The 144179-nt window shown below is 40.4% G+C and overlaps 1 protein-coding gene and 1 long non-coding RNA gene across 3 annotated transcripts; one reads left to right on the top strand and one right to left on the bottom strand.

Moving 5' to 3' along the window:
* Positions 1 to 34723: 34723 nt before the first annotated feature.
* On the bottom strand, positions 34724 to 112039 carry RAB28 (RAB28, member RAS oncogene family). 2 transcript variants are annotated; one of them, XM_008150874.3, is made up of 8 exons: positions 111778 to 112039; positions 107156 to 107252; positions 102010 to 102098; positions 85503 to 85632; positions 45082 to 45185; positions 43190 to 43267; positions 36875 to 36969; positions 35533 to 35617 (listed from the first exon to the last, which is right to left on the bottom strand). In XM_008150874.3, exons 1-7 carry the CDS (start codon positions 111850 to 111852, stop codon positions 36880 to 36882), a joined length of 663 nt encoding a protein of 220 aa, XP_008149096.1. In that variant the 5' UTR covers positions 111853 to 112039; the 3' UTR covers positions 35533 to 35617; positions 36875 to 36879. The 2 variants fall into 2 exon arrangements, with proteins under 2 accessions (XP_008149095.1, XP_008149096.1); XM_008150873.3 differs by lacking the exon at positions 36875 to 36969 and having other exon boundaries at positions 34724 to 35617.
* LOC129147157 (uncharacterized) lies at positions 111708 to 115711 on the top strand. The gene is made up of 3 exons (XR_008554502.1): positions 111708 to 111787; positions 112319 to 112502; positions 115549 to 115711. It is a non-coding gene; the product is annotated as an uncharacterized LOC129147157 (long non-coding RNA).
* The last annotated feature ends 28468 nt before the right edge of the window (positions 115712 to 144179 follow it).

Genomic DNA, 144179 nt, shown 5'->3' with positions numbered 1-144179 from the left:
TTATGCCACTGTGATCTGAGAAGATACTTGATATGATTTCTATCTTCTTGAATTTGGAGAGACTTTGCCTATGTCCTAACATATGGTCTATCTTTGAAAATGACCCATGTGCACTTGAGAAGAATGTATATTCTGTGGCTTTGGGGTGAAATGTTCTGAAGATGTCGATTAATTCCATCTGTTCTAGTGAGTCATTTAGGATTGATGTTTCTTTGCTGATTTTTTGTTTAGAGGATTTGTCCAATGGTGATAGTGGGGTATTGAAGTCTCCTACTATGATTGTATTACTGTCAATCTCTCCTTTGATATCTTCCAGGAGTTTTTTAATGTATCTTGGTGCTCCTGTATTGGGTGCATATATGTTTACCAGAGTTATTTCTTCTTGTTGGATTTCTCCCTTAAGTATTATGAAGTGGCCTTCATTATCTCTTGTTATGTCTTTCACTTTGAGATCTAATTTGTCAGATATAAGTATTGCAACCCCAGCTTTTTTTTCATTTCCATTTGCCTGGAAAACCTTTTTCCATCCCTTTACTCTCAGTCTGTATGCATCCTTTTTTTTGAGGTGGGTTTCCTGTAGACAGCAGATATCTGGGTTTTGTTTTCTTATCCAGTCTGTTACCCTGTGTCTTTTGATTGGGGCATTCAATCCATTTACATTTAAAGTTATTATTGATAGGTACTTATTTGACGCCATTTTTATTCTATACCCCTGTGTACCTTCTTTGCTTCCTATTTCTTTCTTTCTTTTTTTTTTTTTTACAGCAGACCCTTTAGCATTTCTTTCATTGCTGGTTTGGTGGTGATAAACTCCCTTAGTCCTTTTTTGTCTCTGAAGCTCCTGATTTCACCTTCAATTTTGATTGATAGCCTTGCTGGGTACAGTATTCTTGGATTTAGACCCTTCCTTTGCATGACTTGGTATATTTCATTCCATTCCCTTCTGGCCTGATGAGTTTCTGTTGAGAAATCAGTTGCTAGTCTGATGGGGGTTCCTTTGTATGTAACTGTCTGTCTCTCTCTGGCCGCTTGTAAGATTCTTACTTTGTCGTTGGTGTTTGCCAACTTAACTATAATGTGCCTTGGCGTCGGTCTTTTGGGGTTCATTTTGCTTGGAACTCTGTGAGCTTCTTGGATTTGTGTGGGTTTTTTCTTCCCTATATCAGGGAAGTTTTCTGTTATTATTTCTTCAAACAGGTTTTCTATTCCTTGCTCAGTTTCCTTTCCTTCTGGCACCCCTATTATCCTGATGTTGTTTTGTTTTGTATTGTCCCGAAGTTCCCTTACGCTCTCCTCAATCTTTCTAATTTTTGTTTCTAGAAGCTGTTGTAATTGGGTATTTTTTTCCATCTTGTCTTCTAGCTCACTTATGCGGTCCTCTGCTTCATCTAGTCTACTCTTGATGCTTTCTATTGAGTTCTTTACAGCAGCGATGTCATTTTTCATTTCTTCTTGGTTCTTCTTCATTTCTTCTTGGTTCTTACTCATATTGTCGAATTTGTCTTCCATCCTTTTCAGCCACTTTATGACCATTTCTCTGAATTCTTTCTCTGATAGGTTGTTTGCCTCTAAATCGTTTACTTCCTTTTCTGGTGATGCCTGCTTCTCTTTCCTGTTTGGGCTGTTTCTTTGTCTCCCCATGGTCTCTCTTCTCCGGATGTCTGGTTATATAGATTTCTCTCTCTGGCGTTGATTTAAAGGTATAAAATACAACACAACCAGGCACAACAGACAAGGCACTGAACAGAATTGTATTCACGATATTAATAACCTCCAATAAAGGTAACCACCAGAGAAAGACAAATTAGGGAATAGGAGTGGAAGAGGGAGAGTAAAAAGAAAGAACAACTACGAAGAAAAAAAAAACAACAACAAAGAGTGTGAATCTGAACTTGGGAAAAGAGCAGAAAGAAAGAAAAGAAAAAACAGAAAAGAAAAAGAAAAGAAAAAAAAAGTAAGAGAGACAAGAATGATACTAAGAGAGAAAAGGGGAACAAACTATATATATGGGGAGTAAACTCCACTAGAACAACCACTATTCCCAGCAAATTCCAGCAACACGAGCCTGGAGATTAATACAAACTGCAACAGCAGCTAATATCAAGTGAGGCAAGGGAAAACAAAAGTAAAAAACAAACAAAAACAAAGCAAACAAAAGAACCAACCAAACCAACAAAAAGAATAATCAAAACAATCTCATAAAAAAGCATAAAAATTCAATCTAATCAACATTCAAGCAAACAACAACAAAAGGCCCGAGAGAAAAATAATTTTTTAAAGGTAGCGTAGAGAGAGGTTTGTATGGATTTGGAGCAGGGGGTTGGGAATTAGATATATAAGTAGGGTGAAGTTTTAGCAGGGAGTAAACTGAAAAAGTAGGGAAAATCTAAAGCCAGAAAGGGTTAAGATAACCTGGGGACCAAAAGGGGAAAGGTTAGGAGGAGAGTGATGGCATAATTTTAGCTTTGAGATAGGGTAAAGCGATTGTAAGGGAAAGATGCAAATCGACTGTAGGACACTAATCCAAAAATAAAAAAAAGGGAAAATCTAATGACAGTAAAAAGAAAAAAAAGTAAAATAATAGTAATAATAGTGCTGATTGAAAATAAAAATGTAATAATTAAAAAGGTGAAAATCAAGTGAGGAAAAAGAAAAAAATATTAGTTTCTTAAGTAAAAGATGCAAAAAATGAAAATAAAAAAATATGAGAATAAAAAAATTAAAAAATTGAAAAAAGAATTGAAAATTAAAAAATAGGAAGACTAAAATGTGCAGTAGCGGCTGTCATTCACTTCCTCTATTATTCTGTTTGGTACGCCTTTTTCCCAGTCTGGGCGGTATTTCAGTTCAGCTTCATTCCAGGGCTCCTCAGTGTTGGAAGCCAGTCCTGCTTTTTAAGCCAGCCCTGTCTTAATTTCTCGTATTTATTTTTGATTACACCAGAGACAATTAGCGTTTCAGCCCCTGGGTGGCAGTGTTTCTGAATTGACTTCCGGGCCTCTCTAGCTCTTTTTTTTTTTTTTTTTTTTTCCCCCTTCTATGGCACTCACTACCAGTTTGTGGAGGTGTGCGCCTCAGAGCTGCCTCTCTGATGGTCACACGCAGCTCTGGCCCCAGGTTCCGAAAAAACACCTTCCCCCTGCAGTCTTTCAGGGTTTCCACCTGGGTTTACCTCTGTATTGGGCTTAGCAATCAGAGTCGGAAAGAGCCCAGGTGTGCGGACCGTGGGTCTGTGCCCCAGACTAAGGAGACTGCACTCCTTTGAAACTTCTTAGTCTGACCCTCCTCGTCAGATTAAAATGAGTTGCTTTCAAGAGGTCACTTCTGTTAGCAGCTCAGAAGACCCCCCTCCTCATTCACGGATCACGGCAGTTCCAACTGCCGCTGATTTTTCTAGGCACAGACCTCCCGGCTCCTGCCGGTCCTGCGGCTGCCGCGCTTCCCTCACCCAGCGCTTCCCTCACCCACCGCGGGGATTAGAAACCGCAGCTTATTTCAGACAAAATCTGACCTTTCCGTGGTGCAGTGAAGAGTTTCTTTGAATCCGAGTGTTTGCGCTGATAGGGGACCGGTGGTCTGGTGCTCCCAGCAGTTCAGTGTTTGCAGTTGTCGCAGAAAGTCAGGTTTCCACTAAAATCCTCCTTTCCTTGCAAGATGGCGAGGCGCCCGGCGAGCCCGCAGCTCCAGGAGGGGACCCAGCCCCTGTGGGTGCTGCGCGGTCAGAGGAACACTGCCCAGCACTCCCCTGCCTTCTCCTGGAGTTTAGCTGTCCCTTGGCTTGCCCACATACGCTCCCTCTGCGAGCCTCTGCTGCTCCGACTCTCCGCCCCAGGAACAGACTCCAAACCCGACTCTATTCCGTCGCCATTTTTTCTCCTGATCGGCTGTCTGCCTCTTTAACAAGCACTGACTCTACAGCAAAGCAGATGCACCCAAAAGGATCTGTTCTGAGTCCTTGACCATGGCCGCTCAGGGGTCAGAGACATGGGTCAGACCCCCCTGTATCTTCGCTGGCATCTGAGAGGGGCCCCATGCTGTGCCTGACAACTCTATGCCGATGTGTTGAATGTGATCTGAGGAACGTCATTTGCACTAACATCTGGTTTCTTACCCTAAATGGAATCCTATTCTGGTTGGAAGAATGTTGAGCCACGGAGCAGTGGGCATGGCCCTGTGGTTATGTGAGAAGCTGCCCTGAGGGGAGCCCACTGGGAGCCCAGATACACAATGAGTCGTGTGGCCCCAAGGAAACAGGCTTTGGAGCTGGACAGGGTGTGAACCCTGGCTCTACCCACTTGCCCTTTGGTCGCATTTACCGTCAACTCCTAAGCCTCAGTTTTCTTGTCTGTAACATGGACACAATCATCCCCATAGGTTCCTTGGGAGTATTAAGAGGTCAATTTTTGTAAACAGTTCGCTTCAGAGAGGCACTCAACCAATGGTACTTCTACTAACGTCTGATTTTAAACGTGGATTTAGAAGTATAATCCAAGTAGAGGAAAGAGACTAACACACCAGAAACATGTGAGTCAGACCTTCAGACTAAGCAGCGTGGTCCTCCCCGGAAGAGCGGCTGAGGTTTCCAGCAGAGTCATGGCTGGCGGAGCTCCTGGGAGACGGGGCTCTACCCGGGGCCTCGAGGGTAAGCATGTGGAGCCAGAGAACAGGAGGGGCACTGGCCTGGGCCCAGCAGGACCACGGGGTAGGCAGGACCATTGGAGGAAGCCAGTGTTCTTTCAGTTATGCCCGCTTTGCTACTGAAAAAGTCAAGACCTGGAAGGCAGTATTTTTTCAAAGGAAAGTCAAGACCAAGCATGGGATGTAAAATCAGAATAGTCAGGTCACGAAGGCGACATCCATTTATCTGAGGGCCCTGGATTTACCCTGAGTGTCCTGGCAACCAGAGGGGAAGGGAAACCTGAGGCGGTCCTTTTCTTCCTTCTGTCCAAGATAAAGAAAAACCCCACAATGTACCTCAAAAGATAGTGTCCCCTCCCCCCATGTTGGACTACAAAGGAATTTCTCATTGGAGCTATTTCAAATAGAGCTTTCTATCGTGAACAGGATTCATTACCTATAATGAGGTCTACAAGGTGCTTACTTGGAGGCCCTCTACACAGGATAAAAGCATTACTCAAAACCCGGCAGCACAGAGAGGAGGACAGAGCCTGGGTGCACTTCCTGATGCGTGGCCTTGGGTTGGCAAGGGGGCTGCCCGACCACCTCCTCACTGTGAGCGCCAACGCTGGCCCCGCTGCTGGGCTTTCAGTGGCTTCCCACTGCTCTTCCGAGAAAGTCCAACCTCCTTACTTGGCCCCAGAGGCCAGCAGATCGGGCTCCTGCCCACTCCCCAGGCTTCTTCACACCCACTCAGCACCACCACACTCCACCACACTGGCCCTTGGGAAAGGCGCCAACCTCTCTCCCACCTCCAACCCCTTCCGCTTGCTCACTGTCCAGAAGGCTCCACCCCCAGCTTTTCACATGGTGGCTGCCTCCTTCATCTTCTGGTCTCAACTTACACTCACTTCCTCCCACAGGTCTACCCTGCCCACCCCTCCCTCTACATTGGCCTCTCCTGTCACTCTCCAGCTCCCCGCCATTGTCTGCTCCATGGTGCTGATCACAACCTGTACAGACTTCACCCCCATCTGTGCTCAGTATTGCTGTCTTCCACAGAATGCAGGAAGGCAGGGATCTTGCCTAGTTTTCCTCCATCATACCCCTAGGGCCCAAGACAGCATCTGACACATAGTAGGTGCCCAACACGTATCTGTAGAACAAATGGAAAAAAAGGAGGGCTCTCTAATAAGAGCCCAGAGGTCAGGCTTTCTTACATTGAATCCTGCCTTGGAAGGTCCTCCATTCACAAAGATAAGGAATCCAAAACATTCACTCCAAGGAGAGCCAGCCAGCGTCAGCGCACAGAGAGCTCGCAAGTTGCCATGCAAAAGGTCAGAGTTCTCTCAGATTCGGGGTAGAGTCCAGCTTGTTCTTTGCTGTGCTGCTTGGCAGGGTGGATAGGAAGAAACACATGCAAGGACAGTGGGATTCTCTTCTCCCATCCCTTCCAATCCAGTTCCCAAAGGAAAGTTCTCCCAGTGGGATGAAAACATACCTCTAGCCCCAAAGCACCCTGAGTACTCCATGGCATAACCAAATAAAAAAGAGACACTGTCTGCAGATGAATTTGAAAAATGCCCTGACTTGGCCCTTTTCTGGTCCCAGGGTCCACTGGCATCAACACACAGCTAAAGGCAGCAGCCTCTCTTGAAGTGAGGCTGCCTCCCTGGCCCCCTCACCCCCCGCAAAGAGGAGCAGTAACCAGGGCGAGGCCACCCACCAGCGGCGGCAGCCCGGACTGAACTGAAGGCTTATTATCAGCCTCTAGTCCTCTCTGTTCCCTTTGGTTTCCTCCTTCTTCCCACACTCTTCTACAGCTCCAAAAGGACCACCTGGTCCCAGGCCCAAATTCCTGTGCTTCTGTACAGACACCTGGAGCTAGGAACACAACCTAGAAATTTCCCCAACTGGAGACCGAGGTGGTCGGAGTCTTCATTCCTGGCCTGGCCACGCACAAGCTGTGGGACCTTGAGCGAAACTCCTCCTCACCTTGGTTTAGTCGTCTGTGAAATAAGCAAACTGTTCCCATTCATGTACCACTTTCATGGTTTTGCCACTTCTTCATATTACCTATCCTGTCCTTTCAAATATGAGTATCCAACATTTGCCTTTATCCTTACTCTCTAGTTAAACAACAGTGGCACGGGTGTGCTGTGTATATTTTTTCTAATGGACATTCAAAATATATAGCTATTGAAAAATTCACCCATCTATTACGAAAAGACATCTTGTGTTCCATCGGTCAAACATATGCACCCTTGGGGAGATGCTGGATTCATAAATGGATCCTGAGATAAGTTCCTACAGTGTATGATTCTAAGTGGAACTCCAGGACACAGAGGAGCTGCTTTGGATTCTTGAGGGCACGGCATTGCGGCTGGGATTTCATCCATCCATGGTGATGAGTCCACTCTTTGGTATCCACGGAATCCCAAAAGCTCTGCTGATGGTAATAGGCCCCAAGAGTGAAAGACCTATTCTTAGTATGGCTTGATTTTTCAAGTGTTTGAGCCCCTGTTATGTGTCACGTCTGATGCTAGGTCCTTGTGCAACATAAACAGGAGAAGGCATAGATCTGTCCTCAGGAGGTCTAGCAGGAGACAATCGAGTAGGAGACCGTCTAGCAGGAGACAGAATGTGAACTAAAAGTTCCAGTACAGGCTGAAAACTTTTGAGAGAGGAAACTGACTATTATTCACCTGTCATAGCACCTGGCACACTGCCCCACACACATTAAAGACTTTATTGGCTTATCTGCTGAAGTTCTGTAATGGGATATTTACAAAGTACAGGGATATCATCAAGACAGAGATTCATCCTGCAATGGGGCATCACGGAGGTCTCTGCTAAGCAGGCTTTTGCAAGATGAGGTGTTCTCTAGTGAGGAAGTCCCTCCGGGCAGACAAAATGGCCTGAGCAAAGACCTGGGGGAAGGAGGTGCAGGAGAAGGGCAGAGACCTGTGAGTCATTTAAAAGAGCAGGATAGTGCAACCGATGAGGGCTGGAGAGACACAGGTAAGCTGGCCACATGGGAGGCATGTAATGTAATGAAGAGTGATAAGCGGTGGGCCCTCATAGAGAGAGCTTCCTGGCAACTGTACTTCAGATGGGCAGTGATTACTGAGACCTGGAACCCCTCGAGCACTATCCAAACTGCTCAGAGTCAATGTAACCCAATTCTCAAAAACCAACATCTCATCACCCTTATTATTTGAATTTCAATCTACATAGTCAATACGTTGAATAATGCAGTTAACTGATATGGCCTAATTTGTGTTTTCTACATCCAGTAACTTCAGAATATACTTCCTTTTCAGGTACAAAGGGAACATTAACTAAAATAGATCACTTGCTGGGCCATAAAACAAGTCTCAAAAATTCCAAAGAAATAAAAGCATGAAATCAGAGTATGTACTCTGACTAGATTGGAAATAAATATAAATAAATAACAAAGGAAATCTAGAAAATCCACCACCCACCAAATTTTTGTCAATTATCTCTAGATAATGCACTGGTTTAACAAGAAAACAAAGTGAGAGGGGGAAATAGTTCCATCCGAGTGATAATGAAAAACACAACACATCAACATTTTTAGGATTCAGCTAAAGCAATCATCACAGGGAAATGTATGACATGAAATGTATATGTTAAATGCATTCTCTTTATCAAGATGTAGCTTATGTACTTTTTCCCATTCCCCCTCTCAGTACAGCTATAAACCCTGGACACTGGACATAATACATAACACAACTTAAGAAGACCTGAGAGATGGAAAGGAGAAGGTGGATTGGCGAGACCTCAGGCCCCGGAGAACAAAAGGGCAGTGAGGTTGTTTCTCTTTGCCTGGGTTTCTCTTTGCCTCAGAAACTCCAGACGGGCTGCTGGAGAAGCCACCAGCCCCAAACTCCAAGAGGTGGAGACACAAAGTAGCCAAGGACCTGATCTTTCATTTGCCCTACTTTTTCCTTTTCCCACAGCATCACCTGTCATGCCAGACAACTGACGTATTTATAATGCTAGTAGCCCTGCACATGAATCTGAGCTTTCTGCGGGGCCTGGCCACTCCACGCCCGCTGCCCAGAGGCTCTGCACGGCCCAGAGGCCCATCTGCGGCTGGGTGCAGAATGCTTGCCTCGTCACCACGGTGATGAAGTAAGCATTCTGCCAGGCCGCTCATGCTGCCCACTCTCAACGGCTGCCCCCCAGGGACTGGGGGACTCCAGCGGGGCTGAGAGGACTGGACGCTGCCATCTTGTGGCTATGGGCACCGCCATCTTTGTGATGGAGTGACAGTTAATTTGCATATTGCCCTTTTATTAGATAAGATTGTCTGTTTCCTCCCACTGGGCCAATACAGACTGCCATGGAAACAGAAAGGCGGTAAGTAAGAATCTTAATGTGTTACTCACAGATATGTCACAATGGCTTAGATGTGCACATAACACACAGAAGATGCTCAAGAAATACTTGTCGAATACCAAGTAAATCAGAAATAGATAAAGATTGTAAATACAATAACCATTATGTAAATATGGCAGAGAGAGCCATGCTGGTCCTTTGGCCTTGGCATTCACTCCTCGATTCTTTTCCCTTCCTATTTTGACCTCACACTTACAGAGCCTACATCTTCAAAATCTACATTCTCTGGTTTAAAAAAAAAAAATCACTAACTCTATGGGTGGTAAATGTAGCCCCTCTACCACCTGGTACCCACAAGGATTCAGGGCCCCTCTTAAATGACAGAGCAACTGTTCCCCCCTCCCCAAAAGAACATGAGGTTGAGGGTTGAAGTATGATTCTATGTTGACACTGGCATGGCCTTCACTCTTGCCAAACAGTGATTTGAAAAGCTCTTGTTGCATTTACTACTATTACTATATCATTGATTTTCAGCACCTTTTAAAAAAAGTGGTCAAGAATATGAGGAGTGATTATCAACATGTGGAATTCATTTTTACACTTCTTCCATTGTGTTGCAAAGAAGAATCAATCATCTCAGGTCCCAGTGCATTCTACCGCTAAGGGCCCCGGATGTTTCCTCAGCCTTACAGAATGAAGAGAGCAGCCTTTGTCCTCCAGGAAAAAGTACTGGGGGGCGGGGGGGGGTGAGTACTCCTGATTCTCAGTGCAGAGCACATGCTACAGAAGGTGTGCCTAAAAGAAGCTGCTGAGCTACACAGGGAAGAACAATTAGAAAAGTTGACCGGGCAGGGTTCTGTTTACATTCTGTCATTTCTAATCACCGTTTGAACTCCTGCCTGTGTTTGCTATAGCATTAATGCCTGTCATTGCTGCATTTCCCACTTGGGACCTAGGCTCCGTCTGCATTTCACATGGCAGCAGCAAGAGTTCCCTGTGACTGCCACCCTTTATGGCCTGCCCAGGTCACAGAGACCTTCCATCTCTGGGAATTTCCCTCACCACCCACTGCCCCTGACCACATGTTTACCCATTTGACCCTACATCTCCGGCTGTGGCCACTTGAATCGAAGAAGACACCTGATCCAAGCTCCCTGTTTATGAGCTGGATTCCTGGGACGGTCGATGAGTCTTTACATGTGGTGGCAACTGAGGAGATACATGCTCAAGCCCTTAAAGGGAGTTATCCAATGCCCAATGTAGGAGCAGGCCGTCAGCAAAGAGAGAAACGTGTACAAAGAAACAGAGATGAGGAGGGAGAGGAATGCCCTTTTTCCAGTTCTTGGTTCCATCTCCTCTACCCCCAAAGGCCTCTTGCTCTTGGACAACATGAGCCACCTAACTTTCTTATAATGACTCATTTCTGCTCAAACTGGTTACTTGCAACACATAGAATTAAAGGTTCAAATTACAGCTGAGCAAATGAGGCGACACTGTCCCATATGATCAAAAAGAGGACCCTAGTTAATTTATTGATGAGTTATTTTTTTCCTGGTTTGTATAATAGTCCTAAAAATAGTCCTAAAATTCTTCTTAAGGAATTCTGATTGCAATAGCTTAGTGTAACTGGCCTTGCAGGCTCCCAACTGCCCCTTCTCCAGCTCATCCTGTCCTCTGTGTCTCTCCATTTTTCTAGTTATTTCTTAGATCCAGAATTTGTCCAGTTCTTCAATGACTGGGAAAAAAAAGATCATTTCCTCTGTGAAATCCATCATCTGACAACCATCCACCCTCCTGTCTTATGCCTTTTACCCCCTTTTGTTTGGTCCACTTTCCCCTGGAAAATGAAGGCCTCCCAACCCATGATGCTCTTAACTGTAACCACAATGCAGGAGCTCCCTGGAGCTACACTGACCGATATGGTTGCACTCATCTCAGGTGGCCACTTAAATTGCAGATCATTCAAATTAAACCATTTAGGGAACCAAGATGGTGGCGTAGGTAAATACCTGTACTCAGTGCCTCCCACAACCACCATCAAAATTACAGCTGAAATACAGAAAACCATCATCCAAAACTGCTGGAAAGCTGGCTGAATGGAAGTCCTACAACTAGAAAAGTAAAGAAGAATGCACACTGAGACTGGTAGGAGGTGCAGAGGCACAGAACGGGCTGGTCCAACACCCACGTATGCTGCTTTTTTTAAAAATAGATTTTTATTGATTTCAGAGAGAAAGAGAGGGGAGAGGGAAGGAGAGAGAAAGGGAGAGGGAGAGGGAGAGGGAGAGAGAGAGGGAGAGGGAGAGGGAGAGGGAGAGGGAGAGGGAGAGGGAGAGGGAGAGGGAGAGGGAGAGGGAGAGGGAGAGGGAGGGAGAGAGAGAGAAAGAAAGAAAGAAAGAAAGAAAGAAAGAAAGAAAGAAAGAAAGAAAGAAAGAAAGAAAGAAAGAAAGAAAGAAAAAGGAAGGAAGGAAGGAAGGAAGGAAGGAAGGAAGGAAGAAAGAAAGAAAGAAAGAAAGAAAGAAAGAAAGAAAGAAAGAAAGAAAGAAAGAAAGAAAGGAAAGAAGGAAAGGAAGAAGGAAAGGAAGAAAGATCAAAGATGAGAGAGAATCATTGATCAGCTGCCTACTGTATACCCCCTACTGGGGATTGAGCCCACAACCCAGGCATGTGCCCTTGACTGGAATCGAACCCAGGACCCCTCAATCTGCAGGCCCATGCTCTGTCCATTGAGCCAAACCAGCCAGGGCTGTACCACTTTTTTAATTAGGAGGGAGATCGTCTCTGCAGAGGCTGCCCACGAGGAGCAATGGGTCCCAGCTCCATACCAGAAGCCCAGCCCAGGGTCTCAGAGCTGGGAAAAGAAGTCTCTACAGGCAGTAAGAACTAGGTGCTGTAACAGCCAGTGCATATTGGGGCTCAGTGACACAGAGGCTGCTGGAAACGCAGCTGTTCCTCTTAAAAGGCTGGCCCACAAGCTGAACTTACAAGGTCCTGCTTCCTCTGAGCTCCAGGAGGAAGTGGATTGTCTGGTTTTGGGGCAGCTTTCTCCCAGACTGAGGTGCTCACAGGGATCACTGTTCCTATGCTGGGTCCTCACTGGTCACAGGGCTAACTGGCAGCCATATCTATTTATTCTGCCCTGATGATTCCCTAAGACCCCGCCTCATCCAATTTACATCCCCACTCAAGCTGAAAGCAGCAGCTTTTACATATGAATGGTCTGTCCTTGTTCAGGCTAAAATATCTCAAACAGGCTGCAGCTTGGTCAGGGAGCCCCAAACCTATCAATAAAAGGCCCAAGACCTGGCACCAGCACTAGCCTACCTTGCTTCACAGCTGGGCCTTGTCTGGGCACTTCTAAACCCAATACAAAGAGGAGGAATCTACAGATCCCTCTCTTGCTCCTGCTGGGTGGCCCCAGGAAGTGGCTGACTTTGCACCTCCCTAGAGACCCAAGAGCCAGTGTACCCAGTGGTCAGTGTCAGACCATACCAGATTACAACTCTACACATTCATAAGCAACACACTCAAAGGGCAGACTCAGGGAGCACCAAAAGCCCCACTGAAGCAAGTCCTGCTCCATAAGGGTGTCTCCTGCACAGCAGCTCTCCCATTGTAGTTGCAGCTGGTCCTCACAGCCTATTTGCCTGGAGGTCAATTCTTCCCAGTGACATCAACAGCAATCAAGTCTCAACTACAGCAAGACTGTGCTCAGAGCCCACAAAGGGGTGCACCTAAAGTTCCCAACTCAGCTGACTGATAAGGCCACTCTACCAATTCCAGGGGACATAGCAGCTCTACCCAATACATAGAAACAAACATAGGGAAGCAGCCAAAATGCAGAGACAAAGAAAACATGTCACAAATGAAAGAAAGCAAACTAGTGGATATAGAGTTCAAACCCATGGATATAAGGTTACTCAAGAATCTTCTAGAAACCTCCAAGGGACTTAGTGAGAATTTCAAGGATTTTATTGAGAATGCCAAAAAAAAAAAAAAAATATGGAAAAGGACCAGTCAGAAATTAAGCATACAATGACTGAAATAAAGAATAATATACAGTGATTCAACAGTAGACTAGAAGATCCCAAGAATCAAATCAACTATTTGAAATATGAGGAAGCAGAAAAACACCCAACCAGAAGAGCAAAAAGAATCAAGAATCCAAAAATATGAAGATAGTGTAAGGAGCCTCTGGGACAACTTCAAGCATACCAACATTCACATTATGGGGGTGCCAGAAGAAGAGAGAGAGCAAGGTATTGAAAACCTATTTGAAGAAATAATGACAGAAAACTTCCCCTACTTGGTGAAAGAAATAGACTTACAAACCCAGGAAGCACAGAGAGTCCCAAACAAGAGGAACCCAAAGAGGACCACAACAAGACACATCATAATTAAAATGCCAAGGGCTAAAGACAAAGAGAGAATCTTACAAGCAGCCAGAGAAAAGCAGTTAGTTACCTACAAGGGAATGCCCTTACAACTGTCAGCTAATTTCTCAACAGAAACTATGCAGGCCAGAAGGGAGTGGCAAGAAATATTCAAGGTGATGAATAGCAGGGACCTATAACCAAGATTACTCTATCCAGCAACGCTATCATTTAGAATTGAAGGTCAGATAAAGAACTTCACAGATAAGAAAAAGCTAAAGAAGTTCATCACCTCCAAACCAGTATTATATGAAATGTTGAAGGTTATTCTTTAAGAAGAGGAAGAAGAAGAAAAAGATCGAAAATATGAACAACAAAATGGCAACAAATACATACCTATCAACAATTGAACATAAAAATCAAAATAAACAAATAAGAAATCTAATGAACAGAATAAACTGGTGAATAAAATAGAATCAGAGGTGTAGAAATGGAACAGACTGACAGTTCTCAGAGGGAGGAGGGTGAGGGTGAGGGAAGAGATTAAACAAAAATCTTATATGCATATATGCATTACCACAGACAATAGGGTAGTGAAGGGCTGGGGCAGGGCAGGAACTGGGTGGAAGGGGACAATGGGGTGGGAGAGGAGGGACATATATAATAATCTCAACAATAAAGATTTAAAAAAACAATAAAAAAATTAAACCAAATTAGAAGTACATTCTCTCAGTCACACTGGCCCAAGTTCAAGTGTTCCATGGGAATATGTGGCTAGTTATCCATGTTGGATGGCACAGATACACAACATTTCCAGCAGGAGTTTTTACTGGGCCTAAAGAATCCTTTCTCCCATTTCTACTTCTCCAAGCCTGCTCATTCTTTCAGGTCACAATCAGAAATGCCACAGGCTTTCCTATGAAAGTCAGATAGCCACCTGGTGAAATTCCAGTCTCTCTCATTTCTTCTTCTCTTGGTAATGGCTACAGACCTAAATGTTTGTGTGTGTCCCCAAAAAATGATTCATATGTTGAAATTCTAACCCCAAACTGGAGTTGGAGCTTTTATGAGGTGATTTAGTCATGAGAATGGGGCCTTCATGAATGGGGTTAGTGCCCTTATAAAGAGGCCCAAAAAAAGCTCCCTGCCCCTCCAATCATGTGAGGACACAACAAGACAGCCACCTACAAGAATTGAACACTCACCAGACACTTTGATCTCGGACCTTCCAGCTTCCAGAACTGTGAGAAATAAATTTTTGCCATTTAAGCCACCCAGTCTATGGTATTCTGTTACAGCATCCCAAACTAATTGAGATAAGTAGTAAACATTCAGGCTCTGGATCCCGGCTAGAAATCTCTCTACTGCTGACTAGCTATGTGACTGTGAGCAATTCACTTAACCTGTCTGTGATCAGTTTCTTCCTCTATAAAATAAAGATAAGAACACGATTCCCCTGGTTGCATTATTGTATGCATTAAACTCATTATTCATATATGTATTAATGTATAACACCAATGCAATGCAAAGCTCTCTGCCAACGCCTGGCACAAAGTAAGCTCTCAGGGCGAGCAGCAGTGGCAACCATGCCTATCTGGTGATGTTTTTTAGACTCAAGTCTCACCTGGTCTCCCCTCTAGACTCTCATTCCTTGAATGAAGAATACAAGTCTATTTCATCACTGCACCTCCAACAGTGCCCAGCATAACTCCTGCCACTGAAGTAGATATGCACACCTATTTTCAGTGCATAACTTAGAAAATAATTTAACAAACTAATGCAAAGATGAATATTTATAAGGGAATAAAAGGCTGACTCTAGAGAAAGACTGTACAGAAATAATCAAGATAAATGGCAAGAATCTAAGGATCATCAAAGTTAAGATCTGCCTTCACTGGTTTGGCTCAATGGATAAAGTGTCGGCCTGTGGACTGAAGGGTTCAAGGTTCGATTCCGGTCAGGGCATATGCCCGGGTTGCAGGCTCAGTCCCCAGTAGGAGGTGTGCAGGAGGCCGCCGATCAATGATTCTCTCTCATCATTGATGTTTCTCCTTCTCTCCCTCTCTGAAATCAATAAAAGTATATGAAAAAAAAAAGAAAAAAAGAGCGCAGCCCTGTCACGGGACATGGCCAACATCAACCCAACGAACACAGTTTACACTGCAGTCACAGCTAAGCGGGTCCATGGGATTCTGTGTCCCCAAGCTACCCCCGTGCGGCAGGGAATAGGAAGGGACAGAGAAGCACAGACCGTCAGTGTCCTCATGGCAGGGCCCTGTGTCCCCACGGGGAATGAGCCTTCGGGGGCCGCACGGACTCCCAGCCCCTTAGGAAGCCGGCCTCCCTTATGCACAAGGCGGTCACGGAGAGGCGTGGCAGCAGCAGAAACCGCACCACTCAGCCAGCCGGCCGTCTGTGAGCCTTGTTTAGAGAGGCTCAGAAAGGAAGTCCTCGGCCTAGAATATCCCTGCCCTGGAATCCCTCTGGGCCTCCTCAGGCCTCAGGCCTCAGGCCTCAGCACTGTATAGAGATGGCAAGTGTTTACCCAGAGCCTCCTGCCCCTGGGGCTGGGCCTCCTCCTGCAAGTGGCTTCTCTGCCCGGACCTCAGGCTCCCAGAGCTCATGTCCCAGCTGTCCCCTTGTTTTGCCCAGTCTTTCCTTTTACACATGTATTGCTGCTTCACCTAATTTGCCCACAAGATGGGTGAGGCACATGTCTCCAGAAAGGTTAGCAAAATGGAAACAGCCGGCACTGAGGAAGGAGGGGAAGGAAGGACTTACTCGGTGACCGCCCATGCAGCTTCTGTGGCCGGGCTCAGAGGGAGCCCCCTGTCCCTCGAAGCCCTGGCACCAGGAGACGTCCAGCTGCGGCCCGTGGGAAGCAAGACACAGCCCCTGAGGAAGGTGACTGTGTAGGCAGAGTCACAGTCCCCAAAGCTGTGCATGTTCTCATCGCTGGAATTGTGAAGATCTTTCCTTCTCTGGCAAAAGGGCCTTTGCAGATGGGATCAAGGTAAGGACCCAAAACCGGGGGAGATTGTTCTGGATTATCCAGGTCGGCCACAGGGCTCCTCATAAGTGGATGCGTCAGAGAACGCTGTGTCGGAGTCACGTGAGGAGACTCAAATCTCCACCTCCGTCCTGGCTCGGAAGGGAGAAGGCTGCACAGCAGAATGTGGGCGCCTAGAAGCAGGAAGAGGCGAGGAAAAGGATGCTCCCCCAGAGCCTGTGCAAGGCAGCATAGCCTTGCCAACACCTCGACCTTCGCCCGGTGAGAATAATTCAGATTCCCAGCCTCCAGAACCATAGGGTAATAAACCTGTGTGGTTTTTAGCCACAGGTGTTTCTGTGTTACATTTGTGGTAATTTGTTACAGCAGCCATTGGGAACTAATACAGCCTCTCTCCCCAAATAAGCACACGTCATCCTTTCTCTCCTTCCTCCTCCCCACTCTTGGGATTCAGATACAGAGTCTGGAGGGACTCAGCTGTCTTGTAATCATACAATATCCCTGGGGATGAAGGACTCCCACGCGGGACAGCGCGAGGCCCCTAAGGGCTCTATCCAGGCATCAGCTCTGGCCTTCTTGTCACAGGAGATGAATGAAACACAATGTGTGGGAGCCCCTGTAGTAGAACTTTGGGCCGTGCTGTGCTGGCGCTGACCCAACTAGCTCCTCTGAGGAAATGGTTCAATTTTTAGGAACTCTGAGGTCTAGCTCTTAAGCACAAGCATTATTTAAAAAATTAAGTTCTAGCCCTAGCTCAGTGGTCGGCAAACTGCAGCTCGCGAGCCACATGCGGCTCTTTGGCCCCTTGAGTGTGGCTCTTCCACAAAATACCACGGCCTGGGCGAGTCTATTTTGAAGAAGTGGCATTAGAAGAAGTTTAAGTTTAAAAAATTTGGCTCTCAAAAGAAATTTCAATCATTGTACTGTTGATATTTGGCTCTGTTGACTAATGAGTTTGCCAACCACTGCCCTAGCTGGTTTGGCTCAGTGGATAGAGCATTAGCCTGCAGACTAAAGGATCCCAGGTTCGATTCCAGTCAAGGGCACATGCCTAGGTTGTGGGCGTGATCCCCAGTGAGGGGCATACAGGAGGTAGCCAATCAGTGATTCTCTCTCATTATTGATGTTTCGCTCTCTCCCTCTCCCTTCCTCTCTGAAATCAATAAAAATATATTTTAAAAATTTAAGTTCTATAATCTCACAAAAAATAAATTGTGTTAAAAATAAGGTAATAAATACTCAGAACTCATCAATTCCTAAATATTTTATAAATCTGACCATGCTCCCAGGCTGTACGCATCACCTGTATCTGAAGGTGGCAATACCATGCATCTCTCAACGTGGTGCTGTACACACAGGCTACGCCATGGGAGATGTTGCACATCTTCCCAACCTACATCCAGTCCCATCGCACAGAAGCCTGAGATCAGCCATGGAGGGAGTATTTACACCATGGGAATTGGCAAACACTAAAAATCAGATCCCCAAGGAGTCAACTGTTCATCATGTACTGACCTGCCACTTGCTTTGTGTTTTTGCAGCCAAATACATTCCTAACTAATGTGTTCCTAGTGCTTTTTAATGTGGCTCGCAGTAAGATAAGAGCCACAATTGTCAACTCAAATTATATTTTTCAGGAACTGAATTCGTTTTTGTTTTGTTTTTTAGTAAAGATTTAGGGACCAGGCACTGTGCTAGGCAGTCTTTTTCTTATTCTGCCTCACATAATCCATCCTGCATCCCTGAAAGGTAAATATGATCACCCCATTTCACACATGAGAAAACCAAAGCTCAGGGGAAGTACAGTTTGCCTGTGAGCTGAGACCAGTTAGGGGCCAACCCAGGCATGAGACACCCTTCCATCTGACCCAGAAGTCTGTGCTCATTCTCTAGCAACACAATGTGTTTTGCACAGAGTGGGCACTACATAAATATTTCTTGAATTATTGCAACAAATCTGAACTCTTCCTTCAAGACAGTTGGGGACCCAAGATGCTGGGTTCCTGTGCGAGGCGGCTTTCACACCAGATGTGCAGAAGACGTTGGCACCAGGCGCTCTCTCCTGAACATCAAAGAGAGCCCTGAAACACTTATGGTCAGGAGATTGAGTTTCATGAAAGTATTAAATTTATGTTTTTTCGAACAGCATCACTGGGGGAAGGACCGTGGTTACCACTCTCTCATCTTGAAATAGACACAGAGTAATTTCCTCCTTTGCTGGTTGTCAGCCTGGCTCCCAATCACTTCCCCCAGAGCTGGCAGAATTTCAATGACTCTAAAATTAATCTGTGGGCCAGAGAGTTTGTCCGGTGCCTTGAAATTCTGGGAGCTTTGCTGTGGTCTCAAAGTCAGTGCCTGGGATGGGCAGGTCAGGAGGTCAGAGGTGAAATCCTAATTCTTGGCCCAGTTGGGAAACTTTGGACAATCCTGTGGGCACATTTCTCCTGGGTTTATGAGGAGAAACCCCACAAAATATTCTGAATTAGAGCAATCAGTAACTAACAGAATGGCTAGGCACATACACGGAATTTTTAACATTTATTTGTTCAGCGCTAATTTGAATTCCTAAGGAAGATGGTTATGTAAACAGATAAACAATGTGATGTTTCACTACACGGTGAAAAAGACAAGTACAGGCTGCTAGAGTTGCGCAGAGCCTAAGAGGACTAAGCCCGGGGAGGTGGGGAGGGAGAGATCTTTCCTGAGATAATGATGCTTAGGTTTAAAGAAAACAAAACTTGAAGTGAATAAGGGAGAAATTAGAGTAGGGAATGACAGGCAAGGGAACAATGCACCTATTAAGCCTTTAAGATGGTTGACCTACAAGCAGTTCAGTGCTACAAAGCATTGGGCATGAGGCACAGAATGGTAAGGAAGAGCCAGGCCACAGAGGGAGTTGAGTACCTAGAGGTTGTCCCATAGGTAGTGGAAGGCCACCAGAAGTTTTAACTACAGGGTGACATTGCCACGTTTATGTTTAGGAACCAACCGAAAGTCCCTGAGATCCATGAAAAGGTTATCACAAAAGAATAGTTAGGAGATGAGGGCCAAGGATGGAGCTGTGGTGGGAAGGGAGAGGGTTAGCACTCAGATTCAAAATATTCCTTAAGGGAGTCATAGGACATGGGGGTGAGGTTGGAGCTGGTCTGGGATAACACCCAAGTGTCTGGCTTGGGCGACTGGCTGGATGGTGATCACCAGGCACAGGCACAGGAGCTGGGCTGGAAGGGAGAGGAGCCTCAGGATGGGTTAAGTGTAAGTTGTGTGTCATCCAAGTGGAGATCACCAAGAGAAAATGGACATAGGACTTCAGAGACCATGCTTTATTTATCCTTAAATCTAATCTAGAGCACATCCCGGTGCACAAAAAGCTCTTGACAAGTATCTGTGAGTTGGAAGCCTGAATAAACTTAGAAGAGTTTGAGGTAGAAATAGGGGTTTGGATGGTATTTAGGAACCATCCAAAAGTCGCTAAGGTCCTTGTCATGGGATGTCACCCTGTAGTTAAAACTTCTGGTGGCCCCAATTACCTATGGGACAACCTCCAGATACTCAACTCCCTATGTGGCCTGGCCCTTGCTTACCCTCCAACTATTTTTCTGCCATTTTGTGCCTTACACTTGATGCTTTGTAACACTGAACTGCTTGTAGGTCAACCATCTTAAATGCTTTTAACAACTTCCTGAAAGTTGTTAAAATTGAGAATGAATGAAACTCCAGAGAAAGAGAGTTTCTACAATGACAAGAGGGTCAAGAATGAGATCCTCAGGAGCACCCACAATGAAAGGAATGGAAGAGAGGGAGCAGTGCAGGGAGATAGATGCAGAGGGCACAGAGAGGCTTTAAAGACTGAGACAGGGATAGCACAAAAGCCAAGGGAGTCCAGTGGAGAAGCAAGGCCCTAAAGATACACCCTGGGAAAGGCATGCGGGAGCCACCGGGGGTCTTTGCAAGAGCAAGTCTAGTGGAATGGAAGAGGCAGACAGCAGAATACCCTGAGCTATAACATGGGGTGAAGAGAGGGACACTGGATAGGATAACTGGGGACTCAAGGCAAAGGGGTAATGTTTTAGAACAGGAAGACCTTACCCATGGGTGTTAAAGAGTTGAAAATATAAGAAAGAGATGTGATCATCTACTCTATAGGATCCCACAGGAGGTGCTCAGGCAGGGGACTGGTAACGGAAGTGGAGAGAGTGAGTGATGGGGCTTCACTCTGAGATGGTGAGGAGTGGGAAGAATGGGTGAGGGGCTTCACTCTGAGGGTGAGGAGTGGGGAGAATGGGTGAGGGGCTTCACTCTGAGGGTGAGGAGTGGGGAGAATGGGTGAGGGGCTTCACTCTGAGGGTGAGGAGTGGGGAGAATGGGTGAGGGGCTTCACTCTGAGGGTGAGGAGTGGGGAGAAGGGGTGAGAGGCTTCACTCTGAGATGTGAGGAGATGCAGGCTGGGCACAGAGATCCCCTTGTCAGTGCAGAGATGGGACAGTGCATCATTTACTACAGAAAAAGGCTGGCAAACCCTCTGTGTCCACAAACAGGTAAATGGTTATATAATTACATTATATCTACCCAAGGAAATATTTTTCTCTCATCTATAATAATAAAAGCATAATATGCTAATTAGACCAGACAGCCGGAGGCTGCGAGGGCCAAGCTCCTTGCAGGAATTTCATGCATCGGGCCTCTAGTAAAAGATAATGTTATAAAACTATGTGGCCATATTAAAAAAAATGAGTTAAAATGATGCTAAATTAAAAATATGGTTGATTCCCAATTCAAGAGTGACAATTCTTTTTAAGAAAAACTTCAGAAAAATGTCTAGGACCTTAACACTAACTATGCTTGTGTTAAGGTATGAAGATTTTGTGGGTGCTGCCTAGTACTTTGTCTTTAAAGTGGAACTTATTTAATGATAGCCAAGTTTTTCCATAGACAATAACTCTCATTCTTCTATGTTAAGTTATCCAAGAATTACAGCTCTAGACAGCATTTCCCATCCTATGAGTTACACGTGGTGGGACCATTCCTGCCTCATAATTTACTCCTCACCTTTTCCCTCACAGCCCTTTCCCTGAGGAATCTGCCGGCCGCCACTGGCATGCATACAGGCTTTCAGCTGGCATGTCCAAAGAACTGCTTCCAACCCACAGGGCAGCTTCTGTCCTCACCACAGGGCAGGTGGCCGAGGTGCAAGCCAGCCCTGCAGTCAGCGTAGGTTCCATTGGATACTTTGCCTAAGGTCTCGCCTGATTCTTAAAATGTAATTGAGACAGGGGTTTTAGGGGGAGAACCCAGGTGTTGGGATGAGATGGAACTGAGTCCAAATTGCCAAGTCTTCTTTTTTTAAAAAATATATTTTTATTGATTTCAGAAAGGAAGGGAGAGAGAGATAGAAACATCAATGACGAGAGAGAATCATTGATCGGCCGCCTCCTGCACACCCCACACTGGTATCAAGCCTGCAACCTGGGCATGTGCCCTGACCAGGAATCAAACTGTGACCTCCTGGTTTATAGGTTGACACTCAGCCACTGAGCCATGCCAGCCAGGCGAAGGAGCCTATCTTGAACCTTTGAGTGACATGGGGCATTTTCTGATCTGGTGGCAAAGGGCTGAAACCTACTTTGAATGAGCTTAGGTAAGCATGTGAGTTTCTAATCAGGATGTTAGGTCTCGCTTGAGGACAGGCAGGTATTTGGCCTCCAGGACATACTAGAACCAGGGGTCTGAATGCCATCAAAACACCTCTGTCTCCATCTTGTATTTCTCAGCCACCTTCCATTCCTGCATTCAGCAATCCTAGAGCGGAGACTCAGGGTCAGTTTGGGGCAGGATCTCACTGCGGAGCTGACTGCCTTGGCTAGAGGGCTGAGTCACAGTGGAGGATCCCTGCCTCTGCTTCCATTTGAGGAGGAGGAGAGAGTAGGTTGGCGCCGAGTGTTAATTAGTATTTATTAAGTGTAGGTCTCTGTACCAGGTTCTAGGAGAGAAGAGCAGTTGGGGGAAAGCCAGATTCCTCCCACTCTGGAGGAGACAAGGACATACTCCGGCCCAGGTGGGGCCATGCCATGTTGGGTAGGTGGATAGAATGGAATCACACCTTACACAGGGCTTGGCTTCCAAAGACAGCAGGCAAGGCAAAATGGTCTACAGTCAAATATGATTGCCTAACCTTGAATCCAGCCCAGCACAGCCACATGCTCAGGGCAGAGAGGCATGTGGGGCCCAAACTGACAGTGCAGAGTCCCATTGCCCCTCTCACTAGAGGGGGGATGGGGTGCTCATTAACAGCCTGGCAGGCAGAATCACCTGGGCTACTGATAGCCTTTCCTTCTCATGCACTTTTACCAAGTCTGTGGAGTGAAATCCAGAGAGAGCCAGGATTTGAGTCCAACACCAGGCAGTCTTCCAGAGTGACCTGGTTCACCATTCCCTGAGTCTTTTAAAGATAGAGGTCTGCCCAGCTGGTGTGGCTCAGTGGTTGAATATCAACCTATGAACCAGGAGGTCACGGTTCTATTGCTCCTCAGGGCACATGCCCAGGTAGCTGGCTCGATCCCCAGTAGGGGGTGTGCAGGAGGCAGCCAATCGATATTTTTCTCTCATCAGTGATGTTTCTATCTCTCTCCCACTCTTTTCCCCTCTGAAATCAATAAAAATACATTTAAAAAATACTTTATAAAAAGACAGAGGGTCCCCACCTGCTCCTCCTTGGAAGTCCTGGGTCCCAGTCCAAGAGCAGTGGGTTGGACTGGGTCAGTGGTCGGCAAACTCATTAGTCAACAGAGCCAAATATCAACCGTACAACGATTGAAATTTCTTTTGAGAGCCAAATTTTTTAAACTTAAACTTCTTCTAATGCCACTTCTTCAAAATAGACTCGCCCAGGCCGTGGTATTTTCTGGAAGAGCCACACTCAAGGGGCCAAAGAGCCGCATGTGGCTCGCAAGCCACAGTTTGCCGACCACGGGACTGCGTGAACTGAACCGAGCTGAACCGGGAGGTCATCTGGCTGAGCACAGGGGCCAGTGAGTCCAGGCAGCTGGTAGGATGCCATTCATTTTCCTGGGTTGTATATGCTATAAAGAGCTTATCAAGGAGGTGTTTACAAGTGGGAGCCGTGCCATTTTTAACAGATTAACTGTAACATGTTGGTTCAGTGACCTGACAACCCATTTTCCTGAACTGTTAGTTTACACTTAACTCTTTTCCTGGACAGTAGGCAGATAAAGAGGCCATGGGGTTGACAGGGAGGAGGCTGGCCATGCCCAGGGCTTCCATTAAGCAGTTAAGCATGGGCTCTGCAGGCTCTGATAGACCCTAGAATCCAGCCAGAATCACGCCTCACTCTTTCCTACGCGGTCATCAAAAACCTTCCACCAACCCTGCCTGGGGCTTCCTTCTGGGCAAGTCTGTGTGAGGCTCCAGTCCAAGCAACACAAGGAACTCTGCCACCACTGCTCTGATCGATGATTCTGGTCACTGCCACCTCAGAAAGGCCAAAAGGACCCCAGGCAGCTCCGATTATATTTTCTGATGTGGAATAGGAATATCTGACCTCCAGGGACATTGACTAGCGTGTACTGAGCCCTAGACTGTGTCACCTGTTTCCACTTGTTCTCATTTAACCTTAAAACTACCCCAAGAGGTAGGTAGTACTTTCTTTATTGCTTGGATAAGGAAACTGAGGCTCAGAGAGACTGACTTAACAAAAATGTATGCAATTTACAGGTGATAGACCTGGAGTTCTCACTCGGTTCAGTCACATTTTAACATAGGTCCTTTTGGGATGTCTACCCTATAGCCACACTCCCCTGTCCAGAACTTCATTGGCTCAGATATCCTATGGGCACGTGCTTCAGTGAACACTAGGTTGCTCCCCATCCCAGGGGGTGAAACTTGGAGAGTCTAAACCAATGATTCTCAGCCTTAGATGCTTATCAGAGCTTCTTGGAGTGTGTACACGCACACGCACACACACACACACACATGCAAAAGGCCCCAACTGATCCCAACGATATCAATCTCTAAGGGTAAAACCTAGACATCTGTATTTTAAAGTCTCCCTAATTAATTCTCAGCCAGAGCTGAGAATCACTGGCCTTACCTAACCACTTCCCTTACCACTGGCCTGGGATCAGCATTTCATAAAGTTCTGGCCAACAAAAGGGCTGAAAAGTCGTCGTGGGAGAGGAACTTTGGGAAAGTTCTTCTTTCTTTAAAGGAGACATGAGGATGGGTGGGCCCTCTTTCCTCTTTTTGACCTTTGCATTCTGTGGTATACAGATGTGATGCCTGGAGGTATTGCAGCCATCTTGGTACTATGAGGGAGACAACCTAACAGCCAACGGGCTGAAGGTGACAGAAGAAAGAATCTGGAAACTTGATGGCATCCTTGAGCAATTGAAACTAACCTGGAATCATCTTGCCATGAGAATACTTGTCGTAGGTGACCAGTATTCTTAATTGTTTAGGATACTTTAAGTGAGATATTCTGTGCAGCCAACAGGCACACCCACGAGTGAACTTCACCTGTGTCCTGCCGGGCCTATTTCTACCATGGGCAGAGGCACATCAGCAGGTGAGGCCCACCTGACAGTAAGGCCTACTCTCTGTCTTGCTGCTCAAGGGGCTCCTAACTAAAGTGAGCCCCAGGCATGTCATAAAATGACTAGTTACCATGAGAACTCTTCCAATAATAACTGTGATATTTATTATGCACTTAGTTCATGGCAGGAGCAGTGCAAAGTACTACAAGTACATCACCTCATTCCATCCTGAAAATGACGCAGAGAGATAAGGATTATCATCCGTGTTTTACACACTGGGAAGGTGAGGCTCAGAGAAGTGAAGGGATTTGAGCAAGTTTGCAGAGCTAGTGTGGCTGAGACAGGATGCTAACCTGTCAGAGACTCGAGATTTTTCTTCTTTCCAGGAGACCTCGTGGTTTCATTTCCCCATGACTTATGATGCTCCGCGTGTTCACATACTCGCTGAAGTGCTTAACGATGCGAGTAAAAGGCATTCATCATTGTAATCCCTAATGGAGATAACAGAAATATTAGCAAAGTCTGAAGTGAAAACAGTTCAAGTGAGGCCTAATTTTTTACAAGGCCAAGGAATGATTTACTTTATCACAGCAAAGAATTTTATTTGACAAATGCATACTTTATCATCTCTGGTCTGCTGAAAATGTAAGTTTACATTTTTCCTAGCCATAAAATTTAAATAATTTTGGCTCCAAAAACTTAAAAGAAACCTCCTCCTAGGTTCAGACGTCTCGCTGGAAATTTAAATGCTCACCACGGGGCGAGAATAAACACCATTTCCATTGGGAAGGACAAACTCTAGAGTCACAAAGAGCAGGGTTCAAATCCCGGTCCTGTGTCTTGCTGACTGGGACACTGGACAAGTCATTGTACTTCCCCAGGGCCCAGCTTCCTGATGTGGAAGCTGAGAGCCACCATTCCCACTAAGGCCGGGATGAGGATAACGTAGATGGCCTATGAAACCTGCACAGCAAGGGAGATGTGCTATGAAGCTGGACTGTCATGAGAAATAGGTACCAAGTGCCTACCTGGAGCAGAGTAGCTGCTCAATAAATGATTGACCCCTTCCCTCTGCCTCCCCTCCCCTGGTCCTCATCACCAGCCATCTTCAGCAGTGGGCCTCCAAAGAGAGCACCGAGAGCAAACCAGGCCTGTCCCCTCTGCACAGGGCTGTGGACGGAAGGATGAGACAGCACCCACATCTTGGTTCACTCAGCTTTCTGTCAGCTTTTTACAGCATCATCTCTCCACTCTGACCCTAACACAGGGCCGCTGGCCAATCTGTTAGTGGGCCACCTGCCAATGTAGAAGACAAATTTGAGAAAGTGTCAGAGGACTGGGAGAAGGGACAGAGCAGGGGGTGGAGGTGGGGTGAGAAGAAATGGTTTTAAGTTGACTCAAGAGCCAAGGGTGTTGGGGGAAGTTGGAAAGAGACAATGCCCCGCCCCCAAGTTAGACACAAGTGAGGGGTGTTCCAGGGGCTCTGGGCTGCTGGTGGGAAAAGCAAAAGGCAGGCCTGGGCAGGGCTTACCTACCCAAAACAGGACAGGGGGAGGGCACCATTATTGCTCTACTGGGGTTGGGTAGCCAAAATTGGGCTCCAAGTCACACTCAGAAAAGCAGATAAAAAGACCGATGGTTCACAGACTTGTTTGGAATTGTTCGAAGTGTCTGCGGTCCTTCTCCTCATGATTAGAGTCTCATCCTAGCCCCAGGAAGTTTTCAGGGCAGTCACCATGGTTATCACCCTCATTTACAGACTTGCAAACTGAGGCTTCATCACTGGCAATATGTGTTTGGTCACATAAGGCAGAGGTAGATACAGAGAGTTGAGTTTGTCCAGTTGATCAGCCAGGTGTGGGACACTGACACAGCACCTGGCGAACTCACTGCAGATAAGGAAGCAGAGCCGTGGTGGAGGTGGAGGAGTCTGCCCAAGGCCACATCACTGGTTAGCGGCTAAGACAAGGTCAGTGCCTTGCTTGACAGTCTCCAGGACGAGTGTGGCCCGGCTCACCCAGAGCCTGTTTACAGTTAGCCATGACGACCTACAACACAGATAGGCTCCATTCATTCAATAAACCTTTATTGGGTGCCTCTTCGGTGCCAGGCGCCAGGGAGACAGATAAAAACAACAGGGTTCTGGGCCTCAGAGAGTTCATGGTCTGAGGGGGTGAGGGCTGCAGGGTGGCACGGTGGGGCTCCTAAGGCTGAGTGCTTCCAGCCCTGAGTCTCCAGTGAGGTGTGGTAGGTGGAAAGCTGGGGGCACAAAAGGGCTTGATAAGCTCGGTATACCCGAAAGGGGGAGGGGGGTGCTGGCTGGTGGGGAGGAACTGGGGCTTCTGAGGAAGGGAGAGAAAAACAAGGAAAACAAAAGCTCCTTATATGGAAGGCAGGTTACTTTTGTTTTAATGAGCCACTTGCAGTGCTGTGACTGTATACAACTCAAGTTAGAATAAATGGTGTTGAATGAAAGGTTTCTAAGGTTATTTCCTGGGTGTATAAGAAACAATGTTAAGACCAAAATAGAGGCATCAAAGAAACATCCCTGTGAGCTCCAGTCTCTGTGACCGCAGTGGTCAGATCTGAGGAGAGTCCGTGCCCATCAATACCATGAGTGGGACTAGCAGGTCCATGACCCCACTGCTGTGCCAGACAGACCTACGTTTGTGTCCCTGTCCCATCATACCTGAAAGTAAAACCATGGGCAGGCCCTAGCCGGTTTGGCTCAGTGGATAGAGTGTCGGTCTGCAGACTAAAGGGTCCCAGGTTCAATTCTGGTCAAGGGCACGTGCCTGGGTTGTGGGCTCGATCCCCAGTGGGGGGCGTGCAGGAGGCGGCTGATCAATGATTCTCTCTCATCGTTGATGTTTCTATCTGTCCCTTTCCCATCCTCTCTGAAATAAAAATATTTTAAAAAATAAAATAAAGTTGGCTTTCTCCACTTGGGGGAGGAAGATAAAATTTCTGAGCCATCTTATTAAAAACAAAAAACATGGGCAGGTTATTTAACTGCCCTGAGCCTCTGTTTCCCCATCTGTCAGAGAGAATACAAACGCTGATTGTATTAATCACCAGGAAGCAAATGACCCTGAAACTGAGTGGCGTAAACAGCAGCAATGGTATATCTAACATGGTTTCTGTGGACGGGGAATCGGGGGCCCTTAGGCTCGGTGCTCCTAGCTCGAGGCCTCTGGTGAGGCTGCAGTCCAATAAAAAGCCAGGGGATTTGCGTCCATGCTCCCGCAGAGGAGGGCTAGCATGGGGTGCTGGCAGGATGTGTTCTTCAGGTGGCCCTCTCCATATGGCTACCGAAGTGTCCCCGTGGTGGAGGGCCTGCTCCCCCCAGGAGGAATTTGAGGGACTCACGTGGAGGCTGCAATGCCTCTGACGACCTCACCTGGAAACGCCTAGCCATCTTATCTGCAGAGTCTGTGGGTCACGTGGTTTGCCCTGATTCGATGTAAGAGGGGACAGCGCAAGGTGTAAACAGCAGGGGTGAGGATCCCAGGCTGCCTACCATGTGCATCGAATGTGAGCTGTTTAGAAGAGCTTGGTATCCCTGCCCTGCACCCATCAGCGTGGGGCTGATAAAGGAAAGATGTGACCACTCCCCACCACCAGGCCTCGGGACACAGCCCAGGGACAGTAAGCAGTGGGACTAGTCATCTAGCCAATGGGTTTCTGAGCCCAGAGGAAAGGCAGGTTTCCTAAATGTGCCTCCTCAGGCCCCTCTTTCCCTGGAGGAAGTCCCACAGAGACAAAGAGGTGAGGGACCACTTGCCACAACAAAGAAGTCACCAGCGCTGAAGACACACAGAGGTCTCAGAAGGGGGGATAGGGAAGCAGCAGGAGGATCCTAAACTTCAGGCTGAGGAAGTCATTTTCTTTCCTGGAAAAGGACATGAGGAGCCACTGGGGGTTTGGAACAAGCGTGACTTAATGCAAACCCGCAGATCCAGTTCATTCTGAGGGCTGTGTGTGCAGCCGAATGTGGAGGTGTCCAAGGAGGCAGGCAGTTGGAGCAATCTGCACAGCAGGAAGAGAGGGCAGCCGTGCAGAGAAGAGACCGAGACACCGTGGCCGGAGAGCCCACCCAGGAGCAGTCCGGGGATGCAGATGAGTGAAGGCTTGGGAGGCCTGGCCAGCAGGCTCAGGCCAGAGTGGCTGGCCGAGCTGGTATCTGTGCAGTGCAATGCATCTGCCTCCCTGGGCCTGACCTCCAGCCCTGAGCTGACTTCAGTCTGTGGTGTGGGAGGCCTGAGAACATGCGGCATGACTTGGAAGCAGAACTTTAAAACAAATAGTCTGCCTCTCCTCGTTCCCAGCTCTCGTGTGGAAAACTGAAGCCGAGAAGGGCCAGCCTGAGTGGAATGCATGCGGTTCTGAGCGCAGCCCGAGGCCCTGCTCTGCCGAAAGCCTCTCTTCCCAGGCCGGGCGTCAGGAGGGAGGCTGGTCTCACTCTAGGCTGTCAGTCCAGCCTCGCTGCCCAGTCCAATCTGTTCTGACCACTCCTCAGCCCTGTCTGGGCAGGACTGACCTGCCCTCAGCGTCCGCATGTTGTCTGCAGGATGGACTCTCTCTTGCAGCCTAGGATGCCATAATACCCCACTAACATGTGGGCAGACACTGTCCCTAGGAACTGCGTGTCTCCAGGGCCTCGCTTGAACACTAGGATCCTGCTGTCTATAAAAGTTGGTCAAATCATTTTCTCTTAATTTCAGTAAAAGCCCATGGGAACTTTTTATAAATACAGAATCTCAAATCCGACCTGGGATCTACTGAATCAAGATTGTCCTGGTGATTCACATGCACAAACCAGCTCAGGGAACAGGCTCTTTTTTGCATTATTTGGTTAAGATTACACGAGCTACAAAGCCACTGTTCTCAAAACAGCCTGGTACTGGCACAAGAATAGACATATAGATCAATGGAACAGAATAGAGAATCCAGATATTGACCCAAACCACTATGCTCAATTAATATTTGACAAAGGAGGCATGAACATACAATGGAGTCAAGACAGTCTCTTCAATAAATGATGTTGGGAAAATTGGACAGATACATGCAAAAAAATGAAGCTTGATCACCAACTAACGCCATACACAAAAATAAACTCAAAATGGATACAGGACTTAAACATAAGACGGGAAACCATAAAAATACTAGAGCAATCCACAGGCAGCAAAATCTCAGACATATGCCAAAAGAAATTCTTCACTGACACTGCCCCTAGGGCAATGGAAGCTAAAGAGAAAATTAACAAATGGGACTACATCAAAATAAAAAGCTTTTTCACAGCAAAAGAAACCATCAACAAAACAACAAGAAGGCCTACTGCATGGGAGAACATATTTGCAAATGGCATCACTGATAAAGGTTTAATCTCCAACATCTACAGGCAGCTTATACAACTTAATAAAAGGAAGATAAATGATCCAATAAAAAAATGGGCAACAGACCTAAATAGAATCTTTTCAAAAGAAGACAGAAGGAAGGCCAAGATTCACATGAAAACATGCTCAACATCACTAATTATCCGAGAGATGCAAATCAAAACAACAATGCGGTACCATCTCACACCTGTCAGAATGGCTATCATCAACAAATCAACAAACGACAAGTGTTGGCGAGGATGCGGAGAAAAAGGAACCCTCGTGCACTGCTGGTGGGAATGCAGACTGGTGCAGCCACTGTGGAGAACAGTATGGAGTTTCCTCAAAAAACTGAAAATGGAACTCCCATTTGACCCAGTAATCCCACTCCTGGGAATATATCCGAAGAAACTAGAAACACCAATCAGAAAGGATATATGCACCCCTATGTTCATAGCAGCACAGTTCACCATAGCTAAGATTTGGAAACAGCCTAGGTGCCCGTCAGCAGATGACTGGATCAGAAAACTGTGGTACATCTACACAATGGAATACTATGCTGCCATAAAAAAGAAGGAATTCTCATCATTTGCAGCTACCTGGATGGAATTGGAGAACATTATGTTAAGTGAAATAAGCCAGTCAATGAAAGAAAAATACCACATGATCTCACTCATTTATGGATAATAAAGAACATTATAAACTTGAACAAAAAGACAGATACAGAGACAGTAAAGCATCAAACAGACTTTCAAATTACAGGGGGAAAGTTAGGGAGAGGTGGGGGAGATAGGAGATCAATCAAAGGACTTGTATGCATGCATATAAGCATAACCAACGGATGCAAAACTCTGGGGGGGTGAGGGCATATATGGGAGTGGGGTGGGGGGTGGCAATGGTAAGATATGTACACATATAATACCTTAATAAAAAAAAATTGAAAAAAAAAAAAAGATTACACGAGCTTCTGAGGCGATTCTGTTAACTGATGACTCCAACTCCAGTTCTCTGAAACCCATGTTTTCACACTAACTGCTAAGCCACACCTTCCTACAGTATAGTTTCACTGAGGCAACAGTCTGATTACCTTTCGCTGGGTTATACATGTGCCTAGACTAAGATCTTGAGGACAAAACACAGATCATGATCACCTCTGTCTCTGGTGCCAAGCAAACCCTGATACATAATGGTCTTACGTAAGAAGTAACAAAAAAGAAATCAACCAACCCTGGCCGAAAGGATTAAAAAAAACAACCGAGTCACGCTGTTAAACAGGTCCAGCGGCATGGCGGGCTCTGTGACTGGGTCAGGGGCCGGATTCCCTCCACCTCTCCCTCTGCCTCCCTGGCTCAGCTCTGGGCTTGGGCCTGCCCTCCTCGTGTCCTCAAGGCGGCTGCCAATGTTGCCCAGGGCCAGTCTTTCTCATTCAAGCCCAATAGTCAGTCACCCGGACTGTAGGGGAGAGAAGCTATTGTTCTTCCTTTCTTCTCTTCCCTTTTTCAGCACTGTCAGCAAATGTCCCCTCTGGTTACACTAGCACTAACGGACTTATTCCCTCGTTTCTGAGCCCATCCCTGAGGCCAGGAGTGGCTGAGCAGGAGGGCTCCAGCAGGAAGACGGGGCACTGTTGTTGGGAGCAGTGGCGACCTGGGTGTTGGGGAGGAAGCGGACAGATGTCGACCACAATGCTCCACGGGTCTGCATTTCCATTTCCTTTGAATCTTGCAACTGTTTTTCAGGCTGTCCAACATCACAGCAATCACCAGCATGGGTATGGCCAGAAACGTTTTCTATTTTTACATGACACACAAATTATTATGCTCCGTTACATTGTTTCAGTGATCGACTTTAAAGGGCCCTGGCTTACCTCCTCCTGGAATAATAAAGCAGTCACAGGAGTTCTTTGGGCCACTCCAAAAACCACTCCGCAGTGGTTCGCCACACATAATAGAGGGTGCACTTGAAAGGCAACATCCAATGACCAGTTCTGGCTGAAAACTTTTGTGTTTTTCAAAAGTTCAATAAGCAGCAGAAGTGACCACAATGAGCTTGAAACTCTATAGCATGCTTCAGGAGACAAAGTACCTAAAACTAGCTAGAAAGACGTGTAATTTTTTAAATTAAAAACTGTAGACAGGAGAGGTAACAAAGTAAAATAAGCATGACTCCCACGTTTTTGTTTCAAAATAAAACCCGAGGTATGGGGAAAATTGTAATATGGAATTCAGAAGTCTGCTCTGGCCATATGCTATATTGCATGTTCTCTCTGCCTGCTGTCCTCGAGCCAGAAGGTTCTCAATGCCCAGACAAGTATAGCTGGGAGAGACATAAAATCAATGAGGCCAAAGGCGACGGGGTAAGGGGGCCGTTTCCATCCTCCCCTCAGTGAGCAGAGGGCAAACTTACCCCCACCAGACTCTGGACACCCACTGCTGATCTAGGTGGTCAGTGGTGGGAGACAGTGGGTGGATCAGCATGGCCATCAGCACTTCCCAAAAGAACACCACCACACCCAGGCCTGGTGGAGTCCCAGGAAGGAGGCTGGTTGTGTGATCTTCACTAAAGGAAGGCAACCTGGTCGGCACCCAGCCTCCTCCGTCCCATCTCAGAACTAGTTTGTGTGGATCCTGGCTCTACCTCTGACTCCAGGAGGCACCTGGTGGTACCACGGACTCTCAGATTCGGTGTCCTCGTGTGTAAAATGAGGACAATGCCACCCCTGTCATAGACTGGAAGAAGAAAACACATAGCTCATGTGACCAGTGCCTAGAAATGCCCAGGACAGAGCGATCCTACACAGGCCCCCGCCCCTGGCCAGTTCCATTCGGTGCCCTGACTGTATAAACACACCACAGAAACACCTGGTCCGATCGAAGGCCTTGTGCAAGTTCTCTCTGCCTCCCCAGCATCCCCGTAGCACTCACCTGCAGTCACAGGATGCGCATCAAGTCAAACCTGTGAATGCTGCAATGACTGGACTGAAGAAAGCAGAAAATCCTCGAGTCTTCACATGGATGCAAAACAACACAAAATGAGCAGAAGAGCACGGCTCACCTCTTCCTGAATGGAAAGCCGTGGGCAGTTTAGTTTAACAGTAGACTTAACTGATCACAGCCTTTGCAGCAACCACAGAAACAGACACCTCTCCTACTGGACTGTAAGATCCTTGAGGGCTGAGATCTCTTTCATCCAACTTTGTATTCTCCTCAAGGATAGAGAAAATATATGTTCTCCCTGGAAACTGACCAGCCAGTGTTGGGAAGATGTTGACGAGAAGGATAAACTGAACCACCTTGAAGGGATTATAGCCTTGAAAGGCATATGAAAGGGATGCCTAATTGCTATACAATGAAAAATATAAAAACCAAAGTAGAATAGGATTGGACCCACTGCCTAATGAGTAGAGCAGTCACAATTTCTAAACTTGCTTAAGTTCAAACCACTCCTGACAGGTGCCACCCTGGTCCAGAGACCGGAGATTTCCGTGGGGTCTGGCTCCGTGATTCCATGTCCTCCGGCGAGTTTTTTCTTTCTGAACTTGAGTTTCCTTAGTCACACAGGATATGAAATAACAAGTTTTCTAAAATTTCTTACAGCTGTAAAGTGAGGGTGTCCAAAATCTCTGCACACACTTGTAGTAAGCCTCCCTGTGAGAGGTTCCCTGCCTGGGCACTCCTGAGACCCTTGCCGCCCTGCGCAAGCTTCTGCCCTATGAGACAGTAAACCACAAGGACACGAATGACTGTGACTCAGGCAGGAAGGGGCAATGGCCATCGAGAGGTGCTCGTGGGGAAATTGTGGGCTGAGATCTCTTTCATCCAACTTTGTATTCTCCTCAAGGATAGAGAAAATATATGTTCTCCCTGGAAACTGACCAGCCAGCGTTGGGAAGATGTTGACGAGAAGGATAAACTGAACCACCTTGAAGGGATTATAGCCTTGAAAGGCATATGAAAGGGATGTGGAGATGAGGAGACTGGAGATGAGGAGACTGGAGATGAGGAGACTGTGGAGGGGTGGCATTCCCTTGTTTCAATGTGGCAAATACTAAGCACCCACCAGGCCAGGCACTGCGCCTTAGCTCGGAAAACATGAGACAAGCGTGCCTTGCACAGAGCCTCCCTCATGGTGACCGCAGGCTGGATGGCAGAAGCAGACACTTGGAGGAATGGAGAAGGTTCCAGATGACGGGGGGAGCCTGTGCAGAGAGACAGGAGGGCACAGCATCACACAGCTCACAGGAGGGAGGCTAGGGCTCTCTCTGCACAGAGGTAGAGAGAGGGAGAGAGGAGCACACTGCCGTGGACCCCTGGAAGCTCAGGCCGCAGCGTCTGGGCATGAATCGGTACATGATCACTGATGTTACAGCCAAATACACCTTGGTTCTATAACTAAAAGGAAGATAGCTAAAACAAAATTCGCCCAGAAATAAAGTAATTTAAATAAATTTATTTGCAGGAGAAAAACATCTGAACATCAGGTACAGGTCTGATCCACAATGATCCAACAACAGGCCTAACTTGTCCTGGGGTACCCGGATGCATCCATCCAAGTCCATGCAGCATTGGACCTGAGTATTCCACAATGCACATGACCATGACACAGTGATAAAGTAAAACAGCAATACTCACCACTCTGTGAGCTATAGCTACAATATAAACAGTTTAGGTCCTTTGTTAAAAAAATGGAAAAAATATTTCTATTACAGCTTTATTTCCAGCATTTTCCGTTAGATACAGCTTTATATATTTTCTCTCACGATAGACAGCAAAAGGTCGCCTTCTTAGCATCTGTAGATAAAATATATTACTTGTTAAACGTCTGTACTCTGAAGCATGTTTGCCATGTATGAGTTCAGATAAGAGAATGAAACTGTGCTGTAGCAAAATCCTGGCTGAGGATCAGGACTTGGATAGCTTCCATACTTGTTTTAAAAAATTGCCATCTGGGAAAAAAGAAGTGAAGACATTAAAGAGAACCTATATACTCTCTTTCAATGAGGCAGTCTAACTCCAGAGAATGTGCTTTCCATCTGAATTCCAAGTGTGTGGTCCCGAAGTGGAATTCTCTCCGGTCCAGGAGCTGCCTGCGGCTGGGAGCAGCACACGCAGGGAAAGCGAGCGGGGAGGGAAGGGTTAACTGAGCTACAGAGTTGGCCCCTGATAAACCAGCTCCTCCAGGTCCTTGGCCCACACAAAGGCAGGGCAGCCAGCACACCAACACGGGACCACGCACTCACTGAACTGCACACATAGAGCTTCGAGGAGGGTTCACAGTTCTTGACATGGGTTCCTGGTTGTAGTTTACAATATCTGCCTTCACCACCCTCTGTCATAAAAGAAAACAGAGTCATTATCAGGGCATCAGAACATTCAGAAAGGACTCCTTACAGTATATTTTCATTTTCTGAACTTTGGCGAACCCCTGATGATAGACACCATAAATGAAGCAGGAGCTGATATTAAAAGAACCAACCAGAACAAACTAGTGCAGAGCTGGGGTTGGCGGGCAAGGGAGCTTTCTTATTGTTGGGTTTTGTTTTAAGTATCTAATTGCAAGTCCTTAATTGAGTCTTCCCTGGTTTTATGACATAAGCTTGAGGTTATCACAAGTCTAATAAAAACCTGACAAATTAATATAAAATATTAAACCCTGGTTATAACTTAAAGCAAAGGATTAAAATTAATCATTTATATAGTTTAACTGATAGACAAGAGTTTATTTCAAAGTAAAAAAGTCATTATTTATTAATACTTCCACAAACCACTATCCCCAGCCATAGCTTTTTTTAGAATGTTTACAGCAATTAGTGAGTTAGTGAGAAGAGGTGTGAATGTTAAGTCACCTAGAAAGGAGAAATGTTTTGAGCAACTCAATATTTAAAATGGTGCCAATTTTTAAAACTTTCCTCCCAAATCCCTAACTTACTTCCAAATAGCTCACTAATGGGTTCTGAATAATGACTAACAAAATACAGAATGAGAATTTAGAAAATTACTGCATACTCATATTTTAAAAATAATTTAAACTGAAAGATAGTTTTAATTCTTCCTTCCTTCCCTCTTACCCACATTCAAGGATTATCTTAAATGATAAATTTAGCAATATGCCCTAATATTCATCTCTAGGTAATAATTTACATTAAAACAAATCCTTTACCGTTTTCAATTCTTTTACTAAGTCTGCACACACAAGCAGACAAAGAAGAGTAATTCAAGACAAATTTTAAAAGTACTCTTTCAATTACCAGGCTATTTCAGGAAAAATGGTAAGGAATGAATAATGAAATAACTGCCTCAATTCTCCACTTCACTGAACATGTAATAAACACAACCATAAAGACAAATACGTGTGAAAGTAACTGAAATGTTATTTTAATTTGTTCCCAATTCCTTATTTCATTCGTAAGTCTCTTGGCAAAGGATCAATTTTTCAAAGTTCTAAAACAGGATGTATGCAATATTAATTCCAATAATGTACAATAATCATTTGAACTTCTCTATTCATAAGGGGAAAAGAACAAGATAGCATTCACTAGTTCTCACCACCCTCCTCCCCCAAATTGCAGTAATTTATCGGTTATACCTGCACTACTGTACTGAACAGAGTCTAGTCTGAGCAGAGGTGGAATGTTGATTATCTTCTTCCGGGTACTTCACTATGTCTGCCCTGACAATACGCTGTCAATTCCGTACAACATAAACGAGATGAAGAAGAAAGAAAAAATGGAAAGCATGTTCAATGACTGAAAATAGAAGGGAACACCAAAGGAGAAAAAGGAATATACACATAAATTTAAACATGTCTCAAAAGAAAACAGCAGAATATAGACATATAAAAGGAAGGAAAGCAAGCAAAGATCCAAGAAACATTATTCTTTATAATTCCACTTAATTGTTAAAATAGACATGTCTGCTCCAGACAAGTTTGAGTTTTAGTTTTGATATCACAATTACACATCCTATCTAATAAAAGAGTAGCATGCAAATTGATCATCACTCCATGACACAAGATGGCCACCCCCATGTGGTCAAAGATGGCTGCCCCCATGTGGACACAAGATGGCTGCCACAAGATGGCCTGCAGGGGAAGGCAGTTAGGGGTGACCAGGCCAGCAGTGAGGGCAGTTGGGAGAGACCAGGCCATCAAGGGAGGGCAGTTGGGGGGAACCCAGGCCTGCAGGGGAGGGCAGATGGGGGGAACCAGGCCTGCAGGGAAGGGCAGTTGGGGGAGACCAGGTCAGCAGGGGAGGGCAGTTGGGGGGACCAGGACTGCAGGGGAGGGCAGTTGTGGGGGGGGGGCAAGCCTGCAGGGGAGAGCAGTTGGGGGGACCAGGCCTGCAGGGGAGGGCAGTTGGGGGGAGACCAGGCCTGCAGTGGAGGGCAGTTGGGGGGGGGGGACCAGGCCTGCAGGGGAGGGCAGTTGGGGGGGACCAGGTCTGCAGGGGAGGGCAGTTAGGGGTGACTGGGCCGGCAGAGGAGGGCTGTTGGGGGAGACCAGGTCTGCAGGGGAGGGCAGTTGTGGGCGATCAGGCCAGCAGGGAGGGCAGTTATGGGTGACCGGGCCAGCAGAGGAGGGCAGTTGGGGGCGACCAGGCCTGCAGGGGAGGACAGTTAGGGGCGACTAGGCTGGCAGGAGAGGGCAGTTAGGGGTGACCAGGATGGCAGGGTAGGGCAGTTAGGGGCAATCGGGCTGGCCAGGGAGCAGTTAGGTGTCAATCAGGCTGACAGGGGAGTGGTTAGGGGGTGATCAGGCTGGCAGGCAGAAGCGGTTAGGGGCAATCAGGCAGAGGCAGGCGAGCATTTGGGAGCCAGCAGTCCTGGATTGTGAGAGGGATGTCCGACCGCGCGTTAAGGCCCAATCCCGGTGGTCGGACATCCCTCAAGGGGTCCCAGATTGGAGAGGGTGCAGGCTGGGCTAAAGGACACTCCGCCCCCCCTGTGCACGAATTTCATGCACCGGGCCTCTAGTAATATATATAATTCCCTGTATTCAGAGAACAACCAAGAATTATGGTGCTTTTCTTTTCTAACATGCAGTAAAAGCATTAATTCCGTTTCCTTCCACAAACATTACTGAGGATCTACCCTGTGCCAGTCACTCTGTAATGGAAATGCACAGGTAAGTTACACAGCATCTGTTCACAAGTTGCTGGGGACCCCATGGGAAAAGAAATACATTCACAGATAATTGTCATACAAGGTAAGTGCTGTACTAGTAGACCTATATGCTGTGGTAATAGAGAGGAAGGAGTAATTTTCTTTGAAGGTAAGGAAGAGGATGCGCATATACATATATATATATGTATATATATATATATATATATATATATATATATATATATATATAAAATCAGAGGAAGCCATATGGGATTTATAAATTTTATATTTAATAACATTTACTATTTGTCAAAGATATTCTTTTGATGCTAATTGCCCCATTCCCCACAACCCTAAAGTCCATGGTCGTCCCATATTTCATATAAAAATAAAAACAAGTTCAAAATGCACTTTTCTGTCACTTAAAAAAACACCTGACATACAGTTTAAGCACAACAGCTATTTTACCAAATATCTAAGAGTTTTGCTAACTAAAGAATCAAAACTAATGTTAGGTTTTTGTTTGCAATAACCCTTAGGATAAAAAGACTACATGTGACAAGTATGACAGAGATAACATGCTCTCCAAATTGTTCAACTTTAAACTATCCTGGTTTTTTCTTTCTTTCACAATTTCAAATATCTTATTTCAAAAAACTCTTATTTCATAACAGCATCTAATAATTAACACATGGAGAAAACCATGTTAATAAGGCTGCTGGTTGCGATGGCACTTATAACGACTGAATGAACTAGGAGTAAATGAGTGGGGTGGGACGGTATACTGGCCTGAGCAGGCTCTGCCCCAGTTCCCAGCAGCAGCCTGAACTTCTGGACAAGACTGCGATTTACTGGGCAAAAGCATTACTAACCGCAATGTGAGGTACTGCGGGGAGGGGTATGTCAGTAAAACACTGAACACCATTATCTGCCCTCCCTGAACCTAATTGTTTCATGACAAACTGTGGGTTACAATAAAGAAAAGGGATTTTCATAATCAGTAAGCAACTCATCAATCCTCCAAAATGTTGGTTTAAACCCTATTCTATAAACACAACCAGGTTACTGACCTACGGTCAAAATATTTGGTCAATGTACTGACTAATATAAATGGCTTGGATATTCAGCATTAATTTTCATCCAATTAATGAAGAACTAAAAAGGCAGCATCTTTTTTTCTTGGGGGCCTTCGTTGTTTGACATAAAGCTTTGTACAAAGTTTCTGAACTGGCAGCCAGAACCAAGGCTTTGCTTTCTAGGAGTAGCAAAACAGAATATCCAGGCCATAAACTTCATGGGAGGCGATTTCACAGGAGTTGGCCTGTTTACAAGTCACTCATTGATGTTTTCAGAGAAAATGTTACATACAAAACATCAACTTTTATTTGAACACCAGCTTAGCCCTTATTAAGTAGAGAATAACTGCAGTGGGTCCTGGAAGTGGAAGTGGTAGCTATCTAGCAGAAAGCAAGAAAACAACCCTGGAGCCGGGGGAGTAAGGTATAAGGAGTAGAGATGGACTCTTGGGAAGACACAAAAGATAAATTTTGTCTACTCTGCAACTGTGTCTTAATACAGATAGTAGTTACATGTTTATCATTGAAAAGCCATAGTTTGTCATGCTAAGGATATAGAGTAAACATACCTTGAAGGCTAAAAACACTTGCCACTATCATTCATTCAAAGACAATCACTATTCTAGGTACTGAAGACATTCAGATAAATAATATAATAGATGATCTCTGTTTTTGAGACGTGTAAGAGTCCAGTATGGAAAACAGACATGTAAAGTATTAAAGAATATCATGACTGCTATACATCCATAATCCTATATAATAAAAGGGTAATATGCAAATTAACTCTAACGGCAGAACGACCACTGGACCAGTCATTATGAGGTGCACTGACCACCTCTTAGTCCCTTTCCCTGGCCAGGGATACGGGGTAGGGTGGCGGGGGATGCAGGCAGCATCAGGGCAAGGCCCCCGCCCCACCGGTCGCCCCACACACAGAGGGCGGGGGTGCAGCCAGCAATTGGGCGGGAACAGCTGAACTCTCGGTCCCTTTCCCCAGCCGTCAGGCATTAATCACCCGATGGTGAATGGGAAACTGGGGGTGGGTGGTGGCAGGGGGCAGGGCCAGCTGCGGGCAGCTGGGGAAGATAGCCCTGATCACTGGCCAGGCCTAGGGACCATACCGGTGCATTAATTTTGTGCACTGGGCCTCTAGTATAAAGTATAACAAGATTATAGATTGCCATTTAAAGCATGGATATAGCAATTTAAAACTATGGTACTCTGGACACTGTAGGAGCTTAAAGACAGCTACTCTTCCTGTTCTTCCACAAAATGTGCCAGTATGTGCTGCCAGTAACATTCATTGCTTTATGCAAGTTACCTTTTTGTTCTTCATGATGGCCTATGCTATAAAAAACAAGGTTTATCTACATGGTCTCTAAAGTCCCATCTAGTTTTGAAACTATATGAAAAAATAAATTTAAAAGGTGAATAGAAAAAGAGAAAGATATGATATGGAAATCCATTAAGCAATGTTCAATATCTGAGGTTTAGAATAGTATGAACAAAGAGGATAAATATGTTCTATAAGGAAGACAGGTGATGTTTAGGATAAAAAAACAAAACACTAGTGCAGTCTTTGTAAACATATTTGAAAAAATGATACAAAAATATGAACATCTAGGTAAGAAGAATCTAAGTTCCTTATGGCTCCTTAAGGAAGGTCAGTATTCAGATAAAGCAAAAAAGAGAAGTATCAGGGGTTAAAGGCATTTGTGCTTAATACGCTAAGTAAGACAGAATTAAAATCTTGAACATGCCTACTATATGCCCCATGCTAGAATCTTTTATATAGAGTATGAAAGTATTCAGAGGTCACATAAAGAATATATATTTTTAGCAAGTTTAGTGAGTATCTCAAACATGAAATTTTTGTTTAGAAAAAACTAATGCATACTTAGTTTAAACCAAACAGAAATTCATAGTTTATTAACTGGGAAGTGAAACTGTCAAGGTTTAAAAATGTATTAAGAATGTATTAAGAACTTTGAACACTGAGTATATATGGCAAAACATCCTTGCAATTCAGACAGAGAGAGATAAGATACAAGACAGTGCGTTTTTGTTTCAGACTACCTAATGCATTATTAAGGAGCTGAATACTAAACTTCCTAGAGAACAGCAGTAGTAAATTTATTTTTTCTCCTAAAGGTTTGACTACTTTGTAAACAAAAAATTCTGAACAATCTCAGAAACTAGGACATTTATTAACAACCCTTTCCAACTTTTACACTATCTTAGAGGAGAATGGTTGGGGCAGGGGAGAAAAGAGAATAAATAAACAATGAAAATAAAACTATCAACTAAATTGGGAATTGTGAGAAATGCAACTAGAGTATATTTAATTGTTTAAATACTTGTCTGTCCATTTGTGCTAGGAGTTCCTTGAGGACAAGGACTTATTCATCTCTGTGGTCCCTGGCCAAAGTAGACCCTCAAAAAATGTTTGCTGTATTCAGAAACTGCATTCCATTTCTTTTCTCTTTCTTACAAAACTTGCACAATGTATTGATAAGTCATTTTATGAATTAAGACTAAAGCCTTATTACAAATATTTTTCACAAACTAAATTACTGTAGCATCAATTTCCACGTGACTGGTGGTGAGTCTACCATCTCCTCTATAAAATGAATGAAAACACTTTCAAACATTACTTCAAATTCCCTCAGGTATCTTTTAAATGGCATAAAACCCACAGAAACCATTCACAAGCATCTCTCTCTCTCTCTCTCTCTCACTCTCCCTCCCTCTCTCTCCCTCCCTCTCTCCCTCCTTTCCTTCTTTCCTTCCTCTTTTTCCATATATATTTTTTGTTTTAATATACACCTTGTATATATAAACAAAAAATATAAAACCTGAACTTCTTTGTCTTTTCCCTGCCTAGTCCTTGACATCCAAATGGCCAACAAGTACATAAAAAAGATGCTCAACATCACTAATCATCAGGGAAATGTAAATTAACACAACAATGAGCTATCACCTCACACAACGGTTAGCTACCATCAGGAACACAAGAGATGTCCTGGCGAGGATGTGCAGAAAAGAGAACCCTTGTTTTGGTGAGAATGTAAAATGGTGCAGCCACTATAAAAAAAACACTATGGAGGCTGCTCTAAAAATTGAATTATCACATGATCCAACAGTTCCATTCCTGGATATTTGTCCAAAAAAAAAAAAGAAAGAAAACACTAATTCAAAAAGATATATGTACCACAATGTTCATTGCAGTGTTTTTTATAACAGCCAAGATATAGAAACAACCTAACCATCCCACAACAAATGAATGGATAAATAAAATGTGGCGCGCGTGCACACACACAACACACACACACACACACACACACACACACACACACACACAGGAATATTATTCAGCCATGAGAAAGGAGGACATTCTGCCACTTGAAACAACATGAATGAACTTAAGTATATTGTGCTAAGTGAAGTAAATCACACAGAGAAAGATAAATACTGCAGGATATCACTTATACGTAAAAAGCCAAACTTGTACAAACAGAGAATAAAATGGTGTTACTGGGGAATGAGGGGAGGGAGGACAGGGTAGACACTGTTAAGGGTACAAACTTACACTGAGTAGTAAAGCCAGAGATATAATGTGCAGTACAGTGAATAATCATTAAACCCGCTAAGAGACTAGAACTTAATTATTCCAACTACTAGACAGAAAGAAATTACTCTTTAAATATAAAGTTCAATATAATCACCTGTGACTGTTCTATTTCTGCTTTGTTTAATTTGATTCCAAGGATTTCAGCAGCAACTTTCTGAAAACACAGGAATACCTACATTCCAAAAATAGGTTTAAATGATTTAAAACAGACATGCTTAAGTTACCTTCAAATAAATTGAACTTTCTAAACAATGATAAACAGCAAGAATTACAAAAATATGATGTACCAAGTTATTCCAAAAATAGCTTTGTCAGAGACAACAAAATTTTAAATGTAATAAATTTTTAAGTGATTAAACCCATAAATTGAAAAAATTCATGAAATTCAATGAATTGGTCTAAACATAAACATTAATCCCTAAAATCTTACATTTTAAAGATTTAACATAAGACAATTACAGCGACCACATTCAAAAAATACTAGCAAAACAAACACCTATAGGTGCTGAAGAAATTGAGAATACATTAGTATACTACCTGGGTTTTTCAATGCCAACTTTAAATTGGTCTTTTGACCTGGGTTTAGTCTATACATTAAAAATCTTCGTTGCTCTCAAGTCAATAAACTCTCCACATCTTTTGAGCAGAACAACTTAGAAATCCTTACTGTATTTTACCAGTTCAGAGTGAAAGAGCAGTACACTCCATTATAAGCAAAAGTCTACAAACACTTTTCTATAAACAGACTTTTCATACACTGTTAGCTTACATTATGATTTTCAGTGCTCCAATCCAGAGTTCACCTGTAAGGTATACCTTGTCTTTGCTTCATAAGTGTACTATCATTTTCTTATCCCTACTTACCTCATGATTACTTACTGAATATTTATCACAATTTTATTAATTTAATTTTGATTTCTAATCAAAAGAGATACATACTCCGAAAGGCTTATGTCATTTGCACCTCAAAAAGTTCACTGATAGTCAATGTTTAAGAAAAAACAGGAAAGTTAGTGTGGTAGAATGGAGAGGAAGAGATTGATTGTACAAGAAAATAAGCAGAGATTACAAATCATATAAGATCTGGTAGGCTATCAGAAGGGCTGTGGCTTTTACTCTGGGTAAAATGGAAACCCTGGGACAGTGGCTTGTTGTAATTTCTATTTTAATAGGTTCAATCTGGCTGCTGTACTGAGTACTCACTAGAAAAGATCAAGGGTACAAAAAAAGAAACCAGCAAAGACACTAATGTCAGAGATGATGAAGGCTTGAAACAAAGTGGTAGCAATGCAGATGGTAAGAAATAACCACCGGGTTCTGGACATATTTTGAAAGTAGAGCCAAGAGGACTTGCTGATAGATAATAGATGTGGGGTGTAAAGAAAAGAGGGTTCAAGAATAACTTCAACATAATTTTGGATTTAGTAATTGATAGAACTGCCATTTACTGAAGTGGGAAGACTGTGAGAGATTTGAAGAGGGAATACCAGCAGCTCAGAATGGACCTGAATTAAACTTGGACTGCCTATCAGACATCTCAGCAGAGGTCTTAGGTGGGCAGTTGAACATTGAGTCTGATCAAAGCCATGGGACTAGATGAAGTCACTAAGGAAATAAGTTTTAGAAAAAGAAATACATAAGTGGGCACTGCTGGCAGGAGCACTAATATTTGTGAGAATCAGAAAAAGAAGACTAGAAGGAATCATCATATGAGATTAGCAGTCATCTCTGAATGCTGAGATAATGGGGATTTATATTCTTTTTAAAATCTTGTATTTTTAAATACCCTAAAATAACCATAAACTTACGTTAAATGAATTACAAAAGTAATATACAGAGAATAAACATGTTACATCTAATCTAGTCTATTTTATATCTTCAATAAGCATTAATTTGTTGCAAAAAATAATGGAAGTCAGTTCCTATGCATATTAATAAATAAACGTAAAACCTCACTTATAGATCCATTTTCATTATTTTACTTACAGAGTCTCCTGTCTTTGCTGAGACAAAGTGGCTACTAAAACCATTTTCCTGGCAAAACCTCAAGTGCTTTTCAGGTTTTACTGTTCGCATATGCTCCAAATCAACTAGAAAGGTGAACAGAAAGAGAGAAAAAATATTAGAGTCAATCAATATACTTTAACATGTTTAAGTTTGACTTATCTTCCACTATTATATCCCAGCTTAGGCACTATCTGTGTAATCTTAGGCAATTTCCTTAACTTTTTTATGCCTGAGTCTCTAAACCTAAAAACTAAGAATAATAAATATACCTATCTTATATAGAGTGTTTGAGAATTAATCCATGTATAGTGCAAATGTCCAGAACTGATAGGTGCTCAAAAAAATGAAAGCTATCATTCTTATTATCTATATAGCTTCAGGAACACTGATGATAAAAAAGATTTTCTTAGTATAATGTGTTTAAACAGAGATTAATTGAAAGATGCATATTTAATTGAAACAGTTTAATTACTTTAATAATTAGAATAGTTCTGCAAGTTTTATAAATATTAATATTCAATAAATATGTAATTAATTTTTGCTAAAAGATATCAATATTTCATAGTGTATTTAATTTATTTAAAGCCATGGTTTAATTTCACAAGGAGACAGCTCAGCTACTTTCCAAACCTAAAGTATGCATTTTGAAAGTAAGGGGTAAGCACTTATTTCCTTGAATACTTGTAGGTTCTTTAAAGCAAAGCACAGTATTCATATCCAATACTGGTTTCATCCGGCACAGTCTATTTTTTCAAATGTGACCCTTTATTGAACAGTTTCTCTTTTTACAACACTAGAAACCCTATAAGGGTGTTGACTCAATGCCGTCAAATTATAAGGCAAATATATTCACAGGATTTAAGGACAACTAGGTTCTTTGAGTCAATATAGGGGGGAAAAAGTTAAACTGATTTCCTGAGGAAGGGACCCAACTGACTTGTAAAAACTTGTAAATTTGCAAATCTAGTGAGCCTACATAATAGTGTCAATTGATTATCAACTAAAAAGTGCTCTCATTTTACATAAAAGGTTTTATTTAAAATTATATTGAAGGTCTTTAGTTTGTAGGCTCAAGAGATCTTTCTCTAGGAGATTTTTTATTTAGTCAGGGATTCTGAGTCCCATTTATATTACTTAGCTTGAATAATATGGAGTTTTTCTTTTCTGACCACAAGTTGCTGTTCCTTAAACTAAGACCTTATTTAAAAGAAAAGGCTTTTTTTTCCTCTCCCTCCACCCTTCCCTACAACTCCCCAACTATCACATAAGTTATCTACAGCATTGGGTAATTTACTATCCAAGCCAACGTTTTCCTAATGAAGATAGCAATAAAAGACCAGTATGTCACTGACCAATTGTGGGGGAGGAAAAAGCATTTATTCAACAATTTATTGACTACCTATTATATACCAAGTACCGTGCTAGGTAGTGAGAACCCACAGATGAAAAAGATATAATCGTTTCTCAAAAAGTCATCCCCAGTATATGAACATAAAAGACCATTAAGGATATAAAAGTTATTTTAAATGAATGAGATTCTGGCAAATGAGACAGTAGAAATTAAAAACAAAACAAACCAAAAAAAACTTCACTACAAAGTTTCCTTTTGTTGTCTTAGAATTTAACATTAAGAGGGCTCATTTACTAGAGTACTAGTAAAATCTTTCTTTTCTTCTATTTTTAAGAATATTCTTAAAATCATTATCCATTACCTACCTATCATACATGTGGTAACACTTACTGCTACAATGATTTAATTTCCTTTATGTCCTTTACAACATATTCTCAGGTGAGGATTAAATATATATATATATGTATATACATATATATAACACCTTGAAAAACATCATTTTTCAAGGTGTTATATATATGTATATACATATATATATATTTAATCCTCACCTGAGAATATGTTGTTTTTTTATTGACTTTAGGGAGAAAGGAAGGGACTGGGTAGGGAGGAAGGGAAGGGAGGAGGTAGGGAGGAAGGGGGGAGAGAGAGAGAGAGAGAGAGAGAGAGAGAGAGAGAAACATCAATAGGTTGCCTCCTGCAGGAGCCCAGACCAGGAATCAAACCCACAACCTTTTGGTGTACAGAATGACACTCCAACCAACCAAGCCACCCTAATAACAGTAATATATGCTCATTTCCCAAATATTCAGAAAAACAATTATGAAAATGAAATTTAAAATTCCATTAATTAAAGACAACTACTGTTAACATTTTGGCATATATCCTTCCAACATCTAAACAATATGAAGGACAAAGGCATTAATATTGTATATACAAGATGTATCGGTTAATAATTTGGATTTTATAATCAAAGAAAACACGATAATTTCAAGAGAAACATCAAAAGTGCTTTATTCAAAGTAATGTCCATCGCTAGCTACACATTTCCCCCATATTTCAGGTAATTTGTGGATACCATCCCAATAGAACTTTTCTTGCTTTGAGGCAAACCATTCAGAGACCCAATTTTCCACTTCTTTGTATGTATTGAAGTGCTGCTCAGAAAGTGTGCCTGCCATTAATCGAAACAAGTGGTAATCTGAAGGAGCAAGGTCTGGTGAATACAGTGGGTGGGTTAATACTTTCCAGGCAAGATCTTTTAACGTGAATTTAACTGGTTTTGAACTGTGTGATGGTGCATCATCATGAAGCAAAATTACTTTGCCATGTCTTCTGGCACATTCTGGTTGTTTTACAATCAGAGCATGGTTCAAATTGATTATTTGTTGTCGGTAGCGATCAGTAGTAACGGTTTCACCTGGTTTTAGAAGCTCATAATACACCACACCTTCCTGATCCCACCAAGCACAGAGCATTGTCTTCTTTCCGAAGCGATTTGGCCTTGCAGTCGATGTTGATGGTTGACCTGGATCAACCCATGATTTTGTGCATTGGGATTCTCAAAATAAATCCACTTTTAATCGCCAGTCACAATTCGATGCAAAAAAGACTTTCATGCTATTGAAGCAGCATTTTACTGATGACTTTTCGGTTTTCCATTTGTCTTTCGTTCAGTTTATGTGGCACCCATTTTCCTTCCTTTAAAATCTTTCCCATTGCTTGTAAACGATTGGAAATTGTTTGCTGAGCAACGTTTTAATCTTTCTGCAAGTTGTTTTTGAGTTTGATACGCATCTTCATCCAATAATGCTTGTAATTGTTGGTATTCAAACTTTTTCAGTTGACCTGGACATTCTTTGTCTTTCACATCGAAATCATCACTTTTAAAGCATTTAAACCAGCGTTCACAAGTATCTGAGATGGAGCATGTTCACCATAAGCTTCCCAAAGTATTCAGCAGAACTTTTCTTCAAAATAATGAATTAAAACTTCCCACAAATGCTCTTTTTTTGGCACGAAATTCGACATTTTTTAAGTGTAAAAATATCTATGATGTTAACACCTTTAGAAAATTTGACACATGAAGTTTTAAAGCTTGTTGTCAATACAACAAAATAGCATACATATCAAATCGCCTATATATCAACATATGTGTAACTCCATCCATTGAAAAAAACCCGCATTATTAACCGGTACACCTAGTATGCCATTTCTTTTACCTCAACCATATTACATCCTGCTTAACAATTTCAATGTATCATTTTACTGATGATTCATTCATTTAACAAATATTTGAGTGTCAGACACTGTCCTGAATGCTGCAGATTTAACAATGAGCTTACATTTTAGTGAAGGGGAAAGGACCAACAAGTAAATTCTATAGTATGGCAAATGCTGATAGATGTAATGAAGAAAGATAAACAGTACATAAGGGGCAGGGGTATTTTAAACAGCTAGGTAAAAAAAACCTTAAGAAGACTCAGGAGCAAGTATATCTGTGAGAAAGTCTTCCAGCAGAGGAAGATGAAGTGCAGAAGTCCTAATGAAGATTATTCTTAGCATACTCAAGGAAAAGCCAGGAGGCCAGAGTGGTTAAAATCAGTTGGCAAGAGAAGGAAACAGCATGAAATGAGGTTTAAAAAACCAGGGTCGCCGAAACCGGTTTGGCTCAGTGGATAGAGCGTTGGCCTGCAGACTCAAGGGTCCCAGGTTCGATTCCGGTCAAGGGCATGTACCTTGGTTGCGGGCACAACCCCAGTGGGGGGTGTGCAGGAGGCAGCTGATTGATGTTTCTCTCTCATCGATGTTTCTAACTCTCTATCCCTCTCTCTTCCTCTCTGTAAAAAATCAATAAAATATATTTAAAAAAACAAAACAAAACAGGGTCATAATGTGCGGTATGTGTCGGCCACTCTAAAAGAGATGGGAAGTTACTGGAGGATTGTGAGGGGGAAAAGTTATAATCTGACTCAGATTATAGAGGCTCTACAGCTGGCTCTCTACAGCAGCAGTTCTCAACCTGTGGGTCGCGACTCACAAGTTGAGAACCACTAGCAGGGTCGCCTTAGACCATCAAAAAACACGGGTATTTACATTATGATTCATAACAGTATCAAAATTACAGTTATGAAGTAGCAACGAAAATAATTTTATGGTTGGGGGTCCCCACAACATGAGGAACTATATTAAAGGGTCGCGGCATTAGAAAGGTTGAGAACCACTGCTATAGAGGGTCAAATGTAAAGCAGAGAAGCCACTGAGGGGGCTATAATCTAAGAGGGAGAGGATGTTATTTAGTACAAGAGTGGTAGCAACAGAGATAGTAAAAAGTGGGACAGACTCTCAAAATATGTTCGGGATAAAAAGTAAATAGAATACGCTAATGGATTTAATGTGGGATTTGAAAAATACCAAAAAGTCATTTGAAAATAATTACCCTGGATTTAAAATGAGACACAGTGTATTGGTAGGTTTTGTTGCAGCCACATTCATTTAGCTGCATGGGTGGATAGAGATTTGCATTAAAGTAGAACTAAGGTTTTTTAAACCACTTACAGTAAATGAAAATAAGGATGGGGAAGTTGAAGACAGTAAGCGCAATGTAGTAATTATATTTATGAAGCAAGGAATCTAAGTTGATTAAGAAGAAGGTTGAGCCCTGGCAATTCTGATATAGTGCAGATGTTAGCTAACCATATGGAGTAATCATTTTGTAGTACATAAGCATATCAAATCAACACACTGTGTACCTTAAACTTATGCAATGTTATATGCCAATTATCTATAATAATAAAAGGATAATATGCTAATTAGACTGAATGTCCTTCCTGACAACGCCGGGCCGGAGGGAAGCCAGCCCGGGTCCCGGGTGCTTGCGGGCAGCCGGAGGGAAGCTGCCTGGGTCCTGGGTGCCAGAGGAAGGCTGGTGCTGGCAGCCGGGGGGAGGAAGGCCTACTCTTGCACGAATTTTCGTGCATCGGGCCTCTAGTATTATCTATAATAATAAAAGTGTAATATGCTAATTAGACTGGACATCCTTCCGGACAGTCTTCCTTCCGGGAAAAGCTGCAGCGGGCAGGGACCTAGGCACAGGTGGTGGGTGGGGGCTGCGGCCAAGGCCCTTGCATGAATTTTGTGCATTGGGCCTCTAGTATATAATAAAGCTGAAAAAAGACTACTAGGTAAAATACACAATACTTTAGGATGTTAAAATGTAGAGTACACAATTATGCATATGGTAAAATTCTTACTTTGTAAGCATATTATATCCTATATAATAAAAGAGAAACATGTAAATTGACCGTACCTCCATGACACCCATCAGCCAATCAGGAGTGAGCATGCAAATTAACCCGACAAATATGGTGGGTTAATTTGCATACACAGGCGCCGGGCAGAGAGCAGAGTGGAAAAGCCGGCATCTTTGGGGGACATGGCTCCCTTGGTCGCTCCTCCCAATCCGCTGGGCAGAGAGCAGAGAGGGAGAGCTGGTGGAAAGTGGAGCGGCTTGGGTCACTTGGCTCTCCAAGCCGCCAGATGGAGAGCAGAGAGGAAGAGCTGGCAGCTTAAGAGGACTTGGCAGAGCGGGAGGCCATGGGACGGAGACAGAGCAGGAAGGGAAAACCAAGAGCACAGGGAGCACCAGGAATTCTGGGAGTAGTTCTGGTGGCAGCCCCAGGACCGGAAGTGGAAGCACAGAGCAAGGGGAGCACCAGGAATGCTGGGAATCGTAGTTCTGGTGGCAGACAGATCTCCTAGACACTAGAGCAGTGATGGCGAACCTATGACACGCATGTCAGCACTGACACGCGTAGCCATTTCTAATGATTAGCGGCCGCATGCCGAGGATGAAACATTTGCTGCTGCTGAGGATGAAACATTTGCGAAAATAATGTTTTTTCCTCAAAGTGACACACTACCTGAGTTATGCTCAGTTTTTTGGCGAAGTTTGACACACCAAGCTCAAAACGTTGCCCATCACTGCACTAGAGCAAAGTGAGCCTGGAGCAAGTTACTGTTGCGGTGGGGGATGGAGGGAAAGCAAAGGTGAGAGACAAGTAAAATCAGAGTGTCTAGGAAAAATTAAAGGGAAGATATCCTAAAACTTCCAGGAAATCTCCACCAATGAAGCAAAGGAAAAAAAAATGCCTCTATTATTCTGTGAGCAACAAACCAAACTGGGTTGGGGTCTCAGATAATTCGCTCCTATGATTACAAAGACAGACAGAAACTCCCGGATTGGAGTGGGCTCCCTAAGGGCTCTCAGATTGGAGAGGGTGCAGGTCTGGCTGAGGGACCCACCCCCCGTGTACGAATCTTCGTGCACCAGGCCCCTAGTATGTAAATATGTGTGTAAATGAAAAATATACTAGAAATTTTAAAATAAATTTTAACAATAAATTGAGAAAAGTAAAATTTTAAAATGAGCTTTTGTTTTAAACTATCCTTTCAAGGATGTTTGCATGGCAAGCAGCATACATACAGCTAATGTCTCCTTCAGATACAAGCTACAAGTTTCTTTATTGACTAGTGTAATAAAAATAATATCTCCCATGTTTACTGCATGTAATATTATTAGATTTAAGATCATTAAAAAATAATAATAATATCTCCCTTGAGAGCAAAAGTCAGAGGTTTACTTCTGACCTATTATAAAAGATTTAGGTTCCCTTAACTCTGGGTTCCTCAGTTGTAATACAGATCACTGCATACACATCATCTATGGAGGTCACATTGCCCAGGTGAAACTTGGGATGCAAAGAGAACCAAGGCAAATATGTAACTCATCCTGCTTGCTATGAGTAATAAAATCCTTCATCTCTGACCCAGGAGTCTCATACATTCTACCAGTATCCATGGAGGTAGTAAGCTAATTGGTTATCTTCAAGCAGGGTGAAATCTAAGATCCTTCACTGTTTTTAACAAGAAGAGAAAGAAAAAAAAAAAGAAAAAAAAAAAAAATAATATATATATATATATATATATATATATATATATATATATATATATAAACGCCTAAGCGACCATTATGACCTGACGACCAGATGACCAGACAACCGACCAGTAGCTATGACATGCACTAACCACAAGGGGGCAGACACTCAATGCAGGAACTGCCCCTTGGTGGTCAGTGCAATCCCAAAGTCAACCTCCCCAGGGCCGGCCAACCTTCTGCACTCCCTCCCCCCACCGGCTAGTTGGGTGGTCAGCGCGCTCCCACAGCCAACCTCCCAGGGCTGGCCAACTTCCCATAGTCCCACCCCCAGCTGGCTGGCCCCAATCAACCCCGATAGTGACTGTGCGAGACAGCCCTGATTGGCTGGGAGGGACCCCACCTATGCACCAATTTGTGCACTGGGCCTCTAATAGACATCTATACTAATAAAAGGGTAATATGCTAATTAGACCGGACGTCCTTCCTGACAAAGCTGGGGGCATGGCCAGCCTTCAAACTGCTCATGACTATTCTCCCAGGCTAGTCCCACCCCCAGCGGGGACTCACACCCCAATCAGGGGTGTGGCTGGCCTGCAAACCACCCCCTGGCCCTTCACCCAGGCCAGTCCCGCCCCCCAGTGGAGACCCCCACCCTGATCTGGGCCTGCAAACCGTCAGTGGCCCCTCGCCCAAGATGCCGGTGGCCCCTCGCCCAGGCCAGCCTGTCCCAGCAGGGACCCCCACTCTGATCAGGGGCGGGGCCAGCCCGTGCCCCAACAACCCCTCCCCCAGTGGGGACCCATCACCCCAATCCAAGGCCCCCTCAGGACAGGCCAGCTGACCCCCACCCATGCACCAGGCCTCTACCCTATATAATAAAAGGGTAATATGCAAATTGACCCTAATGGCAGAACGACCGCTAGACCAATCACTATGAGGTGCACTGACCACCTCTTGGTCCCTTTCCCCGGCTGACAGGCTCCGATTGCCTTATGGCCACTGCTACAGGGGCGGGGAAGGCGAGTGGGCAGGAACAGCCAATCTCTCGGTCCCATCAGGCACAGATCACCCAATGGCAAATGGGGAACCAGAGGTGGGTGGCAGCGGGGGGCGAGGCCGGATGCAGGCAGCTGGGAAAGATGGCCCTGATCGAAGACCAGGCCTAGGGACCATACCCGTGCACAAATTTCGTGCGCTGGGCCTCTAGTATAATGATAAGATGGGCAGACTGGGGAGCTACACTACACTTCCCAGAGTAGCTTGCAATTAGGTGTGACCATGAGACAAACTTCTGACCAATGCAATGAAGAACTAACATGCATCACTACTAGGCTTGAGCCATAAACACCTTCCATGTATAGTAGTCCTTGCTCTTTCCTTTTTTCCTGGTAATCTATGATGTCATCTGCAGAAAATGGCAATTGCAGAAAATTGAAGGAGTTTGGGTTCCTGAAAGGAAGATGAGCCACTATTGATAAGTATTACTTGGTTTTGGTCTTTATGTAAAAGAAGGAAGAAATTTCTACTGTACTAAGATATTGAAACTTTAGGGACTGTTTGTCTAGCATCTAGCATTACCTTAACTAATAGAAAAACAATTTAAAATACAGATCTACATCTACTTGTTAAAAATGAATCTCTTTCTGTTATATACCAAGTCTTGAGTTATTAACTAATGATAACTTGAAATTATAATTAGAAAGGTAATAAAAACCTAACCATTATAGTTGTCTCTGTAATTTGGGTTATGCTATACTCAATCAAATAGTCACAAAATTACATTAAACTTAATTATAAATTGAGAAGAATATTTTGTATTTTTACTTAATAGGAAAAAATGCTTTAAATTTACAATTGTAGAAATGTTATTTTTTCTGCTATAAAAAGGCTCAAGTAATACATAGAAAACAGTATGAAAACAGAAATACATTTTCCCTTGTCAATACATTTTGTTGGAAAATACAAGAAAAGATGCCTGAACAATTATCCAAACATGACCAATCTTGTTTCATCCATATCCCCACTCACAGATTATTTGAATCTTTTATTTTATTTTATTTTATTTCAGAGAAAGGGAGAGGGAGAGATAGAAATATCAGTAACAAGCTTGTTGTTAATACCTTTAATAATTTACTAAATTTGATTTACATGTGTTTAAAATTATGTATATATCTTCACTTCTAAAACACACTTATGCTAATCATGCAAGTCTATGACAACTTCTTTTTAATTTTATTTTTCAATTATAGTTTGCATTCAACATTATTTTGTATTTGTTGCAGGTGTACAGCACAGCAATTAGGCACTGTATACATAGTTAGACTGTATTCCCTGCACTTTATTTTACATCCCTATGACTTATTTTGTATCTACCAATTGGTACTTCTTCACCCAGCCCCAATTCTTCTCCCCTCTGGCAACCATCAGTCTGTTCTTTCTGTCTATGAGTCTGTTTCTGTTTTGTTTGTTCATCTTGTTCTTTAGATTCCACATGTAAGTGAAATCATATATTGTCTTTCTCTGTCTGGCTTATTTAACTTAGCAAAATACCTTCTAGATCCATCCATACTGTCTCAAATAGTAAGATTTCATTCTTTTTATGGCCAAGTAATATTCCATTGTATAATGTACCACTATTTTTTTCATCCATTTGTCTATTGATGGGCACTTGGGTTGTTTCCATATCTTGGATTATAAATAATGAATTCATGCACCAGTGGGGTCCCTAGGCCTGGCCTGCGAGATCAGGCCGAAACCAGCTCTCCGACATCCCCCAAGGGGTCCCGGATTGCGAGAGGGTGAAGGCCAGGCCAAGGGACCCTACTGGTGCATGATTGGGGCCAGGGAGGGACACAGGAGATTGGCCAGCTGGGGACAGACTGCGGGAGGGTTCCAGGGTGTGTCCGGCCCATCTCACTCAGACCCGATCGGCTGGACCCCAGCAGCAAGCCACCCTACCAGTCAGAGCGTCTGCTCCCTGGTGGCCAGTGCATGTCATAGCAAATGATTGACCAGTTGACTATCTGCCCCCTGGTGGTCAGTGCACATCATAGTGAGTGGTTGAGCGGCCTTAGCATATCATTAGCATGCTACACTTTGATTGGCTGAACAGACGACTGAACGACCGGACACTTAGCATATTAGGCTTTTATTATCTAGGACTAGAGGCCCGATGCATGAAATTTGTGCAAGGGGCTTGCACCTCACAGCCCTGGCTTCCAGACAGTTGTCCGGACAGTTATTCTGTTGTTTGGTCTAATTAGCATATTAGCTCTTTATTATATAGGATGCTGCAGTGAACATTGAAGTGCATATATTCTTTCAAATTAGTGTTTTGAGTTTCTTTAGGAATATACCAGAAGTGGAATCACTAGATCATAAGTCAGTTCCATTTTTAATTTTTTAGGAACATCCAGTTTCCATAGTGGCTGCACCAGTCTGCATTCCCACCAAGAATACACAAGGATTCCCTTTTCTTCAAAACCTCAACAACAGTTTTTGTTTGTTGATATATTGATGATAGCCATTCTGACAGATGTGAGATGGTATCTCATTGTGGTTTTAATTTGCATTTCTCTGATGATTAGTGACATTGAGCATCTTTTCATATGTCTATTGGCCATCTGCATGTCCTTTTTGGAGAAGTGTCTACTCAGGTTCTTTCCCCATTTTTTAATTGTTTGGGTTTTTTTTGGTGTTGTCTGAGTTCTTTATAAATTTTGGATATTAACCCCTTTTATCAATATATCATGGCAAATATCTTCTCCCATTCAAGTAAGTTGACTTTTTCTTTTGTTGGTTTCCTATGAAAACTTCTCTTTTTAAGGCCTATTTGTTTACTGGCATTCAGGCATCTTCATTGCATCTATCCATAGCAGGGGTGGGGAATGTACAGCCAGCAGGCTGGAGAAGGCCCTTGAAATCATTTGGTCTGGCCCTGCCAAGGCATCAGGGGAGAGTTAATTAAATGATTGACCAAATATAGTAGGCTAATTTTTAAGTTGATAATTTTGTATGGCCTGCAAATGATGTTATAAATATCCAAATGATCCTCAGCAGAAAAAGGTTCCCCACCCCTAGATATAGTGAACAGAATAGTCTTTAAAAATACAGTACCAACTGTAACAAATAGCTTAAAAACTAGATATATCAAGCATACAATAATCAGGGCTACTTATCAGACTGATGTAAAATTTTGAGTAAAATTTAAAGTTCTTAAAAACATCACAATAATATTGATATTACTTTCTATATTGGCCTGAACTTTATAACATTCCTATCTTCCTGAATATTCATTTTTCAACATGCTATAAGAACATATTCTATGATGAATATGACTTTTTTATTCACATCAGACTGCTTTACTTCATGCTTTTTTAAAAAATGGAAAGTATTATATGGTGCTAATTAATTAAATCATTGTCTATTCCCTGTCAATGGAAAAAGACATAAAAAGTATAAACTATTTGTGCTCCTCAGTCCACTGTATGATGTCAGAAACAGAATATTCTCCGTGAAATGATTGTAAAATATGTCACTGTCTAACTTAAAAAAGTAAAAACAAAATACAAATATAGCACTTGCACAGATTTTCACAGTAATTTTTAGGTTATCAAGGAAACATCTAGAGTGTTGATCTGGTTATACTCAATTCAAACAAACTACTTGTCACATTAACTACCTCCAGGAAGTTACTCCAAACACAAAATAAACTGTTTATGCCCCTACTCAGATAGATAACATGACAGATTGTTATTAGTTGAAGACAGATGAAATACATTAATTTGATTGTGAGCATGTGTTTAATTTTACCCTGCCATGTACACTCTCTAATGCTGTCTTTCTATGATGACATAGTAAATCATACTGTACTAGAAGAATTGCTAATGCAAGAAAATTAAAAATTACCAGAACTTGACTTTGAGTTTGTAGATTTTTTTAACCAACCTTCTTAAAAAACATAACTGCTTTAAAATTACTGGGTCCCACAAAGAGATTTTTTTTTTAAAGGGTGTCATAAAAGAAACAACTTTAATTCTAGTGCAAAAGTTAAAATTTCTATGCAATTTAACATTTTTCCTGCATACTAGTTTTTCTATTTCTTTGTGAACTGTCTCTTCCTTCCTTTTCCATTTTATACTAAGTGTTTATCTTATCAATGTGTAGGGAAAGGACATTTGCCATATTTGTTCTGAATCTTCCCCTCTGGTTAGAATTTTCCTTTTAAATATTTCATTACATGTAGAGACACAGAAATTTAAGATTGTATGAAATCAAATCACTAAGATACTAAATTCATTATTGTTTAAGCTTTGCTTATTTGGTTCTTTTGTCACATGCAGCTGAAAAAACAAACAAACAAAAAGAAACAAAGAAGCGCATAGAACTATAGCCACTTACAAAGTATTTGCTGAATAAAGAAAAATATTTTTAGTCTTTTGAAAAAAATACAAAATACCAACTGTGTCAAAAATAATATATACTCCTTCCTTTCTCAGGAATACAATACAGGACTGAAAATTAATGAACTAGAGTCTCATACCACAATAAGAATATCACAAACATGTGTTAAGTAAAAACAGCAAGACACAAAGGAATGCTAGCATTCATACGAAAATTAAAAATGACTAATTATATATTACTTAGTGAAGCATACAGAGATGATGAAACTAAAAAAACAGTGAGGAAAAGATCAGGACACAAGGTAAGTTACCTCTAAAGGCAGAGAAAGGAGAGATAAAGGCACCGGGTAGAAAGCCTCTGACACAGGAATATCCTTTAAATTACACATATATTTTACATAGTCTTCGGTATATATCTCACTGTATTTAAAAATTCCTATTAAAATTATTATAATAATTTGACAGTCTTCTCTTCAAACCTAATTTTTTTTCATATCATCATAAAGAAGGGTCACAGTTGGAAAAATATTCATGGTTTTTGTAATTTTTCCTAAGGATCTCTATTAATTCTTTTTTTTTTTTACACTGGGTATACTTTTTATTTCTTACTGCTCTACACATATTCTTTTTTTGTTGTTGATTAAGATATTACATGTGTGTCCTTATCCCCCTTTTGTCCCCCTACTCCTCCGCCTCGTGCCCTCACACCCCTGGTGTCTGTGTCCTTTGGTTAGGCTTATATGCATGCATACACGTCCTTTGGTTGATCTCTCTCCCTTGCCCCCAACCTCCCCTGCCTTCCCTCTGAGGTTTGACGGTCTGATCAATGCTTCTCTGTCTCTGGATCTGTTTTTGTTCATCAGTTTATATTGTTCATTATATTCCACAAATGAGTGAGATCTTATCAAATCATACTCTTTTGACCTACTTATATATGCAATGAACCTTGTGGATTTTCACTTCAATTATTTATCACCTGACTGCCAGATCCTCATTTGCTCCTTTGCTTTTGGTAATTTTCCAACAGTTTCATAGATTCTCCACCACGCTACAAGATTTGCCTAATCACTTTGCACTGTATTTCTATTCATATATATCCACAAACTCACCTGTAAGGATTCTGAAGCAATAATGATAAATATTGTTAAGTCTATAGAGTCACCAGACACCAACAACAGTCAGTATCAAGAGGACAGGGAAGGCAGTATGTAAGAATCATATTATTTCTTCAATTTATTTAGTTATAATTAATTAGATTATGTAAATTTCCTCTGGTCATCGATAATAGATAATTATTTGTCCTCTAACTTCAGGCTAAAATGAAATAATTGGTTTAAATAAGGACTAGAGAGTAAGTAGATCTTTCTACATTTGTGGCTATCTGCAAACTTTATTGCTTTCTATAACATTTGTACATAAATCATAAAGATTAGCATTTTCCCACATGCCAAAAGCATAAAGAAATTGGAAAATTAATAAACTGCCTTTCCTTACTTTATATCATGTTTTGGGCTTACTTATTAAGAATTTTATATTGGTAATAGAGGCCCAGTGCACGAAATTCATGCACGGGGGGGGTGAGGGGAGAGGGTGTCCCTCAGCCCAGCCTGCTGCACCCTCTCCAATCTGGGACCCTCGAGGGATTGTCCGACTGCCCTCTCACAATCCAGGACCGCTGGCTCCTAACTGCTCACCTGCCTGCCTTCCTGATTGCCCCTAACCGCTTCTGCCTGCCAGCTTGATCATACCCTAACCACTCTCCTGACAGCCTGATTGATTCCTAACTGCTCCCCTGACAGCCTGTTTGCCCCTAATTGCCCTCCCCTGAAGGCCTGGTCCCCCCACTTGCCCTCCCTTGCAGGCCTGGTTCCTCCCAACTGCCCTTCCCTGATGGCCATCTTGTGGCATCCATCTTGTGTCCACATGGGGGCAGCCATCTTATGTGTTGGAGTGATGGTCAATCTGCATATTACTCTTTTATTAGATAGGAGGATAGAGGCCTGGTGGACGGGTGGAGCCGGCTAGTTTGCCCTGAAGGATGTCCCAGATCAGGGTGGGGGTTCCTTGGGACATGGGGCGGCCTGAGTGAGGGGCCTGTGGTGAGGGGCCTGTTTGCAGGCCGGCCACGCCCCCTGGTGACCCAAGCGGAGGCCCTGGTATCTGGGATTTATTTATCTTCTACAATTGAAACTTTGTAGCCTGGAGTGGAGCCAAGCCTTGTGCTTGCTCCATGGCGGCAGCCATTTCTGTTGGGATTTATGTATCTTCTATAATTGAAACTTTGTAACCTTAAGCGAAGGCCTGGGCCAGCTAGGGTGTGCAGAAAGCTTGGATTCCTCCATTGCCGGGGGCAACCCTAGCCTCCTGCTCTTTCCAGCTCCGTGGCTGCCGCCATTTCTGTTTGGATTTCTGTATCTTCTATCACTGAAACTTTGTAGCCTTGAGAGGAGGCCTAGGCCGACAAGGGCAGGCGGAAAGCTTGGTTTCCTCCATTGCCAGGGAAACGCAAGCCTCCCTCCTGCTCTCTGTGGCCGTAGCCATCTTGGTTGGGTTTATTTGCATATTTGCTCCTGATTGGCTGGTGGGCGTGGCTTGTGGGTGTGGCGGAGTGATAGTTAATTTGCATATTACTCTTTTATTAGATAGGATAGTTCTATATAGGTTTATTTGCAACATTCTGCGTGACAAATATAACAAGGTTCAAGTTCACTTATACCTTTCAAACATAGACTTGCATTAAAAAAAGTATTTGTCTTGCCTAGACAATAGCATAACCTGGGATTTGGCAAAGAACAGAAGCCACAGTAAGAACTGCTTCAAATGGCAATATTATTCTGGCTATTTAATTCTTCTTTATACTTTCCTCTATTTTCCAACTGCCCACAATAACCATAAATTAGATATATTGGGGAGAGGGGAATGACAGAACATGATTTATAATAACAAAAAGTAGGAGGGTTGGGGGGGTGAAGTGGGGGACAACTATTTCCTTCCAACCATTTAAAAATGTTGAAACCAAATAAAAACGACAATGAGGTACCATCTCACACCTGTCAGAATGGCTATCATCAACAAATGGCAAGTGCTGGCGAGGATGCGGAGAAAAAGGAACCCTCTTGCACTGCTGGTGGGAATGCAGACTGGTGCAGCCACTGTGGAGAACAGTATGGAGTTTCCTCAAAAAACTAAAAATGGAACTCTCATCTGACCCAGTGATCCCACTTCTAGGAATATATCCCAAGAAACTAGAAACATCAATCAGAAAGGATATATGCACCCCTATGTTCATAGCAGCACAATTTACAATAGCTAAGATTTGGAAACAGCCTAAGTGCCCATCGGCAGATGAGTGGATTAAAAAATTGTGGTACATCTACACAATGGAATACTATGCTGCTATAAAAAGGAAATAACTCCTACCATTTGCAACAGCATGAATGGAGCTGGAGAGCATTATGGTAAGCAAAATAAGTCAGTCAGAGAAAGAAAAATACCACATAATCTCATTCATTTGTGGATTATAATGAACAGCATAAACTGATGAACAAAAACAGATCCAGAGACAGGGAAACATTGATCAGATGCTCAAACCTCAAGGGAAGGTAGGGGAGGGAGGGGATATGGGGGAGAGATCAACCAAAGGACGTGTATGCATGCATATAAGCCTAACCAATGGACACAGACACCAGGGGGCTGAAGGCATGAACAGAATTGGGAGGGGTGGAACAGGGGGATAAGGACACATATGTAATACCTTAATCAATAAAGAAAAGGAAAAAAATGTTAAAACCATTCTTAGATAGCAAAACATACAAAAAGAGGCCATGGGCCTAGTTTGCTGACCCTTGCTCTACACTACTACTCAAATCACTATGCGTAAAACCTTTAGTGGCTTTCTATAGGTATTTGGAGAAAATGAGAACTCCTTAAAGCATTGTCTCTGATTCTCAGGCCTTCCACCTTGCAGCCTCTATACTCCAACTGTGACAAAAAGTTTTAAATTTCCCTTTATTTCAGACTATCTCCTAACTTATGTGGATTTATTCATTCTTTTACTTCTTCCTGGTCCACTCTTTCTTGCCCTTCTCTGTATGGCACATTCCCACACACCCCTGAAGAGTCTGTTTAAGCATTTACTTCTGCTAGAATAACACTATCATACTGTCCTGCCTCTCCTATCATTGTGCTTGGTACAACAAAGGCATGAATGAACAAATGAATACTTTAAAACATAAGAGAAAACTGAATGTGGGCAAATGTTCTCAAGAATATTAAGAACAGTAAAATTCTCACATGTAGTTATGTTTTTATGGCCATCAAAATGCATTTTAACCAAACTGATTTTAGAAAAGTAAAGAAATTCTCATAAAACAGAAAGCATTTTCTTAATTATAAAATGTCCCTTAGACTTTGATAGTAAACTGTGATGTAACAAACTCTGAGAAGATGGTGCTAGCCCAATATGTCAATAAGCCAAGAAATAAATAGTAAGACAACTGTCAAGAAAATGCTTCCTCTAAAAAAGAATAATAATGGATCAATTTAAAGGCATAAGTACAGATAATTCCTAACAGACAACTCTTGAGAGGAAAATTTCATTCCTAAACCTAAGACTTAAATGTAAAATTTAATCAATTTTATCAATTTGTATTAAAATACAGAATAGTGATCAGTAGTCTTTCATACCTAAAAAAGATGAGATCCTGAAGAGGCCTAGAAAACATTTATGTCCACTCACAAAGAATTTAGTTCAGTCTCAATATATTAGCATATCAAATTATAACTCTATGGATATAAATGGCAGTGTTGGGAAAAGAGCTGGGATAAAGAAGGAAACAAAATTATACAACCATCTTTGGTGTCCAGTTTTAAACCAAAAAATACTTCTTTACAGAAACTAAAATAAACAAAATTCAGTTGATAAGTTTTAACAACACTAACTAGTTTTTTGCTTGTTTTCAGATACCTGCCATTTTGTTTTGTTTTTGTTAAACTGAACTGACCACTCTGTACTTTTTGGCTAATCCCAAACTACAGAAAATTCTAAAATGGGATTTAATAACCACTCTTGACAAGATTTTTAAAACTCCACAATGAGGCATTCATTTTCAAAAGATTCATCTTTCTTGTATAAAAAAATCTCTCTTAATGAAAATGTAAACCCATATATCTGAAAAGTAAATAGCTGGTGTTGGAAGATAAACTGAAAATTTTCTGGCTTAGGAGAAAACAAATGCACATAGCCAAAATCCCAAATCTAAGAATATCTCACTTACAACTAGTAGTCTTTTATGGAAGTGTGTTACTAGAAGATACACTTTAACTTAAAATGCACTCAAATACTGCACATGATGCTCCTAATTCAAAATTAAACCTCAGAAGTATATCTGATGGGTGAAATATGTTCTGTAAAGCTAAAACAATAAACACATGAGTTTATACCCAAAAGAGGCAGAAGAAAGCTGTCAGTCTATATGAAATATATTGTAAGTTCAAGAGACTACAGAAAATTCACTTGAAGACTACAGTTCTTAGATAACTGTTACGTTAATGAATCACCTGATTCTGAGATTGACAAAAATACTTCTTTTACTGACTCCTCCAAGAAAAAAATTTCAATCGGAAAAACTGACACTGTTCCTTCCCATTATATGTCAAAACTACAATTAGCATTTATGAATAAAATTCTGAGATTTCTTAATGAATATTATAATCATGGGAGAACAATAAAAAGAGAAATTCCTAAACTCTGATTGGCCTTCTTCTATAATACTCACTATTTGAAGAACAGAAGAAGACTACACCGTGAGAACTTAGAATGAATAAGCATTATAGCTTTTCAGGTTAGACACTAATAAGAATTTTCCACTCTTTCTTTTATCTGGCAAATCTATCACTTTTCAACTTACTGGGATCTATTATTCATTTAAGTTTGACTCCTGGTTCATTTTTCCCTCTTTATAATACACTGTAAAAGTCATGTATTTTTAAAGTCACGAATTTTGTGCACCGGGCCTCTTGTCAAAAATAAAAAGAAAATGAGTAGACTATTGGGCATCCAATCAGTATAAGTTTTAGGTAGTTCTTCAAAACAAAGCTTCTAAGAAATCTGCATAACAAACAAATATGTGGGCTAAAAACCTTATGTGAAAAAACGTATGTGGGGAAAAGATTGAAAGAATACATATACATATGAACAATATGGTTGGTTCTGTGAGGTAGAACTATTAGTGTTTTATTCTTCATAAGATTTCTGCATTTTTCATATTTTCTAAATTGAATATGTAATGATCATTCTTTATTTTAAGCCCTTAAAAATGTCCACTACCTAATTATAGAATAACTCCCACTATAAATAATGTCTTGAATGCATTACACAAGTGATTTTTTAAAATATACTTTTATTGATTTCAGAGTGGAAGAAAGAGGGAGAGAGACAGAAACATCAATAAAGAGAGAGAATCATTGATTGGCTGCCTCCTGCATGTCCCACACTGGGGATGGAGCCCACAACCGAAGCATGTGCCTTGACCAGGAATCAATCTGTGACTTCCTGGTCCATAGGTGGACACTCAACCACTGAGCCACACCAGCCGGGCACAAATGATACTAGTATAGTTTTAAAAATTCACTAAGCTAATACTCCAATATGAGATAAATATATGGAAATAAAAGAAATATTTTTAAAACAAGTATAGCAATAGTATCTTATACTCTAAGAAGCTACAAAGTTACTCCACTAATATTTTACAATATATTTTGTTAAAATTTAGTAATAATTTTTATCTTCCCCATTAAGAATTCATTCATTAACAATTTGTATTACATTGTCTTTTACAGATAAGTGTCTCAGAAGAAAATAAAGCACTGCAATAAAATCTCATTTTGGGCCAATTCTGTTTATTGCCAACAGAAAAGTCAATCCCAAGTATCAAAATATACTACCTCTGATATTATATAAGCATTCTGAAAAAAAAAGATACAGAAACCAATACCAATAAAGAATCGCATGTCATTGAAACAGCTGTACAAACTTTAAAGTTGCCAAAAAGAAAAGTTTGAGACCTTATTTTATAATTGATCACACTCCATTGCATGATACATCAACAGCATAATGTGAAAATATGTCTGCCTGTTGGTTGTCAAACACTTCTCACTATCCCTTTGCCATTGTACTGATTTAAAATAATGCCTCTGGGGTTTTTGTTACTCTTCAGAGATATTTTATTTGTAAAGTGTATATAAAATTACTGTGCACATTTATTTACATTCCTTCTGAGCATATTTTTCTCTTCACTGTCATCTGATTTATAACAGTTGAATTCTTATTTTTTTATTTTTATTGAATTTATTGGGGGGTAACACTGGTTAATAAAATTATGTAGATTTCAAGTGTATAATTCCATAATACATCATCTGTATATTGTACTGTGTGTTCACCACCCAAAGTCAAGTCTCTTTCTGTCATTATTTATCGCCTTTACCCTCTTCTACCTCCCCCAACCCCCTTTACCTCTGGTAATCACCATACTGTTGTCTGTGGTTTTTTTGTGTGTGTTTTCTTAATCCCTTCACCTTCTGTTTCACCATCTAAATGTAAAAACTTCCTTGGGTTTTTGGTACACTCTCCACCTCACATTTTGTTACACAGGTTTTGTGGTAAAAAGACTTCAACTGTTTTTAAAAGACTGTTATGTCTGTTTAAATGTTTTTAAAGCTAACATCTAATCACAATAAAAGATTTTTTAATCAAAACTATTATTTAAGGTTCAAAATACCACAAGTATGCCAGATGAAATATTAAAAATGAGAATACAAACCAGCACTAAAGAAAAAATAAGAAGAAGAAAAAGGAGCCAAGAGTAGAAGATAAACAGCAAACTTAAAATGAGATGGCAAAGCATCGACATGTGAACCAGGGTTTGATTCTGGTCAAGCACATGCCTGGGTTGTGGGCTGGATCCCCAGTGTGGGGCATGCAGGAGGCAGCCGATCAATGATTCTCAATCATCATTGCTGTTTCTATCTCTCTCTCCCTCTCCTTTCCTCTCTGAAATCAATAATATATATATATATATATATATATATATATTTAGAGAGTTGTTCCTACCAGCTCATTTATATATATGAGCTGGTAGGAACAACTCTCTAAATATAGATCTAATATTAAAAGTTTTTACTATGAACCCTGGAATAGGTAGTGTGGATCAATTATGGTTCGATCAAGCAGAAGAATCAGGATGGGTGATAAGGCGGAATGATTTATTGCAGGGGTTAGACTTGACATAACTGTGAGAGCAGTTAGAATGGCAGATGTAGGCCCTTGCCTCCTCATCTAGTTTTAAGCCTGCAATCACTCTAGGTCAGCCAGACCAGCAGTTAAAAAGAGAACTGGATAAGGAAAAGAGCAAGGACAAACTGGATCCTGTGAAGGTGAGTGAGAACTGATAAAGACAATGGAAATACACAAGAACAAACTTTAATCTGTGAGGAAATGGCAGTGACAAACTGGAACATCTGTCTCTCACCAACTCCAAACCCAATGCCAAGGGTGACCTATGAGAGAAGCTTGCACCCCTCACTAGGGAGCTGTACAGGCATGGCAAAATATTCAGAGAAGGTGAAGGGGAAAATGTGGCAGGAGCTATCCACACCTAGAAAGTGAGCGAGCAAACCAATGGCACAGTGTAAGAGCTGTCACGGTGCCTGACTCAACACTGACCCTCAAGAGTCAAAAGGCATGCCTGCCACTTCATTTCCTCCTTAAAACATAGTCAAAATGTCTCCTGTGGCCACTGCTAACCAGAACAATACAGGGAAGGAATTTTTAGGAAACATATTTCCAGTTTAGCCAAGTTGACAAAGCACAATGCCTCCACAGCAACAGGTCAGTGCCTCCACATAACCTCAAACTGTGCCAAACGTATAAAGAAAGGAAGGATAGCTGTACATAGTGGTCAAATCCTCAACATCATTCCAAAGTAACCCTTCCAAACTTCTACAATGGACAGGGGATCTCAGTTACTGCCTATCTATGTACCCATACTAGAAGCCTGACTATCAATAAGCCATCAATACTCTGTGGCTGGGGTGAAATATATTGCAATTCCTGAAGTTTGTGCACACATTCAAGGTAAAAACTGCTAAGAAAATTGAATAATGACCTTCATCCTAAATTTTTAAAACCAGCTCAGCTATCCATACTATTCAATCCTATCTTTATATTTAAATAGGAATAAGCAAGAGTCTTAAAATCTTAAAGAATACAAAGCATGAATTTAAGGCTACAGACCCGTTGACCTTCAAGAAAATAGTCAAAAAAGAAATGAAGGACAAAGAAAAACAAAGGCAAGCACCCCAATGCCATATCTCCAATCTCTTCCCACTCTGGCTGGACATTAAAATTAAACACTCTCTGCTAAAAACAATGTCAAGAAAATGAGAAGACAAGACCCAGACTGGCCAGAAATATTTGCAAAAGACATATCTGATAAAGTAGTGTCATCCAAAATATACAAAAAAACTCTTAAAACTGAACATTGAGAAAATAAACAACCCAGCTGAAAAATGGGCCAAAGTCCTTAGCAGACACCTCACCAAAGAAGATATACAGATGGCAAATAGTATTTGAAAAGATGTTCCAATCATGTTATCAGGGAGATGGAAATTAAAACATCCTATATAATCCTATGTAATAAAGAGGTGATATGCAAATTGACCATCACTCCAACACACAAGATGGCCACCCCCATGTGGTCAATGATGGCCACCACAAGATGGCCAGCAGGGGAGGGAAGTTGTGGGCAATCACAGCAGTCCTAGATTGTGAGAGGGATATCCGACTGCCCATTTAGTCCCGATCCCAGTAGGTTCGGGCCTAAACGGGCAGTAGGACATCCCTCAAGGGGTCCCAAATTGGAAAGTGTGCAGGCTGGGCTGAGGGACAAACCCCCCGTGCACGAATTTCATGCACCGGGCCTCTAGTTAAGTACATAAAAAGATACTCAACATAATTAACTAGTAGGCAAATGCAAATCAAAACCACAATGAGATATCACTTCACACACACTAGGATGGACATAATTTTTAAAAAGTAATACAACAGCTGAGGAGAAATTGCAGCCCTCACACATTGCTAGTAGAAATGTCAGGTGATGCAGCTACTCTGGACAATAGGAAAAGTCAGAATTACCTTATGACCCAGCAATTCCATTCCTAGTTATCTTCCCAAAAGAAATAAACCTATGTCCAAGTAAAAACCTGTACACAAATGTTTATAACAGTACTATTCATAATGGCCAAAAATTGGAAACAATCCAAATGCCCATCAACTGATGAATAAATAAACAAAATGTGATAAGACATATCCATACAATGGAATATTATTCAGCCATAAAGATAAATGAAGTGCTGATACCTGTTATAACAAGAATGAACCTTGAAAACTTAAGTGAAAGAAGCCAGAAACAAAAGACCATATATTTCTTGATTCCATTTATATGAAATGTCAATAAGCAGACCCATAGAGACAGAAAGTAGTTTAGTACTTACCAGAGGCTACAAAGGAGGAGAAGGAAGGGAAAGGGGTAATGACTGCTAATGGGTATAGGGTTTCTTTGGGGGGTAATGAAAATGTTCTAGAATTAGGTGGTTACATAACCTAGTGGGTATACTAAAAACTGTATACTTTAAAATGGTGAATTTTTGCCCTAACCAGTTTGGCTCAGTGGATAGAGTGTCGGCCTGCGAACTGAAGGGTCCCAGGTTCGATTCCGGTCAAGGACATGTACCTTGGTTATGGGCACATCCCAAGCAGGGGGTATGCAGGAGGCAGCTGATTGATGTTTCTCTCTCATAATGTTTCTCTCTCATCAATGTTTCTAACTATCTCTCTCGCTTCCTCTCTGTAACAAAAAAAAAAAAAAAAAAAGAATCAATAAAATATAAATAAATAAAATGGTGAATTTTATGCTATATAAAATATATCTTGATAAAAAGATCCCATAACTATAATATCATAAAATTTTAAAAGTGGTCATTAAGTCTCTTGTAATGATAGGAAATATTCTGATTACAATTTTACCAATCTAAATTAATTCATGGATAACAAAGCTTTACTAGGTGTACCAGTTAATAATGCGGATATTTTTCAATAGATAGTTACACATATGTTGATATGTATGCTATTTTGTTGTACTGACAACAAGCTTCAAAACTTCATATGTCAAATTTGCTGAAGGTGTTAACATCATAGACTTTTACACTTAAAAATGTCTAATTTTGTGCCAAAAATAAAGAGCATTTGCAGGAAGTTTTAATTCATTACTTTATTTTATTTATTTTTAATATATTTTTATTGATTTTTTACAGAGAGGAAGGGAGAAGGATAGAGAGTTAGAAACATTGATCAACTGCCTCCTGCACACCCCTTATTGGGATGTGCCCGCAACTAAGGTACATGCCCCCGACCGGAATCGAACCCGGGACCCTTCAGTCTGCAGGCCGAAGCTCTATCCACTGAGCCAAACCAGTTAGGGATCATTACTTTATTTTAAAGAAAAAGTTATCATATACTCAGGAAGCTTATGGTGAACATGCTCTATCTCAAGATACTTGTGAATGCTGGTTTAAACGCTTTAAAAGTGATGATTTCTATGTGAAAGACAAAGAATGTCCAGGTCAACCGAAAAAGTTTGAAGACCAACAATTACAAGCATTATTGGATGAAGATGCGTGTCAAACTCAAAAACAACTTCCAGAAAGATTAAACTGCAATTTCCAATCGTTTACAAGCAATGGGAAAGATTTTAAAGGAAGGAAAATGGGTGCCACATCAACTGAACGAAAGACAAATGGAAAACTGGAAAGTCATCAGTAAAATGCTGCTTCAATGGCACAAAAGAAAGTCTTTTTTGCATCGAATTGTGACTGGTGATGAAAAGTGGATTTATTTTGAGAATCCCAAATGCACAAAATCATGGGTTGATCCAGGTCAACCATCAACATCGACTGCAAGGCCAAATCGCTTTGGAAAGAAGACAATGATCTGGGTTTGGTGTGATCAGGAAGGTGTGGTGTATTATGAGCTTCTAAAACCAGGTGAAACCGTTAATACTGATTGCTACCGACAACAAATAATCAATTTGAACCATGCTCTGATTGTGAAACGACCAGAATGTGCCAGAAGACACGGCAAAGTAATTTTGCTTCATGATAACACACCATCACACACTTCAAAAGCAGTAAAGACGGGTTAAAGATCTTGCCTGGAAATTATTAACCCACACACTGTATTAACCAGACCTTGCTCCTTCAGGTTACCACTTGTTCTGATCGATGGCACACGCACTTTCTGAGCAGCACTTCAAAACATACAAAGAAGTGGAAAATTGGGTCTCTGAATGGTTTGCCTCAAAGCAAGGAAAGTTCTATTGGGACGGTATCCACAAATTACCTGAAAGACGGGGGAAATGTGTACCTAGCGATGGACATTACTTTGAATAAAGCACTTTTGATGTTTCTCTTGAAATTATTGTGTTTTCTTTGATTACAAAATCCACATTATTAACTGGTACACGTAGTACATCATGCATACAAAATTTTTATATCCTCTCCCAACACTAGAATAAGTTTTTCTGCAATACAACACACAATGAATATGCCCTCAAACACAATTATATATGTACAATTCCCTAAGCACTAACTATATAACTGTATCTCTATCTATTTCTCTCCCTCTTTAGAAAGTGTATCAAAATACAAAGTAATGTATATATATGGGTGACCAAAAGTAGGTTTACAGTTTTAATACAAATAAATAATACAATAATTAATAAATAATATAAGAATAAACTGTTTCACATACTCATAACCTTAACCTACTTTTGCCTACCCTTGTATATATGGCTAGATATAGATATTGATATATAGATATAGATATGTAGATATATAACTCACATTAAAGTATATATTTATCATATATTTACTTTATTATTATTAATTATTTGTAATACAGAGCAAACTAATCACATCAAGTGTGACATGACAGCTCTATTGCATTTGAAAATTTTTTGACATTCCTCTTGAAAAAAAAAGTTATTAAAATAAAATACTTGATGATATAGAGACTGATAGGTTATAACAATACTAAGTAAAGCCCCTTATTAAAAATAAAATAAAATTATACTGTAGAATTAAACCCCCCCAAAGAAAGTTACTTTTTATATGTGTCCAATAGATTATCAGGTAGTTCATTTGTACTTCATCATTTTCCAAAAATAATTTAAAGTTGATAGTTCCATATATACATATTTACTAAATTTAAGAAAATTCAATAGAAAAAAGTCAAGTAGTTCAAAAAAAAGATAAAATAAGCTTTTGTAATTAAACCTACCATACTCAGTAAAAAAAGAGAATTCATTTTAATGTTAGGTAGCTCCTAAAAGTCATATGTAATACTATATTTCTGTAAATCAACTCACTTTCACCCTTCCTTTGGCTTTGAAAAAATTTTAAATACTTGGCATAGACTCTATTTAATGAATCAAATAAAGATTCAAGATTTTTGTCAACCTCTCGAAATGCATTTTATCTTAATATGTTACATTTTACCAGAAATTCAGTCCTTCCATTATGTATCCAAACCTTACTTTCAAACACTAAATCTGAGGTCCACATTGTTAATCCTCAGCTGACAATTTTCCCCTCCCATTGATACAACAGAACTAAATTACATATTGACTTTCTTCTGTACTTTTTGTCCACTATGTTAATCTTACTTCTACAACAAAACGTTTCCTCAAGGCTGGGTTCATAATATATGTATCTAGCATGTAGCCATGTGCTAACAGAAAGAATGTATTACTTTATGAATTAAATAATTATATTAAGTTTGCTATTGCCTTTCTATGCTGCTTAATTTTAAGGTATTTCAAATTAGGGAGAACTCAGAACATATCTTTAACACATATAGAATCACAGGTAGATTTGAAAACATCCTAAAGAATCACCTAATTAAGGTTATTAATCACCTAGTCCAGTGGTCGGCAAACTGCAGCTCGAGAGCCACATGCGGCTCTTTGGCCCCTTGAGTGTGGCTCTTCCACAAAATACCACGGCCTGGGCTAGTCTATTTTGAAGAAGTGGCATTAGAAGAAGTTTAAGTTTAAAAAATTTGGCTCTCAAAAGAAATTTCAATCGTTGTACTGTTGATATTTGGCTCTGTTGACTAATGAGTTTGCCGACCACTGGCCTAGCCAATTCTTTAAAAGTAATTGTTAGATAAAATACAGACCACAACATTTATTGTTTTCCCATTATTAACAATATGTATCTTTTACTGTATACAACGGTTAATCTCTCCCATTCCTTAAATGATAATGAGAATATATTTTCATAGTAGCAATTGGTGACATTTCAATAAATCAATGTGCTGCAGTGATACCTAAATAAAAGCTTAGTTCACTATAATGATGCTTCCAGGCTTCCCTAAAGTCAGGTGGTTACTTGCAGTTAATGATCTGTGACATACCACACAAGTAGTCCTAAAAAGACTTATTATCCACTGCATGTGCAACAATATTTGCTTTATGGATGGCTAAATGAATGAAGACATTCAATGTAACTGTAAAAGTAAAATCAAAAGAAAACTTACAAGTAACATGTTTTCTTTAAGTAAAAGGGCTGTGACCATTTTCCATTAATACTTAACCTTTTGCTGGAGCAGTGTAACCACATATCCATAAAGCCCAAGAGCTGTTCTGGGTTAATGCTAATTAACTGCTCCCAATCAAAAGAGCAGTAACTTTCCAAAAATGTGAGATCATCAGCCTCTATTGTTGACATCAAAGCGACATCACAAAGCTTAGTGAACAATAAAAGACAAATATGCTTTACGTAAGTTGAGAGCTTGCCTTGTAATCAAATTTATATATACATAACAAACATGCCAAGAAAAGAATTATTATTATTATGCTATACACAAAATTTACTAATCTCAAACAATACTCTATCTTTCATAGCTGCCAGACAGACTTTGTAAGCATTCATATGTTTATCATTTATAATTTTATTTCATTTACTAGACTCGGCTTTTGTCCACCATATGTATGTCCACTGTGGATTAACTATTCCCTTAGGTACAATTAAGGCCTTTCCATTTGTTGTAAGAAGAGCTAAGTATGAAGGACACGGCCAGAAATAACATTTATACCTCAACCAAAAACAGAAGCACATTCAAACTAAAACGATGGTTTATGCAGCATCTTTTTTTTTATTAGACACATGTCTACAGAGCAAAATAAACTTGAGATAAAAATTCATGGCAACTGTACACCAGCTTTCGCCATTCAGATCGAATATCAAAACTATATCAACTCCATCAATTAAATTTAAATAACTTTTCAGAAAAATATACCTCTAAATTACAAGTGAATTGAAGGTTGGCTTCCAAACATTAATTATAACCATTTTAATCAATATTTATGTATTTCAAAGACATTTCAAAACACTGTTAGTGGTTTTTATTTTTAAATCCTTTAATTAAAAATAGATTGATTTAGCAGTACCTCCTCTGATTACCCATAACTAGAACACATGATTGGAAGACAGAGTGAGGAACACAATAACAACAACTAACACATATAGCACCTATTATATATACTTGACATGGTTCTAGGAGCTTTATATATATTTAATTCTTACAACAACCTCCCTGTAAGGTAGGTGCTATTATTATCCCTACTTTATAGATGAGAAAACTGAGTATAAAGAGGGTAAGTGCCTTATAAGTGAGTCCATATCTGAACCTAAGAAGTCTTACTCAGAAGTCTGTGCTCATACTGTTACTCTATATAAAACATATTAAAATACTACAACAGCCCTGGCCAGGTAGCTCAGTTGATTAGGGTTGTCCCGATATGCCCAGGTTTTAGATTCAATCCCCAGTCAGGGCACATACAAGAATCAACCAATGAATGCATCAATAATTGGAACAACAAATTGAATATCTATCTCTATCTACTTCTCTCTACTTCTCTCTCTCTCTTTCCTCTCTCTCTCTCTCTCTCGCTCTCGCTCTCTCTCTCAAAATTAAACTTTTAATTCCACATTCTTCATCATCTCAGTAAATTGAACTTCAACATTCAAGACGCTTATGCAAAAAATCTTGGCTTTATCTTCTCTCCTCTACTCCACAGCCATTCTATGACAAAATGCATCACCCCTGCCTTCAAAATATATCCAGAAGCCAACCTCGTCTCACTATTTCCACTGCTATCACCCTGCTCCATGCCCCCATTATTTATCACCTGAATTACCCACTATGGTATATTCTCAAAAAAACAAATTGTAGTGATCCTTTCAAGCTAAACCACTTCACTCAGTGGCTTTCCATCACACAGAGTAAACGTCAAAGCCCTTACAATAGCCTACAAAGCTGTTCCTGATTCATCCTCTTCCTAGGTCTGTCCCTCTTTATATCAAACTTTAATTTGAAAAAACTACTCAACCAATTAAACTTGGAATTATATCAAAATGCTCTAAAAGTACAGTAAGAGTTGAAGTATGATACAAGAGAACAGCTTTGAGTGCATACATTAAAATACTCTCTCACTCAGTGTACAGAATACTGATGCCTTTAGTACAAGAATATCAGCATCTTCCAATAAGTAAATTAACATAGCTGTATTTGCCAAATTTACATGTAAAGAAATTAAAAAGCAAAAATAAGAAAGCAATCAAAACCAAAATGTTAGGTCCATCTGAAAAAGACACTTGGGTATAATACTTTGGGATACTATTCCCAGGAAAAAGAACCAAAGTATTAAAACAAATGGACAAGGAGCAGAATGTTTTAATTTAGAATGTATAAACAAAATGAACTTTTCAAATCCTCAGAAGTTTTTGTTTATGCCTTATAAATTTTAAATTCTCTTAAGTAAACTGATAATAATGACTCACTTATTCACTTTGTTATAATATTGTAGAAGTTAATATGAATCCTTCAAAATAAAAATCCAAGTTTCACATTTCTACTCTCCACATAAAATAAGAATTTTGAAGACTCAAAAGAGTCACAGTATAGGCAAGGACTTACATGTAAATTCCCATTAAGTTTTTCAAAATGGACATATAACCACCTCTTATACTCCTCTATTATAGACAAAAAGAACAGTCTTTTTAAAAGCTTTGTGATCATTTTATTGAGCGCATCAGTAAAATTTTCAACTTGAAATTTACTTGTTTTACTAATACATTTCCACTGAGTTCAGAGAACACAACTTACAGGGTACATTAAAATGTAACCTTTGAACCTGGCAGTGTAAAACATCACTTCCTGGGCAGAGATAGTACTCCAAGAACAATCAATCACTGTTAAGAAGAATATACACTCAACATTGTTAATTAGTCTTGATGCACTCTTCTCTATGCCCTCATCTGTCATGAAGATTGTTTAAAAATCTGAGTTATTAGTCTTTATTTGGGAAAGGATCTGGTTAATATCTTTAAGAGTAGAAATCATTCATCCATCCACTCTGTCCCGGAGCATGATAATTCCTACCCCCAATACAAGCTATGGATCACCACCACCCCTCCACTAACTAAGAACCTATAAATCAGGAAGAGGGCAGCTCCTATGCAACCCCTGTTAATTTCTGTTTACAATCTATCCCACTGAGAATGTTAGCTAGTCAGGGGAGAAACTAGCTGATGGACCAGATAATAAAAAAACGTAACAGCTTAAAGACAGAAAATAACAAAATGACAAATTAAAGAGGCATGGGATTATAAAACATGGGTTAAAATTAAAATTATCCTTTAAAAAACCAATATTCCTAAATGTTCATTTCATTTCAATTTGAACCTTTCCTTAAACACTGGAAGGAGGGATGACATTAAAACTGTACATTAGTACAGATCATGATTTTTTAAATAAATGTAAAAATAAACAATTTATAAATATAAAGGCAACATGTAGAATTCTACCATTATGTAAAAGTCACATGTTAGGAAAAAGAAGCAAAATTCTTAATTCTTTTATGTTTATTTACCCTAAAATCATGACAAAATCTATGACATTATCTCAAACATGATCCAGTATTGTATAACTTCGATGCATTTCCAAAGAAACTCTCTCTGACATTATTCACCAGGATGGAATTCAGTAGGCCAATTGGCTCTGAAGGCCATCTAACAGATACCCTGTATCTACATTCGTATTTTTCCTCATTAAGAAAACCATTTTTCCTGATTAACACATCCCAGGCCATAAACACTTCGAATTTCAACAGTCTTCATGAAAAGGCTTTTCTTCATTCATTCAGTATTCATTCATTCAGGCACTGTTCTAAGTGATGAGGTCCTTAGCTTTCACAGAGCTTAGATTTTAGTGGGGAAAGACCGACAAGAAACAAACAAGAAACAGTATCAGATGGCAATGAGACTACACAGATAACACAATCAGAATGTCCTGACAGAAAGGGACTAGATGGCTCCTTTAGATTGAGTGGGTGAAGAAGGCAACTCTGAAGAGAAGACATTTAAAATGAGATCCAAATGACCAAATGGAGGCAGCCAAGCAAAGACCAGAAGAAAAAGCCTTTCAAGCAGAGCAAACCCTAAGGTGCAAATTAACTTGGAGTGTGTTAGAAATAGACATAAAGACTATGTGCCTTATGCATACAGTGGGTAAGGGAACATGTGCTATAGTAGGTGGTCAGGTTTGAGACCACCTAGTGCTCCTGGATAAGTAGCTTGGATTTCATCCTAAGCATGATGAGAAAGCACTAGAGGATTTTAAGCTGCAGAGTCATATATTATGATTTCCCACTTGGGAACTGGATTGTAGAACAAAGCTAGGAGCAGGAAGACCAATATTAGGCTGACTACTGCAGCAGTTCACATGAGAGGCAGTGGTGGTATGTTAGGCCACGGCCAGGGTCCACCTGTAATAAGCCCCTAAGTGGACATTAACTGAAAACCCTAGGCTCTTCAGTGTAGGCTCTGATCAAACGAGAGTGCCCCGATGCTAGGAGAGCAAGAACTTCAAGGCCAGGAAACCAAGTATTAGGCCTGGTGGCCTTGGCTCTCTGAATTGCATAAGTTACCCCAGCTGGTAATATAATTGTTTCTGGGTGCTTATGTGACTGCATCTGTAACCTGTCAGACATCTCATTCCACATGGGGCTGTAGTCATCATCAAACTTCAATGAACTTCCCATAAAATATATGGAATAAGTAAATGACTTACCCTCATTCTCATTTTGAAGCTTACTTACCAAAAATTTATTTTTATCTCACTAGGGAAAAGTAGGAGCTTCAGTGAAGATTTGGACAAAACTGATTTATTAATCTCAACTACCAAACAGAGCAAAAAGGCAGTCAAAATTTTTAGAAAACCTGAATATGGCAGGAAAAAAAAAGATCAAAATTAAGACCTAGGTTAGCAAGTCCAATCACTCCTTAAGCCAGTGATGGGCAACCTTTTGAGTTTGGTGTGTCAAACTTCGCCAAAAAACTGAGCAGAACTCGGGTAGTGTGTCACTTTGAGGAAAAAACATTATTCCGCGATATTTATAGTTTAAATAACATAAATGTATAATTGCTATATATAATTGTATTTAATAAACCAAAAACTAAATATTTAACTTATCTGCTTAGTGACTTCTTTGTTCATCTGTCAGTCGGTTTCTTTTGTTGGTCTTGATATTATTTAGCTTGTGTGGGGTGCCATGAACTAAGATAAGTGAGCGGGAGGGGGAATTCTTTAACTAACCTGCCTATTAGTGACTTTTTTGTTGCTGAATTTCATTGGCTAAATCTTCAATTGAAGGTTGGTATTTTGTACACTTCAGGCCCAAGCAAGCGCTACTAACTTCATCTGTCAATCTGTTTCTTTTGTTGGTTTTGATATTATTTAACACTGAGAATAAGGCCCCACAAAAGTATGTAGAGGGAAAAATTGTGAGTAAAGCCATTGCTATATTTTTCAGGGTGCTAAAAGTGTCTGGTAGTCGGTTCCAGGCACTCCAAATTTCCTGTTCGTAGTGGCACTCCTCTTGATTCTCCAAGTGGCACCTTTCCAGATTCTCAAGCTTTGACCTCAAGTCGACAAACACTTGAGCCCAGATACTGTCTTGAAATTCTGCAAGTTGCATCTCCAAATCATCAATTTGCATCCATTGGAAACCATTTAATTCCAAACTGCTGTAGACTACTACATCAGGATACTTATTTTCATGGTCTGTTCTAGACTTCTAAATTGACTAAATCTATCACTAAACTGGTCAGGTAATGAGTCTAAAACATGCTGGTACTTCATATGCAAGAGTTCCATTTCATTTGGTACAGCTGCACTGGCCTTCTCAAAATACTTTGTTATTCGAGGAAAATAACTTACAAGTTTTAGTTTCTACATCTCGCTTGAAAATTTTAACTTTACTTTCAAAAGCTTTTATGTATCCAAACATAACGTCAATACTTTTGCCAAAACATTGTAACTTTAAGTTCAGTTCATTAATATGAACAGAGAGATCTGTAAAAAACATCAGGGTGTTGACCCACTAATCATCATTAAGCTGAGGAAAGTTTCCCAGATCCTTATCATCAAGGAATACCTTAATTTCTTCAAAGCACTCCACAAAGCGCTCAAGAACTTTGCCTCAGCTCAGCCATCTTACATTATTGTACATCAGCAGTCCACTGTAGGTGGAATCAACCTCCAGTAAAAGTGCCGAAAATTCTCGCTTGTGACGGGGGCGAGCAGCTATTAAATTAACTATTTTTGTAACAACTGACATTAAGTCGTTTAAGTCAGTGAATCCTGCCTTGGCACATAAAGCCTCCTGATGGATAATACAATGAAAAGGCACAATCGGATGTCCAATAGCTTCTGTAAACAATTTGACAAATCCGACTTTTTTCCCCACCATATTTGGTGCCCCATCTGTCCTCACAGACACAACTTTAAAGATATCAATGCTTAAGTCACGAAATGTTTGTATAACAACCTTACATATTTCGCTTCCTGATTTACTTGTTGACACTGATACTAACTTTATCAACTCTTCTCTCATTGTGAGACCATCAGAATATCGACCAATAATGGCCAACTGAGCATGTGATGTGACATCAGTAGTTTCATCAAGAGAGATCGAAAAATATTTACACTTCCTTATGTCTCTCTTTAATTGATGTTGTACGTTTGTGTTCAGTCTCATTATTCGGTCTTTTATGATATTTCTACTGAGTAGTAACTCAGATATTCTCTTAATAATTGCATCTTTATTCTGCATATCGTGAAATAGAACTGGTGCACATCTTAGGAGAGTTTCCTTAATAAATTCTCCCTCACTGAGCACTTTTCCATGCTGAGCTATAGAGTGAGCAATGCTCAAACTTGCAGATGTTAAATTTGTAGAGCCTTTCATAAATTTAAGGATGGAATTAGATTGGCTCTTATAAAGGTGTAGCTGCCTGGAAATGTATTCCTTCCTTTCATCCTCACTTTTTTCCAAGAGCTGGGAATGATTAGTTTCAAAATGTCTATTTATATTCCACGTTCTGCTTACTACCGTTTCAGTACATAGAATGCAAAATGATCTGCCATTTTTTTCTATATAGCCATACATCTCGGTCCATGTCTCTTGAAAGGGTCGGCCACTGCTACTACCACTTCCTTTACTTAACCTTAGTTTTTTATTTTTTGGGTTTTCCATCAGAGGGGCAGTGACAGAAGATAGAATTATAGATAGCTTGTTAGGCCTGCAGGCAATTAGGGGTTAACTAGCCTAACTAACCACAAAATGGTGCATATAACTGTCTTTTAGGAAAGGGCAGGGTTAATAAGCAGAAATAGGGGTGAATAAGGATGCACAACAGTAATAGTGGTGAAATGGAGTCTGCACTATGGAGCAAGATGGTGTTCCCTATGTGAATTAAAATGGCTGCCGCTATTTCTAATGGCGGGAAACGGCACCCATAGTACACCACAAACCCTAGCCTCTCCCAGCCTCCCCCTCACTTATCTCAGTAATGATGGATTAGAAATCCATGACACCCCATAACAGTAGATAATGGTTGCTGTGGTTAACTGTTATTTGGTTACTGGTAATGACAGGGACCCCAGAGATGCGTCCCCTGCTGCGTTCCGCTGCTCCCTGCTCTGCTGGCGGAAGTGAGGGCAAAGATCCCGGCTTAACCGGAAGTCCCAGAACTAGACGCTCTGTGCCGGACTTCTGTTGTTTTGGCCTACAGACCTCCAGCACAGAGTGTATAATAGGGGAGGATGAAACATTTGCGAATGTTTCATCCTCAGGAGCAGTGTCTAATAGGGGAGGATGAAACATCGTAAATGTTTCATCCTCAGGAGCAGCAAATGTTTCATCCTCAGCATGTGGCCGCCTCAGCAGCCGCGGGTCATCAGAAATGGCTACGTGTGTCATAGGTTTGCCATCACTACCTTAAGCACTCTCTCCAGCTCAACCTTTGTGCAAATTCGCAATGACTAGCTGCATACACTTAGCTGGCATTGGAGAAAGTTTATAAAACTTCTATTTCAGCTCTACTAATTTATAATTTGTGATTATTCAAATTGAAGCTATAGTTAATGCTTTTATTTTTTGTTTTATTTTGTTGCTGTTTCTTATGGGCCAACTCTTATTTTACTTTGTATTTATTGTTTAAAATATTACAAGTAGTAGTACATGTCTCCTTTTTCCCCCATTGACCTCCCCCCCCCACCTCTCCTAACCCCCGCAACCCTCCCCTGCCTTCCGAATGTAGTTTAACAGTCTGTTCGATGCTTCCTTGTCTCTGTATCTATTTTTATTCATTAGTTTATGTTGTTCATTATATTCCACAAATGAGTGAGATCATGTGACATTTATCTTTCTCTGACTGGCTTATTTCACTTAGCAGAGTGGTCAGCAAATACATTAGTCAACAGAGCCAAATATCAACGATTGAAATTTCTTTTGAGAGCCAAATTTTTTAAACTTAAACTTCTTCTAATGCCACTTTTTCAAAATATAGACTCGCCCAGGCCGTGGTATTTTGTGGAAGAGCCACACTCAAGGGGCCAAAGAGCCGCATGTGGCTTGCGAGCCGCCATTTGCCAACCACGGGCTTAGCATAATGCTCACCAGCTCCATACATGCTGTTGCAAATGGTAAGATTTCCTTTTTTTATAGCAGCGTATTATTCCATTGTGTAGATGTACCACAGTTTTCTAATCCACTCATCTGCTGATGGGTACTTAGGCTGTTTCCGAATCTCAGCCATTGTAAATTGTGCTGCTATGAACATAGGGGTGCATATATCCTTTCTGATTGGTGTTTCTAGTTTCTTGGGATATATTCCTAGAAGTGGGATCACTGGGTCAAATGGCAGTTCCATTTTTAATTTTTTGAGGAAATGCCATACTGTTTTTCACAGTGGCTGCAAGTCTGTATTCCCACCAGCAGTGCAGGAGTGTTCCTTTTTCTCTGCATCCTCTCCAGCACTTGTCGTTTGTTGATTGTTGATGATAGCCATTCTGACAGGTGTAAGTTGGTACCTCCATGTTGATTTGATTTGCATCTTTTAGATGATTAGTGACTTTGAGCATGTTTTCATATGTCTCTTGGCCTCTGTATGTCCTCTTTCAAAAAGTGTCTATTTAGGTCCTTTGCCCATTTTTTATTGGATTGTTTATCTTCCTTTTGTTAAGTTTGTATGAGTTCCCTGTAAATGTTGGAGATTAAACCCTTATCAGAGATAATATTGGCAAATATGTTCTCCCATGCAGTGGACTTTCTTGTTGTTTTGTTGATGGTTTCTTATGCTGTGCAGAAGCTTTTTATTTTGATGCAATCCCATTTGTTTATTTTCTCCTTAGTTTCCATTGCCCTAGGAGCTGTATCAGTAAAGATATTGCTATGACAAATGTCTGCTATGTTGCTGCCTATGGCTTCTTCTAGGATTTTTATGGTTTCCCATCTTATATTTAAGTCCTTTATCCATTTTGAGTGTATTTTTGTGTATGGTGTAAGTTGGTGATCTAGTGTCATTTTTTTGCATGTATCTGTTCAATTTTCCCAACACCATATATTGAAGAAACTGTCTTGACTCCATTTTATGCTCTTGCCTCCTTGGTCAAATATTAATTGAGCATAATGGCTTGTGTCAATTTCTGGTTCTCTGTTCTGTTCCATTGGTCTATATATATTCTTGTGGCAGTACCAGGCAGTTTTGAGAACAGTGGCTTTGTAATATAGCTTGGTATCTGGTATTGTGATCCCTCCAACTTTGTTCTTCTTTCTCAAGATTACTGCAGCTATTCGGGGTCTTTTTTTATTCCAGATGAATTTTTGCAGAGTTTGTTCTAGGTCTTTGAAGTATGCCATTGGTATTTTAATGGGGATTGCATTGAATTTATAGATTGCTTTGGATAGTATGGACATTTTAATGATCTTGATTCTACCAATCCAAGAACATGGTATATTCTTCCATTTGTTTATGTGTTCCTGTATCTCTTTTTTCAGCATCCTGTAATTTTCTGAGTATAGGTCCTTTATTTCCTTGGTTAAATTTATTCCTAGGTATCTTAATATTTTTGTTACAATAGTAAATGGGATTGTATTTTTAGTTTCTCTTTCTGTGAGTTCATTATTGGTGTATAAAAAAGTCATAGACTTTTGGGTGTTAATTTTGTATCCTGCTACACTGCCAAATTCATTTATTAAGTCTATTAGTTTTTTTATGAAGTCTTTAGGGTTTTCTATGTACAATATTATATCATCTACGAATAATGACAATTTTACCTTTTCTTTTCCAATTTGGATGCCTTTCAATATGTCAACATAGTTAATGCTTTTAAAAGGCTACTATGATTAAGAATAATAATATTATTGAGCACTTACATTGGATAAGGCCACATGCTAAGTGTTTTTCATGTAATATCTCGTTTAATCTTTAAACCAACTTTATCAGACAGAAACTATTACCCTTATTTCCAGAAGAGTAAATGGAGGCTTAGAAATATAAAGTAGCTTTTCTGATTGTCACAGTGCTGTAAAGGGAAGAAACTGGGCTTGAAAACAAAATCTGTCAAAATCAAATTTCTGTGATCTTAACCACACTCAATACTTCATTTAAAATCTTAATTAGTAAAAAGAACATTAATCTCTTAAAGCTTTTCAGAATATAGAATGAAATAAAGTCAATAAATTTGCTTTAAACATTATATACTTTTAAGTTATCATATACTGAAATAACTTACTAATTACCAATTCTGTCTATGTCATTAAAGCAAGTCCCTTCCTCTTCTGGCTACTTTATTAACCTACTCTAGTTACTCTTTATATTAAACCTAATAAAACTCAAAAGTTTTTACAAAAACAAACCCATAATTCACCATTACCTAAGACTATCTTCAACCCTCAGCCTCAATTTCTGAGTTTACCATATTTTAATAAAAAGTAAATGATTTTATATCTTTCTAATCATAAGGTCTTACTATGGAACAAATTCACACATGCCTGTGAATGCGCACACACGCACAAACATACACTTTGTGTGGAAATTTTCTATGCTTCTACTGAACTTTGGCCAAAAGCTGCCAATATATTCAGGGCCTACACCTATTTCTCTTCAACATATGCTTTCTATTAAAGTTGCAAAGAATAGGACACAATGATGAATTTTAAATTGCACATTTAGGCAGAAGATGACTTGTGTAGATAATTGGAATAATATAGTTTCAGATGTCTTCCCATCATGTTTCTTTCTCTTTGCCTTTAACCAGTAGGTGAAGTCTTTGCTTTTTAATATAATTTTATGACCAAAAAGGAAAATGAATGCATATTACCATACAAATGAAACATCGATTTAGAAACACAAATTATAAGCTCTTTCATTACATGATCATATGAAATAATATTCAGGAAAATGTTCACCTATAATCTCTTCATTTTACATATATAACATTCTGTGTGACTGTATACTCTATTATATGATCTCATTCTGAAGGAGAGTATTATAAATACAAAAAAGGGGTTAGAGCTAAGCCAAAAGTTCTTTTGATTTTTATGCTATGAAATCTCAAACATAACACTGTGGTCATTTTTTGCATAAATTTATATAACGCTGAATGGCACAACCAAGCACAGTTCAATAGCCTATCTAGTCTGATATCCTGCCTCTGACAGCGACCAATGCTGGATGCCTCACAGGAGAGCATAAACACATAATGTATATAATTATGTACCACTACGCCATTACTCCAGATGGTGGTTAGATGATATCCTGAAAGAAATGAAAACAAATCAGAACCCCTATCCTCCTTCCCTACTCTACAATTTCCCAAAAGTTAATGGGAAACCTCAAATAAAGCACACATTTAACCATAAAATAAGCCAATGCTTTGGTAACATAATGACCAAGCAATTATCTCCTAAAATGAAAAGTCCAGCTTAGAAATGGAATCTTAGCTCATCAAAACTCATGATTTGTAAAGGGGGATTTCAATGAATTGAAAAGTATTTAATTCACTCAATTATAATTATATACAAAATAGATGAGCAAATTTTACTAAACCTTTAAAATAAAACTGTATCTTTTATCCAACCCATACATCTTGTGATATGTAATACTGTTTCCTAAAAACAATATAAAATTTGTATTTTTAACTCTTCAGAGAAATGATATTCACACCTGTTTTACAACGGTTTTAAAATAAGGCTTGGATTTATTACATGTTCATCTAAGTGTGCAAAACCACATAATGAAGAAATCTTGGTTTAGTCTTTCAGGAAGTACTATTTCCTAACCAATTACAGACAAAAAAAAATGCACTCTACTATTAAAGACTTTTGGCAAAGATAATTCTCTTCCTAAGTATACTTGGATATTGATTTAACAATGCTTGTAGGCAGGAAACAGTTTCTGACCTAAATCTTTCATGGTATAATTTTTATTCATTTCTCTTTTTCTGTCCTCAAATAAGTTGTAAAAGATTAGGTCATATCATAATATTTTATATACTTGAAAATCCTTTGTAGGGACTCCTTTTCCAAGTAACTGCATTGGAGGATGATGAACCAAGTAACAGTCTTGTGCTGCACTGTCTTACCATTTTTATATGCTGTATATCATAACCCAAAAGACGAATCTCAAAAATTATTTACCCATCATTTTTACCGAGCACTACTATTTCCCCATAATAACACACTTTCTCAAAAAAAAAATTATTTATATTTCAGAGCCTAAAAAATTCAGAAAGGAACTTTATGGGAGCAAAAAACAATACACACAAAATTCCACACAGACACTGCTTCCTTCCCTAGAATAGGGGATCATTTAATGAAATGTATCTCCCAAAATCTCTGGGGCAGAGTGAGGCTGCAGAGCAATATCATAAAATCTGCAGCTGTGTTGCTGTTCTTAATAGGCCGCGCTGTTTCCTTAGACCTCAGGAAGCCAAAACACACAGTCAGAGCAGAACTTACCTTAACAGGAATTGGCCAAAGCAGCACAGCAGTTAAGATAGATCAGCATCAAAACTGTTATTGAAAAGACTATACACATCTTTAGGAATTTTCTCTTTAAGCAATTTGCTTACTCCAGGAAAGCTGTATCTACTTATGTTTCCAAACATCAACATTTTTAGAAATAAAAACAATAGGATAGGCAAATAAACTTTACTATATATTAATAAGCATTATTAACTTACTTTTATTGCCCACCAAGGCAATCAGTGGCTGAGTTTCCGACTCCTCACTCACTTTCTTCACCACAGTATACCAGTCTTCTAAATTCTCGAAGCTTTGATAATTTGTAATGTCATATACCAAGAGGACTCCCTGTCACAAAAGAGTTACAGAATATTTGTAATACACTACTTGAAAATAATATTAATATTAAATACTCTAAGTAATGCTTCAGATATACCTAGAATCGTGTAAAAATACAAATGTGGACTATTCTATATATAAACTTACTTTGATTTAGCTATTAGTAGACAAATAATACTGAATCTTTTCATTCAAGATAAACCCAAGCCAGTAAAGCAAGCTAAATAATAATTTTATCAAGTTATATGTGGTTTCCAAATAAGATATCTGGGATATGCTTGGTAAGTTACAATCAATGTAAGAAAATATGACATAGAAAAAGCTGCAAGGTCTACAATCCTGTCTGTTACTTTCATGAGGTCAAATATTTAAACCTTTCAATAAAAAAAAACCATCTGCTGCTGCTCTTTTTAAATATTTTTTAAATGGAGAGTCCATGACATCCCTTGATAGTCCATTTCAGTGTTTTAACACAATTTTCTTTAAATGAAATAAATTGATTTCCTCTTTTGGTCCTCTGTGCATTTGGAGAACAACATATGAGTATCCTCCTTGTAATAACCCTTCATGTACTTGAAGATAGTTAAGAAACTCCTTTACTGTCTCCTTTCCAGAATAAACAAACTCAATTCCTAAACTTGCCTCAAAGGACCTATTTTCTATCCCTTTAATCATAGTTGTTGGTTCTTCCCAGGACACTCTCCATACAATTTTTTGACATCCTCTTTAAAATGAGCAATGTAAAACTAGATATGATTCTGTAATAAGAGCGTGAACAAAGCCAAATATAACAGAGGGATTGCTTCCTGCCTCTTATATATCATATTCCTTTTAATATATCCCATTATTTTGTGGGGGAGGGAGAAGTATGTACACACAAAAATAACAGTGCCAGATTCTTGATTCTCATCCAGCTTGTGGTCAAACACTTAATACAAAGCTCTGCATACAACATAAGTCTGGACCGTAATAGCATTTACGTCTCCTTCTTCTTAGGTTATAATCATAAATATTGACTACTTTTTTGCACCTATAATGTACTAGACATCTCTAGATCTTTTCATTAATCATCAGAACAAGCATGCAAAGCTGGTGTTATTATTCTCATTTTACTAATAAAAAGAGGTTAAAATAACCAAGGTCACACAGCTAGTTAAGTAATTGAGCCAGAATTTGAATCAAAGACTGAATAAATATAAAGTTCACTCGTTCATTCCACAAACATTTGTCTGCCAACTATATGCCTAGCACTGTGCTGGGTGCTAGGGATATAAATTCCAAACCTCCAGGAACCCACAGTCTTGCATCAAAGCCAAGCACATACTAGTAAACAGACAAGTATACCAACACAGGAATCATGGCCTGTGATATCTTGGTAAATATTAATAGATTGGCTCAGGGGATGGTACTGGTGAGCGTCAAAAGAGGGTTGTTTGTAGCATTTGCCAATTTCTGTGGTGCAAATACTGCTGTGTGGCCATTTTCAAGTTATCAAAGTCACTTCACTGATCACAGAGCATGGTAGGACATCACTATATAGCACCTCCACCACACAGGTACACTAAACAGAAATAATCTCCAAAGCATAGATAATAAAAATATATAGCAAAATAGCCCTAGCTGGTTTGGCTCAGTGGATAGAGCGTCGGCCTGCAGACTGAAAGGTCCCAGGTTCAATTCCAGTCAAGGGCACATGCCTGGGTTGTGGGCTCGGTCTCCAGTAGGTGGCATGCAGGAGGCAGCCAATCAATGATTCTCTGTCATCGTGGATGTTTCTATCTCTCTCTCTCCCTCTTCCTTCCTCTCTGAAATCAATAAAAATATATTTTTAAAAAAATACACATAGCAAAATAATTAGTAAGTGTGCATTTTGAGCATATATTTGTTTTTTATATAATTTATAAGTTTATTTATAATTTTTAACCATAAATGTATTCAACTGGTTCACAAAAACTCCTGAACTTAACAATAACTCTCCCAAACTGGTTCTAACATACTGCTATTATGGTCTTCCAGTATCATGCTCTTTTATTAAACTACACTGGCCTCCAAGTCACTTATTCTCTCTGAACCTTAGGTTATTTGCCTCTGAAATTAAATAATTGAGTTAAATAAAATCCTTTCCAGTTTAAATATTCTATAATCATTATGCAATATCACTTGCCTGATTCATTTTAGTAACTTAGACACCTATTTCTGTCTTCCCAAATGCACTGAAATAATGCCCAACACAGAATTATCCTATATAATAAAAGGCTAATATGCAAATCAACCAAATGGCAGAATGACCGGTCGCTATAATGCACACTGACCACCAGGGGACAGACGCTCAACGCAGGAGCTGCCCCCTGGTCAGTGCGCTGGGGGAGCGCTCCCACAACTGCTCAGCCAGAAGCCAGGCTCAGAGCTGGTAAGCGGTGGCAGGAGACAGCTGTCAGCAGGACATCCCCTGAGGGCTCCTGGACTGTGAGAGGGCACAAGCCGAGCTGAGGGACCGCACCTCCGCGCCCCACCCCTACCCAGTGCACAAATGCCATGCACTGGGCCTCTAGCTTGAAATAATGAGCATAATCCCACTTTTCTTATTAAGAATAAAGCCCAGCCAAAACCGGTTTGGCTCAGTGGATAGAGCGTCGGTCTGCGGACTGAAAGGTCCCAGGTTCGATTCCGGTCAAGGGCATGTACATTGGTTGCAGGCACATCCCCGGTAGGGGGTGTGCAAGAGGCAGCTGGTCGATGTTTCTCTCTCATCGATGTTTCTAGCTCTCTATCCCTCTCCGTTCCTCTCTGTAAAAAATCAATAAAATATATTAAAAAAAAAAAACAGAATAAAGCCCAGAACTGACCTCTGAAGAAAGCTAATCTTCAATCTACTGACTCCGCCTCCAGCTGTCATGACTGATAAAACAGGTGGTAAAAGAGCTCTGCCATGGAAGTCAAATAATTGGTAGGTTGCAGTCCTGGCCCTACTATCTACTGCTTTTGGGCAATGCGTCTATCATCACCTTTATAATACTTGCCATGCCTAAGTGACTAAGTAAAGTAATAAAAATAGACTTATTTTAAAACTAACATAAACAATTGCTGGAAATTATTTTTATTATTCTGAGTGAAAAAGAATCACAGTTTCAAAGCAACTTCAAGGTAGTTTTTACACTCATAAATTGAGCCTTGACCTAGGATGACTCTTAAATCTTAAGAGTTGGGGAACCATTCTAATTAATATATGCAAAACTTCATCTCAACATGGGTCAATATTTGAACATGATAGAATACATGCAAATAAACATGGCTACAATCTCTTAATAATCAGTACTAGACAGAGCTATGGAATAACAAATACCATTGATCTAGACCAGGGTTCTATGGCCCACAGGTCAAATCCAGTCCACACCCCATATTTTCACTTATTTATTTTTTTTAATATATTTTTATTGATTTCAGAGAAGGGAGAGAGAGAGAAACATCAATGATGAGAGAGAATCATTGATTGGCTGCCTCCTGCACACCCTCCACCAGAGACCGAGCCTGCAACCCAGGATGTGCCCTTGACTGGAATTGAACCTGGGACCCTTCAGTCTGCAGGCCGTCATTCTATCCACTGAGCCAAACCAGCTAGGGCCTCATCTTTTTAAACAAACTTCTAATGAAATATACTCATATTCATTGTTACCAATAACTGCTTTTGCACTACAACTGCAGAGATGAGTAGCTGCAGCAGAGACAGTATGGCCTGCAGAATCTAAAATAGTTTCTATCTGGCTCTTTAAGGAAAAGTTTACCAATTCCTGATATGGATCAATGTATCCTGTATTTCTCAGTCAGCAATACCAATAAATCTTCCAGGACTCAAGAAAGATAGAAGGATAAGCCTTTTTCATTAATCTAGCTATCTATCAACTCAAATCTATCTGTTCATATTCCCCATTCTCAACAGCATTTAATGTAAAAACTATGATTTTATCTCTGCTCCTAAGATGACAATTTTGTACCAGTTTTGACCTTCACCTGTATGGTGAAAATTGAGAAGGGAAGACAAGAAAACCAAAAACACTAAAATACAAAAGAAATTCCAAGCCAGATGGGTACTAGATTTATCGGGTGATCACTTCATAAAGTACTTAAAGGTCTAACCACTATGTTGTACACCTGAAACTAATGTAATACTGTATATCAACTGTAATTAAAAAATAACTTTTTAAAAAATAAAGGGGGAAAAAAAGAAATTCCAGGACTTTCAGTTTCACCTCCAACATGTAAAGAGCTTGGAAGTTGTCACATTTGTCCTACAATCAGAAAAAAAAAAAAGAAAAAAAAAGCTAAACAAACTGAAAATAAATTACTTTTCTTGGATATAACAGAGCTGAGTTTGGCAGGTAATTTCTACCCTGAAATCTGGAGAGAGAAGTAAATTCAGAGAGTCATAACCCAAATCTTCTTACCTAGAGCAGAAACCATCAGAGCCAGTAAATGGTAGAAACATTTAAATGATAAATTTGATAAACTGCTGAAGGTTGAGTATGATCCAGCTTGAAAATGAGAAATTCCTGGGAGAGTGAATTTACCTCCAAGAAGCCCACCAGATCCTCGTAAAGAATCAAGAAAGATTGCTTCCTGGCTCTGGCATGGGAAGGGAGAAAGTAACCATTGTAAAATATGCACAGAGCATTACCCATAAAAAGAGGCATCCTCACCAAAAGGCTTTAAAAAAAAAGAGAGAGAAAAGGCTTAATCAGAGTCTTACATGATGACATGGAAGAAGGCCAATTCCTAATTCCAACCCCCTCTATCACCCTGTATCACCTAAGTGGGAAGAGCTAAGAAACACCTGTGAAGGCCACAGCCCAGCGTCACAGGCCACCAAAAGGCCATGACTTAATCATAAGAGAACAGAATGTTTCCTCTCCCTTATACTTTACCAAACACCAACACAGGTGCTAGTAGTGGATTACAGCTGAAAAAGCTATAAGACACAAACTTCAACTAAGAAAGAATTATTTAAGACACCCAGAAAAAAGGAGAGAAAAACTCAAAGACATAGAGGAATTTGATGTCTCTGGCACCTATAGCTTCAGTTAACATTAAATTCAGACTAACTCCTGGCCATGTTAACATAAAACCTCACAATAAAGGCCTATTAGACTGAGTTCTTATTACTCAATACATCATGTCTAGCTTTCAACAAAAAATTAGAACACTAAAAGGCAGTTTGAAAAGAAAAAGCAATCATTAGAATCAAACTCAGATATAATAGAGTTGGAATTATCAGACCAAGAATTTATTTTTTTACTTTTTATTTTTAAAATATATTTGTATTGATTTCAGAGAGGAAGAGAGAGGGAGAGAGAAACATCTATGATGAGAGAGAATCACTGATCGGATGCCTCCTGCACACCCCCTACTGGGGATCGAGCCTGCAAACCAAGCATGTGCCCTTGACCGGAATGGAACCTGTGACCCTTCAGTCCACATGCAGGCCAACACTCTACCCACTGAGCCAAACCAACTAGGGCGTCAGACCAAGGTTAAAATAACTATGATTAATATGTTAAAAATTCTAATAAAAAGGTAAACAACATAGGTGAGTAACATAAACGAAGAGATGTAAACTCTAAAGAATAAGAAAAAGGAGCCCTGGCTGGGTGGGTCATTTGGTTGGAGCACAGTCCTGTACAACAAAAGGTTCTGGGCTCATTTGCCAGTAGTGGGTGTGCAGGAGGCAGCTGGTCAATCTTTTGTTCTCACATTGATGTTTTTCTCTTTCCCTCTCCATTCCTCTCTCCCTCTCCATTCCTCTCTCTCTAAAAAAAAAAAAACAAAACAACCATAATGTCCAGCCGGTGTGGCTCAGTGGTTAAGCATTGACCCAGAAACCAAGAGGTCACTGGTTCAATTTCTGATCAGGGCATATGCCCAGGTTTCGGGCTTGATCCCCCAGTAGGGGGCATGCAGGAGGCCACTGATCCATGAAGTTTCTCTCTCACCAATGTCTCTCTCTTTCTCTACCCTTCCCTTTCACTCTCTCTAAAAATCAATGGAAAAAATATTCAGGTGAAAATTAACAAAACAATAAAACAAAAGAGAAAATCTTGAAAGAAGCTGGGAGGGAGGGAGAGAATAAACCTTATCTATAGAAAAACAAGGATAAGAATTAGAGAATTTCTTATCGAAAATCATGTAAATAAGAATGAAATATTTTAAGTGTTAAAAAAATCTAGAATTCTATATGTAAAATTATCCTTCATAAGTGAGGGTGAAATAAAGACTTTCTCAAATAAACAAAAACTAATGGAATTCACAACCAGCAGACCTGCCCTGGAAAAAATGTTAAAAGAGGTTCTTCAGAGAGAAGGAAATGATATTATGAGTAAGAAATTCAGTTCTCCATAAAGAAAGGTAAAGTACCAGAGAAGAAACAAGTGTTTATTGTTTAAACTAATCAGAGTAATAATATATTTAGTGATTTTAGCATATTGACCAGCAAAATGATGACAGCAATGCCATAAGGAATGGGAGATGAATTCAGATTATCTATACTAATAAAAGGGTAATATGCTAATTAGACCAGGTCGACCGGACATCTTCTGGACGTCCAACTTCCTTCCGGACAGTTAGGGGGTGACCAGACTGGCAGGGGGGCAGTTAGGGGTGACCAGGCTGGCAAGCAGAGGCAGTTAGAGGTCATCAGGCCAGCAGATAGAGTGGTTAGGGGTGATCAGGCAGCCGGCAAGAGAGTGGTTAGGAGGCAATCAAGCTGGCAGGGGAGCAGTTAGGGGTTGGCCAGGCCAGCAGGGGGGCAGTTAGGGGGCGGCCAGGCCGGCATGGGAGCAGTTAGGGGTGGCCAGGCTGGCAAGGGGGCAATTAGGGGGCGACCAGGCCAGCAGGGGACCAGTTAGGGGGTGATCAAGCCGGTAAGCAGAGGCAGTTAGGGGTGATCAGGCAGGCAGGTAGAGTGGCTAGGGGTGATCAGGCAGGCAGGCAGAGGAGCAGTTAGGAGGCAACCAAGCTGGCAGGGGGGCAGTTATGGGGTGACCAGGACTGCACAAGGGCGGTTAGGGGGCAACCAGGCTGGCAGGGGACCAGTTAGGGGGTGATCAGGCCAGCAAGCAGAGGCAGTTAGGGGCAATCAGGCAGGCAGGTAGAGTGGTTAGGGGAGATCAGGCAGGCAGGCAGGCAGGCGAGCGGTTAGGAGCCAGTGGTCCTGGATTGCAAGAGGGATGTCCGTCTGCCAATTTAGGCCCCATCCCTGGGGTCCCAGATTGGAGAGGGTGCAGGTCGGGCTGAGGGACCCACCCCTGCCATACACCCATTTTGTGCACCGAGCCTCTAGTTCTTTTATAAGGTATCTGAACTAAATGTAAAACAATATAGTGTTATATGAAAGTACACTTAGATTAGTTAAAACTGTATATTGCAAACTCTAGAGAAATATTTTTAAGTATAATTAACAGGCTAAGAAAGAAGATAAAAAGAAAAGTTTTAAAAAAGATAAGGGGGGTGGGAATGGCTGGGGGAAGGTCAAAGGGGAAAAAAGGAGACTTATGTAATACTTTAAACAATAAAGAATTTAAATTAAAAAAAAGAAGATAAAAGTAGAACCAGAAAAGACCAAAAGCAAGGAATAGAAAACAAACATGATATGATAGATATTAACCCAACTATATCAATAATCACTTTAAATGTGAATGATCTAAATATACTAATTAAAAAGACAGAGATTATCAGAGCATTTTAAAACCAAGACTCAACTTATATGTTGCCTACAGGAAACTCACTTTACATATAAAGACAGAGATTAAAAGTAAGGAAATACACAGGCAGCTTATACAACTTAATAAAAGGAAGATAAATGATCCAATAAAAAAATGGGCAACGGACCTAAATAGAATCTTTTCAAAAGAAGACAGAAGGCCAAGAGACACATGAAAACATGCTCAACATCACTAATTATCCAAGAGATGCAAATCAAAACAACAATGCGGTACCATCTCACAACTGTCAGAATGGCTGTCATCAACAAATCAAAAAACGACAAGTGTTGGCGAGGATGCGGAGAAAAAGGAACCCTCTTGCACTGCTGGTGGGAATGCAGACTGGTGCAGCCACTGTGGAGAACAGTATGGAGTTTCCTCAAAAAACTGAAAATGGAACTCCCATTTGACCCAGTAATCCCACTCCTAGGAATATATCCAAAGAAACTAGAAACACCAATCAGAAAGGATATATGCACCCCTATGTTCACAGCAGCACAATTTACAATAGCTAAGATTTGGAAGCAGCCTAGGTGCCCATCAGCAGATGACTGGATCAGAAAACTATGGTACATCTACACAATGGAATATTATGCTGCCATAAAAAAGAAGGAATTCTTACCATTTGCAGCAACCTGGATGGAATTGGAGAACATTATGCTGAGTGAAATAAGCCAGTCAATGAAAGAAAAATACCACATGATCTCACTCATTTATGGATAATAAAGAACATTATAAACTTGAACAAAAAGATAGATACAGAGGCAGTAAAGCATCAAACAGTCTGTCAAAGTATAGCAGGAAGGTTAGGGAGAGGTGGGGAAGATAAGAGATCAACCAAAGGACTTGTATGTATGCATATAAACATAACCAATGGATGCAAAACTCTGGGGGGTGAGGGCATATATGGGAGTGGGGTGGGGGGGGCAATGGTAAGATATGTACACATATAATACCTTAATAAAAAAAATTGAAGAAGAAAAAAAAAAAAGTAAGGAAATACAGAAATACCATGTTAACATTAATAAAAAGAAAGCTACAGTCACTGTATTAATTTCAGACAAATCAGACTTCAGAATAAAGAAAACTATTTAAAGTATAAAGGTTGGTATCATAATAAAGGGGTCAATTTTCCAAGAAGACGTAACAATCTTTCATGTACATATACCTAATAACAGAGTATCAAAATACCTGAGACCAAACGGATAGAACTATAAGAAATTCCAAATCCTCAGATCCAGTAATATAATTGGAGACTTCAACACCCCTTTTTCATTAATTGATACATAAAGCAGAAAACCAGTAAGTTGAACCAAATAGCACTAACAATCAGCATCATCTAATTGACATTTACAGAACAGTTTGTCCAACAACATTAGAATTTACACTCTTCTCAAGTTCACATGAGACACTCACCAAGATAGACTACACCAAGCATGTCAAACTCAAAGGCTAACACGGGCCAAATAAACAAGGTTTAAGTTTATGTGGGCCACAAAAAAACAAAAGCTTCAATTTTCATAGAAACATGGGTTTACTTTGATAGAGACATGCTAAATACAAAGGGCTGAAATAAATAAGTAATCACTAACATAAAATAATAGAACATTTTAATAAAAATTAATATTTTTCTTGAACATTAACTTACCAGACACTGAATAACTGCACAAATTAATAAGAATAACGCAAATAAACCTGTTTTTCTTGTTCTCCAAAAGTGAAATATTTCCTGTTGCGCACACCAAACAAGTCAGTGCAAGACTAATGACGTGGCAATCGGCTGCTAAAATATTCGCTGCTAGAAATGGTATGCCTGTGCGTAAGGCGCATAAGGGAAATGAATGCAACACGATTACAGTAATCAGTCATTAGTGAACATTATAGTTCATTATTAATAACTAGTGGCCCAGTGCACAAATTTGTGCACATTGAAAGGAAATTAATTAGAAGAAATATTTTAATATTTCTACTTGCCCTTTCGCTATAATAGAAGTGTCAATCAAATTCACGATCGACAATGACAGATCGAAACACACACGTGTAATTGGTGCCAGCAAGAGCTTTATATGTATCAAGCATGCATGAATCAACTTAGCTTCTTATATATATAGAATAAACTTGCTTAATTAGATATGCATTCTTATGTAGCTAAACTTTTTCCAGCCCAGTGAAGCACCCCAATTTCTCTTTCAGGTAACTGTCAGCAACACAGCAGTAAATATTAACACGAAGCAGATTATTATTGTAGATCACACAGGGAGAACAGAGGGTAAAATATTTAACTGCAGCAGTGTTTAACTATATTCTGCGCAGTGACAAAACCTGAAGTCATTTTCAAGGTCCACCATTTCTTACTTCTTTTCAGTCGGGTCAAGTTTCTAAGCTTTCTAAATCTCCATTTTCAGGCTAATGAAAACAAAGTAGGACTTCACCGAGTATCCTTATCTACCTACTCCAGGACTTCTGTGAGGATCAAATGAGATGAGGAATGGGAAAACGCTTCACAGACATTTGGTTAAAGTGTGAAATATTTGTACCTGGCTATAAAGCAAGTCGTGTTCCTGGGCTGAAGAAACTGCAAGGAGGCTAGTCGTCACTAGGGAGAGGAAGCTGGGCATTGCTATGTAATGACATTATGCAGCGCCCACAGCGACCTTTTCCAGGCTGGGCTAGGCTGTGGGCCACATTTTGCGCCAGGGCATCTCAGCAGTGTGGGCTGTGATTTGGTGGGCTGTTGCTCTGGGTTGGTGGCGGGGCCTGTGTCCCACTTGGGGGAAGCCAAGTGTTGCTTTGTGGGTGCCAGGTCCGAGGTGCCGTTTCTCTGTGTGTGTCACAGCAGCTCCTGCATTGAGCATCTGCCCCCTGGTGGTCAGTGTGCATCATAGCAACAGTTGGACTGTCAGACACTTAGCATATTAGCCTTTTATATATGTAGAGTATGTATAACAGGATGATGTAAAAATTAAGTTACAAGTTTTTTTATTAAAACGTTTCTTACATACCGTTATATGTGGCTGGGCCAGAAAAATATTCGTTGTGGGCTGAGTTTGACATGCTTGGGCCATAAAATATACCTTAGCAAATTTATAAGATTAGAAATTATACAAAGCATGTTAGTAGACAGACTATAATGGAATTAAATTAGAAATCAGCAATTAGAAAGATAGCTGGAAAACTCAAAATATTTGGAGATTAAACAACATACTTCAAAATAACACATGGGTAAAAAAAAAAAGTCTCAAGAGAAGTTAAAAAATACCTTAAACTAATAAAATCACAACCTATCAAAACTTTTGAAATAGAGCAATAACAATGCTGACAGGAAAGTGTATAGCACTGAATATATGTATATATTAGAAAAGAAGAAATATCAATAGCCTGAGCCGCCACTTTAGAAACTACGGAAGAAGAGCAACTTAAGCCTAATGCAAGCAGAAAAACTAAATAATAAAAATTACCTAGAGATCAATAAAACTGAAAAGAGGAAAACAATAAATAAAATGAACAAAATCAAAAGTTGGTAACTCTCTAGCCAAGTTAACCAAAAAGGGAGGGATAGAGAAGAGGCAAATTAATAAGATCCCATAGACCTTAAAAGGATAAAAAAGGACTACAAGCAACTCTATGGCTAAAATTTGACAACTTAAATGAAATGGACCAATTCTTTGAAAGACAAACTACCAAAATCATATAAGCAGACACTGACTCCCAGGACTCTGCCCACCAGCTTCAGCACACCACAGCCAGACCTCTAAGTACTCACCTCTTTGGGAGTTTATACAAGCACCTCAAAGCCCCTCTCACCACATGGATCAATCCAGACCTCTTCTGATTCCTTCCAGAATTCTATCAGAATCTTCTCAGCCAAAAGAAGTTACAATACAACACCCTCACAAAACACATCTTGGTAACAACTAAAATCTGAAAAGCATCTACTGGGGATACTGGAAATAGTTTTCTTGGTAATCTTGTAGATATCGAAACCCATCACCATGTGTCATGTCCCTGGTACCCTCTTTTACCACCCATCTACCCGCCATTCATCCTTTTCCTATGTCATTGTCCCCTTACTACCCTGTGCTTCCTCTTCCCAATTTGCCCTATAAGTGCTCCTCTTCTTCCCAAATATTTCTGCCATGACTTTTGGAAATCAGATTTCAAGTTTAATAAATCCTGCTATATTTTCAAATTTTTCACAATAACTTCCTCCATTTTCTATATCTTAACATCTCTTTCTCCCCTGCAATTCCCTTCTCTTTGTAAACCTCAAGACATTTAGTAAATATTATATAAAATTACTTCATATAGTATTTTGTTTTCATCTATTTTACTTATCATATCTAATAAGCATGATGAGTCAGTAAATCAAATGGATGCCATTTTCAAAGGAATAATTGGTAGGAATAATTGAAGAAACAAACACTGGTGGCAACACAACAGTCTTAGAAGGTATTTCATAGATTTATTTCTAAATTTTATAAGGCACCGCACACACACACAATTTAACCTTCCCTAAAATGAAAAGTTCCCTATTCTCAAAATGCAGGTGATTTTTCTCCCTGATTTGTATGACAAATAATGTACTTTAGTTTTTAATTATATATAGAAATAAGTCATATAGATTATACAATAGTCATAACAACATATACCTTGAAATAAGTACAATCTGTAAGAAGAAATGGTAAAGCAAGAGACGTCTGCAAATAAAATTAGATACAAGTTAGCAAACATCTAACTAAAAATTTCATAATAAAAGATAGCAGAGGGGCTCAGGGAATCCCACTTTCAGATGTGATCTCTCCTCAGTTGTCAGACCGACACCAAATCCTTTTGTTGGTGGTTAACAGGCTGGCTCACTGGCACACAATAGTAGTTATGTTTAACTCACAAATGACTATACTTCATTGAGCTGATGCTCAGTAGAGCAGTGTTTGCAAACCACTTAGATTCCAGGATGGAAAGAGCTACAAAAATGAAACATGCAGTCCTTCTCTGAGGTTTGTTATTAGCCTCTGTTAGCCACAGGTTACAGGGCACTAAACACTACGCACTGTGTGTTTGCTCGTAACCACTATGAAAAATAGCCTATAACATCTTTCTGAAGACTCCTAGAAAAATTTAAGGCAATTCTAAATCTGGGAATTTAACTGGGATATACTTCAATTCTTAGAACAGTTCTTGTCAAAATATCTCACTAATTCTTTCTTGGGTGTCAATTCAATTTTGTTTCACACAACACTATTCAACAGACTATTTATTGTAAAGTTTAATGCTACTGATGCGGGGGGAGTGAAGAGGATAAAATAATCAGTTTTATTTGAAACTAAGTCAATTTCTATACAATAAATAAGCTTCTTCATGGATGTTTTAAAAAGCTTTTTAAAAAACAAATTCACTAACTTAATAGCTCCGATGGTTTTAAGATAACTCTTTTTATACCCAATACATAAACTAGAGAATCTAAAATAAAATCCTCTAATAATACATTAAACTGATGTCCTCAAAACAGCTCATCAAAACATTATTTATGAAGAGTTCTATCCTGTAATGTGTGTACTAAAATACAAAGTACTCATGAGATAGGTAATAGATAGCATCAACAACTCTAGAAACAGTATTGATCCACTTTGAAGAATAATTATATGATATAATATAAAGTTGTTAACTATATTAAAATGCTATTTGAAAGCATTGTTCTTGAAAAATAACATTTCCCCCAATTTATGGTAGTGAATTGTAGTCAGAGCTTCTCTGACCTGGATAAAAAAATTACACATATTTTAACAAGAAACTACTAGTAAATGCATTTCATATATTTTACATAGCATTTAATTTAGAATCTCTGGAAAGAAGAGAAAATTTATTTCATTATCATTAATTTATGACAATTCATTTTATCATCTCAGAATTACTAGTTTCCTGAGATACTTTCATGAAAATGTTAATGAAACTCTCAGAAATATTGTGTTATATTGTTGTTTAATAAAACATGGTATATGCTTACATTCACAGAAATTGTAAAATATAAATAAGACACCATCAAAGAGAAAAAAAAAACCCTTCAAAATAGAAATCTTACATAACAAGTTCTAAAAAATATATAACATTCTCTTCCTCCCAAGATATGAGGTGAATTAGAAGAGAATAGAGAAATAGTACTAACCTCAAGTACTCTCAAAAAAGATGGAAATTTCTGAAATTTCTACAAATTTGCCCACAATGCCTACTAATTGTAAGCAGGTATGTAATAGTATAAAACATACACTGTACAAAAGGTGATTTGAGGGGATGTCATACATTATGAATGTACTAAATGCCACTAATTATATACTTTAAAATGGTTAATTCTATATTATGTAAATTTCACATTAATACTAATTTTTATATAACACCACAATTTTATAACATTAACAAACTTTACATAATTTAAGTATATCAAATAATAATTTGTAATGACTTGACATATGGTAAAATTAAAAGATTCCAATACATGAGTGTAATATTCCCCCAAGTTTTAAATAAATTAATTAATTGAATTTGATATTATTTATGCTGAGATGCATAAAATCTTCCTGTTCTCCACTAACTCTAGTTACATCTATAAAACATAAAAAGATCCTATTTGACACTCAGAATCAAATATCATAAGAAGCTTGACTAATCTAATTTTCTTTTCTTTTTTAAATCCAATATGTGTCCTTGAAGATAGATCTTAATGGTGCAAAGTGGAAAAAGATTTTTATTTTCAAATCCCATTTTACCAACTATATGAAACAAGGACTGTTGATTTCCACATATCTCTGTTCAGCAATTTTTCTTTAGCTTAATATCCACTTTAAACATAATCAGTTTAAAACAAAAAATTAAACAACAATAAAGACAGAAACCAAAACCTGAGATGCACTTTTCAAGGGAAAAATAAACATGCATAAAATATCAAGTCATATGGTCACAAGAGAAAATGTTAAGGGAGCAGGAAGGCTTGTCAGGAGACAAAGAATAATCTATCTATCTATATATAAAAGCCTAAGCGACCATTTGACTGTTCAACCGTTCGACCTGTTGTTATGGTGCGCACTGACCACCAGAGGGCAGACGCTCAGTGCATAAGCTGCCCCCTGGTGGTCAGTGCACTCCCACAGCGGGAGCACCCGCTGACAGCCAGGCGCCAGATGCCGGGCTCACGGCTGGCGAGCGCAGCTGCAGTGGCACAAGACACTCCCCCTGCGCACCCCCTCTCCCCCAGCCCATCTGGACCAGGACCGGGATTGGGACCGGCATCAGAACTGACTGGGCGCAAGCCCACAGCCGCTTCTCAGTCATGGGCATACCAGTATCACCCCAGGATGGGTGTGCAGAGACCGCAGCGGAGCAGCAGCAAGCCTACTCAGCGGCGGCAGCAGGCAGAGCGGGGCCGGGATGAGCAGTAGCGGCGTGATGCCCAGCCCAGGTTTGGGCTCCTCCCCAGACGCCTGCCGCTTCACACACTACTACATCACTCAGGGGATGCTGGACTGCCAGTTTCGGCCCAATCCCCGCAGGACACGCTGAGGGAGCCCACCCATGCACAAATCTGCGCACCAGGCCTCTAGTGTAGAAGAAAAGGCAAAGAAGAAAGAGTTCTAAGAACCCAATCAATGTATCAATCATATAAAAAGCAAAAGTAGGGCCTTTACACATGATCAGAACAGTCTGAGCCTCATTTATGTTGAAAAATAATTCAGAAAATCTTTTTCATCAAAAATTAAAGTAATGGTACTTAACAATCATCAAACTTCATGAAGAAGAGTGCTTAACATTATCTGTCTTCATTTTCTAGATTCATTTCTTATAAGCAACGTAGTTCTACATAACCAAGTTCTGATTCTCCCACTAAAAACATCAAACTCCCCCCAATGCCCAAGACAATGTGAAAGAGACACACTTATTAAAAGGGGAAGAAAAAGCAAAAATTAATAGCATGTCCATAATTAACTTTTTAAAGTATACTACTACCATACACATTCCCTATTTGTACAATAATTTAAAAACATGTCTATATAAGCTCATGTTGCCAAATAATTTTTGTTACATAATATATACATTTTCTTCTGAAAAGACATCATTATCATGTTAAAATATTGTATGTACTTCATATATATAATTAGGCATACTTAGTTTTCTAATATATTGATATACCTATTAAATCTGGAGAACTATAAATATTTAGCAGACTAGTTCATAGCACAAAAATATAGACATACAAATATGCTTTTTGTCCTTATAATTTAAATGAAATTAAATTTTCCCTTTCTGTATTTTTCATTCATTCAGCTTATATATTTTGAAAGTTGTCACTATTATGAAGTCAGCTAATAAATATCCAAGTATCAATTATCACTACATTTATTCAACTGCTGATAATAATATCTTGTAATATAAGTAGCATATGAAAGCTATTAAGAGTTCCTTGATTCAAATCACTCCAAACAATTTGGGAAGGATGAAACCAAAGGATTAACACAAATATAAATTTAGTCTCTTTACATATCAGATAGAAATCATGTCCAAAAAAAGTGTGTGTGAGTACCCAGTTAAGTGTGTTTGTGAGAAGAGTATTTTCGGTATCAGAATAATCACAGAATTCCTGTCATACCTGGGCTCCATAGATATATTTATCCAACATCTTGCCTCCTATTGTCTGCCCTCCTATATCCCAAACTTGAAGTGTAACGTTCAAGTTTCCTAAAACATAAAATAGGAAAATAAAAATAAGAATACAAAAAAGTTAAGTAACAATGTAACAACTGAATCCAGTTTCACAGAACATTAAATCACAATCATAAACTCTGAACCTAATTTGCCTTTTATTCTGCAGAGTCATATAGTCAGATATTTGGAATTATAAAGTAACGTTATCAAAAGAAATCATAGTGGAAATTTAGGCTTATACTTTTACCCCATTTCCATGGAACTACATTTATAATTACCTTCAAAACAAAAGAAAATAAAGAAAGCATTACTTCATAAATTTCTTAAATCTTAAAAAATTTTTCTTGAACAGAAAGTAGAACAATATAGTATTTGTACCTGGGGTAAGAAATATACTTTAAAAATAAAATTTGAATTTTATATACTAATCTACCCTATTGCACATAATGAATTTTACTGTTAAGTTCCATACTCTAAGGTTCTAAAGCGCACAGAATGATAACCGACAACAAAACGAATCCATAGTTTCAACTTGAATAAATGTTTTAAATTTGAATGTCAGCTATTATATGCAATAGTAAACATAATAAAAATTACATGTTTTCAATTTAACTTATCAAATACAAACATGATTAGCCTTTTCAGAAGTGAGGTAGGATACATACCGCATGTATCACTAAATATGCCTGTTCAAAGCATTTCCATTGAAACAAATTATATGTGCTTCAAAGCCCTCATAAAATCGGCTTTATAATGCTTTTTCCATGCACAAACATTATAAAAATACAAAGCAATCTTTAAAATTTTGTTGTTCATTTTGAAAATCATTGATAAGCTACTCTCTCTAAGCAATACAATTAACGACTAGAAAAAGACCATGCTCAATATGCTTTTTAGTTTAACATTTCAAACTATTTCTTCTAATAAAATTATGCAGTTTTCTCCAAAGGTAGACAAAATCTCAGTATCTTCAAAATGAGTTCCCTCACGAAAAATGTATCTTTCTGAAAGATGTGCAAATCAGGAAAACTCAAAATAAAAACTTAGAAACTAAAAAAATGGTCTCACCTCAAACACCAAAAAAAAGAAGAGAAAAGGACTATAAAATAGTATATGAATTTTTATACCAATGTAAAACATTAAAATCAGAAAATGTTAGTCAAACCACTCAACTTTGCAACTGAAAGGAAAGCACAACACTGGACTAACCAGCCAAGTTTTGCCCTTAACCCTAAGTTTTGTTGGGTGTTGGGTATGCATTACAATCTTTCCATTATTTGGATGTAGGTCTGTTCCATCTGCCAACATGCAGAGGATTTACATGAGGAACTTCCATTAGCATTAATGAGAGCTACTGAAGTTTATCACCCGTCATCATTCCCACATACACTCACTCTCAACGTTCAGAGTAATGACAGAAATGTTTTTAAGCTCTATGAATACGAAAACCAAAATGTCACAGACTAAGACTTGTCCAACAACTTGTAAAAATGTAATTTCTTAAAAATCTAAATTTTTCAAAATTCAAAGCTGAAATCATTCCCCTATACTGCTGTCTCAAATTAAGCAGGTAGGGCTAGCCATCATTAGAATTATATCAAATAATTTCAGAAGCCCTTAGATAAACAGGCAGTACTCCATTCATTTTATTTGGAAAAACTCTTTACAATCAGTATCTAACAATATTAATATTTTTACAGTAGGATTTGGAGCAACACTTAATAAAATACATCTACTCCCATTTTTTTCAAGGACAGAAAAACCTATCACTTAACTTCATATGAAGATATATGAAGCCTTTTTCCTTTAAGTTCTGATATTCAGGTCCTATCTGAATTAAGTGTTGAATACTTCAACTATAACTTTAGGAATATGATCTTCATGACATGTTTTCAAATTCTGAGGACAATCACCTGAAGATTCTAAATCATTTATTCAACTGTCTCCATCTAAGAGGTTTATACTGCATTTATGTGTTGAGGGTATTTTTTAAATCTATACCTTTCCAAATAAGCACTCTTTTGTGGTTGGCTTGTTTTTTTTAATATACATATTCTAGTGCTTCAGAAATAAAAACAGCTATGCATTAATGATAACCAATTAATATACAATGTTAGCAAAAGAACAAAGCGAAAAAGAAAACTTCTACTACCATAACCTCAACAAATATTAACTTTTAGTTATTTCATATACCTAGAAATAAAATTTTAATCACATTTGAATTTGAGACTTATTAACACATAAAAATGAAATCACATAAATATGGAATTCAAATCAACATCACTTTAGTTCTTGCACACATAGACATGAAGTCTCCCAGTATATTTTCAAAATAGCATACCTATGAAGCTATATAAATAACTAATATTTAAATAACTAATATTGCAAAATTTTTAAAAATCAGGAATCTAATGTAATTTTCTAACTAATAAAAAAAACATTAAGAAAACTGCCAGCAATCTAATCCAAAATGCAAAATTGTACAAAATTCCTGCTCCTTTGTAAGCAAAGACATTTAACTAGAGAAAAAAAAATAAAATAAATGAGGTGACAAAATACAGGTAAGTTTCTTTTGGTATGAATCAAAGCCACAAAGAGGATTCAACAGTGACCTTATAAAAGTACACTTGGTGCCTTGGTTAACCTTACTTAAAGTGCTGCATAGTCAAGATGGAACTAAAAACACAAGTCTGCCCACTTCTTGTACTAAAGACTTAGAAATCCTTTTCACAGTAGAACGCTGTTTACTGGACTGTACCCACAAGCTTCCTGAAAGTATTTTGACTAAGGCTCTTAAGAAGCTCTATCAGCAGAATCTCTGACTAACAGATAGACTATTTTAAGCAGTAAAATCTGCACAGTGGTTGCATCCAGACTATACAGAATACCAGATCATGAAATACACTAAAATGGATGAGTATTTGCAAAGTAATGACCTTGAAAACGTACATGAAGAGAATGTGAATAGATGGACAGGCAGTATTACACCACTAACAATCTTAATGGACATAAGAGTTACTGGATTACTAATAAATACTAGATTTGATTACTATGCTTCTTTACTATAAATCCCATAATGCTACCTGCAATGTTTTAGCAAATTATATAAATATTGATCATACTACATTTAACAGTTATAATGAATTAAAATTAAGGTAATGTATATTAAGGATATAATATGACTTTTTATATTTCTTAATTTACCTATTAATTATATACATTAAAACTATTTTTTCCTACTGAAATTTCTACCATAATTTTAAGTTCATTAAGTACCATAAAACCAATTGCTTTTTCCAAAAAAAAGAAAAGAAAGAAAGAAATTTCTGGAACTCTGCCCATCAAAATAAAACTGAATCAGAAAAATTAAAATATACATTCATTGATTACACATTTCCTAACATCATTTTTTAACCTAAGTACTTTCTAACTCTAAAATATTAAACTATAATTTTAATTTCAAAAATACCAAATATTTTTGCATAGTAATCAAAATTTAAAAATTGGTTAGCATTGTGCAACAGATCAGAAATCATCACATCTACCAAATATGTAAAATGTCCAAAATTAGTCTTAAAATGTTTTTAATGTTTGAATTGGTACTTGCTCCTTTATTTAAACCTCTGAACTAAAAAACTGGAAAAATTAAACAATATTAATGATACAGAAAGATGGTGCTTTTGCTAATTAGCATCAAAAGAACATAGTCAATAACTAAGTACATACCCGGATTCCCTGTGTACAACTGGCACTTCTGAAAAAACTGCAGTTAAAGTACGTTTTCAGCATGTATATTATGTGATAGTGCATGTATTCTGCTAGTTACTGCTGTAAATATTATGAATGTAGCAGAAACCTACCCATAAGAATGAGAATGATGAAAATAAAATGAGATTTTTGATTTTGAATACATTAAAAGAAAATACAAGTGAAACTAAATATGCATGTTTCTCACTTAAACCTCTTGTTGAAAAATAACTCCATTAACAGAATATTAGAATTCTTTTCTCATACTATGTCTTCTAATTTCTTTTTCTAAGTACAGACCACCACAAAATATAAGAGCCTATTACTAGTAAGATTTGCAGAATACCTGCAATTACCAAGAGTTTTCATTAGCTGTTCCAGAACTCTCATGGAGAGCTATCTGAGAGATGGGGTGTTTGAGAGATTAAAATATTTTCATAATATTAGATTTTATTAAACCCTTTCCACTATCACTCATATCCTAGCATAGGATTCTATCACTACACTTGCAACCGTTTTTATTCAAATGGGTTTCCTCAGAGAGGAGAGGGATACACTAGTTTATAAGGCTAATCAAGATAAACTGCTTTTAATAAAATACTTTAAACATATAATTTAACCATCACAGTGAATGGACAGAAAATTTTAAAGCCCCAATTGTTCAGTAACTAACTTAAAACAGAAACCACTCTTTTTTTGTTATTATTTCCCTGTATTTCCCACAAAATGTGCTGCAACTGGCATCTAAATAGTTTCTTTGCATGGTGAACTGAAACATCTTGAATGCTCAAACTGTATTTTTATGAGTGCCTAGGGACCCTAAATTTTAGTGGTCTATTAAATGCCAGCAATTTCATGCTGCCTTGCATAAAACAGCATTCACATATTAGAGCACAGAAGTTCCATAGCTACATTATACTTCTGGTCCAACTTTCTCTCAAACAAAAAACCGAAGCAGAGGCTAATCAAAATAATATTTTTAAAAAATAATCCTTTCCAGTCTTTTCCATTTACTTTATATATTATCTGTTGATAATAGCATAGCATTTGATTTTTTTTAATGTTTTAGAATTTTATAAGCAACTATTGTTTATCCTTGAAAAATCTGTAGTAGTCAAAAATAGTAGGAGAGTAGAGAAGTATTCCTATATAAACTTTATTCTCACACCATGGACAATGTCTTCATGGTAGATGCTGATGAAAATTAATCTCCCTAAGATAAACTGACTGATTACACATATTTTCATGTAGAAGCAGCCCCAAAATTTATTTTACACATTTCTGCCTATATCTCTTATTATAAAATATGCACAATTTTCTATGTTAAATTTTTAGTCTCTTACCTGGCAATGTTATCCTCCTCAAAAAGAAATCCAGTCCTATAGTTTGTTTGTACTGTTTCCCAAAAGTTTCTTGAGCAAAACACGTAGCTAAGGAGGTCTAAAAAATTAATGTGCATAATATCAAAATTAATGTCTTTGTTTTAGAAATTTAACATCACATCACTACTAAATCTTATTAAGTAATATTAATATTCATACTCCCATTAATCCAACAACTTTAAGCTGTTCTAATCAGTTTCAAGAGGAAGAGGAACTTAACACTCCACCAGGTAAACTCCACTTGCCAACAGCTATGAGTGGAGACAACAAACTGCTAGATCTCTTTAAATCTGGATTGTCAAGCTCCTTTCCCTAGCTGGAAATTAGAATTTGAAATGTATCAACAGAGAAAACTAAAGCATCATGATAAAAGATCTGAATCTTATATATCCATATATATCAGTTCAATTCAAATTTCAGAGAACTCTTGAGTTTCATTTCTGAGGTTAAATATTTCGAGTAGTTTGTGCCCTCAGCCAATAATAAAAAATGATTAAGGAGGGAAAAGACTGTTTATGTAATTTCTTTTCTTCTCCCCCTCCCCACAAGTATCATTAAATATCTAATTTGTCTCTATATAAAAGCTGTTAAATAAAAATAATTCTATAGAATAACTCTGATAATATATAGCCCTTAAATTAAAAAGTTAATAGTTTTAAATTAACATTAAGCAGGCAAAAATAAGTATTTTCCACCCATGAACCTTAAAAGTCATAAGAATATTATAACCAGAACAAATATATACAGTATCTACATTATTTTAAAAGTTGTATTCAAAATTCTAAGGCTTTACCATTTCTTATCAAAGCAAAAGAATAATTAATCATTTTGGTAACAAATGAAATAAGTCAACTTGCAAGCTTCTTAAACATCTTAAATGTACTATTTATTTGTAAACTTTCCCAAATAGGAGAGAAAGACAGCTTCATGAAGATTTTGTGCACTTCAAGACTCCCAAAGTTAAGGAAAAATAGCACTTTAGTTTTAAGAGTTAAAATTAGATGTCAACTCCTAAATATTTAAAATTAAGATAAAATTTCCTAGATAGCACATTATAATTATGACATAAGTACAGCAGTGCAAAAGAAATCCTAATCAATTTCAATTCCTTTAAACAAAACAACCTAAAATTCCTTTTGACACAAGAAACATATTTTTCACAGAAATGGCAATTTGCATGCCTAACTCCAATTCCTTTATAATAGTAAAATACTCAGCATTCGTAATAAATTTCAAAGACACTTGGTCAAATATTTACTGAGCACTACGAGAAAGATGTTCTGCTAGACAATGAGAAATAAACTCACTACACCAAAATGAAATTTTATTTGGCTTCCCTGAAGCATATAACAATTCCATTAAAACTGAGAAATCAGAATTAAAAAGGTAAAGTACTCCTTTTTAAACCCTTTTTTCACTTAAGACTTATTTATGCCATTGAACTTGTTTAATTCAGAACACAAGTCATCTGTGAAGAAGCTCAAGAGTTCTAGAGAAAAATAACTATCATCACTACTGCTACAGATATTTCAAAATGTTTAATACATGGATGGCTGAAATAGTATTTTAAGTCAAAGAAAAAAGTCAGAGCATATGTAACATCAGCATAATGTCTTTTAAGGTAATTTTTCACTTTATGATTCTCAAAGTTCAGTATTTTTATACTGAAATATTAAGTTCAGTATTTTTATTAATATTCAGAACAATTCTAAGGTTGTTTTCTTGGAAACTTCTACCCTCACACTTTTGAGGCAAAGTTAGGGTTTCAAGTGAAACGAAGTATAATCTATCAAGAGTACCGGTCATTGGGCACACAAAGTATTAGAATGGATTCTTATTTCATCTCCGGACACCTTATTATAATCACTATAAAATTAAACAGGATCAACCAAATCAATGGGAGGCACTTCCTCTTCAATTATGTAGTTTTTGTACTATTTTTCAGACCCAATAATTTCTCACACATCATTGTATAAATATCAGTCTTAAACAATTATAAAGTGAGCAACCATCTACCATATCTGAAATATTTCATCTCATTCTGTGGGGGTTTTGTTTGTTTTATGGTTTGGTGAACATTTTGCCAACAATTTTTAACCACACTACACTTACTAATACTGAAAAGACATCATAAAGAATGTTTTGCCTTAAAAAATCTTTAAAAATATGCTATGAAATCAAAAGTATGAATCAAAACAGGAAAGAGGTAGAAACATGTGTTACTAGGGGGAGGAGCTAAATTTCTCTTGGAGAGACTGTTGGTGGTGATCTCAGTCTATTGCTTCTCTCAGTATGTATCAAAATGCCCTGAGTTAGTACTAGCAGATAAACTCATGCTAGAAAAAATGGCCAGGAGTTAAAGCAGGATACAAATTAGAATGAAAGAGAAGCTGAGTTCATAAAAGAAAAGGAAGTAGAATGGCAATGTTGGTAGCTGCCAATAAATTGAGAAATGAATAGGGTAAGGAGAAAAAAACTTGATACATGAATAATGATAAAAGGTTAGGTTTCTGATGCTTGTATCTGAAAACTTTGGACCAAAAAACTCTTACGGTTTAAAAATAGATGACTCAAGATGTTGAAAAGAAGTCAAAACACCATAATGAATATCACTGTTATCCTTTGAAGCAGAATGATAGTCCTTCCACATTACAGAAGGGAGAAAATATGCTTTGTTCTACACAGAATTTTAGACAGAGATGAAAAACCATAATTATTCACACTAAATTAACAAGAAGAGGAACACATGTATGACAGGCTAAATGAAAAACCTAAATACAGAATTATGAACAAATTTCAACTGAGGAATACACCTATGATAACAAATACTGGGAGAAATAAAAGTTTAAAGAATTATGATAGAATGTAGGATAATGGGCAATTTTTGTCTTTACAAGTGTATTAGTGTTATAGATTGTCATTACAATTTTAAACAGGAAATAAATGATTTGACTGTAAAAATATAATGAAAAATTACAAGGCTTTCAAAAGAATATGAAGAATGAGAAAACTAAAATGTAACCTAGATTTTTATTGAATAACGGTGTTAGAAACAATGCTAATTGGTTTCAATTCATACATTCAAAAAGTTGTTGGAAGTGTACCAAAATTCCTATAATACTTTACAACGAAAAGTGGTCCCAAGTTCTTCTCTGCCCCCCAAAATGCTTAAGAGTTAGCACAGCATGTTTAGTTGTTTTTCCTCAGCAATAAAAATCAGTAACAAAATACAGAAGGCAAGAAAGAAATTAACAGAATTCTCCAAATTCTGCACATGAATGACACGTTTCCCAAAGGGCCCCAGGAACCCAAATCTCAGGACCAAAGACACGGAAACCAGGGTCCAAACTTTGCCGGGGGGACACGGAACTGTGAGGACGAAAATGGGAAGCTGGCGCTCATCACCTGAAGGCTCTGGCTGGGCAAAGGGAGGGGAGAAGAAAGGAGACCAACTTGAGCGGTATTCCCAGAAACGGTGTTGGCGCCTGGGGCGGAAGCGACAGGTGTGACGGCACCCGGCTGAGACCCTCGGTTTAACTGGGGGAAGGGGGGCTGGGGGAGGGGAGGGGAGGGGGGTCACAGATCCCATTGAGATCCTACGGACCGAGCTCTCCAAAGAGCAAATACCGGGCGATGTTTGTTCCATGTCAGCAGCTCCACAGCGTTGGGTTAAAACCCCCCGCCTGGCCTCGGACGTCTGTCTGGGGACTGGCCGCCGACTATTCCCACGCACTCGCTCCCATTCATTCAACCAACCCTCGCGGGAAGGCTCGACTTCCGGGCAAGGACCCCCTCGGTCACGCTCCCTGTTCTACCCTCAGCATCCAGCCCCTCGTAGGAGCGCCACAGGTATTTGAGGGATGAATGCTCGAGCGGAGAGGTGCTGTCCCGGAGACAGAGGGACAGGCAGGATGCTGTGCAACAGCAACTAGCGTTTATTGAGTGCACACGGCGTTCTGACAGCTTGGGTGGCTTTTCACATGGAATGTGCGCTTGCACACTGCAGGCTTGGAGGCGACCCCTGTGCATACACCGCCTCCCCCCCTCCCACCCCCATCCCTTACAGAGGAAGGAGGACCAGGTAAGCAATTTGCCCCCCCGAGGACCTGACCAGTCAGTGATTCTGGGGGATCATAGTCCAGAGCCACGCTCGTGGGAGCCCCCAGGGAAGTGGAGGCATCAGATACGGGAGGGAGAGGGCTGGGAGGGGGGATGGGGAGGGACAGCGAAGTGTGACCTGAACCAAGTAAAGAGATGAGCCGCCCTGGCAGATCCTTGCCAATCATCACAGAGAGGCTGGACAGCTTCCCGGGGAGGCGATGCCGGCGGGGTCTTGAAGGACAAGTAGGAGTTGGCGCTGCTGCATCGGGGGAGTTGAGAAGCGGCCTTTTTAAATAGATATCATTTCAGGGGAAGGTGGAAAGCTCTCGCCAGCCATTACCGAGCGCCTGCTTCGCGCCCGGCCCCAGGCCCCGACCTGGCGGGCCCGGGCCCGAGGCCCCCCGGGCGGCGGGGAGGAGCTGGGGTTCCAGGGCCGCGCCAGGGGCCTACAGGCGAGGACAGCGAGCCCGCCCAGGACTGACCTTCCCGGAGGTGCCGTCCCCCAGCACGACGATTTTCAGTTGCCGGTCCTGGCTCTCCTCCTCAGAGTCCGACATGCTGTCCCGGGAACCAGGCCTGCCTCCCTCCACCCCCCGAGGTCCAGGAAGGAAGGGCAGGAGCGGGGTCCGGGGCCGGGGAAAGGAGGAAGGGCGGCTGTGGGAGCAGAACCCCCCGCCCGGGTGCCTGAGCCACCACCGGAGAAATCCGCGCAAATCACTCGCCGGGCGCCATCTTGCCCGCCCTGCCGCCCCCACCCCCCTCGGCGCGGCCACGCCCCCTTCGCGCGACGTCGGACGCGCCCCCCCAGCGTCTGCTCCAACCTGCGCCTTCCGAGCCCCCCGGCCGGGCCGGCCCATTCGCGGGCTTGGAAGGGGGGAGACGTTCGAGGCGAGCAGGCCAGACGCGGCGCTGCCCACGCAGGGACAATAGGCGAGTGGAGGGGAGTGTATCACTCAAACTAGGCAGGAAAATGGAAACTGAGTAGCTCGCCGATGTTCTATCAAATTCTCTTGTATCCATCAGCCCCGGAGAAGAGCCCTGAGACGAATGGTTTGGCCCGAGGGCGGGGTGACGCCTGGGCTGCGCGCCGTGGTTGCCATGGAAGCCAGGCGGAGGGACGGAGCCTGTCTCCGGGCGCCCTGGACACGGGTTGTCTGGGGGACCGCGCAGGGGCGAGGCCCTGCAGCTGGAACAGCAGAATCGGATGGTTCGTTGATCAGTCCCAAACCCTAAAGCAGCAGTTGTCAAAGCATGGGCCGGGGAACCCTGGGAGGAGAGGGGGCAGATAAAATCAAAACTGTTTTCATAGTAATACACTTTTTTTTTTTTTTGCCTTTTTCATATTCATTCTCTCGCAGGTATACAGAGTTTCCAGAGGATAGATGAGGTGCATGACATCACTCTGGCAGCTAAGGGAACCTGTGCTTATTATTCTGTTTCAAACATTTCTTAGTATTAATATCAAGGCAGTAGTGATAGCTAAACTTAAATAGACAAACGTTCTTTGGGATTCACAGTAATCCTTAAGAGTGTCAGGGGCCCTGGGCCCAAAATTTGGGGAACTGCTCTCCAGTAGAGTAGGTAAAAGACATCACAAAATTTTTTTATAAAATGAGATAAAATCCACAATAATTCTGGCCTACTATGTTTGTCTCATTGTTAATTACTTTGACATGTACACTCCTCATAGGAACCCCAAAAAGAATAGGTAGAATTATCCCATTTGACAGATGAAGAAGCTTAAGTCACAATAAGCTGAGCTCAGAGGCAATGTCCTTCATAGAATGAGATTCGAATGGGAAAGCGGTACAGTGTAAGAAGTGCCCAGCCTGGAGGCTGTCCTGGAATTCTGATCACAGACTGCACTTGAGCCATAGTTTCCTTATTTATAAAATAGAGGCATGGTCCTACCTCCTTCACAGGGTTGAGAATTAAATGTAATAATCAATGTAAAGTCACACAGCACAACACCTGGCATATAGTAAGCACTCATTATTAACCAATGTGATTACCACCCTCATCATCTGTCCTGTGATAAAATGCCTCTGCTGTCTAGGTTACCTCTTCCTCTGTAGATAGGGCTGGTCCATAATAACAGCTACCTAGTTAATAGTCTTCCTCTACTCCCAACCACTAACTTTCTACATCACTAGGTGTGTAGAAAGTTTTCAGTCTTCCTCTACTCCCAACCACTAACTTTCTACATCACTAGGTGTGTTCGTAAGAATTAGAAGAAAAAAATGCATGTGAAAGGGCTTTGCAAACTGCTTGGTAAATGTTAGTTTTGGGAATCTGTATCTAATAAGGATAGATTTAACCCCTTTTTGTCCATAAGGGGAGTTAATGTGACAGAAACTTGCTTTTCCACTCTTCCTTAATGAAAATGGTTGTGTGGCCCAGTACTGACCAATGAGCTGGAAGAGTGTGGGGCACGGATACAGTGTTTGGACAGGTTCAAGCCTTGGACTGATGAGAGGGCACAGTCCTCTCGTGGCCACATGCAAATCCCAGCTTGGAAGGCAGAGCCCTCCCAGCACAATGATAGTCAACAGCTATAGTTGTAAGCTTGAACCTATGGTCCGAACACGTGGCCCCACATGCCTGAGTGATATAGGCTACCAAGTTTGATCTGGTGCATGTAATTGAGGAGGATCAAAACCCACCAGAAGGTTGTAAACATCTTGACCACACCCTTACTGTGCCTCGTGGCATCGGCTATAAAATAAAGGCACAGCTCGTAGTCTGTGGCGCTTTGTCTCCCCATCAGGGAAGCAGCGTCCCACCGAGACCCAGCTTTCCTTCTCGTGTCTGTCTTTTCTAAGCCTTTCAGCCGCCCCCACTCAGGTTCACCCTTGGCCGTGCCGGCGCGGCACAGAAGAGGGTGTCCTTTGGGAGAAATCTGGGAAAGATGTTCCTCTCTGGTAGGAAAGGAAGAAGAAAAGGAAAAGAAAAAGGAGATCTGCAGAAGGAAAGATCTCCCCCTCCCTTCCTTTGCTGTCATTATTTGAGTGAGGACATCATATTTGGAACAGCTCAGTTTTAGGCTTCTTCTTATGGAGAATAATACTAAGGCTCTTAGTGATGTATTCCAGTACTTGAAGACAAAAAAATTCCCAAATGGCAAAACTATTTTGGCCAAAAACTAGATTTAGCTAAAGTCATAAGACTGATTTTCATGTGTAGCTTAATATGAAGGGAAATATAGAGGAAAACTTTGCTTTTTCCAGTCATTAATTTCCCAAACAATGGCCTTCATCCCTGTGACATGAAGTAAAAAGCCAATTGCATCAAGTTAGTGACCACGTTTTACATATCTATGGCAAGATTCCAGGGTGAAAATTAGATTTGAAGACTTGGAGCCATATTTGTAAATTAAAAAGAAATAAATATTCCTCTGTGTGGAGTACCTTGCTGGCTGGCATTGAAAGCTTCCGGTATGCTGCTTTACCATGCTAAAGAGAAACAGAGCTGATCCACAGAAAACAAAGGTGTCTCTGTGGATCCTCCGTAAAATGCCCAGGCAGGGCCATAAACTAGGGGAATCTTCTCCCATCTTCCTAAACCTAATAACTTAAAATGTTTAGAGAAGAATTCTAGAAACAAGAAATCAGGGTTCTTTAGATATGAAGGAGTGAAAGTAATTACACAAGATAAACCCGACTGCTATCTGTAAAACCAACTTCCCACCTAATTTTAAAATATCTTTTCTGGCATCTGTAACATATGAAAATCCAATTTTTGTTGGAATACCTCCAGATTCAAGGAGTTTATTCCCTCATGAAGCAACTTGGAAGATGGCCTGGTTATTAGAATATTCTTTCGGAGATGAGCTGAAGTCTCCCACTGTAAATTTCAACTAATAATATTGGCTGTCTTCTGGAGTAAAACAGAACCTCCCCATTCTAAAAGAAGGTTTACAAAATGATTCACTATATTAATGATTGATTTGACAAATATTAAGTGAATGCCTACCGTGTGCCAAAAATTATTGTACAATTCTTCTGAGTAATGAGGACACACAAGTAGCAAAGCATACAAGGCTCTGCTCCCATGGAACTTGCAATCTGGTGGAGAGGTGTAGTAGACTAAATAATGATTGCCCAAAGATATCAGGTCCTAATTCCTGAAACCTGTAAGTGTTACCTTATTTGGAAAAAGCACCCTTCAGGTGTGATTAAATTCAGGTTCTTGAGATGGAGAGATTATCCTGAATTATCAGGGTAGGTCCTAAATGCAATCATATGTATCCTTAGTGAGAGAGGAGGAGATTTGACCCAATGTGACCACAAAGCCAGAGACTGGAGTGATGCAGCCACAAGCCAAAGAATGCTGGCAGCCACTAGAAACTGGAAGAAGCAAGGAAGGAATTTGTCCCCTCGAGCCTCCAGGAAGAGCACAGCCCTGTCAACATCTGGACTTCAGTCTCATGGACACTGATTTAGGGCTTCTGCCCTCCAAAACTGTGAAAGAATAAATGTATGTTCTCTTAATCCACCAAGTTTATGGTAATTTGTTACAGTGGCCACAGGAAACTAATACAAGAAGAAACACAGAAATTTTATAAATCAAACATACAGATTTCAGATCAAAAATAGAAAACTGATGATAGATGAGATAAACACTAAAAATACCTGAACATTTTTGTCCAAACACTAAATAAATGGAGAGATATCCGATGTCCATACGTAGAAACATAATATTGTAAAATGTAGCAATTCTACCAAAAAATCTATGAAGTCAATGCAATTCTAATAAAATTTTTCATGAAATTTGAAATAATGCATACAGAAGGCAAAGATCCAAGAATAGTGAAGGTATTCCAGGAAAAGAAGGGCAAAGAACTTGCTATACCAGATATCAAGACTTTGCATAAAGTTATAATAATTAAGATATAGTGTATTTATTGTTTCAGGAATAGATGCAAATGGACCATTATAACAAAGAGCCTTGAAATGGTCTCCCATATACATGGAACTTTGGTGTATAACAGAGCATATATGATAGTAAATAAAAGGGGGAAAGAAGCATAGCTGGAAACCACATAGAAAAAAGAAATGAAATTGGAATTCTACATTTGATCACACACATACATACACACACACACTCATACATACATACACACATGCAAGAAAAATTTCTAGTGGAATTACGAGTCTTTTATTTTAATTACAAATCTAAATGTAAAAAACAAAATTTAAATTATTTGTGATGACTATTTTTCTTATCTTGGGATACACAAAGATTTCTTGAACAAAGTACAAAGAATTAATCATAAAGGACAATATTAAAAATTGCACTTCCCTAAACCGGTTTGGCTCAATGGCTAGAGCATCGGCCTGCAGACTGGAGGGCCCTGGGTTCGATTCCGGTCAAGGGCACATGCCCAGGTTGCGGGCTTGATCCCCAATGGGGGATGTGCAAGAGGCAGCCGATCAGGGATTCTCTCTCATCATTGATGTTTCAATCTCTCTCTCCCTCTCCCTTCCTCTATGAAATCAATAAAAATATATATGTCAAAATTGCATTAAAATTAAAAGCTACTCCACCAAAAGATACCACACACAGAGAGAGAAGGTTGGGCATTATAACATCTGTTATTTAAACCACCCCATATTTCATTATGACAGCCCAAACTAACTAAAACAGATTTTGAGCACAATTCAGTCCATAGCAATATCTAAAAGAAAATAAGTGTACTTGCCTAATTTTTTAAGTATTGAAAAAGATATTAGAATTTCCATATTTTCTAAAGTATTATAAGTGACTATAATTAAAACTGTGGAACAGGCTCTGAAATAGATATATGGATTCCTTCAAAAGAATTTTTCATTGATTTGAGAGAGAGAGAGAGACATCAATTTGTTGTTCTACTTGTTTATGCATTCATTGATTGATTCTTATACGTGCCCTGACTGGGGATTAAACCTACAACCTTGGCACATTGGGACCACACTCTAACCAACTGAACTACCCAGCCAGGGCCAGGAGAAGGTTTCTTAAAGAAGACACAAAAGAAACCAACCTTTAAGGTTAAAGTTGATTAAATGAGTTACAATAAAATTTTAAAGTTCTTCTTATCAAAAGATATCTTTAAGAAAATAAAATCCTCACAGTGGACGAAGTTACTTTCAATACATATAACTCACAAGGGACTTGTATTTAGAATTGGAAAATATACCTATTTAAATAAAAAACAAACACAACCTAATAGAATATTGAACGTGAGGCTTGAATGGACATTTCACAAAATAGCCAATAACATTAAAAAGTTCTTAATTCCATTAGTAATTCCATTAGTAACTAGGTTAATGCAAAGGAAAACTATAATGAGATACCACTACATCCCCACCAGAGTGGCTAAAACGACAAAGACTGACATTGCCAAGAGTTGGAGATGTGGAGCCTGTAAACTTTCCATGCACTGCTGGTAGGAGTATACATTTCTGTAACCACCTCAGAAACCTGTTTAGCATCATCTACTGGAGCTGGATAAATGCTCTGTAGTCCAATAATTTTATTTCTTAGTATCTGTCCAACCAAGATACAATCAAAGACATGCACAAGAATGTTCCCAGCAGCAGTATTCATAGCTCTTCAAGACTGAGATCAATCCAAATGTCCATCAGCAGTTGAAACGTGGTATATTCACAAAATGGGATATTATGCAGCAATGAAAATGAATGAATTGCTACATGTTACAATATGGAAGGCTCTCATCAATAAAATGTGGAATGAAAGAAGCCAGACACAAATGAGTACATCTTCTACGATTCCATTTATATAAAGTTCCACCCCAAAACCCTTTAGTATTAGAACTCAAAATGATTGTTACCTCTGAGGAGGAGGAAGAGGATAGTAATGAAGAGCAGGGCACAAGAGAAGCTTTCAGAATATAGTTATTGTACTATGTTATTACTTGGGTGCTGGTCATATGGTATGTCTACTTTCTGTATGTTATTCATAAAGTAAAATTATAAATATATACATACATGGTTGATAGAAAGTGCATAATAAAATTAAATCTAGAAGAATATAAGCCACATTATTAATAGCCATTAATAGCAATGAGATTATAGAGAACTATTACTTTCCATGTTACATATTCCTATATTGTATAAAGTTTTTACAGTGAGAATAAATGTGTGTTTTAATCAGGAAGTAAAACATGAAAAGTACATCAATAACAACAAAAGACTAAATGGCTACCTAAAGTTATTTTTATAGTGGGCAGATGAGAACTTTATCGTGGGATAAGTAGACTCCACAAATACAGAAAACCTGTTCGTTTCACAATCAAGGAGAAACCTTTCTTTGAAAAGGGGCGGGGGGGGGGGGAGGGCGGGGAAAGCAACTTACTTGTAACAGAACCCCAGGCTGGTGTGTGAGCTGCAATTTCCCAGCTGCCCACAGTTCTGCCTCATTGCTTGGGGATGTGTTTCATTGATTCCTAAAGCATAGCTCCAGACAAAACCAAAAATTTGTAAAGCAGGAGAATTCTCAAATCACCTCGACAGCTGTGAAAACCAGACCTATCACAACTTACCAGTGAGTCTGGCATGGTTAAATAAGGTAATAAGAAATGTTTGGGGGGGAAATGGAAGTAATGGTACAAGTGCAAAATATTATTTGAAACTTGATAATGGTACTTTTGGGATGTGAATTTCCCTGACCATTAAGAACTAGCATAGAGAACTCAGTGATTTTAAGAAAACTATGGAGTTCTAGATTCTATGGCTTGGCAGTGGCATTAATGTTCTCCAAGACATATTATCCTTTACTGTGATCCCTCTGAAACCTGATTTTACACAACTCTCCTCTATGGCATAACTGCTTTGCGTGTGGTGGACCTTAGCTGTGTCACTTGGGTTTCCGGTTCATCTATGTTGTTAAAATTAGGTTTAAGACATTCAGACAAGTGAGATGTTATACTAAAGTGTTAACTTTGGGATAGCATTCCCCAGGCACAAGTTCTTTGGGACACTAGTCCCATGAATTGCTGTTCAAATAAAGCTTGGAAACAGATATAGCTCCCCTGCTTTTGGAAAGTGACAATGCACTTGAGCATATCACACTCTGGGGCAGTAAACAATCTCTTTGGATGTTTTTAACCCAAAATTTCCCAAACTGCTTTAACCAAAGTAATATTTACTGATCTCCTATAGAACTAATGTTGCATGAAACATTCTTTCAGAAACCCTACTTCAAAACTAAAGCATTCCAGGAACAAAAGAAATCTTAAAAGTAGTTAAGGAACAGATTTCCAGTACTTAACTGCTCATTATAAAAAGGTTCATATGCAAAAGGTCTCAATTTCTCCTTCCATAAATGGAGAGTTCAAGTTTATAATCCACAAGTGTTTTGTTTCAGAATGTATTTGAAGCTTTCTCAGAGCCTTTGTCATCATTATTAAAATACGTTATTATCATAAGAACATGAAGAGCTGCTCAAGCATAGTTTTACTTGAAGCAGCAGCCTAGTTCAAGTAAATGTAAATTTCATTTGTAGTCATGTTTATGACCTTAGACGAGTAATTTAAATTCTGAGTTTTAGTTCCTTCATCTACAAAATAGAGATTATAGTAATACTAGTAGCCCTGCACACAAATTCCTGTGCCAGTAGCTCACCAGTAGCTTGCTGCCGCCCTCCTGTAGCTCCCCCCACCCTCTCTGCGTCCTGCCCCCCTCATAGCTTGCTGCCTTGCCCCCTCCTGTAGCTCTCCGCTGCCCACTTGTAGCTCGCTGCCCCACCCTCCTGCTGGTCCGTGATCCAGTGGTTATGTGGTCGGTCATTACGCTTCATGGTGTAATGACCATTTGCATATTACATCTTTATTATACAGGATTATATAGGATAATCTCCACAGGGTTGTTATGGTTCTTATCAATAATACATACACAGTGCTTGGTACAACACCAAATGTTTGTTAGAGTCTATTATTAAAGTGCCTCATTTTTATATCAAGTAAGCACATTAGAATATAAATATTCCAATGAATTTTTCCTATAAAGCAGTCACCATGGCAAGCTGTACAGTTAAGCCAGTGATGCTAGTATTTTTAAAATATCTTTTCTGGAAGGTAAGTGAAGGGAAAGAGAGTAAGCTTTCTGACTAAACGATAAATTAAAATTTGGTGTGCTGTGTGAGAAATATTTTCCTTAAAAAAAAATACTGAATTCAATAAAACATATAAGCCCTGCATATACAAACCTGATTAATACTACAGGCTGTGTGATGGTTAATTTTCAAAAACTGAAGTTTCCGTGAGAAGAAGAAATTCTACTTCAAGACGGCAACATAGAAACCTGTCTGAGTTTCCAGCCAGCTGGTCTACCCTTCAAATTTCAGAGGCACCGGTCTCCCATAACCACGGGAGCCAATTCAATAAAACCAGTCTCACTCTGTCTCCATGTCTCTATCCCTCTCTGTCTCTATACACATAGACACACTCATACATAGACACATGCACATGCACATGCACACACACAAGCTAGTGTTTCTTTTTCTCTGGAGAACCCTTATATATACTGTGAGAGAAAAAAAGATGAATTATGATTCTGTGGGACCAGTATTTATGCTATCTTTGCAAATAAAAAGAATTTACCAATTTCTCTTTTTTTTTTTAATGCTCATTATGAACCAGACTCTTTATGAGTAACTTGGATATACATTATCTAATTTCATCATAATGATCCAACAATTTAAAAAGTAGTAGATCTTAAATTATTATAAATTACAGTTTATGCATTGCTTTACAGAACACCCTTAAAAAAGGGAGGTAGAAGTATCTAAAAACCAAGGCAGGGTGTGGGAACATTTATAGTACTTTCAATAATAAAGATAAATGTTTTTAAGGAAGTAAAGAAAATGTGAAAATGAAAAAAAATAAGTAAAAAAAAAGAAAACACTCTGAAAATCCATTAACATTTACTCAGAAAACATTTTGAGTTGTCTTGGGCTAAGCCAAGGTAGTTTTTTCCCAAAGAAAGTTTAATTTTGATATAGTGAAATGAAGCACACCTTTCTCTGATGACTCAGCCCTCCACTATCCTGTAGCATATACATGAAAATTACTTAAGGATGGATGCTGGGGAAGTGTGGAGTACAATGAGAGTCATAAAACATGAGTTTAATTTCAGCTCTAATTACTACTTGGAGGCCTTAAGTAAGTCTCTTAGCCTCAGTTTCATTACCTAGAATATGGAAATAAGAGTAAGCAACCCACAAGAGTACCGTGAAGATCAAATTAAATACCATTATTTTAAAGAATTCTGTAAACTATACAAGAATGTGCAAGTACTTGTTGTTTTTGCTAATTTGATCTTCCTAGATATTGCTTTTTCTTTTGTCCTACAGTTTACTTATTATAGCAAAGATAGACTTGAAAAAAGACTAAATTTCTGATACTAGCAGTTTTGCAAACTATATAAAGTTCTCCCAACATAAAACTAAAGACTTTCAAAAATTAATACTCTGATATTTTTTTAATGGAACTTTTAGAGATGAAAATTACAGCCCAGTCGGCGTGGCTCAGGAGGTTATAGTTCGATTCCTGGTCGGGGCATATGCCTCGGTTGCTGGCTTAACCCCCACTGTGGGGCATGCAGGAGGCAGCCAATCAATGATTCTCTCTCATCATTGATGTTTCTATCTCTCTCTTCCTCTCCTCTCTATCTGAAATAAATAAAAATATATATTTTTTAAATAAATGAAAATTGCAGTCATTGAAATTAAAATCCCTCTGAGTGGATTAAATAGTACATTTGAAAAAGTTTAGTAACTGCAAGATAGGTAAAATGAAATTACCCAGAACGCAACACAAATACAGGTTGTTCAAAACAAAACAAAAAAAACTATGTACACTAACAGCTGATAGATGAATTTTTAAAGTGAAATGTATTTTAATAAACACTGCCTTTATAATTATTCAAATTGTGTGCATACATTTTGGGGGATGCCCTATATATCAGGAGAATTTTTTAATGAGAGGAATTAAGAAACATGGAGAATAAGATGAGAAAGTGTAGCATACAACTAGAGTTGGAGGAAGAAAGGCGAGATAAGTTGCAGAAGAAGCAGTGTTCTGCGAGGTAAATCTGAATGATTTTTTAAACTAATGAAAGGAATGAAAAGACAGAGAAAGCACAGTTTTCTAAATAAATTAATAGAAAGTGATGCCTAGATTCATTGTGGGAACACTTCATAACCTGCCAATGACAAAAAAAAAAAAAAAAACACTATGTTCTTTATATCGTATCTTGTATATGCTAATCACAGACTGAAATTAGTGTCTTTTCTTATAATCAGGAAAGTGCAAAATAATAACCTGCCATAGGATACATTTCATTGTTATTTTTAAAGCATTTGGAGTTTGTGTGTGTGTGTGTGTGTGTGTGTGTGTGTGTGTGTGTGTGTGTGTGTGTGTTTTGTTTTTCTCCCTCTCTTTTTTCTCTCTCTGTATCAGGCCAATTCATTATGTGCTAGAACTCATACCACGAAGCATGCTGCCAACTATTTATGTTCTTTCCTTACTTAGGTAAAGTAAATCCCATACTTTCTCAGTGGGGTTAAGGTCAAGACTCGGAGGGAGCCACTCCTTCCTAATTAGTTCCCCAGACTCCTCTCTTTTTTCCCCCTTTAAATGGCCACCACAGTCTAGGAAAATGTGTGTAGTCACAATCCTCCTGATAAATGAATCCTTGATCAAGCAGCTGGTTTCCAGAAGGGACTCCTTGCTGTGCTGCAATTAGGTTGAAGCTGAACTCCAGTAGTTCAGGTCACAGCTGAGCACCGACGGGGAAAATACCTGTCTCTGAGCTCCACCATATGATGTGCTCACCTGAGAGATGCCTGCGCCTGCCCTCCACAGCCCTCACCCCTAATATCAACTTTCTTGTTAGTCAATGAGAAAATATACTTCCTGGTATGAATGCATGTGAAGGTGACTCCCCATGGGGTAGGGGTTGCCTGCTTTCAGAGAGTAATGGCAATTTAATACCCATCCTAGAAATCTTGAAAGTCATTTTCTACTTAGATAATTCACTTAATTTCTGAGCAATTGAGGAGGCATCTATTGACAGTTAGTGGCACCATATCTGTTTCAGACTTTGCAGGTAAAACCATTCTAAAGGGAAATATTTGTAAAATACAAAGTTCTATCTCAGACTAAGAAAAGTAATACATGGAAAATTAGAAAAGGCTACATCTTAAATACTACAAACAATGGCACTTTAACACACAGACACACAAATGCACACAATTTGTACCAGAGCACATGCGGAATATAAAGTTTTCAGAATCTTCTGTAATTATTTTAGGTGTATCTTCCCTCCTGGTTCTTCTAGAACAATAACAAATATGTCCTCATGTTCGATGTGGAAGTGCAGTCCTTCAGCATTTGGTACTGTCAATAATGTCATGTCAGCTCTGAAGTTGATTTGTGTTTTTGCCAAGAGACCATGTTAGCTTCCCGGCTATGAGTGCCTCTAATAAGAAACATACCTTTCCATGAGACAACTTTACCTTAATTTCAGGAAAAAGATTTCCATATATACAGAAAATCGTGTCCAAGATAGGAGAGATATTACAGATTATTTTCAGGGTAACAAAATGATTTAGCACCATTAGAGCTACTCAAAGACAACGTTAAAGAATACAATTTAGGCAGAAAAGATGATCCCATATGTACTGACACATAAGATAAGCAAAGAAAGTGATAAATATGTGGGTAAACAAAAATATATAAGAATACATATGATAATATGTGGTGTTTAAAAGAGTAAAATTAAAATACATAACAATAATAAAATAGAATTCAGGGAAAGGAAAGTATAAGTGGAGTAGAATGGCTTAAAGCCATGATGAAGCAGGGCTTATCCCAGGAATGTAAGGTTGGTTTGACACTACAAAATTAAATAATGCAATATACTACACGTAAAAAATAAAAATTATGACCATCTCAGTAGATGGAAGAAAAAATAAAATTCCACATTTTTTCATGTTTTTAAAAAAAATCCTTTCAGCAAACTAGAAGTTGAAAGAAATTTCCTGATCTGATAAAGAAATTTACAAAGAAAAAATGATTAAAGAATATATACCCAGTGAGTATTTTTTTTAAAAAAAAAAAAGTAAGAACTTTACAAAGAACCTACAGAAAATATTATCCACAGTGTTAAAATGTTGGCAGTTTCCCATCTGAGGTTGGGAAGAGGATTCCCACTATCACTGATAACTATTCATTGATGTATTAACACCATAACTTAAGAAAATTAAGTAATAATTTTCAAATAATCAAAAATGAAGAAACAAAACCGTCATTATCTAAAGTTGATATAATTACGTACATTGAAAATCTAAAAGAATCATTGGTAAATTAACTCCCAGAGGCCATCTGCATTCTTTGTCATGTGGCTCCCTCCATCTTCAAAACCAACAACCAAGTATGTCTCTTGACCAAATCCTTCTTGTGTTTCAAATCTCTTTCATTAGGAAGAGCCCAGTCAGGTTTAAGGGTTCATCTAATTAGGCCAGGTCCACCCAGGATAATCTATTCTTAAAGTCAACTGCACCACACATAACCTAGCCTCGTCATTGGAGTGACTCTCCTATCACAGTTACATAAAGGTGTGTATACCAAGGGGTAGAGATCATGGGGACCATTTTAGAAATCTGCCTACCACACTAACTAATTGGCCTCAATTATTTAGAATTAAGCTAGAATGTTGAGTGTTCTACATTTTATTTATCTATATTTTAACGCATATTATGTACTAGACCTTTTTAAGAGGTGACATACGTTGGCTTATTTAATATCTTAACAACTTAACCTACTCTGAAGTTTACACATTATCCCTAGTTTACACACAAAAATATTAAATTTCAGATTAATAATATAATTTTTCTAGGGTTCCCCAGATATAATCAGGGGAGTAGAGATTCAAACCAGGCCCAGTGTTTTGAACAAAATCTTCCAAACCTCACTAACAGAGTGTGATCACTTCTAATAACAAATGTATCTTTTTTATACTTTTCCACAAAATTTTAAGATATAGAATACAAGACACTTTAATGTTTAGTTTAATTTTTAGTGCCCCACTACATTCATTTTACAACCCACTGAGTTGGGACCCACTGTTGCAACAACTGTTACTGCATAACAAATCACCACAAACCAGTGGCATAAACAGCAACCACTTTATTATGTTCGGGGATTCTGTAGGTCAGGAATTTAGGCAAAGCTCAGCAGGGTGGCATGTCTCTGTTGTGCAATGTCTGGACCACAGATGGGGAGACTCAAATGATGGAATGATGCAAATGCATTCAGTCTGGAATAATCTGGAGGCTCCCTCACTCAATGTCTGAATCCTGCACTAGGATGACTTGAAGACTTGGCTCAACTGGGACTATGAACAGGAACACCGACCTGTAGCCTCTCAGTGTGTCTTGGGCTTCTCACTGCATCGTGGATGTGCTCCCAGAGAGAGCATCTGGAGAAGGGGTGACCAGAAAGAATGCAGCATCCAAGATGTAGGCAGGTGAGAGATGCTGTAGAGGTTCTTCTGATGGAGCCTGTAAGTCATGTGAGCGTCACTTCTGCTGTATTCTTTTGGTTATAGCAAGTCACTAAAGCTGGCCTGGATTCCGGGGGAGGGGAATCATACTCCATCTATCCATGGAAAGGGACAAGGGCATATTGCAGAAGAGTACCTGGGGTGAGAGATATTGTTGCATCCCTCTTTGAAGATAGCTAAGATCTGCTACATCCACAGTTTGAAAAGCATTTCTCTATTGACTTATGAAACATGTATTTACATGCAATCTTTTTGGGGTTGAATTATACCCCAAAAAAGAGCTATGTTAGAGTCCTAACCCCGGGCTCTTATTTGGATATATGGTCTTTGCAGATTAATCAGGTGAAGATGAGGTCATTGTGGTGGAACTTTCCAATGTAACCGGTACTCTTAAAGAAGAGGAGAATGAAAAAGAGAGGAAAATGCCATGTGAAGACACAGAGACACACAGAGAAGAAGTCCCATATGGAGGTGGAGGCAGAGATTGGAGTGGTACTGCCACCAGCCAAATAATGCCTAGAGCCACCAGGAGCTGGAGAAGGCAAGGAAGGATTCTTCCCTAGACCCTTCAGCGGGAATGTGGCTCTGAAGACACTTTGATTTTTTTAATTTTCTCCTCCAGAACCATAAGAAAATAAATGTTTGGAGTTTTAAGCCACTCAGTTTGTGGTACTTTGCTGTGGCAGCCCTGAGAAACTAATACACAATCCCTCTATTTTTTTTTTTTGCACCATTGTACAATTTGCTTTTTTTCATTTATATGTGCTCATATTTCGTCATATTTAAAATATATGATTTTTATTTTATCATCCTTCATAACATTTTCTTTATCTGAAGACATAAATATTGTTATCAATTCATTTTAACCTGATGAATACAGGAATAATTTCTTTACGTGTCCAGTTCTTACCTCTATGGGTCTCCTTGGGATTTTGTTAAATGGTCTTTCCTTAACAAGCTTCTCCTTCCCACTCTAATCATGACTAATCAAGTCTGTATGGCTGCGAGTAACAAAATCAAGCTACTTTCCTATCCCACTTTGGAGAAATCTTCATTATTTAACCCACTATGGAAGGTAGTATTGAAGTTCCTCAAAAAATTAGGAATAGGGTTATCATATGACCCAGCAACCCCTCTTCTCAGTATCTTCCCATAAAATTTGAAAACATTTACTCGCAAAGATATATGCATCCATATATTCATTGCAGCATTATTCACGACGGCCAAGAGATGGAAACAATCAAAATGTCCTTCAGCTTGGCCGGAATGGCTCAGTAGTTGAGCGTCAACCTATGAACCAGGAGGTCACAGTATAATTCCTGGTCAGGGCACACGCCTGGGTTTCAGGCTCGATCCCAAGTATGGGTCATGCAGGAGGCAGCCAATCAATGATTCTCTCATCATTAATGTTTCTCTCTCCCCATCCCTCTCTCTTCCTCTCTAAAATAAATTAAAATAGTTTGTAAAGTGTCCTTCAATAGACAATTAGATAAAGAAGATGTAATACATATATACAATGGAATACTGCTCAGCCATAAGAGCAGATGAAATACTGCCATTTGTGACAACATAGATGGATCTTGAGAATATCATGCTAAGTGAAATAAGTCAGTCAGAAGAAGTTAAGAGCCATATCATTTCATTCATATATAGGATATAAAACTAAAAGCAACAAATCAACATGAAAAATAAGCAAACAAAAATCAGACACAGACAGCAATATGGTGGTTACCAGAGGAAAAGGTATTGCGGGGTTAGTAAAGGATAAAGAGGGTAAAATATATGGTGATGGAAGAAGATTTAACTTTGAATGGTGGGCATACAATGCAATATACAGATTATGTATCATAGAACTGTACACTTGAAACCTATATAATTTTATTAATCATTGTCACCCCAAAAATTTTAATTTAAATAAATAAAAAACAATCAATAAACAGAACATTTTCTATGTGCATATGGGATTTGGGCATTGTGTACTGTACTTATTTAGTGTTACAAAGGGGTGAGGTCAGCATGAAATAACTTTGTTTTTGTTTTGTTTTTTAAATACATTTCTATTGATTTCAGAGAGGAAAGGAGAGGGAGAGAGAAATAGAAACATCAATGATGAAAGTAAATCATTGATTGGCTGCCTCCTGCACATCCACTACTGGGGATGGAGCCCACAACCCCGGCATGTGCCCTTGACCAGAATCAAACCTGGGACCCTTCAGTCCACAGGCCAACACTCTATCCACTGAGCCAAACCGGACAGGGCCAGATAACTTTGAATGTTATAAGTATAAATTTTTCTCTGAGGCAAAACACCTCTGTCTAAGATTGAAGAAATGTATCTACAGTAAATGCTCACTGAACTTAAATTAATTAATGTTTCAAAATTCATCCTACCTCTTTTTCCCCTGGTTCTCTCCCTTTTGTCTCTTTCTTCTAGGCATCACCCAGCCACCCTGGCTTCTGTTTGCTTCTTCCTGATTTCCCTAGAACTTTAGATTCCCCTCCCTCTGTGCTCTGTGCTCTTGGCGCCAGCCTATGTCAGCATGTTGGGGTTGAGTGTGGCAGGGAGGGTGAGGAGGCTGGGGAAGGGGGGAGCATCACACTTACCATTGCTTCACCCCTAAAAGATGGTCCTATACCTAAAAGGAAATCGGTTGACTAAAATTTCTCCATCCTAAGACATCTGTTTATTTATTTACCCTTGATGTTTATCCTCTTTCTTCTCAAAGACAGTTGGAGGCAGCTCCCCTCATCTCTACACCTTCATCTTCACTCCTTCTTCCCTTTCTGCACCTTTACCTCCAGGAGGAGTTACGTGCAAGGCTAGCCTTAAATGCTCAGACTTAGTCCTGATGCCTACAGGAATTATGGATCCATTTGATACTCATTTCTGAACTTCATTTCTTGCCCTGCCTCTCAACCTCTAACTTTACATTTGAGGAAGATAATGGGAAAACATATGGTGTCTTGAATTGGATTCCCTAGTAAGAGACTCTGAGCGGGAGAATTGCGTGCAGCAGGTTTGCTGGGGTGACTCTTTAGAGTTGTCCCAGATTGAAACAAGGGACCTGGGTCTTTGTGTCCCTGCATCAACCAGTCATTAACCATGAGACACTCTGGGAGAGGGGGTATAGCCTTAGCCAAAGCAGTTTCCTGCAGCCAAGGGCAGTTCTCAATGGGGGATGTAGCTGTGAGCTGTGGGAAGCTGATGCCCAGCCTCTGAGGATGAGAACATTTACCATGAAGGCAGGATCTGGCAGAGCATCAGAACAGCCACTGTATGAGGTATTGCAGGAAGGTCAGTAACCTAAAAACCAGGGCTTTGGTCCTGTCTTTGCCAAAACTGTGTGTCCTTAGACAAATTGCTTTATCTGTATGGACCCTGGTGGCCTCAATTATAACATAAGAGGATTGCAGCATAGTTCACAGGCATTTGCTCTGGAGCAATAATCCCACATACACATAAAGAGGGACAAGGGAAGTGGTTATAATAATGAAACATTCACCCTAGCTGGTTTGGCTCAGTGGATAGAGCCTTGGTCTGCGGACTGAAAGGTCCCAGGTTTAATTCCTATCAAGGACATGTACCTCAGTAGCAGGTTCCCGGCCCTGGTAGGGTGCATGTGGGAGGCAACCAATCAACATGTCTCTCTCACATCTGTGTTTCTGTCTCTCCCTCTCCCTTCCACTCTCCCTGAAAATCAATGGAAAAAATATCCTCGGGTGAAGATTAAGAAAATAAAAATAATAATAATGAAACATTCAACACCTGAGAGGTGCTTAATAACATTGATTTACAAGCCCCGATTTAAAATAATTAAGTATATCTGTATATACTAGTTTGGAAAGCTCTGTAAGTAACATTATAAGGCGGGAGAAGGGGAAAGCAGGTTGCATGAGAGGTATATTTGAAATAAATCACACAGAACAAAATTTATGTACAAAAATGTCTGGAAGGTCCAACACCAAAGTAACATCAGTGATTACCACGGGGAAGGTTCTAGAATTGAGGCAGAGTAGGGTACAGGAGGAAGGACAGTGAATTCTTTTATGTTATATAACATGTATTTTTAATAGTCACATACTAGTTTTGGAGTTTGAAATAAAAAGAGAAAAAAAAGTATGAAGTAGAATAATGTAAGGTGACTAAATGTGAGCTCTGAGATTCCAGGTCTGAAATTTCAGGATTTTAAGGCCACTCTGCTGTTTTTCTTCTCCCTCCCTCCCTTGGACAGCCATCCACCAAAATACCAGTAATCCTAACAATCCTAACAGGACAGGAGTTGACCTTGGCAGCAGATCTAGCCAGAAGTGATAGAGGGAAGGTGAGAAACCAGAAATAGAAATAATCTTAACAGTGACTGCCTCTCAAACTTAAACGAATTAGGTAAAGGAACCTTAAAAACCACTTGACTGATATGTCCTCTAAACTTAACTCTGGTTTGGATTCAATCGATGTAGCAGTAGCAAGAGGTATTAAGATTGGAACAGCTTCAAATATATGTTAGCTGATCCACACAGGTCTTGGAGAAAAGAACTTTGACTTTTAATACAAAAAGGAAAGTTAGCCCCCAAAATGCGATGACTAACTTGGTAATAATAATAATCTTTAAATATGTGTAAATTCTTGTCATAAGGCATTCCTGATTGCCACCATTTAAAAAATAAGCTGTTAAAACACTGCAGTTAAAGTAAGTGTTGCATGTCACCCCTAATGTACCCTAACAGTGGAATATTTTGAAGAAAGATTCTGTGCATGCACCAAATAATATTTATAACTTATAAATGCTAAAGGCCTCTAACACTTATGCAGGCACAGTGTTGAAATTCACCCTTAACCACTTTGCTCAGGTATGGAACGTTGTAACACTCTCCAGAAATCCAGCCAAAGAAGGAATGACTGTCTCCATCTGCCAGAATGGGAATGTTTAGGGGATAAGGCTCCTGAAAGTGAAGAAAAGGGTCAGACCCAATTAAAACTGCAAAGGAAACTTCGAAAGAACGAATGCCATTAGCCCAGGCTGGAATGTGGCCAAAACACAAGGCAATACTTCAACTCTTAGAAAAAGTGCCAGGGGGACATTTAATAGCTGCAGGTGGCCAACTGCTTTCTCCTAAGTCTCATCAGAAAAGTCATTTATAGCAACAATATTCACTGAGGTAAAGTAATATTACCTGACAAATTGCATATTCAATTACGATGTTTCAACCCTGACATTTGTCAGGTATCTATTGAAACTGCTTCTCTCTAGGACAATAAATAGAGAAAGGAAATGCTTCTGTGGTTCAGCAAGCTTAGGGCACAGGCAACAATTGCTATTTAAACCTAGCGTTGGGTTTTCCTTAAATGAAAAACCAATGATCATTTTGTCCAATAAACTGAGCCTGGATATATGTATGTTCTTAATTTTCCTTCCATACTTTAGAAGTTTTAGGAAAACCTTACCAAGGTTTTATTCCCCACAATATTTTCTCACCATATGCTTATTTTATATGACTTCAATTTGATACGCTCCCCAATCTCCATGAGAATAAGCCTGACTAGCTTAAAAATGCACTTTTAATATCAATTCATATTACCAAGTATTATATAATACACTCTCTTATTTCTTCATTTATTTTAATTTTTTTTTTTTACTTTTTAAAAAAATTTCCAGTTTTATTGAGAAATATTTAACATATATCGCTGTATCAGTTTGAGATACAGCATGATGGTTTGATTTACATATAATGTGAAGGGATTACTGCAATAAGTTCAGCTAATGTGTGTCTTCACATATACTAGATACAGTAAAAATGAAAGAAAAAAAAGGGAAAAAATTTCTCCTTGAGAACTCATAGGATTATCTGTCTTAACCAATTTTTTATATCATGCAGCTATAGTTGTCATGTTGTACATGACATCCCTAGTTCTTATTTATCTTATAACTGGAAGTTTGTACTTTTTGAACACCTTCCTCTAATTTCCCATCTCTCCCCAACTCCACCTCTGGTAACCACAAGTCCCACCTGTTTTTCTGTGTGTGTGTTTTTTCTATAAGTTTGGTTGTTGTTGTGGGTTTGTTTGTTTTTAAGATCCCACATATAAGTGAGATCATACAGTATTTGTCTTTCTCTGACTTACTTCACTTAGCATAATGCCTTTGAGGGCTATCCATGTTGTCATAAATGGTTCGATTTCCTTGCTTCTTTTATGGCTGAATAATATTCCATTATACATACCACAACTTCTTTATTCATTCATCCACTTAGGTTGGACACTTAGGTTGTTTCCAATGTTTTTATTTTTATCTCTTTCATTTATTTAGTTCCTTTTTAATCTCTGTTTCTCTCGTTCCCTCCTCTTTCTCCCTCTCTCCCCTAGGGTTGTAAGAGAAACACTTTGTGAACTGTGATACGAAGGTGATGGAAAATGCAGGCCTGTTAAGTGACATAACACATCCATTCTTGAATCCTGCAAAGGATATTATGTGAGTAAATGCACAGAGTGAAACCTAAAAAGGGTTCGTTTTAAAATGTTGAATGCTTGAGAGCTCTGCTTTTACCTGCTGTGATTTAAAAGGCTAGAGGCCTCATTTTGAGCCACTAAAATTCAAAGTGACAGAAACCTACAAATTTTTACTGCTGTGCATTTAATAAAATTTACATTTACAAGCTGTCAGTTTGAAATGTGGAATAACTGGACCTTTCGCATTCAGAGGAGCAGACTTGGTTGTATTGGGGGTTCATTACTACCTACTTACATGTTCCTTAAAGACTCAGAATAATCCTTCAATCTACGACTTTTGATATCTCTTAATTCAACCCTGCACAAAAACGCCATTGAGTTTGCAGCAAGGTCAACAAAAGGAATTTATTGTGCTCCCATAAAGCAAGGCGTAATTAAGAGCCCCCTTTCTGCCTTTTTTAATGTGCTAATACGAGAACATTAGAACCAAGGAACGCCAATTGCTAGGTGTCTGCAGCAGCTGCCTCGGTTTTGGGTAATTTACTTACTCAATTATGTCGACTCTCTTAAATCCACACACTGGTGGGTGGTAAGGGAGAGGGATAATAAAAAAACATAGAGTAGGAAACGCCTTTAATGCATGTTTTATATGCATCTTGGGTAACATTTTCTTGTTTGTTTGCTTTTGAGAGCAAGAATTAAAGATTGTAACTTTAGGAAACGCAGTACAGGGCTAAACGTGCATGGGTTTAAGACACCTCTAAAAATTACGAGATGTCTAATAATCCTATGATTATGTGGTCTGTTCTGAAAAAGAATATTAAACCAAGTGTTTGACTCAGTATTACAAAAACAGATTATCTAATGGCTTCCAAGGGGGAAATATGAGAAGGACCGTTCATAAAGTTCCTTAATAGTAATAAATTATACACACTTCCTCATTCTGCATGTAAACGGAAAGACAAAGAGAAACTCTGAGACGGTGGATGTGTTCTCACAACGTTAGAAGGGCCACACGTCAATAAAATCTCTTCAAATTGTTTGTTATCAATATGAACCTGACATCCTTTTCAAGCAAGCACCAGAAAAATGCTCATGACATTTGCAAAATATCTAATATTTCTTAGTATTTAAAGAAGCTTTGGGTGGGGGTGGCCAATGGGGAAAAAAAGGAGACATATGTAATACTATACGTAATACCTTAAAGAATGAAGAATTTTTAAAAAAGAAGAAGCTTTGAATGCCAATCCCAAAGTCTTAATTTTTAGAATGCATTTGTTTTGTATGCTAGTCAAAATGCAAACTGTGGGGCAAGGCCCAACGTGGACAGCTCATCTTGATTTACCTTGCCATTATTCAAATATGAAAAATTAAATTGTTGAACAAAATGCAAATTACTGACTTAGACTTGAAAATTCAAATGACCCCATTTCAGATTTCATTTAAATTATCTCTATAATTGTGGCATTCACATAAAAAGGCACACTGAAAAATGTTGGTATAAGTTGAGACTTGGAGAAGAAAGAGGTTAAGCAATTTTTTTTCAAATGTCAGAATTAATGTAGTGTTCATCATCCATCTTTTTTTCATTTGAAGTCCCACAAAATGTCTTTCACAAATCAAATAATCTCCATTTTGCCACTCAAAAATTGCAAAATAATTTACAAATATCAACCTATGAATTCAATATCCAAACACTTGGAAAATTCTTATCCTCTCTTAGACAAGGTGATATAGTTAAAAAATAATAGAGAGCAAAAAAATACCCTACCCTACTTTGTATAATTACATTTTAGTTACTATATTTGAAATAATTTTCATCTTTTGCCCCGAAGAGAAAATTTTTTTCATTTTGGTCTCAAGGGAATTAAAGGTATAAAATATTGTATTATACCAAATTAAGTCCCACGCAATGTTATGTTCAGTAACACAGGTCCCTTTCTAAGTTTTCAAAAGCAATTTATGCCTCATTTTTCTTTTTAGTTGCCAGAAGTGAATTAAATAGTTTGGAAGGGAGCCTATGAAATTTTGTTTTTAAAATGAAAAGTGAAACCTGAAAATGGCTGAGAGGCTACAAAATGACCGAAAAATGTAAAAGCCATCTTTTCTCCTTTTTTATTTTTCTAATAACGAAGTCACTGAATGAGAGGGACCCTACTGAGTTTTCACTGTAGAGATCACTGAACCAGCTTCTATCTGAATTCTGCATATTCACGACATCTACCTCGAGCTCCTGGAGGCTCTGTAAGTCTGTATTCTGAAAGAGTACACCCTGCTCAAAAAACATAGACAAACATACTATCTATAACGGAGGAAAATAATTCCCCTTCTCCAAAAAATGACACTCTAATAATGTTATGGTAAACACAGCAGTGATATAGCTAAGATAACACATGCCAGTGACTTGCCTTCTACACTTTAGCATTAAAAGAGAGGATCTCTCACCCTCATCCATCAGTCCAGAGCAAGCTCAGGCTAAATGTGAATGCTTCCAAGCTCACCCTTTCTCCCACACTTAGTTTCAATGTCTGTTTACACACTAGGTTTATTGGTCTAATATATGCATTGGATATATCAGGCCTACATTCATTCACTGCTTGCCTTCAAGATAATCAAACTCTAAGTAACTAAAATAACACCAATATTAATATAATTGTATTTACCAACCTTCCGCTACACCCTCCTGCCTGACATGAGTATCAGAATTACAAGTCAGCCAGGCCTGAACAGCAATCTTCAAGAAAATTGCTTTAAATTGGCCTTCATTAGCACTCACAGCACTGAAAAACAACTCCAAGTGCAAGCCTTATGGAAGGTAAGCCAGTAGCAATAGCTGCCTATTAAAAAGGCAGCCCATTAACCTGCTCAAGCAGTATGCACTGCATTCTATAAATACTATTCAATAAAGAATCTTCAACCGTGGAATAATCCTGCTATTTCTAAATATCAGGACTCTGATGACCACATTTAAAATTCCACCCTTCAAAAATGACATATATGTTAATTCCAGTTTACTTTTTTTCCAATTTTAGGGAATTGGAGATTGTAATTGAACTTTAAAATTTACTTTACATAATGCTGTCTCCTGGGTTGTTAAACATTGGTACCACACAGTAACAAAGAATAAAGGGACTAAAACGTTCATAGGAAACTCAAGCTTATTTAGATACCAACACCAAGAAGAAACTGTGTTTCCAAGTGAAGAAAAAAATTCCTCTGTTTCAAAGCTTTGCTTTGAAGAGCATGCTCTTTCTTGACATCTGCATAGTAAAAGGGAGTTTAATTTCCTTGGTCAACTATCCTTTCTGAAAATCCTGTATTGGCAGACTTGGAAATGGAAGGAATTTTTCCTGGGGATTAATTTGCAGCTCTTCTTAACACTCAAAATGCTGAAGCTCTTCAGTACACAAGCCAGGGAATTTGCCCCTTGGACTTACACTTTTTAGCAAATAAATGTTAAAGAGAAATGTTTTCGACAGAAAAATGCCCCATGAAATGTCTCAGACGTACCAAATTGTCTGATATGGACTTGAGATAACAGGAACTCCCCCCACTGGGCTCCCTCGGGTTTATAGCTTGAATGAGTGCCAGCATTTCACCCTTTATATTGGCATTTCCATTTCTGAACCTCACCACTGGTTTTGCTCCAAAACATAACATTTCAAAACAGAACAGTAAAGTAAAACATTTTAGGACTAGCAAGTAAGACCACCTTCTTGAGTGCCAGGTAATTTTTCTCAAAGTCTAAGTTCATAGCCAATTCTTCCATTTCAACTTGAACCATTTAATTTAGTAAACATTTTTTTTAATTCAAGTTTCTGTGAATTCATGTCTGTTCAGTGAAATGTGGCTATTCATGTCAATAGAGGGATACAGCTAAGAGTGGTGGCTCACATTTGGATATTCAAGTCCGTGGATCCCGGTTCCACTCTTTACTATCTATATGGCTGTGAAGAAGTTGCTTAGACTCTGGATGCCTCCGTTTTAGTGAGGATAACATCAAAGATTTTCATAGCAGCAAATGAAATAATGTTTGCAAGGCATATGTAGCATGGTGCCTAGATTGTGAGAAGCCCTCAGTAATGGTAGCTGTTATCTCCATGTTTGATTTGACCATTTAAAAAAAAATTAAATGAAATAGTTTTAGATCAAAATGGCTGGTCCCATCTTTTAAAGCTTTATCAATGTTCAGTTTAAATGTCAATTGATTTACCGTAGACTGCCTACATTCACCAGGTAAAATGTGAACATCTGAACCATTCATATAACATTCTCCCTAACCCCACCCTCCCAAAAAAGTCAGGGGTTTTTTCCTCCAAAATATCTGGACATCTGTTCCTGTAAACAGGACATCAAGTGACAAGTGGCATTTTTTACTTTCCTTCAAAGTCCTTTGCTTTGTGATATTTTCCTTCTTATGCAAACGGCATAAGAAGGAAAACATACTTTAAACATTTATTTCAAGATTTATCCTGAAGCTGACTTTAATTTTTTTTTTTTTCCAAAATAGTCCACTGGCAAGTAGCACTCTCAAGCCTTGCTCTTTATTCTAATTACAGACTCAGACAAGTTACTTTTTTGCTCGATAATTAATCTTTAAAATAAAAAAAAGAAGCTAAGGAAATATATATGATAAGTGGACATACAGTTTTTTTTACCACTTCTCTTGAATACATAAGCAATTTTTCAATATAGGTGATATAAATTAATTCTCTTACATTGCAACACCCATCAGGACTCAGGATTATTTATTGCTATGCCAATCTACCCCTTCTTTACCGAGATACCCACTTCTAGGGATCTAATTATCCTATTAAAATTATTTCCAACTTTATGATTAAGAATAAAGGCACATAGAAATCCAAGAGAAAAGCCACAGGTGGCTGATTGCGTGGGTGAGAATGATTTCCAACTCCTTCGCACTAAGGAGAGAACTGAACTGGGTGCTCTGCGTAAGGAGCAGGACAGCTTTCATTTAGGTTTCGTATTTGGGAGACTAAGTTAGGGGGACAGTCTAGGCTAACGCATGGCAGAAATGTACCTCCCATGTAATGACGGACCTAAGGTGTGATCTCTGGAAAGACTGGTTGAAGAAAGGCACGAGGGGTCAGGAGCTTCCTTCTGTCCTGGGCCAGGGTCACTGTAGAATGCAGTTAATGTCAGGCATATAGGACAATACAGATGTGGCCGGTGTACGCGTCACTGCACCATTTCTCCTTCCCTCCCTCCATCCCCGGGGGTGAGGACTCTAGAAGTCATTGGGAGTTCAGGGCATGTGAGCCTGTGTATAGCAAGCCCATGCAGCCTAACTAGGCCCATAAAAGTCAGGAAATGAACAAGTTCAAGTTCTCATAGTGTGTTAATGTGCCCACAAATGTACCTACTTTATACATTTAACAGCTCATGTAGTAATGAAAAATGCTATGTTCAACATGTAGCCTCATGTGCAAGGTGGGGTAATTAATATGCCTATATGTGCTGCTTAATTGTTTCATTCCCTGTATTTTTGGTTCATGTAACACTCTGCAAACTTTTACATAAATAGTTTATATTTTATATAAAATTCCACGTAAAAGAAACCAAGGGGGAATGACGAATAAGGGAAAATTCTAATGGTATTCTTGTTCAATTTCATTAGCTCGATATTCTGCCCTCTACACTCCCTCCCCCCAATAAACTGCTAATATATTGACACAAAACTTTCAATCACAGCATGGTCACTCAGCAAGTGGATAGCTGGCTTAGCAAAAGAAAATGGAGCATTTTGAATCCGTGGCAATTAACGTTTTACATTTTCAGTTATTTCTCAGCCAAAGCCACCTTTGTAAAACAGCCAGATATCAAGTTTGAAGTCCAAACATGTTTGAATTGTCAGTTTGAAAACTGGGGGAGCCTGGCATAAAGAGCTGGATTTTAAAGTTTATGCTGTTACTAGTGAGGTCTGGGTTTGTGTTGTTTTTCTAGGAGAACCCAAAGGCTGTTGAAGATGTTTTTTCCATCGATTTTTCTTAAGCGTTTAAGCTAAGGGGGCGGGGGCGGGGGGGGGGCGCGGAGGTGGAGAGATGGAAGGACAGGGTTTTCTTTGGGGGAAGGAAATTAGAAGTCGCCGCAAATAATTCACCTGGATAGGCAAAGGCGAGCAAACACTGTCTGTTTGTGGATCCCTGACAACTTCATTGCCTACCACCCCAGGGAGGGGCTGAGCCTCTCGCTCCATTTCAAACGCGCTGGGAAGCGTTTGGGGAAGGGAACTGGGGAGGAGCACGTTCCAGGTGGGGGTTCAGCTTGGCCCTCGCCAGCGGCCCCCGCAGGTGGCTCTCCTTGGCAGCGAGGCCCGGCGCACACCGCCTGCTTGGGCAGCCTGACTTGACCCCCGCCAAAGCTGGCAGGAAGCGACGCCCCCGTTCCCGGCGAGATTTCGGGGGCCCAGTTTGCTCCTGTGCTTCGGGGCAAACCGCTGCAAGACCCGAGTTAGGATCAGTTCGACCCCCCACACTGTCCAGCTGCGGAACCGCGTCCCACCCACCCACCCACCCCGAAGCTGGCAGAGGCCTCGTCGCTGGAGCGGGTGTCTGCGGGGCGCTCGCCAATCGCTCGGAGCCCCAGCAAAGCCACCGCGCGTGGCCGCTCTCTCCCCTGCGGGGATCTGGGACCCGGGGGCTGCCTGGGACCCAGCAGGGCGCGCACCGTGAGACTCGACGGGGCGAAAGCTACTCAGAGGCCCAAGGGACGCGGGGAACTGGAGCCCAAGGCGGTGGTTGCATCGACGCTGCAGGCTGCATCGCCGGGCAGCCTCGCTGGAGGAAGTGCCGGTCTCAGGCCTGGCTCTCCCCCGCTGACCTGTCACCTCCACGGGGGCAGTGCTCGGCCGTCCCTGCGTCCCGGTGCCCCTCACACGCACGGCGGCTCCCAGCCCAGGCGGATCCAGCCAAGGCCAGACTCCACTCCCCGCCCGCCCGCCCCGCGGCTCCCGGCTCTCCCTGTGAGGTCCCTGCACCACGTGCACCAGGACCACCCGAGGGTGGAAATGGGGCTCCCGGGCCCCACCCTCGCCCCGCCGAAACCGAGCACACTCCCCGCCAAAGGTGGCGCGCGCTGACGCGGGAGGTGTGCTGGGCCCTGGCACCAACCGCAGCGTTTTCCTTCGGGAAGCGCCTTCGCCCCTCTGGAGCTCCGCAGCGAGGGGGACAGGATCAGCCCGTCTTACTGTAGGACCTGCAGCCTGCGGAGGGTGGGGTGCCGAGGTCGGGCCGGAGGCGGCCTGCGCGGCCGGGGCTCTCCCTGCACCCGCGTGGCGTCCAGCAGGGCGCTGCGCGGCTGAGGTTTGGAAAGCGTCAATGATCCGGCTCCCGCGTGCTCGAACCGACTCCCCTCCACCTGCTCCCCGCACACACACGCTTGGATTGCTGGGGTTCCAGCAGCAGGGAGAGCGCGCCCAGCGCCCCCAGCTTCACCTTCGGGACTCCTTGGGACATAGAAGGGGAAGGGGGCAGGGCGGGGGGCACTGCTTGGCTGGGGCGCCTCGGCCAGGGGACCCCCTCGAGGGCCTGGGCTGCACCGGGCAACCCCACACCGTGCCTGCGGCCACTCTCCCACCCCCCACCCCCCCCACCCGCGCCGGGCCCTCCAGCCACCCCACCCCCTCACTGGATTCCGACCTAGTCCTCTGCCCAGGCGCTGGGGGTGGGTGGGTGGGAACCAGGGCTGCCGCTGGGCTCCGCCCCAGCCCCCTCCGTCCCGCACCCATGGCTCGTGCGCCTTAGCCTCCGGCACCCTGGATGGGCTCGTTGTTTGGGGGGGTTGTTTGGGGGAGGACGGCGCGTCGGTGGTAATGGGGTGACCTTCCGACTGGAGCGCTCAGGAAATAAAACTAAGTCAGCGTCCTCTGCCCGGGAGGCCGAGAGCCCTAATTCACGGACTCTCATGCTCTGCTTGGGGCCAGAAACCCCCGGCAGGGGCACTGCTTGGCTGGGGCGCCTCGGCCAGGGGACCCCCTCAAGCAGAGTGGTATCTAGCTAGTGGCCTGCACCGCGCTCACCATCACCGAGGCCACCTGGGTCGCGGGGGGGGGGGGGCGGGGGGAGGGGGGAAGAGAAGTCACCCCAAATGAGGCCCGGTTCCCTCCCTGACGGGTTGGCCAGCAATCCCATCCGCTCAGCACTGACAACACGAGGATAACGGCACCTCCCTCTTCCCACAAACACCGAGCGAGGCCCACCCGAGGGCAGGCAACCTGTGGGCCCCAGGAGCAGCCGAGAGCCGCACGGAGGCGGACGCGCGGTTAGAGACTCGAGCTGTCCAGGTTCGAATCCGTGTTCCGCCGTTTGGGTAACCGAAGGACCACAAAAAAAAAAAAAATGAGTGCTTGTGCCTCGGTTCCCTTATCTGTAAAATGGGGTAATAGGGAGGTCTCCCACCCAGAACGGATGCGACAACTAATCTGCTGAGCCTGAACAGCTTGTCTGGAGGCTGCCCCCTGCAGAGAGCTGAGCAGTCTCTCTCCTTACCCCGCTTCGGAGCGCAGCCCGAGGTCCCCCTTCCTGCCAACCGCCTTTCCGCGCACGTCGGAGGGAAAGGCCGCAGGGAGGAGCCCGCAGCTGGGCGCCGGGGCGGAGGCCGGCCCTGGCCAACCCGACGGGAAAGTCGAAGCACAGAGACCCCTCTCGCTCTCCCAGGCCTCGGGTCCCGGCTGGGCGTGGAAGTGACCGGGTACCACGGGCAGAACGGGCAGGAGGAGCCGCCAGAACACGCTGTGAGTGCGGCCGCCGCCCCGTCTCCACGCCCTTCCTGCGCGGGCTCTGGGCACCGAGAAGCTGGGCAGCCAGCACCCAGAGACCCCAGCCTCACCGTTTCCGAAGTGAACCCCTAAGATAGCCTCAGATCTGAGGGAAATGTCCACTGGAAAGGGTGTCTCCGCTTCCGGATGCTTTTCGGTGACAGGGACCAAAGCGGCACCGCAGGCTTTTCCAGAGCTCTTCTGGGAAGGCTTAAAAATGAACCTGAGCCTTCTTGTGAATGCGTCCCAGAAGGTCCCGCTCAGGCCCTTTTATTGCAGGCTTTTATGATCGGGCTTAATAATAGGGACGTCCATTTCTCCAGCACTGTGTGCTAGGCACATCGCCAAGCCTTTTCCACGCTCTAGTCCTACATGGACACCAGAGCTGCAGAAGCCAGCGAATCTTTTCGTGCCTCCCGGGCCCACCGTAAGGGGCACATAAGATGTAAGCAATGCAATATGGATCTCTGATCGCCACTGTCTTACGGACAGGAGTGTGTAAGCACATTTGAATGCCGCCCGTGCAGGCATTTTATGAGGACTAAGTAGCAAGTGCCCCCTTCAGTCAGACTGTAATGCACGGCATTTTGCCCTTTATGAGTGGGCCGGGCAGCAGAAGGCAGCTAAAGCACCATGGCCTACAGTCTTGCTTCCCGTGGATCATAAGAACACACCAAGTCTAGAGCTGTTCTGCCAGAATAGCTTTAAGACACACTTCCAGCTGCCCCCAGACCCCAGACCCCTTCCTATTGGGAAATTCTGGAGTCTTGGCCGCTAAATGGATACTGTTATCCTCCTTGGAGAGCTGGCAGCTCATTCAAACGGGGTGTGACTGGTGCAAGGCCACCCAACTCAGACTTGAACTCATACCCTCCCTAAAGTCCTTGTCCTTGAGCAATCAAAGGCAGTTAGCAGAGCACTGACCAATTATGTCATCTCCTCCTATCCTGGCAGCTTCTGAATGGCAGTTTATGTACTAAGAAGGAATAAAAGCTAACATTATTGAACTCTTACCGAATGTCCGACACTGAAAAAAATGATTTACATCTATCTTTCTAAAATCATCTACACAAGAAGAAACCAAGGCTCAAACAGATTAAGTATCTATTGGTTCAAGGTCACCTGGCTGGTTAGTGGCAGAGCTGAAATTGACACACAGCCCCCTGACTGGAGAGGCCAGCCTCCAAACTGCCCTTCTAGGCAACACCTAACGCAAAGCATCTCTTTGCATGGCTCCATCAGTGTACGGTGGCCTCTGTAGGTTTGTTTGTCTAAATTCAGGCAAAGACTGAAATTTCTTCCTTTGGAGCCAGGGTGTCTTTGAAAATAGCTATCATGTATTGATGGCTTATATGCCAAGCACCAGTCATTGGCCACTTATTATGTGCCAGGCACTCCTCTAGGCCAGTTCTAAATCATTTCATGCTCAGCCAAACCCTATGAGGTAGGTTGTATTGCTAACCCCCGTTCACAGATGAGCCAGCTCATGAGGCCTGATGTCATGCAAGCAGTAAAAAGCAGACTTAGGTTTGACTCCCAGGCAGTCTGGCTGTAAATGATTCTCTCCTCGTTTCGAAATAGAAGATCCCCTTGCTCAGAAGCCTCTGTGCCAATATCTACCAAGTGTTTTTCCTGCCAATTTACTTATAGGGAGGAGTGTCCTTCCTATTGGATGGAGTTTCTCTGCTGACCTAATGCTTCAAGCAGCATAAAAAAAGGAGAGAGAGAGTACCCCCATGTTTGGCCTCAGTGTCCAAGTTGGTAAAAAAGAATAGTCAACACATCTCTTGTTGTTCGAGACTTGTGGATTGTGTCTAGATCCTGAATGCCAGGAAGCCCAGAAGGACTCCTCCACCTGGGCATGCCCTTATGGAAAGGGGAGGGCCCACTACCTCCATGGTCTTTGCTAACTCTGGTGGTTACAAAGCGCTTTCACAAGCATCCCACCATCTGTGCCTTCTGTGAAAGAAGGTGGTGGAGGGAATCCATTTTTCTTTGACTTAATAAGTAACCAAAACATAGAATTGCTGCAGGCTGACCCACTTTGGCTTCAAGCCAGCCAAGGATATGAGCCAAACAGGCTCCTAGTTTGTCCTGATAGTTCATTGTCTTCAGTCGCCCTCCAATGTATTTGTGCCTGAACATTTCTTTTTAATCTACAAAGGCTGGCTCTGGGGATAGGGTGGGCCAGTGTAACAGAGAAGCCAGCTGCTTTAGCATTTACACTAGTTGGTACATCTCGGCCTCATCCTCTGCCCATCCCTCCCTGGGTGTCCCCAAAGATACCGAGTTGGAAACAGCAATGGGAGCTGAGGCAGTGGCTGAGTTGGTCCCCAGCAGACCTTGGGGAAAAGTGCGGGGAAAGGCAGAGACCACTTGAGGCATGGTGCAGAAGACAGAGTGGTAGGGATGGCACAGTGTGGGGTAGCGCTTGGCTTTCAGACTTTAGTGTGTGATTTTTCAGCTTCTGGGTGGGTGCCTGGTCTCCCTGACCCTCTGGGTCACAGCTGTTGCTTCACAAGAGGAACACACTTTAGAGCAGCGAGAACCGCTGCAATCTCAGGGGACCCCTAGCAGAATGGACTTTGCAGGGAGCGCCCCGGGCTTATCCAAGACCTTGGCTCAGGGCAACTGATACGCTCCAGTGACTCACCTGCACCTTTTGGGGAAGGTCGAAGACCGTGGCTTCCTTGCCTGATTGTGGGTGTTCCTTAGCACCTGCAGTGCACTATAGCCCTAGTTAAGGTTGGCACCTTCCTGGTGCCTGGACAGGAGGCCTCTCTACCCATCTCTCAACCATTTTTGAAGGTGGACTTTTTCACCCAGGAGATGAATCAGGCCCTGTGACAGGTGACTAAGGCAGGATTAGTAAATTCTGAGCAGACATTCGGCCGGTGTGCCTTCATGTTCCCCAGAACAAAGTGCACCAGTCAATATTGGGACCCTCACACCTCTGAAATGCATGACTGCCACCGTGAACCCTGGTGGAGGCATTATAGCTCCTCACTTCTCTATCCTCAGGGCCTTGCCCACACCCAACCTGAAGGAAGGGTGGTGAGGGGCAGGCGGATGGCAGGAAGTGCACAGAGGAAGTGA

This window comes from Eptesicus fuscus, chromosome 2, assembly GCF_027574615.1.
Source record: "Eptesicus fuscus isolate TK198812 chromosome 2, DD_ASM_mEF_20220401, whole genome shotgun sequence".
In the NCBI taxonomy this organism is placed as follows: domain Eukaryota; kingdom Metazoa; phylum Chordata; class Mammalia; order Chiroptera; family Vespertilionidae; genus Eptesicus; species Eptesicus fuscus.
Note: the sequence above shows the minus strand (reverse complement) of the source record. Positions and strands in the feature narration are given on the sequence as shown.

Excerpts from the sequence above, each read along its gene's own strand:
- RAB28 (XM_008150873.3), bottom strand. The coding sequence starts at position 111,852 with ATGTCGGACTCTGAGGAGGAGAGCCAGGACCGGCAACTGAAAATCGTC. Across the intron at positions 45,186-85,502 it reads TGCCTTGGTGGGCAATAAAA|TTGATTTGGAGCATATGCGA; the intron begins GTAAGTTAATAA and ends TCACCTTTCTAG. Across the intron at positions 43,268-45,081 it reads CAGCAAAGACAGGAGACTCT|GTATTCCTGTGTTTTCAGAA; the intron begins GTAAGTAAAATA and ends TTTGGAATGTAG.